General features: G+C 35.6%; 5 protein-coding genes across 6 annotated transcripts; 4 read left to right on the forward strand and 1 right to left on the reverse strand.

The window, feature by feature from the left end:
• Positions 1–424: 424 nt before the first annotated feature.
• LOC123561577 (palmitoyltransferase ZDHHC3-like) lies at positions 425–25,131 on the reverse strand. The gene is made up of 8 exons (XM_045354052.2): positions 24,898–25,131; positions 17,907–18,060; positions 17,410–17,519; positions 16,176–16,237; positions 8,523–8,610; positions 8,057–8,129; positions 6,227–6,332; positions 425–4,509 (listed from the first exon to the last, which is right to left on the reverse strand). Exons 1-8 carry the CDS (start codon positions 25,011–25,013, stop codon positions 4,433–4,435), a joined length of 786 nt encoding a protein of 261 aa, XP_045209987.2. The 5' UTR covers positions 25,014–25,131; the 3' UTR covers positions 425–4,432.
• Positions 25,132–35,784: 10,653 nt separating this feature from the next.
• On the forward strand, positions 35,785–93,942 carry LOC123561573 (uncharacterized). 2 transcript variants are annotated; one of them, XM_053553076.1, is made up of 29 exons: positions 35,785–36,994; positions 37,103–37,163; positions 39,569–39,621; positions 41,344–41,415; positions 45,050–45,193; positions 45,929–46,196; positions 47,156–47,277; positions 47,849–47,963; positions 53,639–53,773; positions 55,650–55,754; positions 58,459–58,588; positions 62,324–62,365; positions 62,994–63,081; positions 65,552–65,662; positions 67,686–67,791; positions 68,247–68,314; positions 68,883–69,043; positions 69,892–69,995; positions 70,508–70,553; positions 71,845–73,427; positions 74,236–74,519; positions 77,598–78,207; positions 78,933–79,226; positions 82,440–82,648; positions 84,979–85,134; positions 87,188–87,409; positions 87,760–87,978; positions 88,868–89,513; positions 90,241–93,941. In XM_053553076.1, the coding sequence occupies exons 1-29, from the start codon at positions 36,878–36,880 to the stop codon at positions 90,483–90,485; spliced, it is 6,516 nt and encodes a 2,171-aa protein (XP_053409051.1). In that variant the 5' UTR covers positions 35,785–36,877; the 3' UTR covers positions 90,486–93,941. The 2 variants fall into 2 exon arrangements, with proteins under 2 accessions (XP_053409051.1, XP_045209983.2); XM_045354048.2 differs by having other exon boundaries at positions 35,785–37,163; positions 90,241–93,942.
• Positions 93,943–114,669: 20,727 nt separating this feature from the next.
• LOC123560304 (uncharacterized) lies at positions 114,670–118,790 on the forward strand. Its single transcript, XM_045352519.2, has 4 exons — positions 114,670–115,630; positions 117,090–117,249; positions 117,531–117,646; positions 118,650–118,790. The coding sequence occupies exons 2-4, from the start codon at positions 117,123–117,125 to the stop codon at positions 118,719–118,721; spliced, it is 315 nt and encodes a 104-aa protein (XP_045208454.2). The 5' UTR covers positions 114,670–115,630; positions 117,090–117,122; the 3' UTR covers positions 118,722–118,790.
• Positions 118,791–120,341: 1,551 nt separating this feature from the next.
• On the forward strand, positions 120,342–122,057 carry LOC128559933 (uncharacterized). The gene has a single exon (XM_053553083.1). It carries the CDS (start codon positions 120,378–120,380, stop codon positions 121,527–121,529), a length of 1,152 nt encoding a protein of 383 aa, XP_053409058.1. The 5' UTR covers positions 120,342–120,377; the 3' UTR covers positions 121,530–122,057.
• A 10,830-nt stretch (positions 122,058–132,887) lies between these two features.
• On the forward strand, positions 132,888–134,204 carry LOC128546417 (uncharacterized). Its single transcript, XM_053516913.1, has one exon. It carries the CDS (start codon positions 132,888–132,890, stop codon positions 134,202–134,204), a length of 1,317 nt encoding a protein of 438 aa, XP_053372888.1.
• The last annotated feature ends 1,881 nt before the right edge of the window (positions 134,205–136,085 follow it).

Raw genomic sequence — 136,085 nt, forward strand, 5'->3', positions numbered from 1 at the left:
CTCTAGTTTGTCTTTTTTAAACAGATTTATTAGGGAGCTTCTGAAGAAAACTAAAATTCTGATACCAGTATTTCAACAATAAAATAGTTCTGAACTGTAGATTATACTGAAACAATTACAATTATTATAGCCATCAGTTGAAAGTTCTACAGGTGCGTACAGGAAAATTGTTTTTACTTTTTTTTATACACTTCTCTTAGCAAGATGTATGGACAGTCAATTTATGCTCAAAATTTTAAATCTAGAGGCAACAAGAAATTTTAATAAACTTTAAAACAATTCTAGAAAAAATTATTTGTAAAAAACAGAACATTGAATATAGCACACCACAAGCAAAATCAAGGAAATTTTATGGCAAAAAAGTCTACAATTTTTCTCTTAATTCATATTAACCAAGGAAACGGGAACCAAAAAGGGACAACCATCAGTTTTTACATTTTTATTTCATGTAAAAATATAAAACACTTAAACAGAAATAAAGAGTGTCTTACATCAAATAACACTGCTTAAAACAAAATGCTGCTTAAAAGTAAATGTGTGGTTAATTCTTAGACCAGTTAACCAGAATGACATACGAAATGTACAAACATTTTTTGTTAATTTGGGCTTTAAAACACAAGATTAAGATAAAAGTTCTACACCATTTTGAAGTTCTAAAGGTGTTGTATTTGGATATTTCGAACTGATCATGTCAATTTTACTGCAAAAAAATTATTTCTGGCTTAGGAATAGTTCTGATGAAGAAAAAATTCTGAGATTTTACAACAAAATGTTTACATGGAAATGTTCTTATTGCTGCTTTAGATATCCTGAAAGTTTTATAACAATCAGCAAATAACATCAATATTGGAATTTTAAATCTCTTTGCCCTAAATGACTGAAAAAAATAGAAAATTGCCCATCAAAATAAAATCTGTAAGATAAATTCAAACTTATCAAGGTATTTTGAAAATTTAAAAACATTCCATTACCATCATTGGAGTTCTTCAAAATGATGTATAAAATGAATAATATCATCTTATATTTAAAAAGAAACTAAAGAAAATGGAGGATAAAACAGTATGTTTTGAAATTTAACCAGGGCCTCCTCTGCCATTTGCCAATGTAGCCAAATGCTATAAATTCAAAGAACTGGCGACAGATATTTTGAAAGTGGCTACAAGAATTTTATTAAAATGTGGCCAAATTTCAGCAATATAGCTTCAATTTGGCAATTTCTCTCAAAAAGTGGCTACAACTTTCTGAGGCCCAGACGAGGCCCTGTTAAACTCATTATGCATTACACTTTGTTCAGTTACAAGTACATGTACTTTGATATTACCGGGTACAGATTATGCATCTAGCTGGCACGATATTTCAATTGATCCTTATTCTATAAGAAATTTACTCAATACTTCTTTCAACAGTCTACTACATTCATTTCCAATAATTTTGGTCTGTACATGTGCAAACTTGTAAGCTATTCAAAACTTATCACATCTCACAAATTTCAAGAGTAATATTTTGGTCCATAATACAATGCAAATTTATACACGATTACTACAAAGAACAAATGACAAATAGTAACATGCACAGTGACTTCTTTTCTACATGTAAACCCTGACATACCTATCTTTTATACCAATACATTGATATTTAATGGATATCTCAAACAGTCATTCTAACATTAAAGTCAAACACATTCATTGTCTTTAAAATACAGGTAAAAAGTTGATGTCTTAAGTTGGACCACATAAGTTTGGCATATCACTACCCCAACTGATCCCGAACACGCTGAAATTATTCACAACTTTTTAACTATAATCCTAATATATCTTGATCTATTACGTACTTTTTAAATTTTGTTAAATAACAACTGAACCAAAAAACTAGTTTTCCATACCAATATTAATATTTCATATCTGGTGTGTGATGTCATTAAAATTTTGTAATGTCAGTTTCACAAGTGTTGGCACACTAAAATGTTCATTTAAGACAATCTTTTCCAAGTTTTATATTTTAATTTAAAGTGTAGAGGCCTATGCATTAAAATCATTATAAGAATTGCATTTAGAAATACGCATTCTTTCGTAAAATAATTTTACGTTCATGAAGTCATGCAATATTTCCCTCCAAAACTTGTGCAAATTTTTATCAATACAAAGCTAATAACTTTAAAGTACTGTGAAAATGTCATAAGACTGAAGATTTATTTTGTAATTGATGTGCAGACAACAAAATTTCAAGGCTTTACACTGGAGTAGCACTAGACATGATGAACCCAGGATTTTGACCATTTTGAAGTTCTGACTTATTGTCCTTATCTGATGTTAATGAGTTAGAACAGTTTTACACTATTTTAAAAAAATACAATATCAGAACATTCAGATAAAAAAAAAAAAAAAGCTTACTGACATGACTAATACCTCCAAACTAAGCATAAATATGACTCCTATGAGTTATGCTGTATAAAATATTCCTCACTGATCAGTTCAACCAAATTTCTGCTTTAAACAATGCGTTAATTCTTACTGTAAAAGCCTCCATCATTCCACCCTAGGCACTTTTAAACTTGTTTACATGAAAAAGTGCTATAAATGTGTAACATAACAACAACAAATACAATAATATTAATAATAATGATATTGCAATATACAGCTTCACACTCACCATTCTTACTTACAATCATGAAAATCGTTAGAATTCAGATATTTTTCTGGTCATTATGGCTGCATTAACATGAAATGTGCATACATTCTCTCTACTGGGACTATTTCTGCTTTGTGAAAATGACTGTTATATACAAAAAGAAACAATACTTGTTATAAACACAAAAGCAAAATACATGTATGATTCCAATATATGTATAAACTTTAAGACAAGTTTTGTAAAAACCATCGTAAGGCAGTTAGTTTGTTTGTTTTGGGTTTAACAGTTTTTCAACAGTATCATAGTTATGTAACAGCGGGCAGTTAACTTAACCAGTGTTCCTGGATTCTGTTCCAGTACAAACCTGTACTTCGCAAGTAACTGTAAACTTCCCCACATGAATCAGAGGTGGAGGACGAATGATTTCAGACTCAAAGTTTTTTATCAGATTGTCACGGAGAACATACGCCTTGCCCGGGGATTGAACTCACTCTCTCTACTGCGCTAAACCGGCGGCAGGCTATCTTAAGGTAGATATTTTACATTGAAACATTGATAATTCCCGACAATATAAAATGTTTACAAGACTTTTTATTTTCACTCTGATCTGCCAACACCACTTAACTTCAACAGATATTTCAATGATAAAGATACACTCTTTTGTTTTCACTCTAATCTGTAAATGCTGCTCAACTTTAACAGATATTTTTCAATGATAAAGTTTCACTCTTTATTTTCACTCTAATTTGTTAATGCTGCTCAACTTTAACAGATATTTCAATGATAAAGTTACACTTCTTTTCACTCTAATTTGTCAATTATGACAGATATTTCAATGAAAAGGTTACTTCAACATAAATGAAAGACTCAGAACACTTACACTGTAAAGAAATATAATAATGAAAACACATACAACAGATTACATGGCACTTACACAAAATACAATGAATTTTTAAGTTCAAATTATCTCCCATCTACAGGCTTTTAAGACATATAAAATTACCTCCAACAGCTGCAGGCATTTAAGACATATAAAATTATCTCCCATAGGTACAGGCATTTAAGACATACAAAATTACCTCCCACAGGTACAGGCATTTTAGACATTTAAAATTACCTCCCAAGGCAGGTCTAGCGTAAAATCAAAGATTTATAAACTGAAAGCAGATCTGAAACTCCCATTACAATATAGAGCAGAATCTTGTAAAGTGTACTGATAAGCAATGAGATCACATCTATCAATGAAGTTATCTTATTTATACACAACTTAAGCATCTAGGCATTTGTTAAGCTGATCTGCATGACAGATGACTTTTATGAGAAAAAAGGCAAGTCACAATGCTATGTCAAAAAAGTACAGAAGTATTAAATGATCAACTATCGTTTAAATTTATCTTTTTAAATGCATAATAATACAGTTTATTGTCCTGCTGTACAAAAAAAATCATCATTTAGGCTGACTGTTTTTAGATAATTAAAAAGTTAACAAATTTAAAACTGCCTGCCAGTTTTACAGAGAGAGATAATTACCTGCAGTAAAACCTGGGATAAAATATAAATCTAATAATTTAAAAACCATAATTGAAATATTTACACCACAATACCAGTTGTTGAATCCTGTCTTGCCCTGTTCATGTGCAATGGACTTGTCGATTTAAATTATAGAATAATTCAAAGCAAATTTCTGGGGCAGCAAGATCAAAACTGGTTTTTACATTCACAGACAACTGAGCACAAAACAATGCACACTGCTTGAGTAAGATATCACATTATAAACTGTATATGTAGAGATTCACACTAGCCACTACACAGTATGGGCTGTTGCCAGAGCTTTTTTATCTGAAACATCCATCAAGGGACAAAGCCACCAACACGGATGACCTGAAACAAAGAATACAACAATTATTATTATTCCAGATTTATATAGCCCCCTTTTCATGATAAACACATTCAAAGGCGCTTCAATAGCACAAAGGCAGCTACTCAGGGTGCCAACGTCATCCTCTGCTCATCCTGGCCAATAATTGGCTGTAACCAAATAAAGAAAAGGCTGTTAAAATCATATAAAAATATGTTTAAAATTGCAAAATGGACCATCAAATTTGTAGCATAATTGAAAAATTTGTAGCCAAAGTGGCATTTTATTAGCCATTGGCTACAATGGCTAATGGCAGAGCGAGCCCTGGTTACTTTCAGGAATTTCGATCTGAATCACAAGCTTTTCTTTCACATTTTCAAATGCAGTAGAGATCGAAAGTGACCTTTATTCATCTTAAGATTTGAGAGCTGGTTGGATATAGTTTTGTGTAAACTAATTTATGTACATAAATGTGTATTTATTTATACACATACAGGAAAATTGTTCAGAGGAGCTAAAAGCTATAAAAGCTTTGCTTAATTAAAATAGATACAGCTATAGATGATAAATAAATAACACATCTCAAATCTTATATTGTACTGAAGGAGTTATATGTATCAAAAATAGATTGCAAAAATCCATATTTTTCCGCCATTCTAAAAAGATTATTCTCAAATATGAAGGTAAAGTTCAGGGATTAGGAACAACCTCTGTTTCATTTTGGACATATGATCAGGCAGAATCAGTTATAGATGGCATATAAACTATGACATGATACCAGCATTGTGCCATTATTTCAGCCAGGATGGTCTTTTGAAATTTTACAATCATTGCATAACTGATTTCTACCTGAATAAACACACTTGTCCTTCAGGATGACCTAACAGAAAATTCCACTTGTCCTCAGACCATTTCTACACATCAATATGAGCAGATGAGTAAACTCTGTGTCTCCTGTACAGTGAAACACCACTCACTCTAGAATTAATGGCTCTTGGGCTGACTTCAGCAATTCATGTGGTTCTCTGCCTTTTTACTTATATTTTCTACGTCTGGATCACTCAAAACTTGGATATCTCAAGCATTTTAGGGGCCTTCATGGCTGAGTGGTTATGTTCACTGACTACGATTTACTTGCTCCTCACCAACGTGTGTTTGAGCCTTACGCAGGGCGTTGAATTCTTCATCTGAGGAAGCTATCCAGCCGGCTTACAAAAAGTCTGTGGTTCTACCCAGGAGCCCGCCTGTGATGAAATAATGCATAGCGGGGCACCTGGGGTCTTCCTCTACCATCAAAGCTAGAAAGTTGCTGTATGACCTATAATTGTGTCGGCGTGACAAAAAACAATCTGTGCTTTACTGTCTTGTGCCTTTCTTGCTTTATGGATTAGTTTGTAATTGCTTTAGATTTTGCTACAATCTTCTTTGGTGTGCCCAGTTACCACGGTGGGGGAGGAGGGCGGTAAGAATATATTGTTGGCCTTATCAATCTTTAAATCTGTACACTTCCTGAAAAAATCTTTACTCATTCAAGACCAAGTGGAAATGTTTCAAATCTTTACAGAAGACCAATCATCATGCATAGATGCATGTACAGAAAGGAATATATGAAATCCTTTAAGGGCCTTAATTCTGAACTAATGACCCTTTACTTTTTTCAGAGTAAAGTTATGTCAAGCTGACACATTTCATCAGTACATGAAAATCTATCTATATTATAAAGCAAATATAAAATCTTACCATGTCCAAAAATTTCCCTCAACAAAAACATTTTAGAGTGACTTCTGTGTAAGCCTTCTTTTTTAACATATTCTACACCAGTCTCATCATTAAATATTGCAGACAACTGAAAAATATCACATCAGTAAAGATAATCTTGTCAGAACATAAATTGTAAAAGAATTGAATCAGATGTAAAAAAGTGTAATAAAATTTGAAGCAAACAGACCTTTCTTGCATTAAAGCCCTGTGAAATTCTTAAGGTAAGTAGGAGCATTCATACTCATGCAAGGACTTCTTATACATGCTTAGCCCTTAACCTGCTGAATTTCTACAATTAACTTGTCCATCTCTCAATTTGGACAGTAACATTAACTGTTAAAAGGGGTGCATACCAAAAAAATATTGACCGAATTTCAAACAAAAGGAATTAAGTATAGGTATATATGTACTGTATGTGTTCGAGTTTAGTGTCTTTTTCAACAATTTTTCAGTCATATAAACATCGGTGTCTACTTGAACAGGGATCATCCTACAAGGCGATTTGAGCAATATCGTCGCTGTAAAGTCGGCCACTTCGCCTAATTATCGCCTCCAGGCGAAATCCGAATCGCCGAGTTTTTCTGAGTGTTGTAATCTGTTTACTTAAAGTTTTAAAACTTGGTGCATATTCTAGATTAAATTACCGATAAATCCACAGTCAACCCCGCCTACTCGCCTGTCAAACTTCAGCCAATCATATCGTTAATATCCCACAGTGTTAATCAATAATATTGTAAGCCGCCGCCATTTTGAAAATTTTCAATCGGCGTGTAAAAAGCCGATAAACTTAACGAGTGCATGATCTTATGCATCAATAGTATATTATTTATTGATTTTATTAAAACTTACTTCAAAAAATATTTCAAATACGGCCAATTTCTATAAATGAATTGCCCGGGCGCTGTGGATAAAAAAAATACGATTCCGCGGACGTCTGAACTGCCGTACAAAATTATTGTAAAAAGATCGCCAATATCTACGAGTTTAGTACTATTTTCGAAAAGATTAATAAATATATCAATTAAATGTATAAATCTGAACAATTTCATCAAGAATCGGGCATTATTAAAGCAGGAGAATCGAAACATGAATGAAAATTTTCACGGCGTTTCGATTGTGCACCTGATAAACTTACGAGTTTCGGACGTGTAAATTTCGGATAAAAACTTTAAGGCGACTTTTTCATAGCTAAGTTAATACTTTATTTATAAATTCATGAAAATAATAATGCAATAATCAATTTCCTTAAATAATTACTGTTTATAAGTTATAGCAAGACCCACAGAAAGTGGAAATATATAGCTGGAAACTGAATACTATGCCGATTCTTCTTAAATTCCTCGATTTCTCCCTAAGTTCTACAGAGGGAGAAGTCACTTCTCCCTAAAATTTTGACCTAGGATGATCCCTGCTTGAAACAGTAAGCACTCTGTAGACACATGATATGATACCCAAACCAGTAACAATATACTGACATTGGGCTGTCCAGTCCTAGAACTACCCAAATAATGCTAAACAGCTGCCCTTACTGAAGCTCCGCTAAAACTTATTTTTTATACTTAACAGCCCTGAACTCTTGGACAGAAGTTTTTTTCTTTAAAATTTCATAGACAACTAAGCAACACTTAAAACCAGAAATCCTAAAATTCAGAAATACTCAGCACCTTGGCCTGAACTGATTTATTCTATCTGAAACCTGTGATTAAATTTTGCAGCACTGAACACTATAAAAATCCTAAATTCAATTTCCCCTGCTCCCATATTAATTCTATTTTAAATGTGTTCAGACAGTAACAGTAAAATACATACCTGGTCACAACCAATAGCTATCACAAATAATCCAAACAGTAGACACTCTATCACCAGAATAATAGAATGTATCCTGAAACATAAGAAAAACTGAAGTTCAATAACTTTCCACTTGAGCCGGGGATCAGGATCTTCTTGAGATCACAACTGTGCCAGGTGTATAATGTTAAAACATTGATCACTTGCATGGTATGTTATGTGAAGTTTAAAGATACCAGAACTAAACTGAAAAAAAAATGGTAATCTCTTGTGATTTTTATACCATTACCTTTCATCATTGTATTTGCAGTATCCACTGCCATTTTCTGCAGTTTACTAGGCTAAGGTACTGAAAATTCAAAATTTTATTCAAAGATATCTAAGCTTGTTTAGACACACATTCACCCAGATTTATTTAAATCAGAAATAACACTTCAAATTTATTTTTAATTTTGATTTCTTTTTCAATAATCATAAAAGTACTTACACTTTCATATGTTTAAATTCTCCTTTCTCTGCTGGGTCTAGGATCCAAGACACAATTACCATGGATGATGCATGTACAGCAGCCAGCCCTATAATATAAAATTTCAGAACTCCTACTCAGAAATGAAACAATCAAACAGCATATCTGTTAACCTTTCTGAATAAACTGAGATGCTAGGAGCCACATAATAAAAATTATTTTGCCTAAAAATAATTACATTTATTTTCTCACGAAATGAATGGATATCTTGTTGCTAAGTGTGTAAACTAGAAACTATCGTTGTTGTCAAGTAATCTGGTTTTGTGATTTATTGGTTACCTGTCTAAACCCAATAGAGTAATGATGAACGCCTTAGCGTCTGGGAACCACTCAAGCATTATATTAACTTCGGATCACGTGCAATATTCACAGTTGAATTTAAGGTGTACTGGCTAGCGTTTCAGATCGATGTTAAATTGAATAGCTAGATATACATGCCACGTGGACGATACAGAGCGCGCCAGGAACGTAGAGGCAAGCCAGCTGGTTTGGAGGATGACCAAGGAAAGCAAACAAAAGATGGTGGATTTGCCAATAAATCTCATGCATCAAACAAATGCTGGTAGGTCTTTTGTTATTGATTTGAAACACGCAAATAATTTTGTAGTCTAATAATTACCGTTCTTCTGTTGAGAATCTAAATATGGGGTGTGGCGGCCCTAATTCTTATGATTTGCATATTCGAACCAAACCATTAGAGTTTCTCGTTTAACAACTGTAAAATTTGTTTTTCTGGTACTTCCAAAACACGAGATTCACAAATAGCATTTCCGCTAACTATTCGCAAGGTGCTCGTAGAGCAAGTTAGTGACGTCACGTTGCATAGGACGAGGATACTTTGCACATTTATTTCTACAATTAAATAGCATATTTGCAGAGGGTCTTACATTAATCTCGCCTTGGAATCTAAAAGGGACCGTTGAATTGTCTAAATAGTGAATGGCCCAGTATCATGAGTATGCGGGTTAAGTTTGGACGAGTTTATCGGAACTGGGCAGAAAGATTGTAAGGAAAAACTAGCGTCTTAGATAGTAGATAAATTTGTTTTATTTTTTATACTAGTAGCTTTATGTCAACTGATGTTCAAGTAAGTTTTTATCATACATGCGCTTACAATCACCGGCTGTCATCCTGCGATAAGTAGCACAGGACCGGGAGAATCCGCCGGCATGCGTGAAACGTAGGCACCTGCACAAGCCTGACCAGGTTACACAGCATAGTTCTATCGGGATCTTAAAATCAGCAAATTCACTAGTCAAAATTTATGATTGAGAAGTACTTACAAATTTGCCCCTGAATGATCTCATTAATGTATACGAGTCCACGTGCATTCAAATAATAAGAATTTAAGATCCACTATTTAATTTCAGATTGGATAAAATCTAACAAAAATAAAGAGGTCGAATTTGTTAGGGTTGCATGTCGACCTTTGAAATGTTTTTCTTTGTAATACAGGTAATATACAGCTATACAAAGTTGTCAGGTGTAAATTTAGGCTGTTCCTGGATAAATTGGTTCCCGCAATGTTATTTGCAAACTTATTTATACAATATCTTTTCAGCATAGTTTAAGGGATAGATGAAAAATTGCCTAATATTGCAGAAACAAAGAGTGATTGAAATGTAACCAAATACATGGATGTAGATTTACATACATATTGCTATATTAATTCAATAAAATGTTAAGACATTAAACACATTGTCTTGGCCTAGAATATGTCACGGTCAATTTCAAATTAAATTCTTGTGTACTTCTTATTTTTCATGCAAATCGTGTATAGTTACCGTCATTGAATACAAACGAATACAGTTCTTTAATATATAGTTATAAATAGAAAATGATAACGTTATTAGAAAAGTTGATTATGCTTTTCTTTTCTTTATATTAAATCTGGTTTTTCTTTACAGTCAGTCAGTACGATTCAAAAGTAGTACAACTGTTTTGTAATGGATAATTGTTTCAATATTAGATTCCCCTTTTATCAAAGACATCGTTACAAAAAATCTTACTTTATCTTTTTATTCATATCGACGTCAAATGCTCACAAGAGGTTTTAAAACAAAATGCATGCGGTCTTTTGTGTTAAGAAGTTGAAATGTATTTAACAGTTTCTTTTTGTTTGGTGTTTTGGACCCATCCGATACCGGAGAATGTTGCATTACTGCGTTTTTGTTTTGGAGTTGGAGAGGAATTTTTTTTGTCAAAGCTCGAACTTTCGTACATGACCATTAGCTACATTAAATGTTTGAGAGGCTGTTCTGCATTTCCTGTAATACATATAGTTCAAAGTAAACAACGCTCAATTGGTCTTAAGCATTTCTTGGTTTAAAAAAAAAAAAAAAAAATCTGGGGCGGACCGAGTTAGTAATGTTATGAACTTGTGGTCCAGCCCAACTATTTCATTATTCTTAGAAAGTTTTGTTTTGTATATACAGTACATGTATTTGTTTTTAAAAAAGGAAGGAAGGTTTAATTGAATTAAGTCAAATCACCTTAATTATATTAATTAATATAGTTTGGGATTATATCGGTATGACCATGAGAATATTAGAGTAAAATAAATAAATAAATATATATATATATAAATAATGTGGTTAGCTTTTCTACAAAATTTAAGGATTGTCATTAATTCTTGATAGACATTTGTTTCGAATTCTAACATACAGCTGTTACAAATTTATTTTGAAGGGCTTTACTTCTAAGGTTACTTGTGTCAAGTAACATGTTATTTTGGATGGTATTCACGGGGGATAACAGCAGATATAACTGTTTTTTCAATTATTCCCCATTGACAGTGTCACTGTTTGTTTTGTAATTAAAGATTATAATAGAATATCATAGTTGTAAATATAAGATAAGCTGGTATGTTTTAGGCCAACTCCAACATCGCGTATCATATTGTTCTTAACATTTCTTTTAAATTATCAAATTCTATTACAACATACTTGGCTGTTCAGGACAAGTTTATCATTTGTGTAGCGAATTTACAAGGTTGTCACAGGAACGGGTAATACTGGGTTTAGTTGATCATACCAGTTGTCCGCTAAGTTATATATTTAAAAAAAAAAAAAAAAAAAAAACGTCTTATTTTTGGTCTGGTCTGAGTAGGCGAATTGTCAACACCAAATCATTTTCGAATAGATCATATAACACATGTCAACGATATAAATTTGTATCACGATAATCGGTATTCGATGTTTGTAAGTCACATCAGACATCAAAAGAGCAAACCAGTTTTAAGCTTCTGCTTAATAAAGGTCAATTGTAGCCGCAGTCTAAAACTTCTGGAATTCTTTTAGAAACGCGACACAACATTGTGTAAGTGTTGGCAGGGTCAAAACGGGTTTTTAAATCAGTGTTATAGAATTTACAAATTAGTCAAATTATTCGATGTTCAGATTCTTTTATATTTATGACGGGGCAATCTTAGCGAGTAGGGCTATTGTCCATTACGAAAACTTATCTCAATAATTCCTGGGATCGCGCAAAATTTGTTGGATTAAGATCATCATTACCGAATTTGCTATATAAACAATTTAAGTCTAAATACATTAAATATTTCTTTGAATTGACAGAAGTTAACTGGTACTTTTACTAAAGACAGACATGTCAACGTCATTTATAGGCGCTGGATTGAATTCGTATTCGTGTGCGTGTTAAGATTTTGAAACACCATATAAATTTCAAGTTTATTCATAAGTTCTCAGTTTATATACATACAAAAATACGAGATAAATACAAGTTTTTCAAAGAAAACATTTCATTTAGTCACGCAAATATGAAGGCAACACATTGACTTTGTTTTGAGGAAACTATTTATAGATATTCAAACACGATTACAAGGTTAAAAGTAGGTCAGATTATGTCAGTCAGAGAAGTGTGTCGCTAACCGAAGCGAAGTGTAATATTGAAATAGACACGTGCTTGCCTGACCATTTATTCGTAATGGGACTTCAGTGCGATTGTGCAATCTATTTATAGAATGGTTTGTTGGTGCTACTGGACCGAGGAAATCTATTGTATGTACTATTAAGATTTGTATAGAAGTGAATGTATTATATCGTCATGTCTAATACGACTAATTTCCGAACTCGTTGAAAGGAGACAGTTTTTATCGCCTAAATTGATGGGGTAAGAGGTTGGATTCAGATTTTAAATAGATTGATTGGGACATAATTCTTTAACTCAAATTTGTATTCAAAGCAAATAAATTTTACCTAATCTATTACTTATTTCGTTCAAAGGTTGAACCTGAGTTGTATTATACACCATTATCACGAAAACAACGATTTGGTTAAAAGTTCTTTCTAAATAAAAAGGTCTTATACACAGGTTTAACGTGATTTCATTTAATCTGCACGTGATGTTGGCAAGATTTGCCGTGCATGTCATGTCTGTTAAGTTGCCAATTTATTTATATATATTTAAAGTTACATGGTTCAATTAGGTTCATTTATAGAACAAATATAATTGTGATAAAAGTACAATATTTGATTTAAGAAATCTTACTCAGAATTTTTGGGGGATAAATTTTGGCAAATTTATTGTGGCCGAGAAAAATTCTGTCGACCGCGGGGGCGATCGGGCGTGCTTACGAACGTTGTCATAGTATGGATGTTACTGTGTAAAAGGTATTGCTCTAGTGCTTTGGCAATATCTGACTAGCCTTGCTTAAATGTGTCATAGCCTTGCTTATGTCATAGCCTTGCTCATTATAGTATAGTTGCCTTGCTTAGAATTACAGTACGTTGCCTTGCTCCGTTGGTCCGCTAAATATTCCTTCATTACTTTGGCAGCCAACCGTCGAGTTATGGGGAATGTTTAATTTACTGTGGTGTACTGTAGCCTTGCTCCGTTGGTCCGCTAAATATTGTGGTGTACTGTAGCCTTGCTCGCTTTGCTTAGAATCACAGTACGTTGCCTTGCTCCGTTGGTCCGCTAATATTGTGGTGTACTGTAGCCTTGCTCGCTTTGCTTAGAATCACAGTACGTTGCCTGGCTCCGTTGGTACGCTAAATATTCCTCATTACTTTGACAGCCAACCGTCGAGTTATGGGGGTGTTTGGTTTACTTTGGTGTACTGTGGTATCCCTTGCGTTCGTGTGGTGCTGACTGTTGCTTCCACAGCAAACCGTGGAGTAATGATGTGGTGCTTTACAGGCGCGTCTGGTTTCCTCCCGGTCGACAGGGTTACTACAAACAACGGAGTGGCCAAACTTTGCCATACTATTTATAATAACTTTCATATATAAGTATGAATTACATAATTAAAGTTGTTGCTTGCAGTATCATATGCACCTATAATCAGTATAGCATATGTGAATGTCATAATACCTAAATGTACAAATAAACATGTAGTAAACTGTGAATATTGCAGTTGTTTCTTGTGTAGAATTTCGGGTAGTAAAATAATAAAAATTATTTTGCCTAAAAATAATTACATTTATTTTCTCACGAAATGAATGGATATCTTGTTGCTAAGTGTGTAAACTAGAAACTATCGTTGTTGTCAAGTAATCTGGTTTTGTGATTTATTGGTTACCTGTCTAAACCCAATAGAGTAATGATGAACGCCTTAGCGTCTGGGAACCACTCAAGCATTATATTAACTTCGGATCACGTGCAATATTCACAGTTGAATTTAAGGTGTACTGGCTAGCGTTTCAGATCGATGTTAAATTGCCCACCCGCCACACCCCAATAATAAAAATTTCTGTTGTTATGCTAAAACTAATTATGTTATCGCATTTTAAATTCTGCTATGGCAATCTGACTGTTCTGTGAAGTACTTATGTTACAGATGATATGCTGCCATTTGGATGTTAACATCGGAAGTGAACAGAATGCAGGCACCTTACACAGATACAGAATTGAACAGATTCCTGGGCTACAAATCAATCGTGAAACAGACAAATCCAATTTGGTATTAACTTTTTCCAGATGGCTATGATGAGAAACCTAGATGACAATTTACCAAGTTATGCATTGAGGACCAAAAGAAAAAAGAAAAAAATATAGACATTTTAGTTATACTGATAAGAATTTATTTAAAGTGAATCTAAAATTCAAATTAATCTTCTTTATCTTTATACTGATGTCACTCCTAATATATTAAGGGCCGAGAAAAATTCTGTCGACCGCGGGGGCGATCGGGCGTGCTTACGAACGTTGTCATAGTATGGATGTTACTGTGTAAAAGGTATTGCTCTAGTGCTTTGGCAATATCTGACTAGCCTTGCTTAAATGTGTCATAGCCTTGCTTATGTCATAGCCTTGCTCATTATAGTATAGTTGCCTTGCTTAGAATTACAGTACGTTGCCTTGCTCCGTTGGTCCGCTAAATATTCCTTCATTACTTTGGCAGCCAACCGTCGAGTTATGGGGAATGTTTAATTTACTGTGGTGTACTGTAGCCTTGCTCCGTTGGTCCGCTAAATATTGTGGTGTACTGTAGCCTTGCTCGCTTTGCTTAGAATCACAGTACGTTGCCTTGCTCCGTTGGTCCGCTAAATATTGTGGTGTACTGTAGCCTTGCTCGCTTTGCTTAGAATCACAGTACGTTGCCTGGCTCCGTTGGTACGCTAAATATTCCTCATTACTTTGACAGCCAACCGTCGAGTTATGGGGGTGTTTGGTTTACTTTGGTGTACTGTGGTATCCCTTGCGTTCGTGTGGTGCTGACTGTTGCTTCCACAGCAAACCGTGGAGTAATGATGTGGTGCTTTACAGGCGCGTCTGGTTTCCTCCCGGTCGACAGGGTTACTACAAACAACGGAGTGGCCAAACTTTGCCATACTATTTATAATAACTTTCATATATAAGTATGAATTACATAATTAAAGTTGTTGCTTGCAGTATCATATGCACCTATAATCAGTATAGCATATGTGAATGTCATAATACCTAAATGTACAAATAAACATGTAGTAAACTGTGAATATTGCAGTTGTTTCTTGTGTAGAATTTCGGGTAGTAAAATAACTGCAATACTTGAGGAAATTCTTATATAAATACTCCTATATTTCTCATGATCTTCATTTAAGTCAGAAATTGTGAGACTGTTACAAATCTCATTACTGTTTACTCACAAAAAAAAACCAAAACCAGTTAAAATCTTCACATTGATTAATTAGTGTAACTACAAACACGGAAACCAATTTCTGTCAAACTGCAATCCATTTTAAACTGCAAAATTTAGTGATCTTGCCTGCAACGTTAAGCAGATGTTACTTTTCTTATAATAGAAAAGGGTCATAACTCTAGCAAAATGCAGGAGACAGTTAAAGTTCTTGACCAACTTTACTTGCCTGAAGAAGATAAATGTTCACAACTTGCTAAGGTCTCAGACTATAACTCTTTTAGTATCAATGAAAATGGCATCAGCAAAATATTTAAACCAGGAAATACCAAAGACTGGTCAATTTTTTACACTTCTGTTCAAATAGAAATCATTTTAAATATACAAATATATCCAAAAAGAGACAGTTTTTTCTATATTTATCCTATTTTTTCAAGCAGTTAAAACATCAAAATTTATCAAAGATGAATTCAACATGGTGAATAATCAGTGCATCAGTTACACTCAATGAGATTAATGCTTCAGTAAAAACTCACCTACATAAAAGAGGAACTGCATAAAATATTTCTGATTATACTCTCCAACACAGTTGTTTATCCTAAAAAAAGCAGAATATAATGACTGAACAATTATCAACATTTTTTAATGTTATGTTTAAAGATTTGCTCTTTCTGATGGTCCAAAAGTGCAATAACTTCTGTATAATTTTTTTAATTACAAGAGCTCGTAGAACACAAAATGCCCCCCTTGATGCATTCAGTAAGTAATTGCACAAGGAACCTTTGACCTATTGACCTTAAAGTAAATAGAGGTCATCTGCTGGTCATGATCAACCTCCCTATTAAGTTTCATGATCCTAGGCTCAAGCGTTCTTGAGTTATCATCCAGAAACTGTTTAACTGTTCTGGATCACTGTGTCCTTGACCTTTGACCTACTGTCATCAAAATCAATAGGGGTCATCTGCTGGTCATGATCCTAGGCCCAAGCGTTCTTGAGGAATCATTCAGAAACTGTTTAACTGTTCAGGATCACTGTGACCTTGACCTCTGACCTACTGACCTTAAAATCAATAGGGGTCATCTGCTGGACATGACCAACTTCCTGTCAACTTTCATGATCCTAGGCTAAAGCATTTTTGAGTTGTCATCCGCAAACCGTTTAACTGTCCCATGTCACTGTGACCTAGACCTTTAACCTATAATAAAGCCATTGATCTCAGAATCAATAGGGGTCATCTGCTGGTCATGACCAACCTTCCGGTCAATTTTCATGACCCTATGCTTAAACCTTGAGTTATCATCCGGAAACCATTTAACTATTCTAGGTTACTGTGACCTTAAATTTTGACCTACTGATCTCAAAATCAATAGGGGTAATCTGCTGGTTATGACCAATGTCCCTATAAACTTTCATGATCCTAGGCCCAAGCGTTCTTGAGTTATCATCCGGAAACGGATTGGTCTACATACCAACCGACCGACAGACATACCGACATCTGCAAAACAATATACCCCTCCTTCTTCGAAGGGGGGCATAATAAAAGATACTGAGTCAAATATTTACTATGACTGTTCTGCATCTATAGATGCTTTTAGTCTAAATCCTGCATAACTTTTTTTTTGGGTTTTAAGTAACATCAACACAACATTCAATCATATGTTGACTTCCAGTTTCTGTTAGTAGAGGAAGGTCCCACATTTCACCAAGGTATAATCATTTCACACACACATATTATGCTGAAACCTTACAGATACAAGAATTATGCTTACCATGGGCAGTGATGATCCATTCTTCTGATACATCGTTCGCATATTCTGCAGTGATGTGCACGTGGTGGTCGATATGTTTCACACTTTGTACACACTGACCATCCATCATTCTGTTTTAAATAAACAAGAATAATTTATCCTGCAAACAAAATAACACATGCGGAGAAATATGACCAGATATCAGCCACATATTGTAAATGATTTTAACATAATGTTTAAAAATCGACTTTTATTTTCAATTTTCATCAAGGAATAAAATGTTCTGAAAAAAAAACACACCTCCTAAGTATACTTTGAATAGCTGAAAAACTTTCAACTTTTAATCTCATTTCAAGCTTTACTTCAGCCACTACTGCTACTGTATGTCTTGTGCTACAAAATTAAGGCTTCACAGATACATGTACATATTGTTGCATTTTGCTTATATTTTCTAGCAATGCTTACCATTATTTGAAAACTATCTGAAACAAAGTGCTGCCTCTTTCCATCAAACTTACCATTTTTTGTTTTCCACTATGCATATCTGAGAAATCTAGGCTGGTTTGGGGAAGTGGTACAATGCCGGGGTCTGAAATCACTGCTCGTATGTGTGCAGCTGCCATGAGGAAAACTATCACATTGAATACAAGCACATTGAAAGCTCCCCATAATCTAAAATATATTAAAACAAACATATATGTACAATTAAAGTAGCTGTAACTCTTTGTACTATTAACTATCAGATAAATTAGTACAGGAAACTTACTGTTCAGTAAAACAACCTTAACATGGGTTGTCCTTTCTTCCCCAAAAGATAATAATGTGCTTCATTTGTACATAACCACTTTTTTTATACTATGCACGAGTGCAGTCAAGTTCACTAACCTACCCTGTTTCCATTTCAAGATGTGTTGAAAATTTTAAGTTAATTATTTATGTTATGTATGACTGAATTCTGTTAAAAACCCTTCAAAAATACCCCCAATTAAAAAAATATATAGGTGTTTTCCGGTTATGGAAATTGTATTCTGGTGTATTCCAGTTTTTATGTGTATTCCGGTTTAATGTGCAACCCCAATTTATACTGGGCCAAACATTAAACCACTGGCAGTTTTTGCTATGATGTGAGACCTGTACAAATTTATTCAACATATCTTGAAATGGAAGCAGGGTCGTTTAATGAACTTGACTGCACTTCCGGTTATGGAAAGTGTATTCCGGTTTTAGGCGGATTCCGGTTTAAAGTGTGACCATTTGTACTTGCATTGAATTTCATTCATAAACAAACAGATAATGCTCAGTTTTCAATCACCACTGTTAAAATTTGATATTTAACTTCTGTTTTAAGCTAAAGATACAGAATCACTGGACGTACATCACAGTCAATAACAGTGTTATTGGAGGACACAGATGTTCCCCAGGAGACCCATCTTGGTAAAAAAAAGTATGTTGTGTAAATTTCAACTCGAAATTTATAGTGAAGCTTGCAGTCTGGCTCTTCCAACTTAATTTTTTCCTTTATAAAATGGTTTTGACAAATCAATCATGAAAACATTTTTTATAAGCAGGGCATTTTTAATTCACTGAAAATTCAGTAAGTTTTTTTAACTTAATCGCTAAGTTACCCATTATTTTCATACCAATGTGTTGTTTTTTTTTCAAATGTTCAAGATGGACTTTCCATTGGCGCATCAAGTGCTTGAACAGTATGGCTGCGTATTTATAAATCAAGATGAGGGAGTGAAGACTTTGGTCAATTTTAATGAATTTAACTGGTATCATTCTAAAGCTGAAATATTTATCTAATTATATATTTATATATTATATGTATATTGCACTTGCATATCAATCCAATGCAATGAACCCTCTGGAACAGCTTCCGTGACCACACTTGCCAATCATGACCGTTTATTGCACCTATATATCAGTTTCATGAAATCTGTATGAAATTAAAGCCTATTCAACTGGCTTTAAGTTTAACGATATATGAGCCGCATCATGAGAAAACCAACATAGTGCATTTGCAACAAGCATGGATCCAGACCAGCCTGCGCATCTGTGCAGACTGGTCAGATTCCATGCTGATCGCTTTCAAAGCCTATTGCAATTAGAGAAACCGTCAGCGAACAGCATGGATCCTGACCAGACTGAGGGGATTGGCAGGCTGGTCTGGATCCATGCTGGTCGTAAATGCACTATGCTGGTTTTCTCATGGTGCAGCTCAATTATGTTTCTGAAAATCTGTCAACAATAAGTTAAAGTTAAATATTAAATATAAACCAACTACTCATTAATTTTACTGTTAATTCTGATGGCATTATTTGCTTAAGTAGCAGCTGCTACTTTGACACTTCCTACTCCCAGTCACCATGTATTTGTAATCTTAGACAATAGACAGATAGATTAGTCAAAATAATTTAACGTTCAAATTGTTTTATATTTGTGATGGGGCAATCTAAACATCAAAACTTTGAAGGACCAAAATAATGATGGGAGGATAAATCACAGTAAACAGTCATGTAAAGTTATTGGTTTTATCACTTGCGCATCCTGGCGTGTAGACACTTCATTTATTTATTTGGGTTTTATGGAGCACCAACACAGTATAGGTTATATGGCACCAAACAGGACTATAAATTTTGGTTTCACATCTCATTTACATCGAAATAAAAACATGAGGTATGGAATCAAAATTTGCATACCTGCTGGAATCACAGAGTTACAGCAAAACCAAGTGTTAAGACCCTATTAGCATGATTAGTCGCCTCTTACGATCATGCAAGGGTAAGGCAGTGGTTCCAATTCTTTTTGTACACAGATCGTCCCAGAACCACATGGAACGGCGTGTAGACACGATAAAAGTACATACATATGTTTAAATTGCCAGAAAATTATTTGATAATTTTTATATAAATCAATGAAGAATTGACTGAATCACCTTTGGATACATGCAAGTTTTATTTGAATTTATGGCCAATTTGTGACATATTCGGCATTTAAACCTATAGCATGCAGCAGGGGTGTGGAAATCCTATGTCCGACTTGTCAGACTCGGGACTTTTTGACGGCGGACAAGTGAGTTTTTTAATTCCGTTTGTCCGTGGACAAGCACAAATTTTCTGGTTTGAAATGAGAAAAGGAAGGAATAATTTTGAAACACAGAACATTGCTTCAAGTTTATGGAGTTTATAAATGAATCTGACGTACGAGACGAATGTTTCACCCGCCAAGGGCCTCTAAATTTCAACAGTTTTGGGAAAACCATACTGTATCTAAATTTAGCATCTCTTTTTCTGCGTTCTGATTGGTTCAGTGTCTCGGTCTCGCGTGATTTTGCACACAGTAACTCGGCCAATAGAAACCGGAAACATAAAACAGTTATCACAAAGTTTTGGACAAATTTGTCAATTCAACTTTGTCTGCCGACAAAATGAACAGTCAAAGCACAAAGAGCTCGCCAGTTCCACGTGTCCTAATTCAACACGGCTTCGCATGGCACGATGGGCAGTTTTAATGCTCGGCTGCCTCACGGACGAAAAAAGCAAGTGCTGGAAGCTTATTTTTTGAAACAGTTACAGTATTACACTTTATTATGTTTGCTTTTGTTACTACCTGTAGATTATTTTCCAAAACAAAGAATTACTATTAGTTTCATGCATGCTTAAACATTGAAAATCTGGGCAAGTAAGTTTTGACTGCGGACAAGTAGATTTTTAGGTCTCATTTGTCCGTGGACAAGTGAAAAATGTTAGGATTTCCACACCCCTGAATGCAAAGTGTCGGCAGCGATGAAAATTCCATTGGAAATTGCTTCCACTATTTTGGTCTTTCTATCTATCTACCAGCTTCATGGGTATAATAGCTGGGTTGTGCATTACAACCAGATAAAAGTTGGTTTAAAAGCAGTGTAAGGAAGGCTTCAAAAATGAAGATAGTGAGAGGGAAGATAAAAGTGTGAAAGTGTTAAGTAAGACGAAATATACACAAGTTAAAAGGGGTTAAAAACATCCGCTTTGTGGGTTCAGGGGCGGTAAGAGAGGATCGAGGGGTCAAGGCATCGTTTGAACCCCTCAAGGTCAGGCCGGAGTACAGTTTGAGAAGGCAGGTGATTCCACAACACGACAGTATAAGGGAAGAAGGAGTATTTGAAATAATTTGCTTCAGTATGGACTTGACAGGAGAGTTTGTGCATATGCCGGGACATTCTCACAGGCCTTCCTAAATAAGATGGAACTGGTACCGCAACTAAACCATACATGATCTTATAAAACACGGTCAGTCAGGCTAGGTCTCGTCTATCCTGTAAAGTCTGCCAACCCATCTCGTTCCGCATGCTGGTGACACTGTCATAGGTAGAATAAATTATTATTAAGGAAGTGGCTATTCTTAAGGTCCCGTAGGAATAGTCTTGTAGGAATAATGAAAAGCCCGCAGTTGGTTATTCCTACGGCAGTTTTGTATTACAATATTGCACTGAAGTCATTCAACTGATATATTTTCAACTGATTTCGGAAATGACATGTAATCACATTTGGTCATTGTGTTACAAATAAAATGTCAGGTCTGAATTGATGCAAACATGTAAAGCTGATGTGTGACGAACGTCAAGTATAAAACTAAATTAAATAAATAAAATAAAATAAACATGTTTAGAGTGGTAAGAGATTTGTACTGTTGTGAAAAATTTGCATGTATATACACAAAACACAGATCAATAATGCTCAAACTGGTTTAACTGAAAACACTTTGTCAATATTTTTTAGTGTTTCAATATTAATAACGTATGTATTTACATCTACATCTGTTACATATTCTGTACAACCAACAATTGTTTTCCGATTTATTTAGATGACAAATTTCAGTTAAATAAGTATTTTACACTTACGATAAATTCATTGTATTAAAATTGGTTTTTTTTGGTTTTTTTTTATTTAATGTCGCACCGAAACATGATAGGTCATCAGGGCGTTCGGCTGACCCGAGGTCCCGGGTTTTGACCCGCGAAAATCAAGAAAAAACTCGTATTTGACCCGCACAGAATATGCCCCGTGCGTCGGCTTGACTCGCGGAAATTTACCTTGATGCGTCTCGAGTTCAAAAGTTCTGCCCATTGTCAATCAAAATCCCAATGAATTTCAAAGTTGTTCGCCAGCACAAGCGGAAGTATGGCAGTAGGCGGAGTTTTTCCACAGGCACGGGTCCAGTGTATATTTTTTTGTTTAATATAAAAATTCCTTTTTTTCACACAATTAACCTTTGGGAAGCTACTTGGCAAACTTGTAGAACATTTCAAAATCGGAGTTTATACACTTGCAACCGCTACCTGCATGATTGCACCTTCGAAACTTTTAAAGCGTTCCATAAAATACTAAACTGACCCCATAAATTGCTTTGAAAAACACAGTACAAGTCTCTATAGGCGAAATATTTCATTTATCCCCGGTGATTTCATTCCAGATAGCGGACGTGTTCCTGGTTTTTATCACTTCGTTTGGCAGCTGAAATCGCCGGGATATTTGAGATATTTCGCTCCTAGAGACTTGTACTGTGTTTTTCAATGCAATTTATGGGTGCCCCTCCGTGCATTATTTCATCACGAGCGGGCTTAAAATTGTTTGTTTGTTCATGTAACAAATGGAAGCAATAAAATGTATTACAGAGCTCCAGATAAGCTGCGTATTTGCGTATTTACGCAATTAAAATTGCAGAAAACCCAACTGAATTCATACAGTGTGCGTAATACCCAATTCATAAAAAATAGCTTGCGTATCGCATTTTCCTTATTACTAGAACGGGTACGATTTGACTGACTGGTTATACGTTACCGCAGAAAAGGTTGCAATTTATCGGAAAAATCACAGGACCATTCAGTCGACTGATCGGTGTTATTTGGATACTTTGTAAACAATTTTACGCCGATAAAATGTAAAAGAGTTGAAGAATAAACATTGTTGCAGCACAAACTAATTAGTGGGATATATTGCTGTTCAACAATGACAGTTATCTGTTTGTGACGATGTAGTGTCACCAATACTGGATGATATCTTTTGGGAGAATGCATATTGTGGTGACCACATTGTTCGGGATATTGTGGATAAACTGATCTCTGACTTCATTAAAAGTGAAAAAGAAAACAACAGTATGGAACATTCATTACAATTTTAAATACATTTTTATATTAAACAATGTTTAACATTGAAGGGTGCCATTAAACTGATTAAAGTACTTAGCTACTTAAGTCAATCCTGTTCAATGATATATATCATGTATACTGTAAGCAAAAAATACTCAATTGTTAGTGCGAGATTGGTAAAATACCCAATTGGTTTTAGCAAATACCCAATTACTTCTGAAAAGGCTGGGTAATGATATTATTTTTACCCAATTCAAATTTCGAATACCCAATTCAGACAAAAAGTGATGGGTAAATACCCATTTGCACCAAAAGCTTATCTGGAGCTCTGGTATTATACTAGGGGAAATCACATCCCTTTTTTGTCTTCTCTGGATTTCCTTACTGGAAAAGTAAAGAAGTTGGGCGAAATTATATCAGTCAAATGAATTCAGTACGATGTGCAACACAAAACTGCCATAGGAATAACTACCTGCGGGTTTTTAATAATTCGTATGGGAGAGCCGTAGGAATAGACACCTATGGGCTTTTCACTATTCTTACAGGAGAGCCGTAAGAATAGGAGAGATCGTGTTTGTATACAAATCCAGTGTATTTTCTATTTTTAGAAATGATAAGACAGTGATCGGGTGGGCAGAAGCCGATTGTCCATGGTTTTTTGTAAACAGTGATGTTTTTCTAACGGTCTAAACTTTCTAAAAACACAAATTACATAAATAACTTTTTGATCACAGGAAAGGTTATAAAACAAGCAATTTATTGATTACTTTTAATTGTTATTTCGAAATAAAATGGATTAATTATGGACGCTTAACTTACACTGTTTTTCTAAAGGTTGTGAACATCACTACGCCGCTTTTTAAAATTATATGTCATTTAAAACGGTAATTCATTGAAAAAAGATATTTGGATACAAAAATATGAAAATTGTTAGTATTTCAAGTCCTTTTGAACTTTGAAAATCCATAAATGAGCAAAAAAGTTATTAAAAATTAAAAATTCTGATTCAATACGCAAAGGGTGTGAAAACATTTGTTTTGCCAACCACCAGATAAACAGATGTTTACGCGTGACGTCACGGCGATCTCTCCTATAGCCTGTGAGGCTATTCCTACGCGACCGTAAGAATAGCCACTTCCTATTAGGAAGTTAAATATAATGGGGATACTGCCAATATGAAAAAAAAATATCTCAATATTTACTAGGATCGCATCAAAATTGTATTCATATTATCACAACAAATAACACATTTCTATTGATGAATTTCTGAAACCGGTCTCTTCTGCCACGAATATCCGAAATCTGAATTGGTCCGAATTCTTGTTATTCGCAAATAGATTACTCTCGCATAGAAGTAAGCTGAAGGTAATACTAACGTGTCTGACATCGCTGGAAGTATGAGATGTCTGACAACAACATAATCAGCGTATACAACTGCGGAATAAGTTATAATCAAGCAAGTAATTCCGCAAGGATCCGACCGGAATACCATTTTTGGGGGTAGAGTCTAAACTAGATGAACCTAATCGTTGTGGTAACACTTTAAGTTCTCAGCCGACAATCTTCGTGAGTTGGTTTTTTTTGTAGTTCTTTTTTTTTTCTTTGTAAGTCTGCTATGACGTGATTGCTTTTTAAAAAATGTTTGTATTTGATGCTGCTTATTTTCAAATTCTTGAATAAGATTTAACTTTTTTATAACAAATGTAAAAAAAAAATTCCCCAATCCAATCATTTCATCCAGTCAACCAATAACTTCTCATGCAATTAAATATATAATACATGAATACATGCATTGACGCCTTCCAATCAGCCAAATCAACAACTTTTAATGCAATTAATAACCTTCAACACTTTTTGAATATATAGGTAGGGTAGGCTCATATTCTATCTTTTTTTAGAAAACTCTGCCCCGACTTTTGAAGTATTTTTTATTTCAATGACAAACATGAATATAAAGGCTGAACACCACTAAATCCGACTGTCCTTTAGGTATGAAGGTATCAAATGCATCCGCTACTATTTTCTATATAAAATTAACAACTTATAACATATTTTTATCAAGATTTCTAGCCTTTCACTTCCTGCGAGACTACCCTTGTCTTGAAGGTCTGTCTTTAGGCAATCAAAATATACCCAAAAAATATGGGGTTGACCATAATGCAGTGAAACCATGGTCACGTGACTGAGACACGTGATGAAAACGTTAATATTGCGTAGGTAGACATCAGGAAATACCTACTTTCACTTTCATTTTACAAGGCAGCTTCCAATCAACTTTTGAAGCATATAACGTAGCTTAAAATCATCTGCGGACATTCCTTTTTACAATCAAGCATAAATAAAGCTTATATCTGGCATGAAAATGGCCTTTACTAGGCGGGAAAATTGCACTATATATTGATATGGACTACATTCGAGTGGACCACGGAGGCATATCCGGCTAATTGCCCCCTTCATGCCTATAAGAAATACCAAAGTTTTCAAAATCGTTCTGTTGCAGTCAATTATTGTACGTTAGTCAATTGTCAACAATTTTGCCAACTTTCAGTTTGAAAGAATGGCTACTGTTGGAATTATGCCCCATTCAGACAGACAGTCCACACATGCAAAAAACGTGTCAATGGGCATAGATAATGCCAATTTTTCATTAAATATAGTATCATACGGCCTTACTTATCTTATTTCTATTATTCGTTTGCAAGAAACAGCTGGAAGTACGCGAAAAATAATCGATTTCTGTCATTCTTACCTATAATGGTGTCGCTGATGCAAAGCTGAGATGTGGGGAAGCACCTTAAAAATCAGAATTTTGCCTACTTTCCGAAAAAAATCTCAGATTTGCCCAAAATATGCAAATAATATGCCATGTTAGTCTTGAAATGGTGCTTATTGCTCAATTCTGATCAGAAAGTACCAGTTTTACATCGGTTAAAGCAATTTTCACGAAGTGCGAATTTTTCATTTTAGGTATGAAGGTATCAAATGCATCCGCTACTATTTTCTATATAAAATTAACAACTTATAACATATTTTTATCAAGATTTCTAGCCTTTCACTTCCTGCGAGACTATCCTTGTCTTGAAGGTCTGTCTTTAGGCAATCAAAATATACCCCAAAAATATGGGGTTGACCATAATGAAGTGAAACCATGGTCACGTGACTGAGACACGTGATGAAAACGTTAATATTGCGTAGGTAGACATCAGGAAATACCTACTTTCACTTTCATTTTACAAGGCAGCTTCCAATCAACTTTTGAAGCATATAATGTAGCTTAAAATCATCTGCGGACATTCCTTTTTACAATCAAGCATAAATAAAGCTTATATCTGGCATGAAAATGGCCTTTACTAGGCGGGAAAATTGCACTATATATTGATATGGACTACATTCGAGTGGACCACGGAGGCATATCCGGCTAATTGCCCCCTTCATGCCTTTACTTTAAATAAAATACACTTACTTCAAAACGATTTTTCGACATTTTCTAGCGTATCAGATTTTCAAAGACTTATATTCACATAAAGACGTATATCACTACTTTAGAAAAACAAAAAGAAAAGGGGATGTTAACTTTTATATAAGAAAACTACAGTTCGTAAAATCCAACCTGCTGAATTTGCTCCTTTCCACTTGTTTTGATTTCTCTTCTCGGTAGGGTTCAAACCATCTAACTATCGCCCAGTATCTTTAACCTCCGTCACTTGTAAAGTACTTGAACATATCATTTCAAGCACTATAATGAAACATCTAGATCTCAACAAAATTCTCAAAGACCGGAAATTTATAAAATCGGCCATATTTCACCATCTGATCTGCGTAAAATTCACCGCTCGAACAACGTTTGGACCACTTGATCTGATAAAGCTATGGCCAGTGTGGGACAGGTTCCCTTTATTTTAAATGTACCGTTGGTATGGTGATAAAACTTCAGGTGCTTTCATGTACTCCACTGGGCTTTAGGAATTATTTTTTTCAATCCTTCTCTTTTTGTTAATCAAACAAAGTGCATAAAATACGCTATTTAAGTAGATATGATATATTTTCTATTTATACTACTTATTTAAAGCCATTTTAATGCCGAATTGCAGTTTACTTACGGATAAACTGTGTGCGTAAATATATGTGCATAACAGTAAAAGAGTTATGTAAAGGCTTATGTAAAACTATTGCGTAATTAACTTAACAAGTCGGCAGCTGGTCCCGATTTACGTTATTTTTCTTGGAAAACATCATGAATTACGTACTTAAGAAAAGTGAAAAGTCAAGCAAATTAACGTATTTAAGTCAAATAACAGACTTAAGTATCTGTGGGCTCCTTATATAGATGGTAGCGATATATGGATTAGCGATATTCGGTAAAGATCTTATACAAAGCCAAATGAAGCGGTGAACAGGTAAAAAACAATTTCGGATAGGTACTTGTTTATTGACAGTTCACCTAAGCTCGCTTTTCAAATGTATTGTCTATTATTTCTTTATGTTCTCATATATTTTATGCATATGCAGTAAACTTCCTTTGCCCTGTAACATTCTCTTACACATTATTTTCGCGTTTTCTTCTTGCGTGAACTTATTTTTGCGTGCAAAACGCTTTATTTTTTGGTAAATATTGTTCCAGTAAACTAATGTACTTCATCTACATCTGCTGTGTACTTCCCAACAATCAATTCTGATTATAACTTGGAGGCGCTTTGTCTGGAACAGGCTGTTAAAAGATGAGCGAGCTCATTAGGTGCGAAGTTAAAAGCCTTAAAAAGGCAGTGAACCATGAGAGAACCAGAATCGGGTTTTCTAGACAGCAAACTTATTCGTCTGGAACTGGTTCTCTAGCAAAAGCACCATGCATAGGCTAGGGAACCGGAATTTTATTTCTTAAAGCTACCGAAATTCATTTTGTTTTATTTTGTTAAGTATTATGCATTATCTGAATTAATTTTATCGTTTCGGCATTTAACTGCGTCTACTGTGTCTCCAAAAATATCTGGCATTGCCCACCATATTGGAAGGATATAAACTAGTACAAATTAATGCGGAAATAGTTGTCGGGCTCGGAGCAAGCAGAAATAACATAAAAGGTATAATACAATAAAAGAAACAAAACAAATTAAGTAATATCTGCTAATAAGTATTGATCACATGTATGCATTTTTTCTCAGTTTGCAAATCACTTGCAAACGTTAATCAAATAAAAAAAACAACAACTGATGCACGTGAAATGCTGAGGTGTTACTAACCAGTATTTAAAGTGATCAAAGATTCCGTTGGAAGATCTTACTCCAGCTTCAAGCCATACCAGATCTAGACTACAAACAGCAGAAAGAACAGGCAGCCATCATCATCTACATCATACTATAGGAACTCCTCCTTTCTCCAGACAATCACCATATGGAACAGCCTACCATCGACGACCGCTGACGCCCCTTACTTGGTATCCATCAAGCAGGGGCAATCATCACTAAAGTTCTAAGTATAGTAAAGTAGGACTGTCCCAGCTACAAGTACCTCCTGATGATTCCTGGGGCTGTGCCGGCAGCGGCCACCGTAATCGGAGAGGCTTGGGTTAAAGGTGGCAAAACCGTAGCTGGGTAACACTTTTTTCTACTAATCTCTTTTACCTATTCCACTTTTCTAACTATCTATCCTTTCCATTTTTCCCTTTCAAGAGCAAACCACACGTTGCGTGATAGTCAAGTGTGACTGATGTAGATGTAGAGAAGATTTAATGGCAATTAGTTATTTTGTACATCGTTAAACATCTAACACATATACAAAACAATACAATTTTACATTTAAATATTTTAAACAAAGTAGATGTGCATGTTTAAAGCAAAAAACATTTAAAAAGTAGTTTTCACACATTCATTCATACTAGTTAATATCATTCAATATGGCGGACACGATATGTGGTGAGTATATTTTTGGAGACACAGTAAACGAAGATAAATGCAAGGGCTTGGCAAAATTAATTAAGATATAACAGAATGTTGCAGTGCCCCAGCTAGCGCGGAATAGAAGGGCGCGGCATCCTGCCCCTTTCTCAAAGCGCCCTGCCATTTTTAGCTCGACTATTCGAAGAATAGGGGAGCTATCCTACTCGTCCTGGCTTGAGTGTTAGCGTGAGTGTAACACAAATGTTGAAGTTTGCGTACCACCCCAAATATTTTCAAAGTCCATTGAGATATTGCTTTGATATTTTGCATACATGTTTACCATCATGACCCCAGTCTGTAAAAAGGAGGAGGCAACTCTATCAAGCATTTTGACTGAATTATAGCCCCTTTTCAACTTAGAATAAATGTTAAAGTTTGCGTACCACCCCAAATATTTTCAATGGCCATTGAGGTATTGCTTTGATATTTTGCATACTTGTTTACCATCATGACCCCAGTCTGTAAAAAGGAGGAGGCAACTCTGTCAAGAATTTTGACTGAATTATAGCCCCTTTTCAACTTAGAATAAATGTTAAAGTTTGCGTACCACCCCAAATATTTTCAAAGTCCATTGAGATATTGCTTTGATATTTTGCATACTTGTTAACCATCATGACCCCAGTCTGTAAAAAGGAGGAGGCAACTCTATCAAACATTTTGACTGAATTATGGCCCCTTTTCGACTTAGAATATGCTTATTGTAATGTTATAGTTTTACTCATAGCTTATATTGTACTATCAAGCACTGAGAATAGTCGAGCGCGCTGTCCACTGACAGCTCTTGTTAATAGCGCCCTGTGCCCTTTTGAGTCCAGTAAATATATGCCTAACTGTAAAAACGCCCCATGTTTCCTGTTTATTGTCCTCTCCCGCTGCGAGAGCTGCTTCCATTATGCAATATACAACATCACTTTATTAGACCTGTTGTCAGTCTTCAAGGTCGCTTCCGTATACACATGTGACTGCCTTTTAGGTCTGCCCCACACATCGATCAAACCAGTTAAGCGAATCGCGACAATTTCAAGGCATTATTTTGTTTTACATCTGTCAAGCTAGACGTCGGGAAGGCGGGACTGTGCACGTGATACACTTCTGTCAGCTTGTGAAGTCGATAATTAACTCAAAATGTTTCCGGGATCTTTTTTGGGCATCACTTTAGTAATTATCGTTATTAGAGACAATTAAAACTTTTGATTTAGCAGTCGTTATCTAGATGTAAGTATGCTTATTTAAAAAAGGTGAAACTTAGTCTTTGAAAATACGCCGGCAACTTTTCGCAAATGTTACAAACAAATAACACCATTAAACTTTGATAATATTTGAATGCAAGTAAAGAACCCCAAAACATTTTGTTCTTGACTCTTCATTGAACACTATCGATTGATTATTAATTTAACAAAAGTTCTTACGAAGTTGTCTGCTGCAACATGGTTCTCCGTTCTAAAGAAAAAAAAAGGTATTGAACCACAAAAAAGAACTATATACAAAACTCAAGAACCTCTGTTTAACATCTGAGGATTCTTTTGGTCAATTTGAAATGAGATCAATTGTGCACGCTTGAAAAAATAATTACTTAGTGGACACATTATTATAATTTTGGCGGGAAAGAAGCACGTGCGTTTTATGACGGATATTGTGTTTACGGAAGGGCTACTCCAGTCTCTTTTCAGGTCAGTATAAATCAAAAGAGAATTTACAGCGGGAACTAATGTTTCCTGTCCATTTTTGGCCATGAGAAGGATAACCTGTCTTTTTCATTCGATACATCTCTCCCGATTAAACTTGTAGGCGCTGCCACCGAAAACGTTATGGATGCCGCCATTTTTATTCGATGTCACTGCAAAATTCATCAATTTATTGGATGTTAATATATATGAAAATAGCTAAGAATCTCACGTTTCATGACTTGAAATACAGGCGGTAAACAAAAATCCTGAACTCTGTGAACTAAAAACGAATTTATTGCCGATGCACTGTATAATATTTTGGCGGGAAAACAGTGCACGTGTGTTTCATGTCGTAAGTTTTCTGTTTTCGAATAATTCTATATATTTTTTCCTCGTAACAGATGCAAATAGATTTCAACATTTAGAGGCTTATGTAAATTACTTTAAGCAAAGTTTCAGAAATGTAGATTGTCTTTTGCACACAGTATTTATAGAAGGAAAGTTTTAGATCAACGTCCGGAGATTGGGAGTATGACTTTTTTAGGTGAATCCTTTTAAACCACATTACCGTGGATTTGTAGCCTCATCAGATATCACTCTCTCCCCCTACATTAAGTTTGTCTGTTAAAAAACCCAATGAACAAAATTAAATTATCCAAAAAAACTAAACCCTACGGAATTGAAATGCATTTTACACCACCACACATCCTTATACCCAGACTGAGGTCCACCTCTCCCACATTTATAAAATGATAACAACAATTTAGAATTTTGATATCATGGTGGCTACAAAAACCCCAGAGGTCCAGGATATATATGACAACAACAACACACACCAATGAAACTGTAGTTTCACTCTGACAGATTATTATGTTTGTCCACGACACACAATGATTCCAGTCAAAACAGGATCCACAAAAGACAATAGTTTCATGCTGAAAATGCACCTGAGGCCTTCTCTAGCCTTTTATTTTTCAAAGTTTTCTTGGGGGACTCCAAACCCCACCTGTGCAAGGGGGATACCCCCTCCCACACTCTCCCCCAGCTCGTCGCTTCGCGGCTTGCAAGTGCCCTTTTGGGTACTTCCACCCTGCCCTTTTCAAATCCTGGCTGGAGCACTGGTTTGTCTGGATGCAGTCTAGGTCAACTTCAAATATGGGTCATTTGGGGTCAAAAACTAGGTCACTCTGTCAAATTAAAGAAAAAACTTGTGTATGCAATAGTGGCTGCTTTTTACACTGGATATTCATAAAATTAGTCCGAATAATTGCCTTGATGAAATCTAGGTCAAGTTAAAATATAGGTCATCTGGGGTCAAAAACTAGGTCAACTCAATGAAAAACCTTGTATATGCGATAGAGGCTATATTTTTCAAAAGATCTTCATGAAATTTGGTCAGCCTTGATGGAATCTATTTCAGATTCGAATATTGGTCATCTGGGTTCAAAAACTAGGTCACTTGGTCAAATCAAAGTGAAACCTTATGTATGCAATGGGCACTGCATTTTACGCAGGATCTTCATGAAATTTGATCAGAATGTTTGTCTTGATGCAGTTTAGGTAAAGTTCGAATATGGGTCATCTTGGGCCAAAAACTAGATCACATGGTCAAATCAAAGAAAAACCTGTAGTATGCAATAGGGACTGCATGTTACACTGGATCTTTATGAAATTTGATCACAGTGTTTGTCTTGATGACTTCTACGTCAGGTTTGAATTTGGGTCATGTTGAGTCAAAAACTAGGTCATCCACTTAAATCAAAGAAAAAGCTTGATAACACTTTAGAGGCCACATTAATTATGACCTGTCACCATATCTTCATGAAATTTGGTCAGAATGTTTATACTGATGTTCAAAGTCTTGGATGATTTCGAATGTTGGGTGTGTGGGGCCAAAAACTAGGTCACTAGGTCAAATCAAAGGAAAAGCTTGTATACATTCTAGAGGTCACTTTTTTTTCATTCTTCCTGAAACTTGGTTCGAATGTTTGTTTTTATGGAATCTTGGACAAGCACGAATCTGTGTCATGTGGGGTCAAAAACTAGGTCATTAGTTCATATCAAAGAAAATTCTTGTTTACCCTCAAGATTCTTGGTCCAAAATTAATGAAAACTGGTTAGAGTATTTGTTTCTATGAAATCACTAGGTCAAATGTATTTACACTGTTATGGTGTGCTTCTCAGGTGAGCGACATTACATTTGTATCTGTAATTGGGGTGTCTTGGGGCGAAAAGACCTTCCGATAAAATATTGTGTGAATACATACCATTTTGAAGTATATTTTTCATTGTCTCAAATAGATTACTGATTTTTCAGTTGATAGTGGTTGAAATGAAATGTCATTTAACATGTTATTAATTTTAAAAAAAATTTGAAACTGATTTAATTTTGAAAATCCAGCGAAAAAGTTGTTAAGATTTAAAAATTCCAATCCTGTGAAAACATTGTTTTGCCCGCCGCCAGACGAACAAATTTTTAAGAGTGAAGAAAACACAAAATATACATTCATAAAATGTCAGTGAGGCAAGTTTATGCTTTAATGTCAACATAAATTCATTTTCAGAGATGTAATAATGCCAAAACTTTGTACATGTACCAGAAAACGTTCCCAACGGATTTCAGTTGGGGATTTCCTAATAGAAATATATATGCTGAATAAGTTTGGACGCGACGCAGACAGCGACAGTCAAAAAATTATCGCACTGTCCCGAAACGTCTTATTATTAGGTCTAGTAAGAATGAAGCATGTATCTTCATCTACAGTGAACTCACCTATTCCGAACCAGTCTGTAAATGGACTCATTTCCAAGATTTGAAGCAGCCGTCGTGCTTAGTAAAAAAAAAACCATAAGCGATGTTTTAGTTTTATATCTGATGCATTAAACTAATAACTCATTGTTGGTAAATGTTCAAGTTATTCTTACCTAATCCATTTTTGCAACATGTCCAAATGCCATACTTTTTTTCGTATGCGGAAATCTAACGAATGTAAACAAAAAAATCAGATTCAAGAAGTGCTTGTGTTCCATTTTTTTAACAAAATGAAATGAAAGGGAGATTAGAAAGAAGGATTTTTTACACTTTTTACAGTCGTATATGCCACATTAAAAACAACTTGACCACTGAGATGCCTAAAGAGGAAATATAGATGGCAAACAATGTGCGTATTCCTAGTTACGTTCTGCTGCATGTTGTTTAAAGATTGCAGAACAGTGTTGATTCAATGCGTCTGGTCGCTTGGAAATTAGACCTGATTCGGTTTATTTTTATGTACCGGTCTTGTCACCAGTGTAATACTTTAATAAGCATCTAATGATTTACACAAGCAAACACGCTTTTTGCGACTCTACTGTTTGGAAAATTCAGTTATAATTGTTGAGAAAACAAACTGTAAACAAAAGTTTAAACATGACAAATGAAGAGTTACTGTATTTTTTTGGCAATATTGGAAAACAATCCCGAAAAAAATAAATTCTCAAAATTTCACAAGGGGATACTTTAAATTTGTAATTCATTTGAGAAAAACTTGAAACTGAAGATTTAAACTTATATAATTATATGTTAAAAACTCACTTGATTTGTCGATACATTTTCCCAATTTTGACAATTTACCGTGTTAAAAATTCCCAATTTGATTAGGGGCCTTTTTCCCAAAGACTAGAAAAAGCCATGGGATAAAATCTAGGTCAATTTCAAATATGAGTTATCTATGGTCAAAAACTAGGTGACCCGGTCAGATTAAAGAAAAACCTTGCGTACGCATTAGGGGCTGCATTTTACACTGGATATTCATAAAATTTAGTCAGAATGATTGCCTTGATAAAATCTTGGTCAAGTTTAAATAATTTTATGGGTTATCTGGGGTAAAAAACTAGGTCACTAAATCAAATCAAAGAAAAACCTTGTGTATGCGATAGAGGTTGTATTTTTCAATTGATCTTCATAAAATTTGGTCAATATGATTGCCTTTATCAAATCTAGGTTAAGTATGAATATAGGTCATCTGGGGTCAAAAACTAGGCCACTAGGTCATATCAATGAAATACATTTTGTTTGCAACAGGAACTGCATTTTACATTGGATCTTCATGAAATTTGATTTAAATGTTTGTCTGGATGAAATCTAGGTCAAGTTCAAATATGGGTCATCTGGGGTCAAAAACTAAGTCACCCAGTCAAATCAAAGAAAAATCTTTTTGTACGCAATAGGGGCTGCATTTTACACCAGATATTCATATAATTTTGTCGGAATGGCTGCCTTGATGAAATCTAGGTCAGGTTTGAATATGGATAATCTGGGGTCAAAAACTAGTTCACTTGGTCAAATCAAAGAAAATGCTTGTTTACACTTTAGAGACCACATTTTTGGTCCAATCTTAATGAAAATTGATCAGAATATTTGTCAATAAGTCAAACATATTTAGACTGGTATGGTGTGTTTCTCAGGTAAGCGACCTAGGGCCATCTTGGCCCTTTTGTTTAAGATACCCTGAAATCCCGAAAATAAGCCACGGCTTATTTTAGATTTTCGTAAGGATTTGGTGGCTTATTATCGAGACCGGCTTATTTTTGAGTCCAGCGAACTTTTGAGTATATATTCAGTAACGGTTTAAAAAACGGTGTATTTTTGAGCACCGAAATACTGAAGATACGGCATATTTTTTTTTTAGTTAAAACATCGAACGTCGGTAAAGACATACTTTTGACATACCTGTTTGTTACAATCTGTTACAATTTGTTATTGAGAATAATCCAATGCTAACAGATAATTACCCATTAAGAAGTTTTGTCTGGCCTAACAAACAAAATACACCTATGATTTAATCGCCCAACAAGTATAAATAACTTACATAATACGTGATAAACACTGCATTGTGTTATAAAGACCGGTCATTTAACTTAATAAAACTGACGTGACAAGAAGTGTTTTAGACAGGAATTTTATTGCTTTTAAAGTTTTAATTGTCCAGGGTTTTAAAAATCAGCACAAATTGATTGCGTTAAGTGTTTTTATTCCAAAGTATGTTTTATTGCTATCACATTTGAAAATAAATCTGGTATGTACACGTTGGTAATGTTTGCTATCTTATATGGTGTCCTAACAATGTCATAGATACTATTACTGATACAAAAACTTGGACGGCTTATTTTTGAGTGCGGCTAATTTATGAGCCCTTTTTGCCTGTAGTGAAATGGTGACCGGCTTATTTTCGAGACCAGCTTATTTTCAAAACCGGCTTATTTTCGGGATTTCAGGGTATTGCCATAAAATTTGGACCACATATACAATTTTGAACACACATCTCAAAACTGACTTTCAGTGACCTTGATTTTGACCTACTGACCTACTTTTTCTTTTTAAGGTACAGCAATGAAAATCTTACACAGTTTTTCACAACATTTTTGTGTATCTTTGTACATGCAATGCATCATGTGTTTTCAATACCCCTGTTCCTCTGACAATAAGCTGCTCTCTGGGGCTTTATTCACAATGAGTCCGAGTCTTGTTGATTTTGAGATCACTAGGTCAAAGGTCAAGGTCACTGCAACCCATAACTTGAGAACAAATGGGCCTAGGATTACGAAACTTGATAGGAAGGTTGATCATGACCAGCAGATGGCCTCTATTGATTTTGAGATCCGTCAGTAGGTCAAAGGTTTCTAACATCTAAATCGTGACTATTTACAGCAATTACAGTGAAAGGCTGGGTCATCCTGATTTTGTATCGATTCAGCATTTAAAGGACACAAAGATTATGTCATCTAAAGCCTTAGACCGCTATAAACAGTCGGGGAAAACAACAGCAGCATCGACAGAAGTATCTGACAGCATCGAATCAACAGAAGTAGCTGACAGCATCAAATCAACAGAAGTAGCTGACAGCATCGAATCAACAGAAGTAGCTGACAGCATCAAATCAACAGAAGTAGCTGACAGCATCGAATCAACAGAAGTATCTGACAGCAACACATCAGCAGAGTCTGATGCAGGGAGAACTCAACTTGATTTATCTGCCAAGGAGGCCTTATCAAAACAAAATGGTTAGAAAATAGTTTGAAGATTTATTTTATTACCATGTCTGACTTTTATAAAAAAATCTACAAGCTATAATTGTCAGCACTCGATCATCAGCATTGTTGACTGTTATGTAAGAGGCATAGCTTTGCAACTGCACACTTGCTGATCATCATTAGATGAGTAAGTAGGTCAAGAAACATAATGTCACATGCATATGATCAGAATTATGGCCCTTTTCTACTTAGAAATTTTTAATTTGTTGTTTATATTAAGGTCCACATCAGAATTATTATTATTCTCTGAAACTACTGGTCGAAAGTATCCCAAACTTGGTCTTAGCGTCCTTGCAAGGTCCTCTTTCAAGCTTGTTCACTGGTTCCGCTTAACCCCTTTTAGGGTCCTCTAGAGCTAAGAATAGAAAAAACCTTGAAACAACTTCTTCTCATGAACCATTTGATGCATTTTCATTAAACTTGTTCTATAGCATCATTACAAGTCCTCTCCAAGTTTTGTTAAAATCCAGGCACATGGCCACTGTTAGGGCAGCTAGAATTATATTAATAAGAAATACTTAAATGACTTCTTCTCATGAATCGTTTAATAGATCGTCATCAAACTTTGTTTGTAGCATCATTTTAAGGTCCTTTCCCAAATTTGATCAAATGGGGTGCTTTGCCCCTATTAGGGACCACTAGAGCTAAAAAAGGAAATACCGTATAGCAGGTTATTTCTACGGGGGAAATATTTCTGCGTTTCTGCGGTCTCTCAGTAGAATCGCAAAAATATTTCCAGCAGAATATTCATCCAGCAAAATTTTAAAATGCAAAAAAATCTGCATTATTTTCACCAACGTTGTTTCACGCTATGTTTCCTTAGATAATCCAAAGTTCACAATGGCATGGTCTAATTATTGGAAATTACCGTCGCCATCTGACAATTACCGATAATGGTATAATTAGGTGTGATGGTCAATCAAAGTCCTAACTGCAGAAATTTGTTTTTCAATTTTTGGGTCCAAAATGCAGAATATTTTGACCGCAGAAATAACCCGCTATACGGTACCTTTTACTTCTCGTGATCAGCAGTCCTTCCATTAAAAAATGGCCTCCTTTAGGTAGGAACAGTTTTCCCTACATGTAAATGCATATGGAAAACTTGGAAGATTTGTTTTCTCTGAAACTGCGGGCCCAATGTGAAAATAATTTCACAGCAATCGATATTCCTTGGATGACCCTCTACTAAATTCCTTTAAATAAGTCTCCTTTTTTCGTTAAAAAACAAAGCCTTCAGATGGCGGGGCTAGTTTTCTCTATATTGCCATATCGGAAACCTTTGAAAATCCTCTCCTCTGAAAATTCTATCTCAGTTTGAAAATGGTTTCACAGCAACAGGTGACACTCTTCTTAATTCCTTCAAATCCTTTTGATTTGTTAAGAAATAGCCTCCATAGTGGGCGCGGGGGTATGAATATATGGAAAGTTATAAAAATCTCCTATCAAACTACAAACCCAATTTCTAAATAATCTGACAGCAATGTTCCTTGGGTGACCCACTACCAAATTGCTTGTTGATTGGTTAAAAAGCATGGCTGCCTAGAAGTGGGGCTATAGTTTTATCTATATGAAGCTTGTCTGTTTTGAAACTGTTGGCTGGATTTGAAAATAATTTTCACAGCAATGTTCCTTGGTGAACCTCTGCTACAGTAACTACTAGCCTCTGATGTGGCTAGTTTTCCCTATATGGCTATTTGGAAAACTTTTAAAATATTTTCCACTGAAACTGCTGGTTGTATTTTAAATTAATTTCACAGCATTGTTCCCTGTTCCAGAATTATTCAATCTAGCTGTGTCAGGTGAGCAATCTAGAACCAGTGTGGCACTCTTGTTTTGTTAAGCTTTGAAACTTTGCATTTTTTGTCTCCTGGTCCAGTGGGTGACTTAAAGCATGCCAAGCACCCTAACTCTTTTCTTGCATATTGCCTTACAGCATGAACTTACAGAGGAGTGTTGACACTGCAGGCGGTGTTCTTGTTTTAACTGTTTGATTTAACTGATCTGCTTAACCCTTAGCATGCTAGATAAATTGTCCTCTGCTGGAAATGTCATCTACTAAAATTGTAAAGTTCATTCAATTTGCTCCAAAATTGGAAGAAATATTGTCAGAGTAGCAAACAGCTTGGAACCTGATCAGACGCCGATTTAATCGGCGTCTGATCTGGTTCCAAGCTGTTTGCAAAGGCTGTTAAATTCGCCTGCAGCAGGCTAAGGGTTAAATACACATATAGAAATTCAGAGTAACTGATGATATAAAATATAAAATTGACACATGGTAAGATAACAAGACAATGCAAAGTTTCATGTTCAGTTCTGAAATAATGCAAATGTTTTACAAATGTTTGATTTATTGGAATTGTTTTATATACTTTCAGATACAGAAACGGAACTTGGAGAAGGAGCAGAAACTAATGATCTAGAAAAAGAGGTAATGACAAAGAATTAATAAAACATCTAGAAAGCAGAGTAGCTGACAATAGCACCTTATTTAAGTTATTAAAAGCATCAAAGTCTTGTTTCACAAACTTGTGTGAGAAATATATTTCCTTTAACAATGAGCTGCAAAAAATGTTGTTTTTATGGATCTATTATGAAATGAAATTTCATAAGATAGTTGTAATATGGAGTCTGACTAGAGTTAATAGGCAAATTAAAAACATCACAAGCACAAACATGGAGAAGCTACTATAATATACCTTGAATCAATCACAGCAGCCGAGGCCTTCAATTTCATTTCATCAGGATGTTGTGGTTGAGTTTCGGACAAGGAAATTAAATTCTAGGTACATGTTAAAACTTCTGCCTTGGGCTGGTCTTAGCAGTGGGGCTTTTATGTCATCGTGAAAATGGCAGCTGGCAGTCTGATATTGAGGACACCATTTACTAGAGGAGAAAAAAACACTTTTCAGCAAAGGACGCATAAACTTTGATTAATTTTTCGAAGTGGAGACTTGTACAAATTCATATGAGAACACCTCTGATCCTTGAATCTATCATAGCGATATGCCAAGTACACTTGCTTAATGACATTGTTATAGTAATAGCTGTCTTGCATAATCTTATGTCAGGTATTGCAAAAAGTTGAGAAATATGTATGTTTACGATATTAACTTGCCAGTTAAGATAAAGCAAGAAGCAATTCGTACGTTGTATCCCTTGGAATTAGTCTATATATTTGTGATTTATATCACTGTAGCAATATGATTTATATAGTCATTAAAAAAACTTGACATATTAAAGAATGGCATTGTTCGTCCATCCGTCGTGTCAACTTTTCTGTTTCCGGACTCTAAGTCACAAAATGTAATAGCTATAGCTTTTAAACTTTACTAGATGACTAAGCACCACTTGAGGAGGATCCTTATTATTTTTGGGTTCAGTAGGTAAAAGGTCTAGGTCACAGTGACCTGGAGACTGAAAATGGTTTCAGCACTCCAGACATAATGATAAAGTATAGCAGCTACGGCTTTCAGAGATCACACAGTGACTAAGGACTACTAGAAAAGATCCCTATTTTTAAAATGCAAACTTCGGCAGCAAAATAGTTCAGTTATATTCAATGTTACAAGAAAAACATTAGATAGTATGATGTGATCGTTATTCCAATGATGTCTAAAAATTACATATATCACAATACCATAAAAGATAAGTGCCAATGTTGGGTACTGTTTGAATGTCTTGTATGCTCAATTATTGGTAGAGCTACTGTTATTTTGTCATTTTATGCCGATTGATGAAAAAGCAGGATTTTAGTGTTGAATGATGAGTTCTAATAAAAGATGGTTATTTTAAGCTGATAATATACACAGTCACTTGTCTATTCTGTAAGTAACTGCTGAAAGGTGTCTGTTAACCATTAGCCTGCTGGCAGCAAGTGAATTTTGCCTTTGTAACCTGGCGTGTGTGCATACCAAGATCAGACTGCATATCCGTGTAGGCTGATCATGGTGTGCACTTTTTGCTATTCAGGTGAACACCCCTTTAAATAGTAAGTGAAACTGCCCAAATTGAATGATAGACCAATCTGATTTAGAAATTTAGCTGAAACACCAATTGTCAGGTAATAACATTTCTGATAGTTGAACCCTACTAAATTCAGTAGTTAATTTACCTGAACCAATTACACAGACTGATCTGTATACTTTTGTAGATAATGCTGTCCATTAACACAAAGAAAGAAGATTATTCTGTGCAAGAAGTCAAGTTGAGGAAAATGGATTATGTAAGTTTTTACATTTTATCTTTCCATTTGCCAACATTTTATTGAACATTGTTAAATGTTTAGCTCATAGTCTTGAAAAGGTTATGAATTATTCACTAAAATTGTTTGCTGGATTGGTAGATTTTCTTTGAGGTTAGCCTTTTATATCCTTTATATTGATTTCATGAATTTGATACCAGTTTTTTTTTTCCAGAATAGCAAAGTATCATTTGACAATTGATATATGAGCTGCGCCATGAGAAAACCAACATAACATGTTTGCAACTAATATGGATGCAGACCATCCTGCACATGCGCACAGTCTGGTCAGGATCCATGCTGTTTATTAACTGTATCTCTAAATGCAATAGGCTTTGAAAGCAAAACTGGATCCATGCTGGTCGCAAATGCATTATGTTGGTTTTCTCATGGCACGGCTCTTATGATCAAAGATTGGGGATATTAAGTTTCTCCTTGAATCATTTTACAGACTATTCTTTTTAGCTCACCTGTCACAAAGTGTTGCCCCAGGGGTCACTTGATTTTACATAGGAAAATCTTCTTCTCAAAAACCAGAAGCCCTAGAGCTAAGATGTTTGACCTGTAGCATTGCCTAGTGGACCTCTACTAAAATTGTTCAAATCATGAACCCGGGGTCAAAATTGACTCCGCCCCAGGGGTCACTTGATTTTACATAGATTTCTATAGGAAAATCTTCAATTTTTTTAAAAAAATAAACAAGAAGGCCTAGAGCTTAGATATTTGACATGTAGCATTGCCTAGTGTACCTCTACAAAATTTGTTCAAATCATGACCACCGGGGTCAAAATTGACCCCGTCCCAGGGGTCACTTGATTTTACATAGGAAAATCTTCAAAAACTTTCTAAAAATAAACCAGAAGGCCTAGAGCTTAGATATTTAACATGTAGCATTGCCTAGTGGACCTCTACAAACTTTGTTCAAATCATGACCCCCGGGGTCAAAATTGACCCCGTCCCCAGGGGTCAATTTGATTTTACATAGGAAATTCTTCAAAAATTTTCTAAAAATAAACCAGAAGGCCTAGGTCTTAGATATTTGACATATAGCATTGCCTAGTGGACCTCTACAAACTTTGTTCAAATCATGACCCCCGGGGTCAAAATTGACCCCGCCCCAGGGGTCAATTTGATTTTACATAGGAAATTCTTCAAAAATTTTCTAAAAATAAACCAGAAGGCCTAGATCTTAGGTATTTGACATATAGCATTGCCTAGTAGACTTCTACAAAATTTGTTCAAATCATGACCCCCTGGGGTCATATTGGCCCCGCCCCATAGGGTTACTTGATTGTACAGAGAAAAATCTTCAAAGTTTTCTTAAAATAAACCAGAAGGCCTAGAGCTTAGATATTTGACATGTAGCATTGTCTAGTGGACCTCTACAAAATTTGTTCAAATCTTGACCCCCCCCCCTCCTCAGGGTCAAATTGACCCAGCCCCAGGGGTTACTTGATTATACATAGGGAAATCTTCATAAATTTGCTAAAAATAAACCGGAAGGCCTAGATCTTAGATATTTGATATGTAACATTGCCTAGTAGACTTCTACAAACTTTGTTCAAATCATGACCCCCAGGGTAAAATTGGCCACGCCCCAGGGGTTACTTAATTGTACATCGGAAAATCTTCCAAAACATTTCTAAAAATCATCAGTTTGAAAATTGACCCCCGCCCAAGATATTTGACATGTAGCATTGCCTAATGGACCTCTACAAAATTTGTTCAAATTTTAACCCCCCCCCCCCCCCCCCCCAAATTGACCCAGCCCCAGGGGTTACTTGATTGTACATAGAGAAATCTTCATAAATTTGCTAAAAATAAACTGGAAGGCCTAGATCTTAGACTTAGATATTTGATATGTAACATTGCTTAATAGACTTCTACAAAGTTTGTTCAAATCATGACCCCCGGGGTAAAATTGGCCACGCCCCAGGGGTTACTTAATTGTACATCGGAAAATCTTCCAAAACATTTCTAAAAATCATCAGTTTGAAAATTGACCCCCGCCCAAGGGGTCACTTGATTTTATATAGGAAAATCTTCAAAAAATTTCTAAAAATAAACCAGAAGGCCTAGATCTTAGATATTTGATATGTAGCATTGCCTAGTAGACTTCTACAAAATTTATTCAAATCATGACCCTGCCCCATGGGGTTACTTGATTATACATAGAAAAATCTTCAAAATTTTCTAAAGTAAAAAAACCAGAAGGCCTAGAGCTTAGATATTTGACATGTAGCATTGCCTAATGGACCTCTACAAAATTTGTTCAAATTTTAACACCCCCCCCCCCCCCCCCCCCCCCCCCCGGTCAAATTGACCCAGCCCCAGGGGTTACTTGATTGTACATAGAGAAATCTTCATAAATTTGCTAAAAATAAACCGGAAGGCCTAGATCTTAGACTTAGATATTTGATATGTAACATTGCCTAATAGACTTCTACAAAGTTTGTTCAAATCATGACCTCCGGGGTAAAATTGGCCCTGCCCCAGGGGTTACTTGATTGTACATCTGAAAATCTTCCAAAAAATTCCTAATAATCATCAGTTTGACATTTGAAACATGTAACTCATATTACTTAGGTGAGCGATCCAGGGTCATCATGACCGTCTTGTTTAGTTACTGTTAAACTTTTTTTACAAATCACACTTTGATGCTATGATCTGTAGTTGATTTACAAACCGGTTTGTTTTCAAATTTTCATGTATGCCGTACATGGGGATGGAACTACCCCTCAGTTTATAGTATTGTGCTTACATTCTACGCTAGCTTACATACTACTCTAACAGGGTGATTGCCAAAAATTGTCGCCAAAATATTTTTTATGAATTTATCAATTTCTTTTATGCACAAGACTGGACAACTTGATTTTATCGGAAAATGGCATACACCTATTACAATAGTTGAACATAAATTATCAAATCAGTAAGCCTTAAAAAAAAGTCATATGGTAATTGGTAAGGTAACAGACTTCAGTTTTTGTAAACGTTTTATTTTTCATTAGCTTGTTTTCACTAGTTAATATTTCTTACTTTTCTGATTATTTTTCTTTTTAGATGAAGATTTTTACTGCAGCTTCATATTTTCTTCACTATTATGTTCTTTATTATAATTATAAAAAGCTGTGTCACCTGTTACACTTTCACATACAGTCAATGTATATTAGCACTTATGTTACAATCTAAACATTCAGTATGTGTTATAAGCAATATTTGAACATTTTGCTCAACATATGTTGTCACAAAATTTATGTATGCTTAGATATCTCTTTAATTCAAAATACTTAAGAATCTGACAGGACAGATTTAATACTGTACTTAAAGTTTGTTGAAAGGTTAATTTATATGAGCCGCACCATGAGAAAACCAGTGTAGTGCGTTTGCGACCAGCATGGATCCAGACCAGCCTGCGCATCCGCGCAGTATGGTTAGGATCCATGCTATTCGCTAACAGTTTCTCTAATTGCAATAGGCTTTGAATTGAAAGCAAACAGCATGGATCCTGACCAGGCTGCACGAATGGGCAGGCTGGTCTGGATCCATGCTGGTTCACAAACGCACCATGTTGGTTTTCTTATGGCACGGCTCAAATATTTGAACTATTTTCTTTCAGGAATGTGGTCCAACAAATGTCTTTGATCACAGGTATATGTTTTTGTGTAAAGTGTGCGGCAAAGTAGAAAATGTAAGTTTACGTTGGCAACATAAGAAATGTGCAGCTTCCCTACAGTCTGAGGAGACTGTTTCAGCATCAGAGGTAAGATTGTTGCTACAAGCATAGCTTCCTTATCATATTGGAGTTTTAATATCCCTAGATCGAAGTCTGGGTGGTAAATGGTTTTATTTTTATGATTTGCTTGTCAGTTTTTCAGCTGGTTGATCCTATGCATATAACCTCCTGAGAAAACTTCTGTAGTTTTAAACATATTTTTAGCTTGTCTGATCTACTAGGTATTGTTTATCACTTGATTGTTGGCGTCAGTTTAAATTTTTGTTTAGGCCCACTTTTCTCAAATGCTGTAAGAGCTACAGCTTTGAAACTATACACACTTGTTTATCATCATTAGGGGACTATGAAGGCCAAGATCCATTACTCTGATATGCATTTTGTCAGAATTATGGCTCTTTTTGTACTTAGAAAATTTGATTTTCTAGGTTTAAATTTTTGTTTAGGTCCTTCTTATCTCAAAAACTATAAAAGCTACAGCTTTGAAACTTTGCACACTTGTTTATCATCATTAGGGGACTCTATAGGTCAAGAACCATAACTCTAATTTACATTTTGTCAGAATTATGGCCCTTTTTGTACTTGGAAAATCTGCACTATAACTCTTTTCTTACATATTGTCCAGCACTTGCAGATGAGCAATGGCACCTGTAGGCAGTGCTCTTGTTAAATACATGATCAGAATGAAGTGTAGATGTCTGAAATTTCAGTCTAAGTTTTATCTCTTTAAATTTCAACCTTTGTGTATTATCTGTTTATCTACAGGCAGGAAGTGACAGTGAGATGCAGAGAAAAGCCTCAGTTCCTCAAAGAATGGATCCGCAGATCTTAGATGACGGGAAGAAAATGGGAATATTTATCAAAGCAAAACTGAGGAAATACTTGCATGGAAAATCAAAAAGTGTACCAAATGCAACTGCTATCTGTGAAAATATGAGTCGTATTCGTGAAACATTTTTAAGAAAAGACACTATGGCAGGAGGCACTGTAGAGTTGCTGAAAATGTCAATACCAAACAGCACATATTCAATTGGTAATGGCTTTTTTCATGAAAGCATTTAGTGTAAAGTCCCTATGATAATATACTTAATTAAAACTCATTGTGAAATCATTTATTTTATGTTAAAATCAATCAAAAATATTAACCCTTATCATGCTGGACACTTACTGATTCTGCCTTTGTGACCAGTGTAGGTCTTGATCAGACTCCATGGATATGCAGTCTGATCAAGATCTGCACTGTTCGACAATCAGTCAGTATCTTTTTGGTAAAAACCCCTTTTAACAGGTAATGGTACTGTTCAAATTGAAAGATGGACAAGTTTATTATAGAAAGTAAGTTTTAAATTGTTATAACAAGCTAAAGCACCATTTTATGTTCACACATTGAAACCCATGAATAAATATTCATGGGCAACAGCCATTTTGGTCAAAACCAAAAAAATTTTATGCTGACAAAATTAATGATTTTGCAGTATTTAACTATATGTCACATTAAAGAAAGGTTATGCATATGAGCCGTGCCATGAGAAAACCAACATAGTGGGTTTGCGACCAGCATGGATCCAGACCAGCCTGCGCATCCGCGCAGTCTGGTCAGGGTCCATGCTGTTCGCTTTTAAAGCCTACTGGAATCAGAGAAACTGTTAGCGAACAGCATGGATCCTGACCAGACTGCGCAGATGCGCAGGCTGGTCTGGATCCATGCTGGTCGCAAAGCCACTATGTTGGTTTTCTCATGGCACGGCTCAATTATAGTTACAAGGAAAGAAGGTCCTCTTCTAGGATTGGTAAAAGCAATTTTGCCTTGGTGGGGGTGGGGGTGGCTGCCTGGGATAGTACATGGATTGAATAGGAAAAGGCCATATTTGTATTGGTTATTTAAGAACAAGTAAATAAAGATGCAAATAATATGGCCACTTCGTATTGAATCATGAAGTAAAGTTGACAGGAACCATTCTGTATAACCATAAAACTGTTTGTTTTTTACAGAGCTACCACCAGAACCTCCATTAGAAGTTAAGACAGTAGTATTGTATACCTCACATTACAGCAATGTACTGAAAGTGTATTGGAGACCTCCGGAAAAAGACCATCTAATTGATGGGTACAAGGTTGATATTTGTTTCATTACTTCAGACAAGTGAGAATGACTATAAAACTGTAAAAGTCAAATGTTAGTTTGTACAAACTTTTTTACAGGCCTATTTCTCTCTATGTGAAAAGTGACTTTCTGCGTACATGATGAAATCTGTAATCAAAACCAAAGAAAGCATTAAACACAAGACAAACTTTTCAGTTTGATGTAGAATGAATTGAATGAACTGAGAGTTTAATATCCTTTCAGGACAACTTTCACCGTAATGATTATTAACCCTTATTGTGCTGGACATGATTGATTCTGCCTTTGCGACCAGTGTAGATCATGATCAGCCTGCACATCCATGCAGTCTGATCATGATTTGCACTGTTCGCCATTCAGTCAGTACCTTTTTGGTAAGCACCCCTTTTAACAGTTAATGGTTCTGTCCAAATTGAAAGATGGACAAGTTCATTATAGAAATTTAGCAGGGTAAGGGTTAATGTGATCAAAGTTCTTATGTAAGATTAAAGAATTTATCGTTCTGCATAATGCATTATCTAAATATGTGAGATTACCAACTGTTAGAAATTGCTTTGTAACAGGTTATGACATCAGACAACGGGGAAGTTTGGCATTTAGGGAGAGTTGTAAACAGGAGAAAACATTGTACTATTGGTCTGAAAAGTGGTCTGAAGATTGGCGTTTGCTCATATAAGGGTATTTATATATTTTATATCCCTCCCCCCCCCCCCCCCCCCCCCCACTCCACTGGGGGGGACATAATTATTGTTTTTGCCCTGTCCATCGGTCACACTTCATTTCCGATCAATATCTGTAGAACCTTTCAACCTAGAACCTTCAAACTCTATAGGATGACAGGGCCTATGGAGTAGACGTCCCCTATTGTTTTTGGGGCAACTCCATCAAAGGTCAGGATCACAGGGGCCTGAACATTGAAAACCATTTCCAATCAGTAACTTAGAACCACTTGACCCAGACTGTTGAAACTTCATAGGATGATAAGTTATGCACAGTAGATGACCCCTATTGATTTGGGGTAACTCTTATCAAAGGTCAAGATCACTTGGGCCTGAACATGGAAAACCATTTCCGATCAATAACTTTAGAACCACTTGACCCAGAATATTGAAACTTCATAGGATGATTGGTCATGCAGAGTTTATGACCCCTATTGGTTTTGGGATCACTCTAGTAATGCTCAAGGTCACAGGGGTCTGAACATGGAAAACCATTTCTGATCAATAACTTGAGAACCACTTGACCCAGAATCATCGTCTGAATGTTGAAACTTCATTATAAAAGTCATGCAGAGTAGACGACCCCTATTGATTTGGGGTCACTCAGTTAAGGTCAACATCACTGGGGCCTGAACACGGAAAACCATTTCTGGTCAGTAACTTGAGAACCACTTAGCCAAGAATGTTGAAACTTCATAGGATGATTGCACATGTAGAGTAGATGACCTCTATTGATTGCAGGATCATTCTATTAAAGTTTAAGGTTGCAGCAGACAGAACATGGAAATCCATTTTCAGTCAGTAACGTGAGAACCGTCTGACCTAAACCCTTCAAATTTCATAGGGTGATAGGACCTACAAAGTAGATGACCCCTATTGTTTCTGGGATCACACCATCAAAGGTCAAGGTCACAGGTGGCTGAACATAGAAAACACTTTTCAATCAGTAACAAGAACCACTTGACCCAGAATGTTGAAACTTAATAGGATGATTGAACATGCAGAGTAGATGACCCCTACTGATTTTGGGGTCATTCAATCAAAGTTCAAGGTCAAAGGTCTGCACATGGAAAACCCTTTGCAGTTCATAACTTGAGAACCGCTAGGCCCAGAATGTTGAAACTTAGTGGGATGATTGGACATGCCAAGTAGATGATCCCTATTTCAGCCAACCATCAGTATCTCTTTGACTTTTGCTCCTGTCCCCTATTGACTTCTTGCCTATATAACTATACATTGGGGGAGAGACATATTGATATACCTCTGTCTGTGTGTATGTCTGTCTGTCATAAATATTGTCTGCACTCTTTAAGTCGAACATTTCTCATCTGATCTTCCCCAAACTTAAACAAACTATGTTTGACCATAAGTCCTCGGCCAAGTTTGATAACTAGCCAAGTCGACCTAAGCACTTTGGAATTATGGCCCTTGAATTACCGAAAATCGGCCTTTTTACTATTGTTTGCTCTCTAAGTGGAACATTTCTCTTCCGCTCTTCACCAAACTTGAAAAAAATTTGTTTGACCATAAGTCTTTGGCTAAGTTCGATAACAAGCCAAATCGGCACAGGCACTTTGGAATTATGACCCTTGAATTACCTAAAATCTGCCTTTTTACTCTAAGACTTGTCCGTGCTCTAAGTGGAACAGTTCTCATCCGATTTTCACTAAACTTGAACAAAATGTTTTATACCCTAACTCCTCGGCCAAGTTCATTAACAAGCCAAATCACCCAAAGCGTTTCAGAATTATGGCCCTTGAATTACCCAAATTCAGCCTTTTCAGTCTTCAAAGGTATATTTGTAGTGAGTAAACAGTATATAAAGACTGACATACTATTTAGATGGGAGACATGCGCTAGTTTTAAATCATTTACATGTGGCTTTTACTGATTTGATGGTAATACTGTGACACTTATATGCCGAATTAGCTAACGGCCCTGTAATAGATCAGAATCTTGACATAACATTCACAGAAACAAAGATAAATGAGCCACGCCATGAGAAAACCAACATAGTGGCTTTGTGCGCGGTCTGGTCAGGATCCATGCTGTTCACTTTCAAAGCCTATTGCAAGTAAAACTGTTAACGAGCAGCATGGATACTGACTAGACTGCGTGGATGTGCAGGCTGGTCTGGATCCATGCTGGTCGCAAAGCCACTATGTTGGTTTTCCCATGGTGCGGCTCAATTCACCTGATCAAGGATCTGTTTCTTGGCTGTTATGAAAATGCATGATTATTCATTATTTTATTATGTGATCTCTAAAAGTTTTAGATATAATCTTGAGCCCGCCTGCTTAGCTCAGTAGGTAAGAGCGTTGGTCTACGGATCGCGGGTTCGCGAGTTCGATCCTCGGGCAGGGCTTATGTTCTCCGTGACTATTTGATAAACGACATTGTGTCTGAAATCATTAGTCCTCCACCTCTGATCATTCATGTGGGGAAGTTGGCAGTTACTTGCGGAGAACAGGTTTGTACTGGTACAGAATCCAGGAACACTGGTTAGGTTAACTGCCCGCCGTTACATGACTGAAATACTGTTGAAAAATGGCGTTAAACCCCCAAAAAAACAAAGATATAATTCTTATAAGTAATATAATCTGGCATACTTCGAAAAATATATCCAAGCATTAACTTTGAGAATGAATTCTAGCATTATGAAAGCATGTGAGTTGTTTCTTTCTTGCCATTCAAGTAGAATAGTATGATGTAGTATATATTACTGCAAGGGCTTTTAAATATTATATTCTGTATTGATATACCAGGTACTTTATAAAAATAATTTTAGATATGGATGCTTTAACTTCAGTGTTTCTTTGGTTAGGATGCCAAATTTTGCTCCATTAGATGATGAAGTCTGTAAGATAGAAAAGTTAATAAAAGATATATTACACATTTTAGGAGACAAACTACTTGTTTTTGTACCCCCCGACAACAAAGTTGTAAGGGGGGGTATACTGGTTTCAGGTTGTCTGTCTGTCCGTCTGTCTGTCTGTCCGAGCTCACATTTGCATACTTAGGTGGCTATAGGAACAATAGGTAACTGTACTTTTCCTTTGATTTCATTCATTCCGTAAGGCTTTTATGTGGCTATTTTTCTCTTACATGGCTACAAGAACAATAGAGAGAACAAAAGAGTAGCCACATAAGTATCCATATGTAGGAACGTCCGTCTGGCCGTCTGTCCGTAGACGCAATCTTGTGCGCACCATCTCTCCTTATCCCCTTGACAGAATTTAATGAAACTTCACACAAGTGATCAGTACCAACAGTAGTTGTGCATGGGGCATGTTAGGTTCTTTTAGAAAAAAAATTTGCAGAGTTATGGGACTTTGTTTTTTTGTTACTATACTATATACATAGACACAATCTTGTGCGCACCATCTCTCCTCATCCCCTTGACACAATTTAATGAAACTTCACACAAGTGATCAGTACCAACAGTAGTTGTGCATGGGGCATGTTAGGTTCTTTCAGAAAAAAATTTTGCAGAGTTATGGGACTTTGTTTTTAGCTCACCTGAGCACAAAGTGCTCAGGGTGAGGTATTGTGATCGCTCACCGTCCGGCGTCCGTCCGTCCGTCCGTCTGTCCGTCAGTCCGTCGTCCGTCCACACTTTCCTTTAAACAACATCTCCTCCTAAACCAACAGGCCAATTTTGATGAAACTTCACAGGGATGTTCCTTGGATGGCCCCCTTTCAAAATTGTTCAAAGAATTGAATTCTATGCAGAACACTGGTTGCCATGGCAACCGAAAGGAAAAACTTTAAAAATCTTCTTCTCAAAAACCAGAAGACCTAGAGCTTAGATATTTGGTGTGAAGCATTGCCTAGTGGACCTCTACCAAGTTTGTTCAAATCATGACCCCGGGGTCAAAATTGACCCCGCCCCAGGGGTCACTTGATTTTACATAAGAAAATCTTAAAAAATCTTCTTCTCAAAAACCAGAAGCCTTAGAGCTTAGATATTTGACATGTAGCATTGCCTAGTGGACCTCTACTAAAATTGTTCAAATCATGACCCCGGGGTCAAAATTGACTCTGCCCCAGGGGGCACTTGATTTTACATAGGAAAATCTTCAAAAAATTTCTAAAAATAAACCAGAAGGCCTAAAGCTTAGATATTTCACATGTAGCATTGCCTAGTGGACCTCTACAAAATTTGTTCAAATCATGGCCCCCGGGGTCAAAATTGACCCCGCCCCAGGGGTCACTTGATTTTACATAAGAAAATATTTAAAAAATCTTCTTCTCAAAAACCAGAAGCCCTAGAGCTTAGATATTTGACATGTAGCATTGCCTAGTTGACCTCTACTAAAGTTGTTCAAATTATGACCCGGGGGTCAAAATTGACCCCGCCCTAGGGGTCACTTGACTTTACAACGGAAAATCTTCAAAAGTTTTCTAAAAACAAACCAGAAGGCCTAGAGCTTAGATATTTCACATGTAGCATTACCTAGTGGACCTCTACAAAATTTGTTCATATCATGACCCCCTGGGTCAAAATTGACCCCGCCCCAGAGGTCACTTGATTTTACATAGGAAAATCTTCAAAAATTTTCTAAAAATAAACTAGAAGGCGTAGAGACTAGATATTTGACATGTAGCATTGCCTAGTGGACCTCTACAAAATTTGTTCAAACCTTGTCCCCCGGGGTCAAAATTGACTCCGCCCTAGGGGTCACTTGATTTTACATAGGAAAATCTTAAAAAAAAATTCTAAAAATAAACCAGAAGGCCTAGATCTTAGATATTTGACATGTAGCATTGCCTATTAGACTTTTACAAAGTTTATTCAAATCATGACCCCTGGGGTCAAATTGACATAGAAAAATCTTCAAAATTTTCTAAAAATAAACCAGAAGAGCTTAGATATTTGACATGTAGCATTGCCTAGTGGACCTCTACAAAAAGTTTTCAAATCTTGTTTTTAAAGTTACTTAAAGAAAATTTCAACTATATTTTCTCATAATTCTTTTGATTGATTTCTATTATGATCTTTTGACCTTGAAGACTTGTCCTTAAGTGCAATGATAACAGGTGAGCGATATAGGGCCATCATGGCCCTCTTGTTTTGTTACTACACTATATACATAGACACAATCTTGTGCGCACCATCTCTCCTCATCCCCATGACACAATTTAATGAAACTTCACACAAGTGATCAGTAACAACAGTAGTTGCAATCTTGTGAGTGCCTAATCTACCAAACCCTTGCACACAAATTAATGAAACTTCACACAAGTGATCAGTACAAACCCTAGTTTTGCATGGTGCATGTTACATTCTTTTAGATAAATATTCTGCATAGTTATAGGACTTTGTTTTTTGTTACTATACTGTATACATACAGTCTATATACATGCAGTCCACATAATTATGCAGTCTTGTGTGCGTCAAATTGCAATGTACTGTGTTAGTGCATGCGGGGGGTACATTCATCACCTTTAGTGATAGCTCTAGTTAGAATATGTTTTGATATTATATATCATGGTCTCTTTGGCAAAAAAAAATGAATGATGCTAAGGTATTTCTGTATTTTTGATGGTAACAAACAATGGTTTTATTTAAGACGGGCAATTTTCTCATGTGAATGAAAGGAAAAAAACAAGACCTAGGTAAATTTGTTTCAGGGGAACAAGACAGTAGAGTAATTGAGAGTGAATATGTTGAAAAGAAACCTCTTGCTGCTGGCAGTTTGGAACAGTATGAAGCCAGTTCGTTCATTGATTTGAGAATGAATTCTTGCATTGTGAAAGCTTGTACTGGTAAGTTGTGTGTTTCTTGCCTTTCAAGTAGATTAACATTATGAAGCAGATTAACATTATGCTGATACATGTATACATATCACTTGCCTTTCAATGATAAGAAACAGTATGGTAAGATGTGTATCCCTTGCCTTTCAAGAAAATGATGTGCTAAGATCTGTGTCCCTTGCCTTTCAAGTTCAGTATTGATGCAGCAGAAAATTAATGGGCCTACATGCTCATTTCCTGATAATCCTTGAAAAAATAAACTTTTCATTTCTAGAAAGAAAAGTTATGGCAAGATGTGAGTCCCTTACCTTTTTAAGTAACATGAATGTGGTAAGATTTTTGTCCATGGCCTTTCAAGTAAACAGTTATGTGATATGCTTGTCCCTTGCCTTTCAAGTGAAATGACTTTGTGATAAGATAGACGCTTGTCCCTTGCCTTTCAAGTGAAATGACTGTGTGATAAGATAGACGCTTGTCCCTTGCCTTTCAAGTGAAATGACTGTGTGATAAGATAGATGCTTGTCCCTTGCCTTTCAAGTGAAATGACTTTGTGATAAGATAGACGCTTGTCCCTTGCCTTTCAAGTGAAATGACTGTGTAATAAAATAGATGCTTGTCCCTTGCCTTGCAAAAAAATAATGAATGTTATGGTAAGATGTAGTACAGTGTGTGTATTTTGCCTTTCACCTAATAGTTAACATCACTTTACTTGTTAGCTCATCTGATTTTTTGAAAAAAAATGATGAGTTATTGTCATCACTTGATCGGTGTCGGCGTCGGCATTGCCTGGTTAAGTTTTATGTTTAGGTCAGCTTTTCTCCTAAACTATCAAAGCTATTGCTTTGAAACTTGCAACACTTGTTCACCATCATAAGCTGACCCTGTACAGCAAGAAACATAACTCCATCCTGCTTTTTGCAAGATTTATGGCCCCTTTTGGACTAAGAAAATACCAGATTTCTTGGTTAAGTTTTATGTTTAAGTCAACTTTTCTCCTAAACTATCAAAGCTATCGATTTGAAACTTGCAACACTTGTTCACCATCATAAGCTGACCCTGTTCATCAAGAAATATAACTCCATCCTGCTTTTTGCAAGAATTATTGCCCCTTTTGGACTTAGAAAATCAGTTTTCTTGGTTAAGTTTTATGTTTAGGTCAGCTTTTCTCCTAAACTATTAAAGCTATTGCTTTAAAACTTGCAACACTTGTTCACTATCATAAGCTGACCCTGTACAGCAAGAAACATAACATAAAATCAGTTTTCTTGGTTAAGTTTTATGTTTAGGTCAACTTTTTCTCTTAAACTATCAAATCTATTGCTTTGAAACTTGCAACACTTGTTCACCATCATAAGCTGACCCTGTACATCAAGAAACATAACTCCATCCTGCTTTTTGCAAGAATGATGGCCCTTTTTAGACTTAGAAAATCATGGGTAGGACAATATTTCTATTATACAAAAAAAATCAGATGTGTGTCAGCACCCGCAAGGCAGTGCTCTTGTGTGTTACAATATTTTTAGTATTTCTTCATAAAGTTCTCAGTTAAAAAAGATCATCAAAAACAATAAGGATTAACAGCAGTATTTTGGTAGTGTAACAATGGTCAGTTCATGTAACCAGTTTATCTGGAATCACTACCAGTACTAGCCTATTCTCCTCAAGTAACTGGCAGTTCCAAAGGTTGAGGACTAGTAATGTCAAATAAATTGTCTTTTGTCAAATCGACATAGAGAATATACACCTGCTTTACATATGAACTAAATAGCGTTGATTTCATAGTCTTAATAGTTAACCAGGTGGGCATAAATTTATTATATACGATTTCATACATGAACTACGTGTATTTTTGATATGTATAAATTGAATTCTAAACTTTTTTTCACAGAAGAGCACATTGGTATTCCAAAATGTCATGTTAAGATGGTCCCTTTGATGCTGCACAAGGTCTTGTGTACACCACTCAAGCTGACACCACTGTCACTCGGGCTAAGTAAGTTGAGTATTATAGGGCTATGCATTCATTTATACCAGATGTTTCTTCTGTTTATTTATGCTTACAAAAGGGGTAGCATATAGTTGCCACTTTTACTGTCCATCCTGCATTTTTTGTCTTGAGTATTTCTTAGCAACCACTGGTAGGAATTTAGGGAAACTTCATAGGAAGCTTCACTTGCATTATTGTCTTAATGTTCTGGTCGGATGTTTTTTCACAGTGATATTGCCCTTTGATTATTCAACAGTTGTATACTATAGTACAATTTTTGTCTGGAGTATTTCTCAGCAACCAGTGGTTGGAATTCAGCCATAACTCATGGGAAGGTTCATCATCAAGAGGAGATGTGCATATTATCTTCGTGTTCCGGTCTGATGATTTTTAATCCCCCGCCATGGCAGAGGGATTATAGGAATGGTCTGCGTCCGTCCTTCCGTCCGTAACAAAATCGTGTCCGGTCCATATCTCCTAAACCCCTTGAAGGATTTTCATGAAACTTGGGTCAAATGATCACCTCATCAAGACGGTGTGCAGAACCCATGAGTCAGCCTTGTCGGTTCAAGGTCAAGGTCACAATTCAAGGTCAAAGGTTTGAGCCTGCCATTTTGTGTCCGCTCTATATCTCCTAAACCCCTAGAAGGAATTTTATAAAACTTGGGTCAAATGATCACCTCATCAAGACGATATGCAGAACCCATGAGTCAGCCATGCTGGCTCAAGGTCAAGGTCACAACTCAAGGTCAAAGGTTTGAGCCTTCCATTTTGTATCCGCTCTATATCTCTTAAACCCCTTGAAAGAATTTTATAAAACTTGGGTCAAACGATCACCTCATCAAGATGATGTGCAGACCCTATGAGTCAGACATGCCGGCTCAAGGTCAAGTTTACAACTTAGGGTCAAAGGTTTGAGCCTTCCATTTTGTGTCCGCTCTATATCTCCTATACCCCTTAAAGGATTTTCATCAAACTTGGGTCAAACGATCACCTCATCAAGACGATGTGCAGAACTTATGAGTCAGCCATGTCGGCTCAAGGTCAAGGTCACAACTGAAGGTCAAAGGTTTGAGCCTTCTATTTCGCGTCCGCTCTATATCTCCTAAACCCCTTGAAGGAATTTTATAAAACTTGGGTCAAATGATTACCTCATCAGAACGATGTGCAGAAATTATGAGTCAACGATGCCAGCTCAAGGTCAAGGTCACAACTAAGGGTCGAAGGTTTGAGCCTTCTATTTGGTGTCCACTCTGTATCTGCTTAACCCCTTGAAGGATTTTCATCAAACTTGGGTCAAATGATCACCTCATCAAGAACTCATGAGTCAGCCATTTCAACTCAAGGTCAGGGTCACAAATGAAGGTCAAAGGTTTCAGCTCTGTATCTCCTAAACCCCTTGAAGGATTTTCATGAAACTTTGGTCAAATGATCACCTCATCAAGACGTTGTGTAGAATTCATGAGTCAGCCATGTCAGTTCAAGGTCAAGGTCACAGCTAAAATCAAAGGTTTACCCTTTCACTATCCATAGCAGTGGCGGGGGATTTAGCTGTCTTTCATACTGCCTTGTCTAATGAGTTATTGCTCTTGGATTATTCATCAGTAGTATACATAATACAATTCTTGTCCAGAGTATTTTTCATTAACCTCTGGCTTGAACTTTGCCATGATATTTCACTGATTTATTGCCCTTTGATTATTCAGTAAATTACACAGTCAGTAAATTACACTTTTGTTCTTTTGATATGCAAATTTCGGGGGGCATCCATAAGTCAGGGAAAATAGTATTTTTTCAAGGTCAGGCAAAAGTCAGGAAATTTTGTAATTGGTCTGGGAAAGTTGGACCTTGGGCAAAAGTCAAGGAATTTTGGATCCAGAGATCAAGAGCAGAAAAATTGAATTGTGAAAAAGCAAAAAGAATAGGAATAAAAGGCAAAAGCAGTTTCTTCGCTTTTCGCTAAACTAAGCATTTTTACACATACTTTAGTTAGTACTGTAATATATTCTATATTTCACATTCAGATATTATAGTTTCTGTGAAGTCTTGAATCTGGGGTTTTGAATTGGATTTCACACAGCCACACCAGGGCTGGTATTCATAAAGCTCTTGTGGGAAAATTTTTCCCAAGGGACTAACTAAGGGAAAAGTTCCAAAGCATTTTGTGTACAATCATCGAGATAGTTGGAATCTCTAATAATATTGTCACATACAGTCAAACATAGTAATGAAGATTATCAATAAATCTTATAAAGTTGACACTTTCTTTTGTGCTATGTTGTTCAGGAAATTTTACAAAGTTAAGGATTTTCCTATGTTTTCTTCTTAGGAGCTTTGTGAATACGGGCCCAGAGTTATGACTCTTGACTTGGTGAAAAATATGTGCAATAAGTGCATAAAAGTTTCTGCCACAACTGCCTCAAAAAATATTTGGCCTAGAGATGATTTTTATGTATCATATGTTGTGCACCTGGTGTTCTGTTTGGGATTTCACACAACCAGACCAGAGTTATGGTCCTTGACTTAGTTTAAATACACAATGAAAGTTTATGTTGAAGAGTATTTACCTAGAGTCACGAAACCATATACATTGACAGGAAGGGGACGAGCATCAGTGTCCTATAGTCACTCATATAGTTCTTTCTTTGTTTATGGCTGGGTAAATGATCTTCCTAGTCATCATGATATTCTACTTGTTTGTTTATATCAGGGTGTCTGGCAGAAGCCGAAGAGCGGTCTCAAAGTGCATCACGCAGAAACACTTCCGCAAATTCTGCAAAGAGCATCAAGTATTGTTTTTGTATTGAGGAAGACCTTGTCAGTCTGATCCTTAATTCAAAGTAAGTAGAAATGTATATATGAGCCGCACCATGAGTAAACCGACATAGTGCATTTGTGACCAGCATGGATCCAGACCAGCCTGGGCATCTTCGCAGTCTGGTCAGGATCCATGCTGTTCGCTTTCAAAGCCTATTGAGAAACTGTTAGCAGACAGCATGGATTTTACATTGGATTAGAGGTACATGTATCAGCATGCAAAAATTGTCCATTATGTAGTGAAAATTGGCAAAATCATATCAGAAAATACACAATATTTTGGACAAACGAATTCGTGCCAAGAAAGTAATAAATGTTATTTACTTGGTTTTAGTCCTTTTATGAAACTGCTAATTAAAACATGTTAAGAATCCGACAGAATTATTTATTGACTTTAAATGATTTTTTGAGATAAACTAAAATTGATACAGTATTTATATGGCTTTGCAAGTTTATAGTAATTAATTGACAATTCTTTTTATGGTATTGTCATTTTGCAATTATAATCAAAGGGAGAAGAATCTCTAATTTAACAAGTTTTATTCATCAAATGAGAAACTCCAGGAGAAAAAAAAAGATTAATGATAATTGCTATTTTATAGAATGAAATTAATAACAACATATGTGTATTTCTAAAATTATGAAACCCTATATTTATTTATGCATTCCATCCAGCTGTAGTATACAAGCACTAAGGAAGTATTGCCAAATAAACCAAAGTGTTGGGCTACTAGTTAAAAATACTGGTACCACTGGGCTACCAATAAATTTGTACATTTCTGAAACCCTGCTGCAAGTGTGAGCTCAAGGTGAGCTATTGTGACTGGTCATTGTCCGGCATCCGTTGACATCCGTCGTGCGTCAACATTTGCCTTGTGAACACACTAGAGACCATATTTTTGACCCAATCTTTATGAAACTTGGTCAGAATGTTTGTCTTGATGATCTCTAGATCTCAAAGCTACCTGAACACTAAACTTCATCAAGCGAAATATCCCATGCAAGAATCCAAAAGTTCGAGAAGTAGCTTATAAAGCCCTAGTCAGGCCACAGCTAGAATATGCTAGCTGTGTTTGGAACCCTTACATCCAACAAAACATCCACCAGATCGAAATGATTCAGTGGAGGGCAGCGCGATGGGTTAATCATGATTACTCCCCTTACAGCAGTGTCACAGACATGCTATGTCAGCTAAGATGGCGTACCCTTGAAGATAGGAGATCTGATTCACGCCTCCTTATGTTCTACAAGATAGTGAATGGTTTGGTTGCTGTGCCACTCCCCCCCTATGTCAGCCCCCCATCCCGTCTAACAAGACATATGCATCCCCACTCCTATACTCAGATCCTCACTTACTGTAATTACTATAAGTACTCTTTCTTTCCAGCCACCATAGTGCTTTGGAATTCCCTTCCAGTACAACTTGTGCAAACCCCCACCCTGAATCAGTTTAAGCAGGGTGTGACCAAACTTGTACAAAATGCTTAACATGATAGACCTGTTTTTAAACTGCTTTTATCTGTAAATCCTTCTTGTTTTTAACACTATCAACTGTATTCATACTTGCAATACACATCGTGTATTACTTTTATCCTCCTATCCAATCTACTTTCAACTTCTTGTACAGGCGCGCAGCTGCACATAATACTCGCAGAGAGGAGTGCTGCAGTATAAATAGATAGATAGATAGGTCAAGTTCGAAACTGGGTCATGTGGGGTCAAAAACTAGGTCAGTAGGTCAAATTATAGGAAACACTCTAGAGACCACATTTTTGACCCAATCTTTATGAAACCTGGTCAGAACAGACTTGATGATCTCTAGGTCAAGTTCAAAACTGGGTCATGTGGGGTCAAAAACTAGGTCAGTAGGTCAGATCAAAGGAAAAGCTTGTGAACACTCTAGAGACCACATTTTTGACTCAATCTTTATGAAACTTGGTCAGAATGTTTGTCTTGATGATCTCTAGGCCAAGTTCGAAACTGGGTCATGTGGGGTCAAAAACTAGGTCACCTGGTCAAATCAAAGGAAATTCTTTTCAACACTTCAGAGACCACAATTTAAGTTTGAAACTCATGGAAATTAGTCAGAATGTTTGTTTTGATCAGATCAAAGGAAAAGCTTGTGAACACTCTATAGACCACATTTTTGACCCAATCTTTATGAAACTTGGTCAGAATGTTTGTCTTGATGATCTATAGGTCAAGTTCGAATCTGGGTCATATGGGGTCAAAAGCTAGGCCACCGGTCAAATCAAAGGAAAAGCTTGTGAACACTCTAGAGGCCACAGTTGTAACCAAATCTTTAAGAAATTTAGTCAGAATGTTTGTCTTGATGATCTTTAGGTCAGGTTCAACTCTTGGTCATGCGGGGTCAAAAACTAGGTCAGTAGGCCAGATCAACTCTGGTGAGTGATGTATAGGGCCATCATGGCCCTCTTGTTTAAATTAACTCGGCTTCCGTTAGGATTCAATTTCATGGAGTCAGGACTGCCTAACATTCAGATTTTGGAGTCCCTCTTAAAATTTCTTGGGAGTCCTACCTAGTATCACTTTGTACAATGACCTTCAATATCATCATCATCATCATCATTACTATCATCATCATATCTTATTGGTTCAGAACAATGTGTAAAGTAATAGAATAAAAGGACCACTAGAATGATTAGAAAACATTTTATTTAACAAAAAATATTTTATTGTTTTATTATACGTATAGCAACAGTCAGCATTTTATTAAAATCAACAGACTTACTGTTGTTCAGCTACATAACGAAAATCCACTTTAAAAAATCTAAAGTACATTTTACTTGGAGTAGAATTATGCCAAATAACGTCATTCACCTTGCAATACCCAACCAGTTAACTTTCATCCTACATCAAAGAAAATCAATAAAGGAAAATTTTGCCGACACCTCCCTTTGAAGCCACGTGCTGGTGTCATCAAAATGTGTCAAAGATATCAGTTCTTAGTAGGAGAAAAATTGAATGTTTTGTTTTGTTTTTTTTTTCTCTAAAAAATACTGTAAAAAGAGGATTTATCATTCACGAAAATCCAAAGTAAGTAGCAAATTTATTACCGATCGAAAAAAATGTTTTAATTTAAACTGGATGTGAAATGTCAATTGCTAGAAGAAAATAGTTACTTGCTGAGGTTTTTTTGCTGAAATTATCGATATATTTTCCACAATTAGTTACTTTGTCTTTCGACTTCGGAGCTTGTTTCACCAACTTTATCTGAGCCGAATGCATGTAATGTTTTATTGTCGGCAATTAGCACCTTCTAAACATGTCAACTGATCTGGATAACGGTTTTATTACATTTACAGACGGTCTCTATCAAACACGATGCTTTCACACTAGTCTCACACTTCAAACACTGCAGGCAGTTTTTACGAGGCTGACAATCAAGAGTTATTAAACCGCTTTGATTAGTTTCGGGGCGGAGCTAATCACGTCATTCACATGAAGTTACGTCACGGTGTATTGATTTTGTCGTCCTTTGAAAATATCAGAAGTCCTTGGTACGCCTCTGACTTTGTGTATTGGTGTACGGATCATAATTTTTAGCGTATTTTACGCCGGGACGCCGCTTAATGGAAGCCCTGTTAACTGTTACTCATTCTTTTAAGCCAGTTTTACGAGAGACAGGAGATTCATGGATCCGAAGTAATTACAGACTTTTTCACTTCACTCTCTTGTGCAGCACATTTAAAACTAGTGCATTGTAAGTCTTTAATAATCTTGTTACTACATTGCAGAGATCCTTCATTTGACACATTTGGAATACAAGTGCTTGTAAGGTAACTATTTTCTGACTGTGTTTTCTAACTTTACTAACCAAGTTGATTAGCTCAGTACTTCCTTAGAGATTTTATTTGCTTGTGGGAAGGTAGTACTTGCTCACGTTGAATAACTTTTGAATGAATATATTATTTCACCATATTATAGATCATATGTTTATTTATGTCTTTGAAAATTTTCATTAAAATCTACTTACTGAAAAAAATCTATTTGTGAAAATGTAGATTTTAATGAAAATTTTCAAAGACATAAATAAATAAATAAATAAATAAAATGTCATCAAAGTTGTGATTTTCCCACAGACACCTATTATGAAAACTTGTGTGAGGTCAAAATTTTTTGTATCAGTTTTGCAAAAAGTCAAGAACATAACTCTACCCTATCTTTTTTGATGTGACAGATTTTCTGAATATATTCTGAAGTTCAGAAAAATCAGGGTTTTATCAAATTATACTTTGTAGAAAAAAAAAGAGTTAAATTAATGTCTTTCCCAACAGTAAAATAGTATCTTCTAGATTCTGTAAATTTCAGATTCTGTAAAATAGTCAATATCTTTCGGATTCTGTAAAAATTGTCAGTGTCTTAGATTCTATATTCAGTATCTGTAAAATGGTCACTATCTTTCAGATTCTGTTTGTATGATCAAAGTAACATTCAGGAAGACAAAATTCCAGATTGTATTGTTCGCATCAACCATGAAATTGCATTATTACAGGTAATGGTATAATTTGTTATAATTAATGTTTTCAGAAATATGATTTGGGGTGATATTTTAAATAATAATTAAATTTCTTTTTTGTTATTTTGTCAAAAACAGCTTTTATGTTGGGACATGCAGGCTTTCAGAAATCCCATGTCCGGGGCCCGCGGGCTACCAGAAAATTCTGTGGGGCTACTAAATATTTTTAGAGCATGCCCGCCGGGCTACCTTGGAACTCCATATTGTATAGCCCGAAAAATTAATGATTTAGTCTTCAGGCATAAATTTGATAGTTGTTTTTAATCCCCTTGATTATCGAGAGATACACACCTGAGGCTTTAATTATCTTACTACCTACTGTCACAATTTGCAAACAATTAACCATTTAATTGTACACACAGGCAAATGTTTACAAAAACATGTGCATGCGAGATTTCAGACTGATCCAATAACGTCAAAGCCGCCGATTGATATTGTTAACAACAATATGCAAAGCAGTCTTAAAATAACGTCATTTGACTGCCACCTGCCAAAGTGTACTTTTGATTTCACTGAACTCAATATTTGTAGAGTGATCAAAAAGAACAGACATTTGATTTTTCAAGAACCAAAATTCTCTCTTGCAATTTGTCAGAATTATGGGCTTTTTTTATCTTAGAAAATCAGTATTTCTTGGTTTTTCTCCTGTTTAAGTTCACTTATATTGAATAATTTGAAACCTCATATTTTTGTTATCAGTTATGATAAGTAAAAAGGCCAAGAACCGTGACTCTTTTTTAGCTCACCTGTCACAAAGTGACAAGGTGAGCTTTTGTGATTGCGCAGCGTCCGTCGTCCGTCCGTGCGTGCGTCCGTGCGTAAACTTTTGCTTGTGACCACTCTAGAGGTCACATTTTTCATGGGGTCTTTATGAAAATTGGTCAGAATGCTCATCTTGATGATATCTAGGTCAAGTTCGAAACTGGGTCACATGCGGTCCAAAACTAGGTCAGTATTTCTAAAAATAGAAAAACCTTGTGACCTCTCTAGAGGCCATATTTTTCACAAGATCTTCATGAAAATTGGTCAGAATGTTCACCTTGATGATATCTAGGTCAAGTTTGAAACTGGGTCACGTGGGGTTAAAAACTAGGTCAGTATTTCTAAAAATAGAAAAACCTTGTGACCTCTCTAGAGGCCATATTTTTCATGAGATCTTCATGAATATTGGTCAGAATGTTCACCTTTATGATATCTAGGTCAGATTCGAAACTGGGTCACGTGGGGTCAAAAACTAGGTCAGTAGGTCTAAAAATAGAAAAACCTTGTGACCTCTCTAGAGGCCATATTTCTCAATGGATCTTCATGAAAGTTGGTCAGAATGTTCACCTTGATGATATCTAGGTCAAGTTCGAAACTGGGTCACGTGGGGTTAAAAACTAGGTCAGTATTTCTAAAAATAGAAAAACCTTGTGACCTCTCTAGAGGCCATATTTTTCATGAGATCTTCATGAATATTGGTCAGAATGTTCACCTTGATGATATCTAGGTCAGGTTCGAAACTGGGTCACGTGGGGTCAAAAACTAGGTCAGTAGGTCTAAAAATAGAAAAACCTTGTGACCTCTCTAGAGGCCATATTTCTCAATGGATCTTCATGAAAATTGGTCTGAATGTTCACCTTGATGATATCTAGGACAAGTTCGAAACTGGGTCACGTGCGGTCAAAAACTAGGTCAGTAGGTCTAAAAATAGAAAAACCTTGTGACCTCTCTAGAGGCCATATTTCTCAATGGAACTTCATGAAAATTGGTCAGAATGTTTACCTTGATGATATCTAGGTCAGATTCCAAACTGGGTCACGTGCGGTCAAAAACTAGGTCAGTAGGTCTAAAAATAGAAAAACCTTGTGACCTCTCTAGAGGCCATATTTTTCATGAGATCTTCATGAATATTGGTCAGAATGTTCGCCTTGATGATATCTAGTTCAAGTTCGAAACTGGGTCACGTGGGATCAAAAACTAGGTCAGTATTTCTAAAAATAGAAAAACCTTGTGACCTCTCTAGAGGCCATATTTTTCATGAGATCTTCATGACAATTGGTGAGAATGTTCACCTTGATGATATCTAGGCCATATTTTAAAGTGGGTCACATGCCTTCAAAAACTAGGTCATTAGGTCAAATAATAGAAAAACCTTGTGACCTCTCTAGAGGCCATATTTTTCAATGGATCTTCATGAAAATTGGTCAGAATTTTTTATCTTGACGATATCTAGGTCACATGTGCTCAAAAACTAGGTCACTGTGTCAAATAATAGAAATAACAACGTCATACTCAGTTCAACACTGGGTCATGTGGGGATAGGTGAGCGATTCAGGACCATCATGGTCCTCTCGTTTTAACATATTGTCTAGCACTTGCAGATGAGCATTGGCAACCACAGGCAGTGTTCTTGTATTGAGATGTTGTTACATGCTTATCTGTGATCTATAACTTGAATTGATAGGTCAAAGACAAACACTGTGGACCCTTAGATATCACACATTTGTGCAGCTTTACTGAGGGAAAAGGTAGCAAAGACTGTCTGAGTGTAGAGTGGATGCCAAGCCGCAAAAAGGTAAGTCTTGAATGCAAAAAATCTGTACATACATACTTTTATTTTCCTTATCACATGCTACTAATCAATGTAAATTATAGTTTGGAACTATCCTACCCAACACGGCGTTGATGTTGGCATCACACCTTGGTTAAGTTTTTTTTTACCAGTCCACATCTTGGCAAAACCTTTTGACATAAAGTTTTGAAATTTTCAACACTCGTTTACCATCATTAAATGGTTATGTTTTGCATATCATTCCAAATTTTACCCTATACTCAGGGGCGGCAAATTCAGTTGTCCTTACTGCCCAGGTTGTCCCAAAGCTTGTACAGACAAGTGAAATTTGACCAGAATTTTCTGTATAACTATCATACGGACAAGTTAAAAATACCAAATGAAAAAAATGGACAAGCAAGTCAAAATCAGATTTTGCTGCCCCTGCTATACTTTCATCATTTCTTTGAATAATCGAGCTCTTGTTCATTTCTGGTAGAGGTCACTTAGATTTGCTTTTGTCTGTCTATCTGAATTTGTGTTATGCACATCTCAAAAAGTATCTGACCTGGAGTGACTAAATCTCACAGAATTGTTGTTCAGCATGTGAAGTTGTTCATCTGGTGATTTAATTTGGAATTTCACACAGCTGGTGTTATTGCCTCTGACTTAGTTAAAATGTTCATAGAAAGGACTTAAAAGCTTGTAGCACATAAAAAAAAGTTATAGCCTAAAAAAATTTGACGTAGGATTACGAAACATAAGAGGTTTTTCAAAGTTTTTCCCTATATATAAGTCTGTATAAACCATGTGACCCCCCGGGGCAGGGCCATATTTGACCCCAGGGAAATAATTTGAATATCCTTGGTAGAGGATCACTAGATGATGCTACATACCAAATATCAAATCCCTAAGCTCAGTGGTTTTGGACAAGAAAATTTTCAAAGTTTTTCCTTATATAAATCTATGTAAATTGTAAAAATAAACAAAGGGCCATAACTCACTCAAAAATTGTTTAACCAGTCTGATTTTCAGGGGGACACAACTAGGGTACCAATACATCATTCTGACAAAGTTTGGTCAAAATCCCCCAAGTACTTTCTGAGGAAATGCGATAACGAGAAATTGTTAACGGAAGGACGACGGACCACGGACGCAGAGTGATTTGAATAGCCCACCATCTGATGATGGTGGGCTAATTATTAATATTATTCAGCATGTGACGTTGTGCACCTTGTGTTTTTTTTAGATTTCACTCATCCAGACGAGAGTTCTGGTACTTGATTTCATGAAAAAATCGCATTAAGTGCTTCAAAGAGAGTGTTGCATGTAGGTTTAAAAAAAAAATCACCAAGAGTCATGAAACCAGGTAAAATGACAGGAAGTAGGGACACCAGTGTGTGGACACATATCTAGTTTAGTTTAAAATGTACATGGTCTTTTAACTTTTAAACATAAATGCTTGCAAACAAAGACTTCTTTTTGCCACTTCTAAGCTTGCTGTATATTTACAGGTTTGACTGTATTAGGGAATAATGACTTTGTAACTTATATAACCTGTAGTATGCTACTGTAGTCTTCTTTGATGCTTTTTCAATGCATTACCATCAAGTTTACTTTTGTTTTGAATGTCAGTTCTGTTGAGATGCATGAGTGATTTTTGTTGTTGTATATCTTTAGCTTTGAGAAGTGCTTAGGTAAAGGTTTTACTGAAACCTGTTTGAGGAAACGAGTGAAGTTACAAATAGAATAACAGTAAACTTAATCATAATTGAGCTGCGCCTCGAGAAAACCAACATAGTGGCTTTGCGACCAGCATGGATCCAGACCAGCCTGCGCAGTCTGGTCAGGATCCATGCTGTTCGCTAACAGTTTTTCAAATTGCAATAGACTTTGAAAGAGAACAGCATGGATCCTGACCAGATTGCGCGGATGCGCAGGCTGGTCTGGATCCATGCTGGTCGCAAACCCACTATGTTGGTTTTCTCATGGCACAGCTCAATTATGATGAAAAGTTATGAAAGCCTGTACTATTTTATCATTTTAGAGTTATTGTGTTACAATATGTGTCGCAGAGAAGTTAACAATACCAGGCATTGTGTCAAACTTGATGATGTACAACCTGAATGATTGCTCCACTACTAAAGACATGGGTAAATATAAATATGCTTTTAAATGTTTACATGTCTATATTCTGCATATTAAAATGGCACAATTCTATCAAGATGCATGTTATAAATTGATCTAACCTTTAGCCTGCTGGTGGCAAGAGATGATTGCAGTATGCAAGAATATAACTGTAGCATGAGTAGATTTTGGTAGTTCTTGCCTATTCGCAGTATCACAGATACTTTTATAGGGGAGGGTTGCATATATTTGAATTTAATCTTTATCCTGCTGACAGCAAGTGATTTTGCCTTTGCAATCAGTGCAGACCAAGATCCACCTGCACTGATGATCTGCACTGTTCATTATTCAGTTTGTTAATTTTCAGTGAACACCCCTTCAAACAATAATAGATACTGCCCAAATTAAATGATAGACTAGTCCATTTTACAAATTAAGCAGGGTGAAGGTTAAAGTGACTGGTTTTGTTTATTATTTTCAGTGATGAATAAGTTTGAGAATGACAAGGATGTAAGCTGTACGGGTTTGAAGGCTTCACTTATATGCCCTGTAAGTTACTTTTTGTCTTGTTTAGATGCTGTCTGCATCGTTCTAATTTTGCCAATTAGCTATTTTTGCAAAGTTTTTATTTTTTGCTGCATTTGCCACCAAACTTTATTTAGAAAAGTAATTATTTCAATCCTTATGCAGGTCCAATTTTTTTTGTAATAAATAGATGTATATAATTATATTTCTTACATGGGCCCTACATTATGAGAAGAAATTGGTAATCTGCTATGAAATTGATACCTAATGATTCAGCATAGTATCTTTGAACTGCTCATTAATTAGTAACAAATAGGCACACAATAGACAGCATTTTCAATGATGATGTCTAGACCAGGGAATAGTGTAAGGACATAAGTATAATTGAAGTAGTGACTTCCTAATTAATAAACAAGAATAAAAGGCAAAAAAAGATCAGAAGTTTAGTATTTATTGGATATAATTCAAAACTTTATGGCACATTCCCATGTAAGTATATTTAATGACACTCCAAAATTGACTATTTAAAGTTTTAATGCAATGTTTTTGGGATCGTAGGATATGTTTATAATAATTCAGGGTACTTTTTCAGTTGGGAAAGACGCGTTTAGTATCGCCATGCCGAGGATCAGACTGTACACATATTCAGTGTATGGATGCACTTACACTACTCAAGATGAATGAAGGGCGTCCCCTCTCCAAAAATAAATGTTACATGTGTGATGAACCTGTTGGCAATATATACATTGATGGGTATGTTGATTCAAGTGGAAAAAAGGCATTTCGTGCTATATCAGAGTACTTCGTCTAAATGATACATTTGTAACCTGGATTGGTGATATAATTATACATATAAGTACTTTGAAATACCGGAAAATCACTGATTTTCTTATCTTCATGCTGAAACTAGAAATAAGTATATTGTAATACAGTTATCTAAGGGAAATCCAATTCTGCTATATTTTTACAAATAAATGCTATTTGTGTTGTCATGGCAACAGAAATTCTAAAGCACCTGTGCATCATAAAAATATAGAGATATGTAGGTTAAGGGCCTGTGATGACACCAAAAATAAAAGGTTAAGTTATATTTTCAGCAAAATCATTTTAAACTTTTCCTAAATATTCAAATTCATAATGTTTAGGAAGTGATATGCAATATATTCTGCTTAAAGGACTTGAAAAATACACACCATGCTTGGCGAAGTCATACTGCTTTCATGCTGTTCTTAATGTCAAGTCTCAAAATGCCTTCAGTGACTTACTTAAAACAAATGTAGCTCGTGAAATAGTGTAGATAATTACTTCAAATTTTCAGATTTGAAAGGTAAAAAATATTCTTCATGATTTTGATTTTTTGTCACTAATACAGACTTTCTCCTGGAACGGCCCATGTATATTAGATCTGAAGTCTTATCAGAAGTGAGAACAATTCTGTTGTTTTAAGGAAGCTTAAAGAATTTTAACCAAACCTAGTTAGAAGCAAAGTCAGGTGGTTAAGATTTTTTCAGGTTGGCCACTTAGGCCCAATTGGGCCTCTTGTTTCAGAATTTCATATTGCCGAGATTTGTTCACATGGAAATTGTGTCTTCGTTTTTCAGATTATTCTTAGAAATTCTGTCCTCTGTACCTGATTCTGTTACTGAAATAGAATTCAAACAAGATGGTTCATGGATGTATGAAGAAAATGGTACTTATCATACAGGTAATTCTGTCTGATTTTTCAGATATTTTTGAAATTCATTTTTTTTATGGACTGCCAATTATGTTGGGGGTTGGGGGAGGGGGGGCACATATAGCACTGCAGCTGTCCGTGCATACGTCCATCTGTACGTCACAACATCTTGTGTGTCCAACTCCTCCCACATTATTAGCCTGATCTGCTCCAAACTTTTAACAGATGAGCAGGCTTGCGCAACCACAGTGTGTTTGTAGCTTAATTTTGTTGATTTGTGTATTCTTATTTATTGCACAGAAAAAAGGAAACTGCAAGGATAAGTTTCTATTTTTGATTTTCTTTGTATTGTCAAACCTGTTCTAGTCTGTCAGTCAATGGAATGAGCTAAAGGGATCTTTTAAGACAGGTTGTTGCTTAATACAAATTAATTTGCTCTCAAAGAATAGAAATGTGTCTTCTTAAAAAAAGTGCCTGCTTAATAGAGGTGACGGTTTACACTGTATCGAAGCAAGTCATTGTTTTGTTGCTTTATATTTCAGCCAAAACTTCTTCACCTATCAAGAACAAGGAACAGACAAGTCCACTGTAAGTACATTTGAGCCGTGCCATGAGAAAACCAACATAGTGGCTTTGCGACCAGCATAGATCCAGACCAGCCTGCGCATCTGCGCAGTGTGGTCAGGATCCATACTGTTTGCTACCGGTTTCTCTAATTGCTATAGGCATTGAAAGTGAACAGCATGGATCCTGACCAGACTGTGCGGATGAGCAGGTTGGTCTGGATCCATGTTGGTCACAAAGCCACAATGTTGGTTTTCTCAAGGCGTGGCTCATTTGAAGCAAAAGTGTCTGGGGAAAAGTAATGTAAGTTGATAAAAACTTGTGAAAGTGATCATCTTTTTTTCAGTGGAAATAATTACATGCTGTGAAATAGTTTGGTTTTGCGGGTATGAAATTCCATTAGTTAAGATTTCTTTTTCATGGGGGTATGTATTAGTGGATTTCAACATTTGAAGATCAGATAAAAACACTTTTTATTTGTTTGTTGAGATTAAATATCGTGAATGAGTAGAACAACAGAATTGAGAAAAGTTTGTTCATCAGGAGTATTAACAATTTCAAAGTAGATGTAGGGTTAAGCCAGAGTTTACTATGATCAGTGTTTTCCCTACTAAGAGTCAAACAATTTTGGAAAAAAGCAAGGAAACTAATACTCCAAATGTAAAACCAATGGAAGGGGAAATCTTTTATGATTTGAAATTTTTCAAGAGGAAGTTTCCTGTGAATAATCTCTATTGTTGAAAAAACATGCCTTGAGTATATGAATAAGGATGAAACCAATTGTTTTGAAAAAACTAATGCAGGTATGGAATGGAAACTACACTTGTTTCTTTGGGTTTATAAAACTATGTCATTGCATCAAGTCTCATAACTTTGATATATATTTTGCAAAATTATGTCCCCTTTTGAACTTAAAAAAAACTTTTGACTAAAGTTTTGCATTCAAGTTACTATCTCCACTTGATTGAAACTCTATAGATATTTCAATATTTAGAGTAATATTCCTATTTCTGCGACAACAACTTGAATAGTCAAGCATTGGATGTCTTATGGACAGCTCTTGTTTTGTGGAAGGTTATTCAAATAAATTGGCATAAACTTTCACTTAAGCGAGGGGATGTAATACTTTATCACTTAATGATGAAATGATATTTATGATAATTTTTCTTTTTCGGAACATAAGTTCAGTGTATGCGTTCTTTTGTCAAAATGCTATTACAGGATTCGAACTTTATGTTCTAACATACCTAGTGGAAGCATTCTAGTCCTATGGACACATTTCTAGTACAATTAAGAAATCAAATGTGTATTTCAGGTGTGACGTAGACACCCGAAGCAACTCAACTACCTCTCACAAAGAATCAGAAAGAGAAGAAGATATTTTTGGTGCTATGAAGTCTCATTTATCAAGACTCCAATCACAAGTAGATAAACTTGAATATCTTTCAAAGCAGCACGAATCATTTAAAGAGAAAATAGATGACAGTGTAGCTACCAGTGAAGGGGGTAACAATGCTGTGGTAGATTTGTTGGATAAGGAAGGTCCAAACTTAGTTGATTTGACGAGGGGTAGTAATCAAGGTCTGTCTGACCAAGCTGGATGTTATATCGAGGATGTAAAGAAAATTGTGATATATGACAACGTAAAGAATGATAAAGATGGTGACAGTGTTGTCGTAGATTTGTTGGATGGCAAGGTTCAAGATTATGTTGATTTGACATGTGATGATGAGCAAAAAATGCCAAACCCAACAGATAATACTAGGATTCGTAGTAAGAAAAAAAATGGTAAAAAGAATAAGACAGAAAAGAAAATTGACAATATGATTGCAAAAATGCTAAAAAGTTTGAAAAAATCTGAGGAGAAAAGTGTTAGAGAAAAGGAAGATATGAGCAATGATGATACAGAAAGTGATGTTCCTTTTGTTGTAATTGAAAATGATTTAGACACAGTTAATGAAGATGATATTGTTGAAATTGATCTCAGTAATAGGACATTGAAGATAGTGGAAGATAGTGATGACATTATTAGGTCTTATAAGGAAGATGGGACTTCAGCTGATGCTGAAATAAGCTTGTCTGGAAATTGTCATGTAGCTAATTTAGTTTTACCAAGTGCTGATAAACCAACAGAAAATCAAGATAATGATGAGTCAGATGCTATTGGAGAAGGGCAAAACCCCCAACTGAAATCTTATTCAAGGTCTGACAATATCGAGAAAAACTTGAATGTTGTTACAAAATGTGAAAAGGATCTTCTTCAGAAAGACACAGATAAAGAGACAGCAAGAAAGTTGAATACTGTGCAGCATTCCAGGGCTGAAAGTGAAAGCAGTGTTAAACCTAACAGTCAAAAAAGTACTGGAACTGAGTTTCGGTGTGATAATGATGGAAATACTTCTAAGACTGAAACTGAAAGAAAGATAGATAAGATGTCTACCTTTGAGGATGAGATACATCATTCCAAAGCCAGAAAAAATTACAGTATTCTTAAATTAGATGGTACACTGGATGAACCTGAACAAAGGTTTGGAAAAGACATGCTATTGCCAAGTGTTGCACTGAAAGAGGAACAAATAGATCCAAAGTTAACAGATGGAAACATTGAAATACACACTGAAAAAGATGATACAGGGATATATGGAGAACAAATAGATATTGAAAGTGGCAATTTGGAAACAGACCAAAGCATAGGCTGTATTAAACCAGAAATTGATCCAAATCGTGAACAAGAACACTCCTATTGTAAGAGAACACCAACAGAATTGAGATTAAACTGTGTAAGAACAGGAGAAGGAACAAGTACCTCAAACCCTGGTGTAGGAGTGAGTTTGTCACAAACAGACTGTGAGATAGGTTGTATGGAACCAGGCAGAAGAAAGAGAACTAAAAAATCAGGTATGGAAAGTTTTGAACAGGCAGACAGTGGAGATAGCCAGGGCGATCACTTCTTCTGTCTTTTTGAGCACAACAAAAATCTTTCCTTACCAATTTCTGTAAGATCGGAAATTTTTATGAAGGTTATATTTTCATGAATTGTTCATATACAAAATATAAGTACTTATAGAGGTGTTATTATTAGAGTAAAGAGTTCAAAATGTCTCACAAGTTAGCCATGTGTCACAAATATTCTGCCACATGAAACAGTTTCAGTTTAGATATAGCAAACGTTTATCCTCTTGAAGTACATGCAAACATGTCCAAATCAGCCAGTCAAGAGAAGTAGCCAAACATGGCATTTAAAGACAGTTTGTTGCTTAATACAGATTAATTTGCATGCAGTTTTAGAAATGGGAAATAGCAAATGTGGCTACTAAAGACAAGTGACTGTTTAATTTAGGTGACCAAGATGAGCCTGCACGTCAATACAAGCTGATCATGGTCTGCACTGTTCGCTATAAAGTCAGTATATTTTCAGTGAACACCCTTTCAAATAAGAAATGGTACTGCCCTAATTGAATGCTGGATCAGTCCATTATAGTAATTTAGCAGGGAATTACTGTAGGTCATGTACAAAGTTTTCAACCTGAAGAATTGTGGAGGAATGACTCGGGTGCCCTTTAAAAGATTATTTGCAGATGTTTGTAACCACCATCTGATAAGCAAATAAACTGATTAATAATCTGGTGTACTTACCATTAAGCCTTTTGGGACATATATTATGGAAGAACCATCGGCTGACTTGTAGTGTGTTTCTGTATTGCAGATGATGAACCGGTTATGCCCAAATCGAGGCATATGAAAAAGATTAAAAGGAAACTCATAGTGGACAAGAGGAAAGAATTACCTGAGGAACACTTAATGCATCAAATCTTGTTTGATAGTGCAATGGTAAAGAAAGAAATAGATTTTGCTCCATCTACCAAGGAATTAATGAAAATTGCAGAATCTGGAATAAAAAGAAAATTGGAAAGATCAAGCCCTGGTCCAGATTTAGAAGATGTTCTTAGAAGACCTTGTTTACCATTACGATCAAGTAGGCTACAGAGAGTAAGTTTATCTATTTTGTTAAATAACAGAATTTTGCTTAGCATAGTTGATTTTTAGCTCGACTATTCGAAGAATAGTCTAGCTATTCTACTCACCCTGGCGTCGGCGTCGGCGTCACACTTTGGTTAAGCTTTTGCATGCAAGTACATACAGCTATTATTTAAAGGCATATAGCTTTGAAACTTATTTATTCTTTTTCTAGGTCAATTACCAACCTCACTGGGTCAAGTTCCATAACTCTAACATGTATTTTGAGCAAATTATGCCCCCTTTTGGACTTAGAAAATTCTGGTTAAAGTTTTACATGCAAGTTACTATCTCCAAAACTAATGCAGATATTGAATTGAAACTTCTCATGTGTCTTCAGGGTTATAAAACTAGTTGATAGCACCAAGCCCCATAACTCTGACCTTCATTTTGACCAAATTATGCCCCCTTTTGGACTTAGAAAATTCTGGTTAAAGTTTTGCGTGAAAGTACATACAGCTATTACTAAAAGACATATAGATTGGAAACTTATTTTTTCTTTTTCTAGATCAATTACCTACCTCACTGGGTCAAGTCCCATAACTCTGACATGTATTTTGGCCAAATTATGCCCCCTTTTGGACTTAGAAAATCCTGGTTAAAGTTTTACATGCAAGTTACTATCTCCAAAACTAATGCAGATATTGAATTGAAACTTCACATGTGTCTTTGGGGTTATAAAACTAGCCGATAGCACCAAGTCCCATAACTCTGACCTTCATTTTGGCCAAATTATGCCCCCTTTTGGACTTAGAAAATTCTGGTTAAAGTTTTGCGTGTAAGTACATACAGCTATTACTAAAAGGCATATAGATTGGAAACTTATTTTTTTCTTTTTCTAGATCAATTACCTACCTCACTGGGTCAAGTCCCATAACTCTTACATGTATTTTGGCCAAATTATGCCCCCTTTTGGACTTAGAAAACCCTGGTTAAAGTTTTACATGCAAGTTACTATGTCCAAAACTAATGCAGATATTAAATTGAAACTTCACATGTGTCCTTAGGGTTATAAAACTAGTTGATAGATTCAAGTCCCATAACTCTGACTTGTATTTTGGGCAAATTAAGCCCCCTTTTGGACTTAGAAAATTCTGGTTAAAGTTTTGCCTGCAAGTACATACAGCTATTACCAAAAGGCATATAGCTTTGAAACTTATTTATTCTTTTCCAAGGTCAATTACAAACCTCACTGGGTCAAGTTCCATAACTCTTAACATGTATTTTGAGCAGATTATGCCCCCTTTTGGACTTAGAAAATCCTGGTTAAAGTTTTACATGCAAGTTACTATCTCCAAAACTAATGCAGATATTGAATTGAAACTTAACATGTTTCTTCGGGGTTATAAAACTAGTTGATAGCATCAAGTCCCATTACTCTGATATGCATTTTGGTCAAATTATCTCCCCTTTCGAACTTAAAACTCTTTTGATATTTAACATTTTGGGTAATAATTTCCTGCTTCTGTGACAATATTTCGAATAGTCGAGCTTGGCTGTCTTACGGACAGCTCTTGTTTTTGTAATTACCATTTTCAAACAGAAACAAATGAATAACAATTATTAGTATATTTCTAGAAACTGAACTTAATATTGTAGCCCACAACTCAAGGAAAACCCACAACTCCACAACTGTTAACGGTAGATTAAAAGTTTTATCATCATAATATGAATTAAATCCTCGTTTCGGCATTTTAAAAACACTGGAAAATAGAAACAGTTTTGGAAATTTAAATATAATAAGTGTCTTCTGTTGATGAACATGCATACAAATTCTGTTGTCTGGAAATGCATGTAATAATTATTACAGAAACAATTGCAGTTTGAATTCAAAACCTCTTTGATATTAATAGCTTTTATTGTAACAGTATAATGTTGTCCTGTACTTGACATCAGTGTTTGTTGAGGATGAGGATTTTGTATAGCTGGATGGTCTAATATCCTGCTTCCACCTGCCTGCTTCTGTCACCCAATATCAACATTCTTACTTACACATGTCTTCTGAAATTACTTGTCAATTACACCAAACTTTCTCTAGCATCCTTCATGGACCTCTTCAGGTTGTTATTCAAAGGGTTTCACTTGGCCTCTACAGATGCAGCCATACTAAAAGTAGAAAAGCATTTCTTCATACCTTTTTTCATGAATGTTCTATGTACTGTTAACCAAACTTGGTCTATGGCATCTATATATGTGGTCCTCTCAGAAGTTTGTTGAAATAATTTGACTTGGCCCTTTGAAGTGGCCTCCAGGTAAAAAAAGAAAAATTTTTTAACAACTTAGTTGTAGAACAAGTTATGGATCTTCACCTTCTTGGTCAGTAGCATTCTTGTATGAAAATCTCACAAGTCTGTATCAGTGGTTAAGCTTAACCTCTTGTAGGAGTCGCCAGAGTGTCTCCACACATTTAGAAGTCAGTGCTAGTTCTTTCCAGGAAAGATGGCATTGCATGTATTGGAGCTGTACACCAGGAACATTGAAGAACTCCGACAGGGCTAGACTAAGATAGCCAAACATACCTGACTATTTTAAACTTCCTGTCTCTGTTCTGGAGGATTTCTTTCACTCAGTTCCTCTGGTTAGAGCACTCTGTATCAGTGCTAGCTAGCACAGGATGAAGTTCACCTTGGTGGCTGCAGTATATATATAAAGCACATTTGAATATGTTTTTCATGAAAGGGATGCGGATGCGCAGGCTGGTCTGGATCCATGCTGGCCGCAAGGCCACTATGTTGATTTTCTCATGGCGCGGCTCAATTATTATTCCATGAATATGACTAGATGTTTTCAGATTCTCCACACATCTTTGGCATCAAGGGATGACCTCACTTTGCAAGTTTCATAACTCAGGCTTACATTCTAGCAAAATGATGCTCCCTTTTTTCAACATAGAAAATGTTGCTAAACCTTTTGGATGTAAACTAGTGTAAGGTGGTAGAGCTTCAAATAGTTAAGCATGCTGTAGTAAGACAGCTCTTGTTCTTACTTACGCTATGTGTCCAAATAAATCTGAAAACATTGATACATCTATAGCATGGTTTTCTTTTGCAGTTCTGTGAGAAAAAGTTTTGTACTAACGGAACAGACACAAGTCTGAGCAGAGGAAACATTGCAGAAACTTTCGTGAAAAGTGAAGTAGAGGCAGAAGAACCATGCCTAAGGGAAACAGACACAAGTCTGAGCAGAGAAAACATTGCAGAAACTTTCGTGAAAAGTGAAGTAGAGGCAGAAGAACCATGCCTAAAGGAAACAGACACAAGTCTGAGCAGAGAAAACATTGCAGAAACTTTCGTGAAAAGTGAAGTAGAGGAAGAAGAACCATGCCTAAGGGAAACAGACAAGAAAAAGTCATGTTTAAGCATGAATGATATTGCCAAAACAGATGGCAAGAGTGAAAAAATCGTGGAAAAGTCACATCTTGGGAAAAAAGATATTACCATAACAGATGGGAAGATGAAAAAAGAAAAGGGACTTTCAAAGTTATATTTCAGCAAAAAAAATATCCCAGATACACTCGTTAAAAATGAAATGGACACAGAAAAGTATTGTCGAAGTATCAGAGTACTTGAAGAAACACTTAATGAAATAATCCCGAAGGATGCAGACCATTCACATAGAAATAGAGAAGACAGTGCAAAAAGAGAAACATATACCAACCCCGGTTAGTAGATGTCTTAATAATTAAACTCTCTGAAGCTGAAAAACAATTCAGTGCATTGTAATTATTAGTCATGCAGGTTAGCTGGTTGACCTGAGGTGTCATATTGAAATCTTACTAGAAGGAGAAGACAACAAGAATTGTCTAGATAGTTTGACTGCTGTTCAGTTTTTGCATCATTGATCAAAAGTTCATTTAGTTCTGGATTTATTGGCTCATTTGTTACATTAGTTTGTGGTCCTTCAAATATACAAAATATAGAAAATTGACAACTAGTCTGCTCAATAAGTATTTTTAAAGTAAAAACTAATTTACTGCAACAGGGCATATCTTGTGAGAGTTTGGTGCTCTTGTTAGCTAATGGCTGTCATGTTTCCTTAAAAGGGCATAACTAAATATTTTATCAAATAAGGAGTATGTTAAGAACAAATGAATGTGGAACTTTGAAGATTTGACTTCAAATGGAGAGTCATGTTATATTATGCCATACAAAGTATGATTACCTTTGTTGTTATTCAATGGCTTGCCATATATTTTCCAAATAAGAAAAGAACATTGATAACTGTGTACAAAAGGGCTGCCATTTCATTATATGGATAGTTTCCAGAATGCTCTTCCATCTTTGTTTGAAGTTGGATGTTCATAATTTTCTTTACCAGTTTTAATGTTTTCACCAAACACTTTCGTATCAGAAATGTCTTGAATGTTGTGTATATATATGCTACTAGGGAAGCAATGTAAGGATACTGATGATCCCTCCAAAGCAGATGATGCTGTGGACAATAGGACCGGGTCTGTGACAGAAGCTTCTAAAAAGTATGGGGAACCTTCTAGTACTATAGAACAAAAGCCGACTGAGAACACATGTAGCAGCACGCGTAGTAAGAAACAAGAAGGAGGGTTAGCTTTGCAAGGGAATTGGGAGGATGACTTAGCAAAGGTTATTAAACATTTGACAGAACATGGTTTCATGTCCAGTGATATGGTTGACAGTATTGCAAAGGAGATACTTAGCAGATGTGGTGAGATATCTTTTCATACATTAGCTTTTAAGATCATGATTGAGTGAAAAGCAGCAGAATGAATGTCGTATATAGTTTATATAAAATCTTACAAGTATTGCCATATTTACACTACATTTGAAACATTATTATAATAGATTTTAGCTCATCTGATTTTTTTTTGGGGGGGTGGGGGAGGAAAGAGGAGTTAATGTCATCACTTGAGTGCCGTCTGTGTTGGCGTTGCCTGGTTTAGTTTTATGTTTAGGTCACCACTTCTCCTAAACTATCAAAACTATTGCTTTAAAACTTGCCTCACTTGTTCACCATCATTAGCTTACTCTGTACAGCAAGAAACATAACTCCATCCTGCTTTTTGCAAAATTATGGCCCATTTTAGACATAAAAAATCAGATTTCTCGGTTAAGTTTTGTGTTTAGGTCAGCTTTTCTCCTAAACTATCAAAGCTATTGCTTTAAAACTTGCAACACTTGTTCACCATCAAAACCTGATTCTGTACAGCAAGAAACATAACTCCATCCTGCTTTTTACAATAATTATGGTCCCTTCTGGACTAAGAAAATATCAGATTTCTTGGTTAAGTTTTGCGTTTAGGTCAACTTTTCTCTTATACGGTCAAAACTGTTGCTTTAAAACTTGGAGCAGTTATTTGCCATTAAAAGCTGACACTGCACAGCAAGTACTGTAACTAAGCTTTACTTTTTGGAAGAATTATGGTCCCTTTTGGACTAGAAAATCATGTGTAGGTCAATATTTCTGTTATACAGAGACAAAAGAATCAGATGAGCGTCTGCACCCGCAAGGCGGTGCTCTTGTTATACGCCTGTTTTTGAAAAACTTGATGGCGCCGGTGTTTGTCTGTCCATCCATATAATTCATGTCTGGGGCATAACTGTATAACCATTAAAGATATTTACTTTAAACTTGGCGTATAGGTAGATAGCAATGAGACAATGTGCAGAGTGCTTGAACCATCTCTCTAGATCAAAGGACTAAGTCACAAATAGAGTTAAAAGGTCAAAACTCCATCATGTTTGAGTCTGGAGCATAACTTAGTAACCATGCAATATATAGATTTCAAAACTGGCATGTAGGTAGGTAGCAATGAGACAATGTGAAGAGCACATGATGTGGGCCTGTAGGTCAAAGGTCAAGGTCAAAAATTTAGTTCAAAGGTCAAATCTGTCACATTTTGTGTAAGGAGCGTAAATTATTAACCATTCAAGGTATTGACTTCAAACATGGCTTGTATTTAGAAGTGATGAGACTGTGTGCTGAGAATATGGACCTGGTCTGTAGGTTTAAAGTCAAGGAGCTTCAAGGTCAAATCTGTCTGTCATATTTAGTGTCCAAAGCATTACTTATTAACCATTCAAGGTATTGACTTCAAACTTTAGATGTAAGTAGTTGCTGATGAGTAGATGTGCAGAGTGCATGAATATGGGTGGTAGGTCAAAGGTCAAGGTAACATCAAGGTCAAATCTAGCCATCATATTTAGTATTCAGAGCATAACTTAAAAAAAACCTGAAGGTATTGACTTTCAATATGGGCAGTTGGTGATGAGTTGATGTGACATTACACCCCCCTCCCCCTACCTTTTATTATGCCCCCCTTCAAAGAATGAGGGGTATATTGTTTTGAAGATGTCGGTCGGTTGGTATGTAGACCAATCCGTTTCCGGATGATAACTCAAGAACGCTTGGGCCTAGGATCATGAAAGTTTATAGGGAAATTGTTGATAACCAGCAGATTACCCCTATTGATTTTGAGATCAGCAGGTCAAAGCTCAAGGTCACGGTGACCCAGAACAGTTAACGATTTCTGGATGATAACTCAAGAACGCTTGTGTCTACGATCATGAATGTTGATAGGGTGGTTAGTCATGACCAGCAGATGACCCCTATTGATTTTAGATCAGTAGGTCAAAGGTCAAGGTCACAGTGACCCAGAACAGTTAAACGGTTTCCAGATGATGACTCAGGAATGCTTGGGCCTAGGGTCATAAAAGTTGATAGGGAGGCTGTTCATGACCAGCAGATGACCCCTATTGATTTTGGGGTCAGTAGGTCAAAGGTCAAGGTCACAGTGACCAGGTACAGTTTAACGGTTTCCGGATGGTAACTCAAGAACACTTTGGCCTAGGGTCACGAAAGTTGATAGGGAGGTTGGTCATGACCAGCAGATGACCCCTATCGATGTTGAGGTCAGTAGGCCAAAGGTCAAGGCCACAGCGACCAATAACAGTAAAACCGTTCCTGGATGATAACTTGAGAACGCAAGGGTGTAGGATAACAAAACTTACTTGGGAGGTTGATCATGACCAGCAGATGACCCATTTTGATTTTGAGGTCAGTAGGTCAAAGGTCAAGGTTACAGTGACCTGAAACAGTTAAAATGTGTCCAGACGAAAACTTGAGAATGCTTGGGCCTAGGATCACGAAACTTACTAGGGAGGTTTATCGTGACCTGCAGATGACCCCTTTTGATTTAGAGGTCAATAGGTCAAAGGGCAAGGTCACTTTGACCAAGAACAGTAGAATTTTTGTACACATTGACCAAATAATTTCTGTTCCTTGTGCAATTACTGAATGCATCAAGGGGGGCATTTCGTGTTCGACGAGCTCTTGTTTAACTACTTGCACTACAGTATCCTGTAACCACTACTGCATGCACACACTCTGCATCCCTGCCCCCCAGTAATACTTCCCATAAAAAAAAAATCAAAGTTTTCTTTTGTTCTTCTTTGATATAACCCTTTGGGTGTATATTGCCCCGCTTGGCAGAGCTCTTATTAGAAATGTGTGTGTTGAATGATTGATTAACACATTCCTATTTCAGTCAAGAATAATTAATTATACATCAGTTATGAAGAGACCTATGTGGAATTTTAATTTTTCAGTAGCTGTAAACAGGTCTGGGATTTTTCAGGACTAGTACTGATTTTAGGCTTGTGGCTGCGAGAATGTCCCTATATAACTCTGTGGTAAAAGAGACATTTCAGCCCTTAGAATGTAGACTTTCAGTATTTTGGTTTTCTCAGGCATGTGTATATGATTTGGAGATATTGTAAAAAGGATGAAACTTGCAGTAAAAATTTTGCGATTTTGTTTTCTTTGGTCATATTCTCAGGAAGAACATTTAAATACACTGTTCAAACTTTCAGTCTCTCAGTTTCTGTTGTAAAATGTGCAGAGAATATAAACCTATTTCAGGGCATACAGATGAAGTTAATGCTACATTTAACCTGATAGCACGGTTGAAGCAGAACTTCAATAAAAATCACCCAGAAATTGCTAAACTCATTCATGATAATACTGTTATCAGTGAAAAAGGGGGTGGCTTTGAAGAGTATACGTCGAGATGGTTTGCTTCTTTGAAGAGAATACTGTCAGAGTACGGCATTAAGAACATGCCGGACAGGGTAAGTAGTTTACTGTTAAATACAGTTTAAACTCTGTATCTCAAACTTGTTGAGCTGAAAATTCTGGATATCTCGAAGATATTTTCAAAACAGGTGCATGTACTATCATTTTAGTAGAATATCTGTTATTTCGAAGTTAAACGCTCGATCCCTTGGAATTCTACATTCCAAGTTTCAACTATAATTTAAATTCATTGGCATAAGATGTCTTGATTCACATGTCAAATGGTTGCTTTTTAAGGACATTAAATTTCAAAGATAAAATGAATGAAAATGTATCTTTAGCTCACCTAAGAACTGCTAAGTTGAACTACTGTGATCGCTCAATATCTGTCATCTGTCGTCTGTCTGTAAACATTTAGCTTGTGTATGAGATAGAGGCTGTATTTTTCAAGTGATCTTCATGAAATTTGGTCAGAATGATTGCCTTGATGAAATCTAGGCCAAGTTTGAATATGGGTCATCTGGGTTAAAAAACTAGGGCACTAGGTCAAATCAAAGTAAAACCTTGTGTATGCAATAAAGGCTGTATTTATTTGCCCACCTTCGAAGAAGGAGGGATATATTTTTTTGCAGATGTGGCTCAGTCAGTCTGTTGGAATGCAGACCAATCCGTTTCCTTATGATAACTGAAGAACACTTAGACCAAGAATCATGGAAGTCTATGTGGAGGTTGGTCATAACCAGCAGATGACCCCTATTAATTTTGAGGTCAGTAGATCAAAGGTCAAGGTCACAGTGACCCGGAACAGTTGAGTGGTTTCCAGATGATAACTCAAGAATGCTTGGGCCTAGGATCATGAAACTTGATAGGGAAGTTGGTCATGACCAGCAGATGACCCCTATTGATTCTGAAGTCATTAGGTCAAAGGTTAAGGTCACAGTGACCAGAAGAGTTAAATAGTTTCCATTTGATAAAACTTAGTAGGGAAGTTGATCATGATTAGCAGATGATCTCTATTGATTTTGAGGTCAGTAGGTCAAAGGTCAAGGTCACAATGACCCAGAACAGTTAAATGGTTTCCGGATGATATCTCAAGAACGCTTTGGCTTAGGAACTCGAAAACTTAATTGGGAGGTTGGTCATGACCGGCAGATGACCCCTATTGATTTTGAGGTCAGTAGGTCAAAGATCAAGGTCACATTGACCCAGAACAGTAGAACTTTTGTATACAGTGACCAAATAATTTCTGTTTCTTGTGCATTTACTGAATGTATCAAGGGGAGGGGGCATTTTGTTTTCTACAAGCTCTTGTTCAATTGATCTTCATGAATTTTAGTCAGAATGATTGCCTTTATGAAATCTAGGCCTTGTTTGAATATGGCTCATCTGGGGTCAAAAACTAGGTCACTAGGTCAAATCAAAGAAAAACCTTTTATATGCGATAGAGGCTGTGTTTTTCAATTGATCTTCATGAATTTTGGTCAGATGATTGCCTTGATGAAGTCTAATTTTAATTTGAATATGGGTCATCTGGGGTCAGAATGTTTGTTTCTATGGAATCTTGGACAAGCATGAATCTGGGTCATGTTGGGTCAGAAACTAAGTCACTAGGTCAAATCAAAGAAAATGCTTGTTTACCCTAAAGATGTTTGGTCCAATCTTAATGAAAATTGATCAGAATATTTGTTTCTATGAAATCACTAGGTCAGACATGTTTACACTGTTATGGCCATCTTGGCCTTCTTGTTAATGTTTTGGCATACAAATTTGTGTTGCATGTATCTCGAAAAAGTAGTTGAGTTAGAGTCAGTAAACATTTGGAGATTAAAATATAGCAAGTAAAGTTGTGCAGGATCCATACTGTTTGCTTTCAAACCCTATTACAATTTAGAGAAACCGTTAGCAAACAGTAAGGATCCTGACCAGACTGCGCGGATGTGCAGTCTAGTCTGGATCCATGCTGGTTCGCAAATGCACTATGTGTGTTTTCTCATGGTGTAGCTCATTTTAGGTAGATGGGCATGGGGTGGAATTTTGAAGAGAAGCAGATTCAGGATAGAGGCATGGACCTTCTTGATTTTTTTCAAATTTTTCTGCTTGACTTCAGGTAGAGGTTGTCAGAGCTGAAAAGTTTATAAACAACTTTTCATGTACTTTATGGACCAGACCCTCTCAAGCTTTAGGCTATTTGCTATAATAATTAAGATTTTGTGTTGAGGCAATCACATTATATTATGAAAACTTGAAATAGCTTTTTATGATCAGATTAATGGGTGTTCACTAGACTGAATCAAAAGGTCAAGGTCTTCCTTGAGTGAGCGACTATCTTGGCCTCTTGTAGTTTTATAAGCTAATTCAGTTATGCATTAACAAGTATATTTTACAGATATACAGCTGTGATAGATTCAGAATGAAACCAGGTGGCTTTGTAAATACTTGGTATAAGAGAACTACACAGGACATTGCAGCGTCTTACAATGCCTATGCTCAAGTTTGTATCTGTTCAGATGGAAGGGTCCTCCCACCTGTGGTAACTTTCAAGGTAAATTATTTTTCATTAGAAACCTTGTTTTGTCAATTTTACCTAGACCCATAACAGATGACTGCACAGTATATTTTAAAAACTGTTATGATATACAGGAAAAAATACTGATAGTGCAAAGTTTCAGGAGTATGGGCAAAATGCTTAAGGACTATGTTATTTTGACATTGAAAAATTCCTATGTAAAACTGAGGTTGTCATAACAACAGGAGAAATGCACAGGGATTCAAGAGAAACTAATAATAATGAAAAAATGCATCTTCGAGTAAATTATAAAATATCAGTGACACTCAAAAGCATGTCCCAACAGTGTACTGGAAGAAAATGCATAGAAGTTTTTGGGGTAGGTATTTGGTACCGTAAGTCTCTCGTATGTATACAATATATTCATCAATCAAGGATATGTCAGTGTAAATGAGCTGAGCATTAGTTTTCTAAGAAAACGTCGTTAAACTGTGTTACAAAAATCACACGTGCACCGATTTTTTACAAAAATATGTCCGCCATGTTTTCTTCAGTGAATGAAATATAAGGAGTATTTTATCTTAGGATTCTCTATTGTATAGTGTGATTTACTCTCTAATCTAAATAAAGCATCACTTTTTATACGCCCGAAGGGACGTATTATGTTATGGTCCCAGTGTCTGTCTGTCCGTCTGTCTGCTTGTCCATCCGGCCATCCGTTAGCAATTTCGTGTCCGCTCTGTAACTATTGAACCCCTTAAAGGATTTCAAAGAAACTTGACACAAATGTTCACCACACTGAGACGACGTGCAGAGCGCATGTTTTGGATGTCTCATTTCAAGGTCACACTTAAGGGTCAAAGGTCATACGAGTGTGTTTCGTGTCCACTCCGAACTGCTTGAAGGATTTCAAAGAAAATTGGCACAAATGGACAGTGAGACGACGTGCAGAGCGCCTGTTTTGGATGTCTCATTTCAAGGTCAAGGTCACACTTAGGGGTCAAAGGTTATATGAGTGTGTTTCGTGTCCGCTCTGTAACTCTTGAACTGCTTGAAGGATTTCAAAGAAACTTGGCACAAATGTTCACCACACTGAGGCGACATGCAGATCAAGAGTTTTGGATGACTCGCTTCAAGGTCAAGGTCACACTTAGGGGTCAAAGGTCATATATGACTTTGCTTTCTATACATAGCTATGCATTGCAGTGCTCTTGTTTTTATTTGGCATATTCCTTTTTGTTCTCTTACAATAATTTTTTTTTGAATTACTTCCCTTTTGTGTTACTATATATAACTTATTTTGAAACTTTTTTATTATTAGCTGTAGGGAAAAACCAAGACCACTTTTCTGTGGTACAACATGGATACATCCAATCTTTAGATGTATTTTGACATAACTTTACCTGGTAAGATTTTTTTTGTGGACTTAGAAATTATTTTTTTTGGAATTTCTTCTTTTTGTTGTTCCTGTCCTTTGGGCTTCAACAGTCATGTTCTTTAAATTTTGCATCCTGTGATGTAACCCTTCAGGCGTATATTGCCCCGCTTGGCGGCGCTCTTGTTTATAACATCCCACTGTCCGATCTTTCTGATCACTTCACGATCACTCACAATTACAAAATAAAACCAATGTGTCATCAAACAATCACTTTACACAGCTTCATGAAGATCAAGGCCTGCTAACATTAAATTTGTAAACATGCGCCAACCAAACAAATGATGAAAGGTATGTGAATTTGTTCAAGTGGGATTTTATTTAGGATTTCTCACAGCAAGACTGGAGTTGAGGCCCTTTGCTTAGCCAAAAATATACATTAAGAACTGTAATTTTTGTGTCCATCCAGTATGCAGCATGGAGTCATGAAACTTTATAGCAATGTTCAGCAAATGAAGCACCTGTGGTTTCTAGGGTTTTATTTAGGATTTACCCTTTCCCTCCCCCCCCCCCCCCCCCCCCCCCCCCCAAAAAAAAAAAAGGTGGCAGTGACCTATGGACACACCTCTTTTTTTAGAACGTATTTGTCTGTCCTTTAATCTGTTTATTATCAGAAAATATTTTGTAAGTGAAATATTTTTCATTTATTTCAAGGGGAAATTACTTGGCAAGAGTGATCATCGTGAGACTTTCTTGGAGTGGTTCAAGACCTGTTTTCTTCCAAACTGTGGACAAGCGCGCCCAGTCTGTCTTTTAATGACTTACCGTACCAATCAGCTCACTCTTGAATTAATTGAGACGGCAATAGAAAACAATGTTGTACTGATAGGGCTACCTCTTCTTGCTGTTAGCGTGTTACAGCCTTTGGAAGCAAGGGTAATCAAGTTTGTACTATGAATTTCTTGTATCTTGTTTGTGTAGAAAATTCAAATAAGTAAATTGTATTCTTGTGTCAAATTCAGTATTAAAGGTAAAAGGTAAAGGTTAATTTTATTTACCGTCGCTTTGTGAAACAATATACATAAGCTCCAAACTTTATAAGTAGCCTAGTAAAAAGTGAAACGTTTGATTGTTTCCATGATTCCAAAGGACAAGAAATTACAGCAGCGCTTAGTCCAAGAATGGAGATACAGTTAGACATGTGCTTTGATAGATATTAACTCAAATGCCTTTGTCTAGAATATGTAACAATTTACTGATGGCTTGTTGTTATATTTATCATACAGATTTTTGAGTCATTGAAGGCTCTTATACAATCCAAGTGTTGTCCTTCGGACACAGAGTTCGCAATACGGGATACAAGATTTTCTGTTGTTCTCAGTGATGTGATTAAACAGATTACACCATCTACCGTGAAAGAAGCATTCCGGGCTACTGGTATTTGTCCACTTGGCAAAGCAGCAAAAAGGGTAGATAAGATGCTACTCTGCCATCAACAATGCAGTGTATGTGAAGTTAATGTTTCTTATAAGTAAAGCAAAGCCTTAAATTGCCATCTTTGTGTATGATTTATTATATTCAAGTCATTGGGGGTACAGTAGCTTGTCAGAATAATAGCGTTGGATACTGTAACTCTTTATATGTTACCATGGTTACTGTTTAGCAAGATTTTGCATTTGATCTATATCATGGTTCACTTAAAAAAATTCAAGGCAAGTTAATTTGGGTGTTTATGTCTGCAACCCTTTGTTAAAAATTTCAACTGTCAGATACAGTGAAATCATTAACCTTCACCCTACTATATTTTTAAAATGGATTTGTCTATCATTTGATTTGGGAAGTACCATTTATTATTCGAAGGGTGACCCGCCCGCTTAGATCAGTAGGGAGAGCATTGGTCTACGGATTGCTGGTCGCAAGTTCTATCCTCAGGCAGGGCATATGTTCTCCATGACAATTTGATAAAAGACATTATGTCTGAAATCATTCGTCCTCAAACTCTGATAATTCATGTGGGGAAGTTGGCAGTTACTTGCGGAGAACGGGTTTTTACTGGTATAGAATCCAGGAACACTGGTTAGGTTAACTGCCTGACGTTATATGACTGAAATACTGTTGAAAAACGGCGTTAAACCCATAACAAACAAACAAATTATTCGAAGGGGTGTCTGCTACAAAGGATTTACTGACAGAAAGGGATCAGTGCAGACAAAATCAATTGCCGCCAGCTGATTTCATGGTTGCATCAGTGTGTGAAATTAAATATCAACAAAGAAATATATATCCTAGGCTAATAGTATGATTGGTTATTGGATGTTACAAGCAATTTAAGTCACTAATTGAAAGAACAAAGTTCCAACTAAATCTATGTTGAACAAAGTATTTTCTTTTCAGGATAATGAGAAGAAGGTTTCCAGTCCTGAAGATAATTTAAAAGCAAGAAGTTCAGGTTCGAAAGAAAAAGGAATAAACCAGTTGTGTTCAAACGTTAAAGCTGCTTTAGAAACAGTAATTAAAATCGAAGGAGACCCAGTAGTCAGTAAACTTGATGGTCATAGTAGAAGAACTAGACTAAATTACCGAGTTGAATTGCAGCAGTTGTCAGAGGGTCCCATTTCTTGTTTAATTTCTAAACGTAAAATGGACTTAGAGCAGTTTACTAAAAGCAGTGGTAGAATTACACAAGCAGATAGTAAGAGTGACAAAAATGAAGAAGGTTATCGAAGAAGTTCTAAGACTATGTTATCAGGTGCCAAGAGAAAAAAACAAATAACTACTCGGAGCAAAGTAGTTCCAGAGCATCCAGAGCAGTTATTTCACAAAAGTCCTAATATCACAGGAGCTAGTTCTAAGACTGAGTTAGATACAGAGCAGTCATGTTCAGGGGCTAATAAAGTTACACAAATAGTTACAAAAAGTGAATTAGATACACAACAGGCAGACTTGAGTCGGAAAGTGTTCGAAGAAAGAGATGATGCCAACTCAAAAATGGACTGTCATAATAGAGAAAACCTGATAGAGGACAACCAAAAGCAGTCAAGTAAGGAGTTTCCTTTTTTTCAAGATTTCTGTAAATGCTGTTCAGTTAAAGCTTAGGAGTTTATGATAAATTTTATGTTAGAAATTGATCTATGGGCATAATATCTTGGCCAAGTTTGATAGCCAGCCGGTTGTTCCCGAAACTCTGTAGTTATTATGACCTTTGATTTACTAAAAATAGTGAAAATTGAGTGTTCTCTTTCAACTTGAATGGTTGTTATCCAGTGTTCACCATTCCTGGTCACAATGTTTTAGGTATAATATCTCAACAGGTTTGATAACTCCATGTCACTATATAGTTATGGCCCTTGAACTATTGAAAATAGTGTCCACTGAATTTATTTAGCATTTCTTATCCAGTGTACACCAATCTTGCTCAGAATGTTTATTTGCATATTATCATAGCCAAGTTTGGTATAACCAGGTGGATAACCTGTTGCTCTGGAGTTGTGGCCCTTGAATTAGTCAGAATTGAGAAAGCTAACATCGTCTTCTCGATACTAGGAAGAGTATTTTTAAAAGTTGAAAGTAATTTGTTGTGACAAGCATTACATTATGTTATTGTTTGGTTATTAATAAGAAATGTTAAGCTTCCGCTCTTTGATAAATCTAGCAGTTCATTTTTGTTATCAGAATGCCATAGTCTCAGACCTAAAAAAAATTGTATAAACAATATATTTACAGATAAATGAACAGAAATTTATTTTTATATTGATTTTTTCTTTCAGTTTTAGTGCAGGGAAATTTGCAGCCTCAAAGAACATCCAGCAGAGCTGGCCGACAACTGAGAAAAAATTTACGTACTTGCAGTTTGGATAAACTAGCATGTAAACAGGAGAACTTAAACATACACTCAGGGAAGGTCGTGCAGAAATCTTTGAAGATAAAGTTTGCAGATGTTAATCAAAATCCTATTGTTAGTTTGAAACGGAAAAGGGAATGGGATATAAATGGTCATAATATTTATGTTTAAAAACTTAGAATATGCTAACAGTGTTTCCATGGGTTCAAATTTATGTTTTATTAAGAAATTGACCAAGTTAATTGTTTGTTCTTTATTTTCATTGGAAAAGGGTACTTTTTTTACAGAAGGATCAAATTTGAGCCACACCATGAGAAAACCAACAGGGTGCATTTGCGACCAGCATGTAACCAGACCAATCTGCGCAGTCTGGTCAGGATCCATGCTATTCGCTGACAGTTTCTCTAATTGCAGAAAGCTTTGAAAGCAAACAGCGTAGTTCCTGACCAGACTGCGCAGATGTGCAGGCTAGTTTGGATCCATGTGGTTTTCTTGCAGCTCAAATTTATTTTTTGCCTTATTTAATTAACATGGTGTATGTAATAACCAGAAAAATATCAAAGCATATTAAAGATTAACAAATCTTTAATGCTGTTACTTGTGTGAATGGCAGGAAAGCTTACATTCCTCACACATCTAGGCAATACCTTAGACTTATTAAGGAAGTGTCAGGGTATTATTGCAACACTGTAAAATTTCATGTGCTTGATAAAATGATTGGGATTTTCTAATCAAGGGCAGATTGTTTTGATATGTTGTAAAAGTATGGGTTTTGGAATAATTGAACTGTATCTAACATTGTACTTGCATTTGATTGATTCAAGTTAGTTGTTTTTAGTCCCTCTACCAATTATGATTCAAGTAAAGTTGTTTTTAGCTCCCCCCTACCCCACCAATTACGATTCAAGTTAAGTTGTTTTTAGCCCCCTACCAATAATGATTCAAGTTAGTTGTTTTTAGCCCCCCCCCCCCCCCCCGCTACCAATTATGATTCAAGTTTTGTTTTTATCTCTCCTGCCAATTATGATTCAAGTTAGTTGTTGTTAGCCCCACTACCAGTTATGATTCAAAATAGTTGTTGTTAGTCATCCTACCGATTATGACCAGGGTTGGGGAGGGGAATGGGAATTGGTCATTTTGTCCCAAACTTTTTGGCCCCTCCTTTTTAGCTCTACTGTCACATAGTGACAAGGTGAGCTTTTGTGATCACCCTTTGTCCGTCATCCGTCGTCTGTGCGTCCGTCAACAATTTCTTGTCTGCATGATAGAGGTTTCATTTATGATTTTATTTTAACCAAACTTGCACACAACTTGTATCACCATAAGATCTTGGTTCCTTTCTTGAACTGGCCAGATCCCATCATGGGTTCCAGAGTTACGGCCCCTGAAAGGGCCAGAATTAGCTATTTTGACGTTGTCTGCACAATAGCAGCTTTATTTATGATTTGATTTTTACCAAACTTGTACACAACTTGTATCACTATAAGATCTTGGTTCCTTTCTTGAACTGGCCAGATTCCATTACGGGTTCCAGAGTTATGGCCCCTGAAAGGGCCAGAATTAGCTATTTTGACCTTGTCTGCACAATAGCAGCTTCACGTATGATTAGATTTTAACCAAACTTGCACACAACTTGTATCACCATAAGATCTCGGTTCCTGTCTTGAATTGGCCAGATCCCATCATGGGTTCCAGAGTTATGGCCCCTGAAAGGGCCAGAATTAGCTATTTTGACCTTGTCTGCACAATAGCAGCTTTATTTATGATTTGATTTTTACCAGACTTTCACACAACTTGTATCACTATAAGATCTTGGTTCCTTTCTTGAACTGGCCAGATTCCGTTACGGTTTCCAGAGTTATGGCCCCTGAAAGGGCCAGAATTAGCTATTTTGACCTTGTCTGCATAATAGCAGCTTCATTTATGATTTGATTTTAACCAAACTTGCACACAACTTGTATCACCATAAGATCTTGGTTCCTTTCTTCAACTGGCCAGATTCCATTTTGGGTTCCAGAGTTATGGCCCCTAAAAGGTCCAAAATTTGCTATTTTGGCTTTTGCAGCCATACAGAGACTTCATTTATGGTTTGATTTGATACAAACTTCAAAAATATCTTCAAAAACAATAAATCTTGGATTCCATGACGAATCTGTCAGATCCTATCGTAGGTTCCAGAGTTATTTTATATCTGATTATCTCCCCTGATTGTAATCAAAATGGATTTATATCAGTAAGTGCTTATAGTACTTATTTGAAATTTCATTTTTACCATTAGTTGGACTGAGACAATCAGGGTTGATAACTATGGACTGATTTTATGTCAAATTACCTCCCTTTATTTCAAATTAAAATGGGTATATCTCCATAACTAATGAAGATACTGATCTGAAATTTCATTTATGTCAACAGATGGACTTGGACAATCAGTGAAGATACATATTGACTGAATTTATGACAAATTACCTCCCTTTATTTTTTTATCTAAATGAATACACCTTAGCAGCTTCTAATGAGATTGGATTGAAACATTGTTTATGTCTTCCATGGTAAGAAATAGACATATTAGATAACTCTTGATTGAACATTTATCGATATGAATACTTTACTAATATATTGTTGTATAGGCTTGTACTCTGTATCTTCGACATGCATATACCAATGCATGAGTACCTCCCCTGATTTTAATAAAAATGGATTTATCTCGGTAAATATTTATAGAACTCATTTGAAATTTCATTATTGTCTTTAGTTGGACTGAGGCAATCAGGGTAGATAGTATGGACTGATTTTATGTTAAATTACCTCCCTTTGTTTCAAATTAAAATGGGTGTATCTCAGTAACCAATGAAGATACTGATTTGAAATGTCATTTGTGCCATCAGATGGACTCGGACAATCAGGGTAGATAACTTTTGATTGAATGTATGACAGATTACCTCCCTTTATTCTATGTAAACGAGTATATATCAGCAGCATCTAAAAATTGGTTTTAAATGTTATTTAAGTCTTCCAGGGTAAGGAATAGTCATGTTACAAAAATGCAGCATCTGAGCCTAGGACCCTCAAACTTGGTATGGAAATTGGCCCTGACTAGGTCAAAAGGGACTGTTGCAAGAAAATGTTTATCCTGATGATATTTAATGTGTATGCCTATGTGCTCTTTGTCAAAACTTGATCATATCATTTTGAGCAATGGTACTCAGGTGAGCGATACAGGGCCATGATCTCTTGTTAGTCTTAATATTAGAATAATATAATCATTGTGTAAATTAGTGTTCAGTTAAATATGTTCTAAAAACATAAAAATTTTACTTTTAAAACTACATTTTGTTATCCTTTATAGTTTAAATAAATACCCGATTGTATGTAAAAGTGCAGAGTGCATGCACATTTCGTAGCTTAAGTGCATTGACTAATGTGGCTGTGTATCTTTTTTAAAGATAATTCTTGTTCATGTCTCTGTTTAATTCCTGTTTGTCTGTTTAACTACAAGATATGGATCATGTAATAAGATACTTTAGTGATACTGGGTATAATGATAATGCTTTTCAAAATTCATGGGGAGCACAAGTTTGTTGTATGGTTGTCTGACTGCTTGTCATCCATACAAATAAATCTGCTCAGTGCCTATTTATTTGCTTGAGGGCATTTATATATCTGTGATATTAAGATGACAAATATAGCACAAATTATATTCCTTACTATGAGAAAAATGTATGAAGTTTAAGGGGTAGAGGTGAAGGTTATACACAGAAACTTGGTACATTGGTTGTATTACACAAACTGTTCTGTTCATGACATAAGTAATGGCACTTTTAAACAAGATATCTTGCAATGATGATACCAGTTAAGATGCAGTAAATTTTAAAATTGTCACATATTAAAAGACAACTGTCTTCGACTGCATATGGTAAGTGACTTAAATATCTTGTTTTGTGATTGTTTCACACTCTGTTGTTTTGTTTGGTGATTGATTCACACATACACAGATTTTGTTTTTAAAGAAGTGCAATCTTTTAACTACACTCTTGTACATAAGATCTTGTTATTTGTATGCTACAACATTTTTGGTTCAAACTTTTAATCCACAGATGAACTGCGCAATGAGAAAACCAACATGGTGGCTTTGCGACCAGCATGGATCCAGACCAGCCTGCACATCCGCGCAGTCTGGTTAGGATCCATGCTGTTCACTAACAGTTTTTTCTAATTGTAATAGAGTTTGAAAGCGAACAGTAAGGATCCTGTTCAGACTGAGCAGATGCGCAGGCTGGTCTGGATCCATGCTGGTCGCAAAGCCACTATGTTTGTTTTCTCATGGCGCAGCTCAAATATCTTCCTAAAAGACTCTGTTTTTACAGACAATATTGAGTTTTATCCAAAACTTTTTTGTTGTAAGAAAGTAAATTGAATGCCGAGTGAAATTCAGTAGTTATTGTATTTATTTGATTTGATTCGATTTGATTTAGTCTGGATATAAATATAATTATGTCATACAGTAAGTAACAAATAAAACATAGTATCATTTTTACACAAATTTGGTTTCACAGTTCATTACAATCTCTGTGATTTGATAATAACAGTTTCACAGACTACAAACAATACTGTTTAAATATCATGATGTTGATCATACATTTTCCAAATTTTGTGACATATATATCACAGGATGAACTATAAAAATTTTACAACCTATTTCAAAAGGTGTCCGAGTGATAGATAGTCAAGGATCCAAAATAGGCATTATTAGTGAGCAATTACTACCGTAGTTGCATTTTCCTAAGACACTTTCACCATTTAAGTTTAAACTTAATGTATAACAGAACTGTGATCATATTGACTGACTTAAAAAGATCTTCACAGAACAAATCAGATTACTTAGATAATACCGTGTTTAAAACTATTAGTAGCATATAAGATCTGATGTTTCTTTTGTTTCGTAAAGTTACCAGATAAGATTTTTTTCCTTTTTACAAGCTTACAATTTCTATTGTTTCTCATCTTAAGTGGCAAACTGTTTCAGTCCAGCGTAGATTAGGTCTGACGTTTCACACTGTAAAGCAAATTAAAAACTTTTTATTCAACTGAAATTGTAAAATTTTTACAGGATATATTAAGTGGTATTAAATTTTGAATGTTACATTTTATTTGTTGTTTCTTATAGTCAGTCAGTTAAAGAGCTTTGAATTTAAGCTTTATCAATAAATGCCTAATTGAATACCAAAATACCTCCAAACATCGTTTTCGGAGACTTTAATTTTCCCATTCAAAGATGAATATGTACTGTGATCACCCTCTTAAAGAAGGAGCGATTTAGTTTTAGCATTTTCCATCTTTACATTCGTCCTTATTGCCAAATTCAGACATGAAGTTTTTAAATCAAACTTGGTAGAACTACTGCTATAGGGAAATCCCGCCCTGTATGTTTTGTCAGAAAACCCGAGGAAGACGAGATTTATTAACCTTTGCACTTACATGTGCGGTGTTTTTATTCTAACATCTGTCTTACCGGAGACGTTTTACTAGTATCTGACATGGTTTGAAAGATTTTAATAAAACATTGCAGAAATGTTAACTTATGTAGGAAAATGCCAGCCTGCAAGTTTAGTCAGATTACAGGAGTAAGAAAAGATTTATGGCCCTTTGTACATGTAAAGATATGTAAGTTACATAAATAGCGTTTTTATTCCATTTTCTGTCCATCCGAAGTCATATCTCAGACATGGTTTGAATGGTTCCAATAAAAACATCATTATAATGTTAATAATAACTGTAGTTGGCAAATGTTGCCCTGCTCTGAAATTGTTTCAGGAACACGTTAGTTACGGCTCTTAGTGATTATGAAATGCTTACTATACAGGTCATTTCTTTGCAGATTTATTTTCTTGTTAATATCCATTTTGTTTATTTGATAATTTGACCAAACGTAGTACCATAAAGCTTTCTTGGAAGCTGAGGTAAGGTATGCGTTTTGGTCACTGGTCGGGATTAAGGTCTCTGTTACTATGAATAGAGAATTGTTTCTGAACAAATAACTTTAGTAAGGAATAGTGTATTGCGTTCAAAGCTGGTTTACATGCATTTTGGGTTGCTTGGGATAATATTTAAGAGATCATCGTTACCTAAAAGAAGAAAAGTAGTGTTCTCGCAATATCTTCACTGTTAGAAATGAGGTAAGCAGAGACCGAATGTGTCACTAGTTTTGTTTCATTTTAGGTAGCTTGATCAAGATCATTGTTACTAACTAAAGATCAATAATTTAGAATGAATAACTTCCAAAAAGGCTTAAATTCAATTGCATTCAAGTATATTTTTAGGCATGGAATGCTTCAAAACGTTTATCCCATTTGGTGGGGGATACCAATTCGCTGAATTTGCTTGTTCCATTTTCCGTCCGCCCGGAGCCATATCTAAGACTTGGTTTTTAAGATTTCAATAAAACTTGGTAGAAATGTTAATGCGATCCTCGTGTAAGGTTCAGTGATACTGCCTGAAGAAAACAAGGTCTACGTACAGACCCTTATAAAATACATGTATTATGTCTCCCACCACACAGTGGTGTGGGAGACATATTGATTTACTCCAGTGTGTGTCTGTGTGTCTGTAACAAAGCTTGTCCGCACTCTAAGTCGAACATTTCTCATCCGATCTTCACCAAACTTGAACAAAATGTGTTTGGCCATAAGACCTTACCCAAGTTCGATAACTAGCCAAATCCGCACAGGCACTTTTGATTTATGGCCCTTGAATTACTGATTGGATCCACTCATCCAGACCATCTAATTGGATCCACTCGTCTAAAACATCTAGAGAAACTAACATTTTTCATAGGGGCAGTTGTGGGAGACATGCGCTTTTCTCAAAAGCATCTCTAGTTATCTTTATATTTAATTTTCCGTCCGTTCGGAGTAAAGTTTCCGACATGGTTTGAAGAATTTAATAATGTTTTAAGACAGTCGTTCCTCTGGTGACCTCGCATCATAATTAGCTATGTCACAAAACTTTGCTACCATTGGTGTGGTGAATGTTCTGTACATGTATAATATTTGCACAGAATTTTCTTGTTTCACAGATATTTTTAAATACCTAAGAATTAATTGATTATTATCTGTCACACTTATGTTATCAACTTTTACTGACCCCGGGAGTCTTATTATCACAGTAACACTGCTCCGGAGGGACAGAAGAACACATACAGACGAACAGAAGTACGGACTATGCTAGAAATACACCAATCCTTTTTCAAGGGATGATTTCGTATTATCAGTATATAGTAAGCCAGCTGGATGACTTTCTTACATGAAAGAATTCTACACCCAAAGTGAAGTTAGCGGCTATTGATTCAAAGTAACTTACTAAAATAAACACTCGAGCACGGATGTCCCTCTGACTCCTTATTGTTGCTGTACATGGGGGTCTTGGGATACACTGGTCCTTGTTGGAATTAGAAATGTTGAGACGTAATTTTGAATCAGTGTACATATTATAATTGTCAACGGCTTTTCAATATAGTGACAGCAAGATAAATGTTCAGGTTTTGATATACATATAATTTGGTTCTTGGGTCTTATTACACTGGGACCACGGTCTCGAACCCGGATTTTTACCACATGTAAACTTAATCTTACAGTGAAATATTATGTTACTATTTGTTTTGCTCTTGCAGGCTATCATTGGGCACTGGATTAGTAATAGAAGCATTCATTGTCAACAAAAAATGGGTCAAAACTGTTGTAAAACTGGTATGGAAATCTTTCACGACTTGGGTAATACGTCTATATAGTCAACCACATCTATTAAGATACCATTTGCATTAAAATACCACGTTTTCTGTTCCCTATTATGCTGTTAAAGAACAAATTGTTGTATTAAGCGACCGCTTGTGTTAATAGACCACTTTTTGTCCATCCCTGAGGTGGTCTCTTAGTGCAAGTTACACGATATATGATATACTTGTTATGCGGGCTGCCGGCATATTTTGAACATGTTGAAACTTTTCACCAAAATTGTGGACATGTTCTTTATCATTTTCATGTAAAAAAACCTCTAGTATTACTGCGCTTGAATGATGTTCCGTAACTGGAATATTTATATCCTATGTTTGCCCCCATGTGGTTCTGGGACGATCTGTGTATGAAAAGAATTGGAACCACTGCCTTACCCTTGCATGATCGTAAGAGGCGACTAATAGGGTCTAAACACTTGGTTTTGCTGTAACTCTGTGATTCCAGCAGGTATGCAAATTTTAATTCCATACCTCATGTTTTATTTCGATGTAAATGAGATGTGGAACCAAAATTTATAGTCCTGTTTGGCGCCATATAACCTATACTGTGTTGGTGCGCCGTAAAACATAAATAAATAAAATAAATAAATAAACATATCCTGTGTTTGGTTCATGGGAGATGACTCGCGATATTTTTATTCACATTTTTTATGATTGTGTCTTTTCTGCTCGTATCATATGAGAGCACGGAGAATGAAAAAGTGAAAAATAGAAATAAAGAAAATGGATAATTAAAAAAAAAATTTATAGATGGTAATTAAACTATTATACGGTTAGATGTGATACTGTCTGGACCTTGCACAATCTCAAAATGTTGTATACAATGTTACGATCTCCAAACGTTAATATTTGTTACAGAGGAATTGCCGTCAGGTCTTGTATTGCCAACTTCGATAATTCAATTTGTTATCTGATGTTCTGTGTTCCTACGAAAATAATTGCATTGTTGGCACAACAGTTTGATACTTTGACGTTGTTAAATATGTTTTCCTCAGCTTTGGGTTTAATATTTGGTGAGTTTTCTTAATAATTGTTTATAAATTGTACACTTAATTTCAGAATCTTTCAGATTTGGTCAATATTTTTCCGTGTAAGAGATTTATATTTTGAAGAGTTAATTATAAGTATCCAGTTACTTCAACATTATTGCTTATCTGAGAGTAAACAAGCGAACCAATTTGAGCTTTTATAAGGCCGTACAAAGTTGGACATGTTTGTCTACTGTCTACAGACTTGCGTCATATCTTCAAAATATAACAGAGTTGATATGAACTTTCACATGAATAAATCATAACGATTGAGTTTCATATGTGAGAAAATACGACCCATCGCTTTTTGTTGCATGTGAAAAAGAATATTTTATATAGCAGAAAGTAGAAAAACGAAAACATTTTTGCGGAGAAAGAAACCGTTAATAAATATCCAGTTTTTTATAATTCAAACTAAAAAATGAAAAAGAAGTTTTGTAATTAAAATTGAAAATGGTATTTTAGGTTTTCTGTTTGTCACTGAACTCTCTCTTCCATATTCAAAATTCCCGAAATTCTGTTGTAAGTTCTGTGCTACGTGCACTTCTTTGACCTGGATATGTGTTCATTAGTGTTTCCTTAAATGTATCGACTAAGTGCACTTTCACCATCCCGAATATCTAAAATAGTTCATTAGTCTTTAAATGGATTGACTACTATTTTACTAAGTGCAAATGTATAACCTCCGAATATCTGCATTAGTTCATTAAACTGGTGTTTAACTAGTAAATGTGACTAAGTGCACTTTCATGACCCCAGTTCTGTTTAAATATGTCGACTATCCGCATTTGCAAGACCCCGAAGATCTGCAGTAGTCCTTAAGGGCAGTGTTTAAATCTGTCGACTACCTGCGCTTGCACCACATCAAATATCTGCAGTAGCCGTGCAGAGTAGTGTTTAAAAGTGTCTACTATACCTGCACTTGCATGACCCGAAATATCGACAGTAGTCCATAACAGTAGTATTTCTTTTGTATTTATTGGGTTTAACGTCATAATTATAGGTCATATGGCGACTTTCAAGCTTTTGATGGTTGGTTGGGTTTAACGTCGCACCGACACAATTTTAGGTCATATGGCGACTTTCCAGCTTTGATGGTGGAGGAAGACACCAGGTGCCCCTCCGTGCATTATTTCATCACGAGCGGGTACCTGGGTAGAAATGTGTCGACTACGTGCACTTATAGGATCCAACAAAAATATCTGTAGTATACCATTAGATACGTGTTTTGTTGAGTCAACTATTGCACGACCCTACTTAGCTGCAGTGGTCTATTAGAATAAGTTTAAATATGCCCACCAATGTACTTGCACGACCCCTATAATCTGCAGCAGTTCATTAGAGTATTGTTAAAATGTGTTGACTACATGCACTTGTATGACCCAGAATATCCATAGTAGTCCACTATAGTAACGTTTAAATATATATGCTATGTATGGTGGCTGATTTCTGCCATTTCGTGTGTTTGTGTCGGCGAGGCGAAAAGTAACGAAAACACGAAAGATCGAAATAAAGCTTATTCGCCTCGAATGTCGAAAGGCAAACGCACGACAAGCCTAATTTAGTAAGCAGTTTTCGACCTTTCATGTATTCGTGTCTTCGACATTTTGACCCGCCACCACGAATAAATATGCATTATTTCGACCTTTCGTGTTTTCGTTACTTCAACCACACGAAATGGCAAAAATAAGCGTACATAGCTAAGTGTTCTTGTAGGATCCCAAATATCTTTAGTAGTCCATTAGATAAGTTTTATTGTGTCGACTACATGCATTTGCATGACCTCGATTATCTGCAGCAAGTCCAGTAGAATAGGGTTTTAATGTGTTGACTATATGCATTTGTGCCTTTGCACGTCCCAAATATTTATATTTTTAGAGTTTAGAGTTTATTCATTCATGCATTGGACCATAGGTCCCTGAGCATACATGCAAACATAAATATATATTTACAAATAGTTACATTGTCAAGTATCAGTTAATTGAATATGATGTAAATATCAGTAGCACATCAATATTAGGAACTGCAATATTATATCATAGACATATTAATTCATATATTATGTATCATGTATACAGCGTGAGGAAAGAGAGGTTTTCTATCAATTAAAATAATAACAATATTGATTTCTAATGTCAAAGGCTTTATGTACATACATCGCTAAGTTCTTATTAATATTAACATTTTCTGCAGTCATTAATTCAATAAATCTTGGTATATTTGGTCTTGACCAGTAATATTTCTTGATATACTTTTTTCTCAAATTATTATAAAGTGAGCATTCTAAAATAAAATGAAATTCATCTTCTAAGCTATTACAATAGTGACATTTTCTTTCATTATAAGGGATTGGAACCGGTTTATGCCATCTGCCTGTTTCAATTTCTAGTCTGTGAGATGAAACTCGTAATCTACAAAGTGCATTTCTAAACTTACTTATGTTTACTAATTTTAAATATGGTTGAAGCTTGAAACTTGAAAACAAAGCGTAACTTTTTGCTCTTGTTGAATCATTAATATCCGCCCTCCAGTTTTGAATAAATACATCAGTTAATCTAGTTTTAGTACAGATATAAATGCATCATTATCACCAACTTCCTGAAATAACCACACATCATAAAAGCCAAGGGATTGTAACAGATTTTTCACAGATTTTGCCCATGAGTTACTATTTGGTTTTACTTCTAATTGTCTGCACATCAAATCATAAACAGCCTTTACATATTTTTCATTCTTCATTTGTATAATTTTCAACCAATATTTAATAACACCCATAGCTCTTCTTGTTAGCAGCGATGTCCTACCTAGCTCACCATATATAAAGTTATTTTGTGTTTGGATTTGACGCCAAGTAATCTTTTACAAAAGCTTAAATGTACCCTTTCTAGCACCATAGATTCGTTTAACCCCCACATTTCTGACCCATAGTTTAAAATAGGTAAAATTAGCTTATCAAATAATTCCAACTGACTTTTTATTGGCATACCTGGGTATTTAACAAGAGCTGATTTCAGTTTATACACTGCCTTTGTAGCCTGTCCTGCTAATGTATCATATGTCATTTTAAATGAGCCACCAGTGGTAAAAACTATTCCTAAATATGTAAAATTATTGACAATATCTAAAACTTGACCTTTAAACAAAAATTGTAGATCATTTTTTAACTGTCCACCTTTCTTAAATATCATAATTTTTGTCTTTGTTGAATTTACACTTAGTTTCCATCTATCACAATAATCTTCTAACAAAAATAAACCCTTTCTTAGTTCTTCTTCCGATTCTGCCATAATAACTATATCATCAGCATATAAAAGTAGAAACATTTTTAACATTCCAGTATCTATTCCATTAAACCCGTGTATCATAAAGTGTTCTTCAATACCATTCAGATAAATCGAAAATAAAAAAGGAGATAGCGATTCACCCTGTCTTACCCCTAGCAAACATGAAAAATCTTCATTACTTATATTATTATTGTACTTTACTCTTGATCTTACATTGCAATATATAGATTTAACAATATCAAGCATTTTACCTCTAATACCTATTTTTATGAGTTTATACCAAATAATATCTCTCACTAAAAAATCAAAAGCTTTGGTAAAGTCTACAAACACCGCATACATTCTTTTATTATTATTCAATAAATGATTTATATGGCCATGCAACACAAAAATATTATCGATAGTTCCCATATTTTGTCTAAAACCTGCCTGTGCTTCAATATACACATGATAATATTCAGCCCAAGTATTCAATCTGTTATTTATAACCTTTGTAAATAATTTACCAAATGTACTTAGTAATGTTATACCTCTGTAATTACTAGCTGTATCAATGTCACCTTTTTTATGTAAAGGTACTACAAAACCTTCAGTCCACGCTTCAGGAAAATACCCAGCGTCAAACAATTTGTTAAAAAATGAACATAAGATAGTCAGAAAACTGTCACACATTATGCCATACTTAAAAAAAATCATTTAAAAAATAATCAGGTCCACCAGATTTGCCTGTATTTAAGTTTTTACAAGCTTTAATAATTTCAGTTTGTGAAAATGGTATATTTAGCTCATTAAACATTACTTCTAATTCTCCATTCAAATATCTGTCATTGAAATATATAACATTCTCATCCGGTTGAAAAAACACATATATTAATTCATTAAAGTTCTGTTTAACTACATGCATTTGCACGTCCATAAATATCTGTGGTTGTCCTTTTTAAGTGTTTGAATAGTGTTTAAATTTGTCGACTACATGCATATTTACGACCCAGAATATCTGCAGTAGTCCATTAGAATAGTGTATCGAGTACATGCACTTGCACGACCCTGGTTACTTGCAGTTGTCGATCAAAGCAGTATTTAAATGAGTCGACAACATGTACTTGCACGACACTGAATATCTGTAGCAGTCAATTATAGCAGTGATTAAATGTGTCGACTACATGCACTTACACGACCCAGAATATCTGTAGTAGTAAATTTGAATAGTGTTTAACTTTGTCGACTAAATGCACTTGCACGACCGAGAATATTACAGTAGTCCATTAGAGTAGTGTTTAAATGTGTTGACTACATGCACTTGCAGGACCCCAAATATCTACAATAGTCTGTTATATAAGTGTTTACAAAATATGTTGATTACATGCACTTGAATGTCCCAGAATATCTCAATAGTCCAGTTTAGTGATGTTTGAATCTGTCGACTTCATGCACTTGTAGGATCACATATACCTGTAGTAGTCCATTAAATAAGTGTTTTATTGTGTCGATAACATGCATTTGTATGTCCCCGATTATTTGTAATGGTCCATTAGATTAGTGTTTAAATGCGTCGATTACATGCATTGCACGAATCCGAGTATTTGCAGTAGTTCATTAGAGTTGCGTTAAATATGTTAACCATATGCATTTGCAGGACCTCAGATATCTAAAGTTGTCCTTTTTATAGTGTTTAAATGTGTCGTTTACATAATATTTCACTTCCCAAAATACCTGCAGTAGTTCATTAAAGTAATGTTCAAATGAGTTGACTACATGCATTTGAACGACCCCGATTATCAGCAGTAGTCCACTAAGATAGTGTTTAAATGTGTTTAGAACATGCATTTGCACGACCCTTATTATCTGCAGAAGTCCATTAGAGAAGTGTTTAAATGTGTCGACTACATGTACTTGCAAGATCCAGAATATCTACAGTAGGCCATCAATTTAAATGTTTTGACTACATGCTCTTGCACGACCTCGAATATCTGCAGTAGTCCGTTAGAGCAGTTTTAAAATATGGCGACTACATGCACTTGCACGACCCAGCATATCCACAACAGTAAATAAGAATAGTGTTTAAATATGTCGACTATTTGCACTTGCAAGACCCAGAATATTTGCAGTAGTCCAAAAGAGAAGTGTTAAAATGTTTTTACTACATGCACTTGCACGACACCGATTATCTGTAGTAGTCCATTAAAGAAGTGTTTAAATGCCTTAACTTTATGCAATTGTATTTCGGTATTTCAGTTAAAAGCGACAGGCAGTTAACCAAAATGGTGTTCCTGACTGTACTAGTACTTAAACCAAGTAACTGCCATCTTCTCGGCATGAAGCAGGGATGGAAGACGAATGATTTTAGACACAATTTTTTTTTATCAAATTGTCAAAGAGAACATAGGCCTCGCTCTGGAATCGAACTTAATTACGACCTAGCGATCCGTAGGGCTTAGGATGACCTTCTTATCTATGGACAATCCTAAAATGCTGTAGTATATTACAAATTATAAAGTAATAAAAAGGAATTTTAAAATCAATTAAAACATTTCGGAACATCACAATAATTAAGATGTCATTAAAAACAAGTGGTAGGACGGAATTGCCGTAAGGACTTTTATTACAAATTAATTTTTTTTTTATAAACCTATGTTCAATTTTCAATTTCAATATCTAGTGGAATGAAAATAATCACATAGTTGGTACACCCTTTTTATCTGAAGAAGCTTTCGTGTGTACGGGCCCTCCGTAAGGATTTTAATTTACCCAACATACAAAACTTTTTCACCAATATAAGAATACAGTTCGGCAACAAATGGAGGTTTTAAATGAGGTCGTAGAAAATTTAGCGGTGTGCCGTAACCATGGAAACGGCTACTGAAGCTGGTAATCGCGGAAACTAAAAATCTTTCTTTTGTCATATTTCAAAAGTAATGGTATTAGAAACTTTTTTTCATATTTTTATTAAGTTATGAATACCTATTGTTTGCTGTGATTATATTCTAAATATCTTATTAAATTTCGTAATTGTTGTCAGCACGTGCAATTTTAGTTATTAGCACGTGCATTCAGTTATGAACCAACAAGGTGCCTCTTTTAATCAGAAAATGTTTTCTGGACTTAATTACAACTATGGCTGATTTTTTGCTTGAAAATTTTGTATAATATGCATGCAATTAAAATTCTAAAAATTTTGATACGTCAGTTTAACACCATTTCATATATTAATGCAGCGGATTACATGCCATATACGTTATTCATTCGCTTCCTTTTTCAATAAACATTGGACAATGAAGTTAGGGAACAACTCGTTGAATCTCGGCTTGGAATATTTAACATATATAATATGAAAAAAAAAATGTTTATCAAGTTTCTTGTTGGAAAACATGTGAATAAATTATGTTGTTTCTTTTTTGTGACATTATTACTTGTCAGTATTGCATAGATACGCTTAACATATAATGCATACATAAAATTGTTCTAATTTTCGTTGATATATTTACTATTACTGTTACGAATTCAAGTATTTTAGATTTCATACTTCTGTCACTTTAATAATTAATCATATTACCGGACTTCTCTCCATAATTTAGCAGTACAATAATGGGAGTAAACTAGGCCTAGAGTAAAGACTTCCAGTGTGTGTAGAGCGGTTCTACCAAAGTGATGCCAATGTTCATGTTTATATGGAAACCTGGTGCGCCATGTTATTTGTCAATTGCTAAATATCAGATAACAATGCTAAATGCCAAACACCTTATGCAAAATGTTTTGAAAACGAAATGACATTTATTAAGTACTATGAAAGGCTATGGAAAGCCGGTGTTCCATGCCAATTGCCAATGCTAAATGACAAACAGTAATTGCAAAAAGCTATTTGCTATATGCTTAATGTCAAATATTGCCTGTGAAATGGTTATTGCCAAACAATAAATGATAATTGTTAATTGCAAACACGAAACAATAAATGCCAAATGCGTATTGCTAAGTACTTATTCAGATAAAGAGCTGAATATATCAGTGTATAAATGCATCCTGTAAATAGTCATTGGCCTTTGTAACATAACTTTGTCTCTATTAAAATATTTCTTAACATTTTAGAGTGAAAAGTCTCGATCATGTCAACTCATAACCCTCAGAACATGTTATTGCTTCAAATCAGGCTGATAGAACTTCATATGTTTTCACGTGATTAAAAGTAACAGTCATTAGTATAAGGGATTACAGATCATTAAGTCACAAAGTTAAAGCATTTGACGAGTAGCATTTGTCATTTGGCAATAATTATAGGCATTTAGCACAAAGGATATGGCATTTGATATGTATTGAAGGCAGGTGCGCCATGAATATAGCCAAATGTTAAATGACAATTATTTAATGCAAACTGCCAATAACTTTATGCTAAACACCAAATACTTAATGCTAAATGCAAATCATTTAATGCAAAATGCCAAATACTTTATATAAAATGCAACATACCAAATGCGATATGTCTATGGAAGGTCAATGCGCAATGATAACTGCAAAAATGTTAATGCAAAATGAAAAATGCTATCTACGAACCGCTTAACTTCAAATATTGGCTTTCAAACGGTATGTCAATGATAAAAGCTTTTTTTTTTGTTAAAACAATAAATGTCAAAATGCTCATTGCTAAGCTTCCATTGAAATAAAGAGCTGGATATATCAATTATATAATCATTGCCCTTCGTTACATAACTTTGTCTCTGTTACATATCTTAGTCTATTATATAATAAACATTTTACAGCAAAATGTTTCGGTTCCATGTCCCTGTAACATCTGCAACGTTATTGCTTTAAATTAGACAGGCAGCACATTTTTTTTTTTCAAATGCGTAAAAGTTACATTCATTAGTTGAAGAGATAAAGATCACAAAGATTGATAATAATTATTTGAGAATTACCATTTATCATTTGACAAAAAAAAAATTGTTTTTATCTTCTTCTTCTCGTTCGCAACTACAGCCTTGATGAAACTTGTGGTTTGCCACAGATCCTCAGTGCCTCCATACAGTTTCTGGTGCATTGAGGTATCTATCTGCCAAGTCGCAGCTCGCTCATGGTCATGCTTTTTTACATCTCCGAAGTATATGCTCCGCAGTCTGATCTTCCTCACCGCATGAACAAGTTGGCGATGGTGCCAGTCTGTATTTCTTGTACATGTGAGCATTGAGCTTGTTGTGCCCCGAGCGAAGCCTGACCAATATCACTTGTTCAGACCGACCAAGGAGATGAAAAGCATCTTCCTCTATCCTTGGTCTCGTTAGTGCCTTGATGATGGTGACTTTCTTCTTGTAACTCACAGGTTATTTTGGTTGTTCTGACTGAGCTTCTAGCGTAGCCAGTTTGTCTGCCTCTTCATTGCCTGCAAGTCCACAATGGATGTAAGCCACTGAAGTGCTACTTTGTAGGTTATACTCAGGCTCTGTATTCTCCTGGCTAGTGCGGAGCTTTATTGTTGATCAAAACGTCCATAACAGACAGTGCATATGTGAGAAAGCCGACTGAGGAGCTTTCTTCTGCCGAGTCTTCAACCATTGAGACGGCCTTAATGAGTGCTTCAGTCTCTGCCTTGTAATTGCTGCAATGTTTTCCTGTGGCTGCATGTAGAGTTTTTATGACATTTAGCGTTTAGTATACGGCATATAGTATTTTGTATGTAGCATTTAGCATTACGTATGTGACATTAACATTAAGCTATTGACATTTAGCATTAACAACTTCTTATTTAGTATTTGGCAGTTAGCATAGCGCATCGGTCCCCAATATGATACGGGTTTCCTAGCAACTTAAAAATTGTTTTAATATAAAAACATTTCGGAATAGGCTAGTGCTTTCACAATAATATATAGAAATTCCTGTCTATGGATGACGATGATAATTATGTTACTACTGTGGTTTTCAATCACACTACGTCGCCACCGGATAATGAAATGGGTACATGTGACTAATAAACATGTGAATCTCGAAGATTCTGTACAATTGTTTTACTATATTATATTTGTATTAGCAAAGAAAAAATCGACTAGTTTTAAGGAAAAGTGATCTTTATTAAAAGAATTTGTTCTCCATTCAAGCACGTTTTTGTTTCAGCTTCGTTTTCATTATTGGAACTCTCGTTAGTTGGAAATGCAGTCTATTTCTTTTCCTGGTTCAGTTTTGGTAAGTATGAAACGACCATTACATTGAAGTAAAGAAATTATTGTTCAAAATGTCGACATTTCATAAAACGGTTTTAAGGCACTATTATACATGAAGAAGAATGTTGAATAGTAGAATAGTTTTTCAAGAAAATTAATGATACTCATGATAAGTGTGCCTGTTTAGTTGGCATATAAGAAACAAAATGATATGGAAACACAGAGGACTTGATCCTACAACTACGAGATGGATCTAAAGTTAATAAATAAATGTATTTTATTGTTTTTTCAAGGATTATCTTTATTTAAGTTCGCACACCGAAAATTAATGACGGACACATACGGAATATTCATGAGTACTAGATCAATGCATTATAAACGCCACGTGCCAGTTGAAACACTGCGGGAAAATGGAAGAATCAATCGGTCTCCACGGATTTTATCGACATCTTACACAAGTGCGAGATACAGTAAATAATCGGTGGCTGATTCCATAAGAATCATTTTACTTTATCTTCTTGGCAAAATTAACAATAGAAAATGGTTAAACTGTCAGCTAGGGATTTGTGCTTGATGTGAAAGCATTGGTCTAAAGTAACTGGTTGTGAAAGCATGTTTTTGAGTTACCCACATTTTCTTGAAAATATCACTATCCACGTTCAGTAAACTTTATAAAATATTGCGTTGGTGGGGGAAAACGTAACCTGCGTTAATTGCGGCATTGCATTCAACGAGAGGAACAAGAAAATAGCAATTTAAGATAGTACTTTCTGTGAGAGCTTTCAACTTTAGAACGGACAATTTTTGAGTTCGGCGATCTATCCAGAAATACGCTATTTTTTTGGCGAAAATCCTACCAAAATGATCTTAGATATCAAACAGAACGCAGCGGTGACAACAGATTGGTCGTTTATCAAGGAACAGTCGCTTGGATTTAGTTTTCAAGCCATTTGAAAATACGCTTGCTGTGGAAGCACTGCGGTTTGTCCAGGTTACCAGCAAAACTAAAGCAGACTCGGACAGATGTTATATCACCGGAGATACGCATTGATATAAGGACTTGCACCAGCTAGGTGTCCTTTTACAAAAATATATCTTTAAAAACTTTACCTTCAAAAACACTGTTTTGTTTACGAATTCTGCTTGGCGTGATACCCCAGTTGAAACGTCACAAGTCACGTGATTGTGCACCGTGTAACAGTAATAGTAAAAATATCAACGAAAAAGGGAACAATTTTATGCATGCATTATAATATGTTAAGCGTATCTATACAATACTGACAGCTAACAAAAGGCAATGTCACAAAAACAATTTATCCACATTTTTTTCCAACAATTAATTAAATAAACTTTGTTGTTTTTCATATAATATCTATTAAATATTCCAAGCCGATATTTAACGCATTATTAATTAACTTCATTGTCCATATGTATTGAAAAAGGAAGCGAATTAATAGCCTATATGGCATGCAGTCCGCTGCATTAATATATAAAATGATATTAAACTGACGTATCACAATTTTTAAAATTTTAATTGCATGCGTATTATACAATATTTTCAAGCCAAAAATCAATAATAGTTGTAATTAAGTCTAGAAAACATTTTCTGATTAAAAAAGGGCATCTTGTTGGTTCACAACTGTATGCACGTGCTTATTACTAAAATCACACGTGCTGACGACAATTAAGAAATTAAATAAGATATTAGAATATAATCACTGCAAACAATAGGCATTCAAAACTTAATGAAAATTTGAAAAAATCAAGTTTCTAATACTATCACCTTTTGAAATATGACACAAGACAGTTTTTTGGGTTTCCGCGATTACCAGCTTCTGTAGCAATTTCCATGGTTACGGCACACCACTAGATTTCTACGACCGATCTTAAAAGTCAGTTCTTATGTTACTTAATTGTTTTATCATAGTAAAAAAGTTTTGTATGATGGGTAAATTAAGTGTGGCATATATTTTGAAATATTCTTCGTACATTTGTTCTTTTGGCGTTTGTTAGATAATTTTTCCCAATAATTTGTTTAGTTAATTAGGGATTTTTTGAATGCTTCTGTACATAATTTGTGTACATGTACTTAATTTTAGAATGATACAGAAAAATACCAAGAATATTTCGGCCTGGTTAAAATTATTTTCTTTATAAGCTTCTTCATATTTCGCAGTTTACATCTGACAATTGCTTATATAGTGTTGTTTTTTTTTGTAAAGACAAACATATTATATAGTTTGATGTTCATTTTCCTGTAAAAAAACACGAAACGTTTTTAAAGTTCTGTAGCCAATTCAGTCAGGAAGTGCTTGGAGGTAAAATGCCACCCCTTGCACAAGTAGTGAATTTCAAATTTTAAAATTTGAAAATGTACTTCACAAAAAATTAAAACATTTCGGAACATCAGAACAATTAAGATATGATTCGAAGTACAAAAATGTCAGAACGGCTTTGCCGTAAGGTCTTTTATAACTAAATTCAATTATGCAATTTCTTAACTGAGGTTCAATCTTAATTAAACTGTATTCCAACGAAAATAATTGCACTGTTGGCACAACAGTTTGATACTTTGACGTTGTCAGACATGTTTTCCTCAACTTTGGGTTTGATTTTAGGTAAGTGATTTTTTTGTATAATGGCCGGTTCATAATTTTTAATTTTCATTTCTTTAAAACAGCTATTTATTTTATAGTGCATATTTTAATTATTCTGTTACTTCAACAGCATTGCTTATAAACATAGAGAACATTTTGATAGAATATTCTATTATTTCTACCAAATTATGAAAGCGTTACCTAGAAACCTATGAAAGTCTTGCTAGAAAAACAAGTAAAAGTAAATATAAGTCTAATGGTATAAGTTAAACATCATGTATTAAAAAGAACAAATACGCATAAAATTTGACACCAAATAACACAAATTGAGTCTTGTTTGTATTAAAGTTACAGTTTTTTCACGAAACAAACCAAATTTACATAAAAGATTCAACTCGGAGAAACTATACACGCCGTTTCTTCTGTCAGTAAAATCCTCTTGAAGTACTAATTACAAAGTAGCAAGAACGAACACGCATAAAATGGCTTCACTGTAACTGTTATTTATTAAGCGAACCGTATAAAGTTGTTAAAATAACTTGTATTTCAATAACAATAAATAATTATGCATTAATTAGTCTTCAAACCGGCGGCTATAATAGGTATTTAGTGTGTATTGTTTAGCTTGAATTAAATATCATTTACAATTCTCCAGTTAAATGGAATGGACGCCAGATTTGGCTAATGGTTAAAAACAAAAACAAAACAAAAAAAAAAACAACTGAAGTTCGGTCATATAATGAACATTAGAACATGAGTTTTTGTTTCTAAACTATTAAAATGAAGGAGTCGGGAATCTAACCCAGATTGCCTTGGCAGTAAAAAAAACTTTCTTACCATTTTTGCGAATATACTTGTAGGTTTATTTTGGACAGTTTACATTCGATTACGCTGGGAAAAAAATTAGTTAAATAAGTAATTAAATTCTCATATTTTTCCATAACATTAAATCTACTGGTAACTAAGTTTCATCTCCCTTCTTTAGAAGTGAAGCAATGATTTCTTGATATCGTTAAAATTATTCTACGATGTGGAGGTCAGGCGCAGAAAATGGTTTTAAATATTTTGTAAATAAAACTTGCTTCTATGAACAGGCTCAATCAAACCGAGCTTGCAACATCTTCGTTTTTGTCGTGTTGGGCGACCTGAAGAGTTTCCACTTTTTCTATTTCAAATGCTCAAAGGATATTAAAATTACATGCTTTTATAAAGACTTAGTATATGTATTAATTGGAGATAGACAATCATGTTTTCATCCGGCGTCAAAGATAAAACGTGAAGGGATTTTATTCGTTATCTTATTAGGATTCATACTACCACAAATTCAACACAAATTAATTCCTCATGAAGAACAATATTCGCTAATGCAAAAATTTATTTATATGCATTTCAGCGTTTGCTGTGTATTTGTCGCTTGGCGCGCCAATTGAGGACAGGTTTCCGAGATGGACAGTCAATATAATGCGGAATAAGAACGTTGTTTGTGCTGGTACCCTTATCAACAATAAATTTTTCCTTACACTCAGGCGCTGCATTAACGAGAAGTAAGTAAAATTTAGCAGTACAAAAAGAAACAATCCCTATGCCCTAGCATCTGATTTCATGTTTTGATTCATGAATTGCAGTGTTGTAGTATGCGGGAACTTAGTGGCTAATTCAGTTTAGTAAGACGTTGTTGCAAATTCAGTTTTGTAACTTTGTTTTAAAATCCAAGCTTTTGGGCACGGTAGAAATTCGACCAATGGCTAGACAGTTTCCGGAGACCGACGCCTGTTTGTGGCAAAGTAGCGCGCCGGGACGGGGGATATGATAATGGCAATGTAGATTACTTAGATAGTGACCTATTAAGGGCAAGGTAGTTTTCCGAGACTTGGACCGGCTCATGGCAACGTAGATTTCCGAAACGGGGACCTGTTAATGTCTAGGTAATATTCTGTTACTGAAACTGTAATAGCGAGATAGTTTTCTGTTACTGGACCTATTAATGACAAGGTATATTTCTTTTATTGGCCTATAAATTGCAAGGTAGCTTTATCTTATTAGAGCTGCTAATAGCAAGTAGACTTCTATTACTGGGCCTGTTCATGGCAAGGTAGATTTCTGTTACTGGACCTGTAAATGGAAAAAGGTAGATTTCTGTGTGTCACAAATTGACTTACGGGCCTTATTTTATCTGTATTGTAAATGCAGGTATTGCATCATCTTTTTGTAAATTTTTGAGTTATTGAGGTAAATGTCAGATTTCACGCATGAAATACCTCTCATGTTTTTCTGTATTTCATAACTTAAATTTCCATGTAAATTTCATTAAATTCTGTTCAGTAATAAGAAAGTTGATATTTTATAAACTTCAGTAATTTATGTTTTTATCCCCAAAACCACTATAATGGGCCTCAAATTGTCAATTTAATTCCGCGCCAAAGTAGTTAGATTCCCCGGCTATATCGTGAATCCCGTGAAAATGACAATAGTCGGAGTCCACGGCTTAGCCGTGAATCCCATGAAATTTAGTATTTGGCGGGACATTATCCTTTAAATAGACTGGACTAGATATGCCTTGCGCACACCACCTTACGACATTATAGACGAATCTGTCTGAATTATTTTCTTGCTAGAAATTTATGCTCGATCGAGGTAAGAAATTTATTTGTTAGATTTTTGTATGATTTTTGCATTACGATTTTTATTTGGTAAATTTTTGTTCATTCTACAGAATTCTGTAACATTTACTTTTTGGCACATGATTTTGGCTAGTTTCGGTATGTCAGGATAATTTATTAAATTTTTCAGACTTTTGTAAATTATTTAGAAAGAGGAATCTAAAATGTTTCATTTATATAAGATGTAAAATTTGTACTGAAATTTGTAACATGATATTTATAAAGTACTTTGTTTCAAAAACTTATGTCAAACATTTTGTTAATTATGGAACGCCATTACTGCATTGTATTGTTATGTATAAATCTATATGGCAAGTCTAGTACCATGTATGTAATATATTATTGTAATTTGTAATTGTGTGCCAGTCTATAGCACATCTAATTAATGTCCGTTGTAATGTATGGCATTAGATATTATATGGATGCCAACTATGATATAACGTTTGATTTATATTGAATTTTGTTAATTTGTAGTTGTAAATAATAGCTGCAGTTTATCATGTCCGTATCTATAATGTTTCATCATAAACTTTTCATATCTTTTTCATACTTTAACTTTAGTCTTTTAAGTAAGTAATCTTTGTAATAATGGAAGTAATAAGTGACGTATTTTAATCATGTGACGTTTGAACTTAGTAGCACATATGTTTTGTATAAGTAGCACGTATTATTTATGGGAGCCTACGGAGGTATGGTGTACCCAAAGGAGCAGTTTTATGCCCTGACTTATTTGTTTTGCTATGGTGCTTACCATATGTTATATATTTTAGCTTCTTCCGCCAGACGATTTTACCTGGTGATGTCATAACCCGGAAGTACAATGCCCGAGGTTCACTTGTCTTAACTCGCCTGGATGTGATATTCCCAGCGCAGAGCTTTCGTCCCATGGTTGTGCCGTAAACCGCAAAGACGATGATTTTTGTTATCCTCTGAAGTCAGCTCAGGGATGCAATCACCTACCACCATAGGGAGCCAACACGGAATCAACGTATTCACGGTTTAAAGGGACTGTATTTTGAATTTAGAAGCTATGTTTTGTTTGTGCAACTTAAAGTTCACAATTACATTAAAGACCTGTGTCACGTCAGATTAGAATGGACTATAAGAACTCTTGTATCTAGAGATACTGAACTTTTTTTCTCTTTCTTATAATCAGTTTTTTTTCCTTTTCATATCTATTCATTGTTAATAATCATCTTATGTAAATAAATTTGTAAATATTGTAAAGGGTGTTGATTTGTTCTGATGGTTACTGTCGCCGGTACGGCCTTTCCTGTCACACTGTGACTGGAGCAGTTAATGCAAGGTAGCTTTCTGTTATCGGACCTGTAAATAGCAAGGTTGCTAGCTTTCTGTTACTGGATTTGCTACTGGTAAGGTAGATTTCTGTCACTCGACTTGTTTATGGCAAGGTAACTTTTGTGATTGGACCTGTAAATGTCAAGGGAACTTTATGTTACTGGACCTGTTAATGGCAAGGTCATTTTTTGATAGTGGAACTGTTAGCAGCAAGGTAGCTTTCTGTAACTGGACCTGTCAATGGCGTCTGACTGACTGCAAGAAGTCTTGAAGATGTCCGTTTGTACGTGGTTTTACATCACAGTTAGTCAACGATGTCCAGCAAAGGTTCGTCTGCTTTTGCAAAATACTGTTGTTATGGATATATAAACACATGTTCTTACTGCATTATTTATGTATTTTCTTTCGTGAAACGAATTCATTAATATTTCTTTTTTTTTTTATTTGAACAGGGAATTGGAAGACTACAAAGTAGTTGTGGGAGATGAGGAAGTTCGTCATATATCCTACATTCTAAAGGTTTGTTGTTTATGCTTTTTATATGAATTTATTTCTGAAGTTCTACACGTCATAGTTTGCTGGCTATGTCTAATAGTAAAGTCAACTAACTACTAGTCATTTAATTCTGAATCAGTATTTCTATCTTTTTTATATTAATTTTGAATTGTCTATTCTGTACCTTTAAGAGCTATTTGTTAAGTAAGAGTTAATGGTCAAGAATGTGAGGTCGTTTCGGGTAGGTTGTAAATAAGAGTGTTGGACAGTCAGCCCAATGTAATGTTACGAGTGCTGTAGGTGATGACGCCATAACGGGAATTTGCTGTTGGAAATGTTGTTAACAAATGAGATTGTCAGTCAATTTGATAAATTGATTCAGAATCCTCATTATAGTAAGGTTGTAGAAATGTGTACTTGTCGATTAGCTCAGTACATTGCTAAGATTCCGGAAGGTGATGATCATGACGTAATTACGTGGCTTTTTGTCTGGAATGTTGTCAGTAAAAGTGAGTGTCGTCCAGTCTGATAGATTGCTAGATTGTATATTAAGGTGATGGCGTTTGGGACAGAAGTGAGCCTGCCATGATGAAAAGATTATCTTACAGCCCCGAAAATGGTAACGTTTTACGGAATGTTTGTCAACAGAAGTAACGGTTGGTCAACTTGGTATATTATTTTAGAATCCAAAAGGTGGAAAGTCTGATAACAAAAATGATGGACGTTTAGCCTGATTTATGGTTAAGATTAGTTCTTGAATATAATGATGGCATTACTACAAAGTTGTCAACAAAAGAGATAGTCAGACTGCATGATAGTTTGTTAAAAGTTCTAAAGATGATGTCATGATGTGAAAGTTGTAGCGTTATAGTCGGTGTGTCTGACATGTCACTAAGAGTCCTGAAGTTGATAACATCATTTCGTGAAGGTCGTCAACTAACATGATGATAGACGGAGAGCCTGAAATGTGACTTAAGATAAAGAAATTGTTAACATCATTGCGAAAAAGCTTTCTAACTAACATGATCTTTGGTGGGCCTTATATGTTACTAAGTGTCCGACATTGATGACGTCATTTTGAGAATGTTAGCTGCAAAAATGACTTTGGGTAGCCAACCCACGTGACAATTCGAAATTGTGAACACGGGCTAACGTTTTTGCTTATACTGTCCCTAAGACTTTATTGATTTAATAACATTAAACGCGTCGAAGAGCTTTTTCCGGTCTTTGAATATGTTTATATTATTAAAATACGTCAAGTAATAAATATTTTATAAGCCAAAATTTTAGGCCGACCTCAATCGAGTGTCAATTTTCCCGTGTGTACTATACCGAAAGTTCACGTCGGTTCTCCATCCTATGACTGTCGGCCAGCCTGATATATTGATTTTATTGGTTATAGTCATGAAGGTAACGACGTCATTTTGTAAGATTGTAAAACAAATTATTGGTTTGTTTTTATTACAAATTTTTTTTATTTTAGAGTCCAGAAGGTGATGGCGTCATAACGGCAAGAATGTCTAAGAAAGTGACTGTGGCTCAGCCTGATATTGCTACAGTTCCTAGAATCGCCAGTGAGGCACAGGTAGTAAAAGCACGACAAAACAGTAGGGACAATTATGCCCACGGGATAAACAGAAAAGGTATACATATAAGATGATAATTTTACGATACGTTATGCATGAATAGTTATTTGATAGTCTATTGTTTAGCTGATTTTGTTCCGCAAATTTGATAAAAATTATTCAGTCTTTAAAATTAAAAAAGTAGCTAGGCCGTTAAGTTTCATCGGTCCCAAATAGTATTAGCAACATCGACCCAACAGGGTGAGCAACATCGGCCGCAATAAACTTTACTTTTATCCACGAAATCAGAAAAAAGGGTATAATTTTAGTTGAAAAGTTCCACTGTTTTTCTTTTAAAGGAAACGACCTTACGTTTATGATAAACGTTCTGCCAGACAAAAAATGCGGGAATGACTTTGAACGTGGTATGCATATTTGCTTTTCAACGCTGTCCTCAGGCGGAAGTGTATGCTCTGTGAGTATTTCTTAACTGCGTAGATATAACGTTAAGTATATTAGCCTATCGGAACCTAAAAAATAAATGCAGAAACCTTCTGAAATAACGTACAACAGAGGATGTTTACTAAATACCTACAAAGTAATAGCGTATATCAGATACAGCGAATTAACAGTTCGTAGAATAACACTTTGGGGTACTAGTCGGCAGGAATATTACATTTCATCGAAAGTTAAGGGTTTCATATACTCCCAATACCCTTCAGTACGATATCTAATCAATTTTAGACAAATAGTTTTTGGCCCTCTATCAAGACTGTTCAAACTTTTTACAACTTGACAAAATCATGACCACTAGGAGCATTGTTATTTGCCCTGCATGTACATATTGGAAATTTTTAAAACTGCCTCTTAACAGAAATTGCTGGTCCGATATAATTTCACATAAATGATCCTTGGGTGACTTTTGCCTATACATTTATGATAAAAAACTTGAGGGATGTTGTCAAACCGTCAAACCGAGTCTGTAATTACGAGTATTTTGCTTGGTTGCGTTCTATGCTTCAAAACAGTTATTTGATCAGTGATTTCATCAAAAATGTTCTTGTCAGAAACTATTAATTAGCCTGGATTTATGGTAATGTCACATGAATGTTGTTTGACAAAGATTGTTCAAATAAAAACATGATTGCCGTGGGGTGGGGTTCAAAGCTTTTAAAAAATCTTGTCAGAAGCTATTTGCCTGCATTGTAGTATTTTTTCAAGAATGATTTTTGGGTTCTGGTGAGCGATGAAAGGTCATTATGGCCCTCTTGCAGTTATAAAGCCCTACATTTAACAACAAGATTTTGTGATTTTTGTTCAGATACCTTGAATTGGTTATCTCATTTACCTAACAAGAATTATCTCAATTATCGTACATTGATCATCTCAATTAACTCACGATGGGTGTGTTAATAATCTTACACTATTTGTCTGAATTGACTTCTCTGACCATATAACTAACGATTTTTTTATCTTAGCTGATGCCTGGCTCACCAATTATTTCCTACTTAAGTGGGTCTTGGACACTGTTAGGATTAGCTCCCTACTAAAAAAGCTGTGATGATGAAGAGACAATAGCTTGGAATGTCGCCAGTCACCGCCGATGGATCAACAAAATAAGAAGTAATCTTCATATTTCCATTTACATAGCTTGATTTGGATCGAACAGTGATGAAAATGTAACCAAACTACAATAGGAAAAAAGCAGAAAAAATGTCTTCATACTAACATTAATTAAGCAAAATAATTACAATTTCACAATAAACATTTTCAATGATTCTAATACAAAAGGTTTGAATTATTGTAAGTTTAGCAGTATCATACATTTAAGAAATAATGGTATGTATGAGAAAGTGACTAGTATTTACCCATATCCAGGGTTTTCATTTAGATAACTGGTATCACTAGGCTTCCGAGTTATTAGCCGGGAGTGAATGGTCATTTAAGAAGTAGTCTGGTCCCGTGCGAAATTCGAAAGAAAACTAATGCTCAACCGTTTGGAATGGTGACCATTATATAAAAGGTAGCAGATTAAGATAACATCAGTCACTGATTTGGATGATGAACCTTTTAAATAGGTCTCCAAAGTCATGTACATAACCTCTGAGATTAAGTTTGAGAGAAATATAGTTATTTACGAAAAACTAGTACAAGAACAAGAATGCATTTCCGAGTCGAGTCTGAACAGGCGTGTATTGGAGAAATGTGTCATAATATGAAAATTTATCTCGTGCAGGTTTAAGTGCTGGGTCTATTTGCACCTCTCATGATGATTGTGGCAAGAACATGAGATGCGAGAAAAACAAGTGTGCTTGCACCTACTGCTACAAGCCTGTAGGCGGAAAATGCGAAGGTACTGTAAACAATTGTTAAAATGTACATGTACTGTACTATTTAAAAAGAAATATCAACTATAAGTGAACCATTTACATGTATTTTAAATCTAGTATATTCTGTCAAATACTGATAATTATCTTTCCCATAAATCTAATTATAATAAGTAATTGATATGATCCAATGACCTATTGCAGCAACTTTATCTTATACTAAAGGCAAAAGCGAAAAAAGAAAACTTTTTCAAGGGCATATAGATCCTTTAAAAGACAAGTTGTACGATTTAGCTACAAAATACACTTCTTACAATATAATAAAATTAAATAAATGACCAATTTTCCCAGTGTGTATTATTGTACTTGTTTCGAGTGAAAAAGAATTTGTTAACAGTCCCTTTTTACCTGTAGAGCTCATAGTAGTACCTATAATGAAAAAAGTAGTAATTTAGAGGATGTTGTTTTTCGATCATATATGTAACATAACATCTCAGTCTTCTTTATTTAAGATTTTGGTAAGAAAGAATGCTTAACTATATGTTCATATTATCATTGAAACTCTCTTTAATATTGACAATAATGTCTCAAGATTTAATTGTTTCTATGAAATAAAGAAAGTCATCAATTAATTTTATGTAACCAGTTTAACCGAGACGTTTGTATAATTTATCGTTGCAGCTGCTGATAAAAATGTTGTTATAATTGGTGCGGGCATGGCAGGTGTTGCGGCAGCTAAAACTTTAGGAGAAAATGGTTGCTCAAATGTCGTGATTTTGGAAGGATCTAACAGGGTTGGCGGCCGTTTAAAATCATTCAACATGTCTGGATACAGTGGAAATAGGTGCGCAATGGATATATGGTCGTGGCTCTAATCCTATGGTTGAGCTGGCAGATAGATATGGATTAGCATTAACTTCCTTTACTAACGATTGGGTGGTTCGGGACAAGTTTGGGAATAATGTAACAGAAGAGGCGGACAATGAATGGTACCGCCTTCGAGACATAATGATAAAAGCGAAGAAATTCGGCCGTAAACTTCAAAGAGATCATAAACCCGACATCACTTCCGAAGCTTTACTGCGCAAGTTTGGATGGAACCCAGTTGATGCTGTGGCTGAAGCTGTAGAAAGTTACGAACTTGATATCATAAATGGAAAGGAAACACCTTCGGTATCTGGCAAGTATTCGGATACACGACGTGCTTTTGAAGAACACGGTAACGATGTCTGGATGGTCACCAGTGACCCTAGAGGGTATTCTTATATCATAGAGGAAATGGTAAGAGGCTTTGGTAATGGTCAAAGCATAATATTCAACAAGAAGGTGACAAGTATAGAAAACTGGGATGACGAAAATGTACCGGTGGAAGTATTTACTGAAGATGGGTCGATGTATGAGGCAGATGACGTTATTATCACTGTCAGTCTTGGTGTCCTGCAATCTAGAAAAATCAATTTTAAACCAACTCTATCAGAAAAGAAAATGATGGCTATTGACAAATTTGGTTTCGGACAAAACACGCTCGTGTATTTGAAATTTCAAACTGCCTTTTGGGATAACGTCTCTACGATAGTATATGCTTCGGAGAGACATGGAGAATATAGCACTTGGTTTAACATGAACGATATATACCCAGGATGTAACATACTCCAAGTGAACGCAAACGGTTTCGAGGGAGAGGCAGTAGAACGTATGACAGACGCTGAAACAGTTGAAGAACTAATGGGCATTTTTAGGTCAATGTATCCGGACGCCAATATTTCGCAACCTGAATCCATTGTAAAATCTGATTGGCTGACTGATCCTCTCACAATGGGGTCATATTGTTACTGGACTCCTGCATTTAGGTCTGAAGATATGGACAATCTCGGGATGTCAGAAGGGAATCTTCATTTCGCCGGGGAGTGTATAAGCCAGACAAATTACGGTTTCGTACACAGTGCGTACACTTCAGGGATACATGCGGCGATGGACCTTGCAGAAAGTGTAAATCTCGGAGAAATGTTCGACAAGGACAAGAAGAAATAATGGATACCGCTTTCTTCCTGTAGATGAGAAGACGTTCCGTCGATTTTTTTTCAAAAACAAATTCAGATAATTTTTTCCAGTTTTTTTTGTTTTTCTAGCATTGAATAAAGAAGCAAAAGCTTACATTTATCGTTTGTTCTTAAGTATATAAAAAGTAATGTGATAATTTTGGCTACCCTTCCAACAGTGAGACAAACAAGATATTATTATTTATGCATTATGAATTACTATGTCATTATCGGAAAAACTTCCCAATCCCTTTTTGATCTGACGGAGGTCCATTTGTACGAACTTGTATATAAGATCTTACAAAGCACTTCCATGTTAATGGCCGCGTAGAAAGGGTGATCTGTTAAAGTTTTTAATAATTAGATGTCTGTGGGTTCGACTTTCACAAACACTTATCTTTTTACCATATACAATATAAGTGTGATTACACTTTGTTTGTAGCCAAAATGTGTTAATGCTCCTGAAAACACATTGATGACATCTAGGTACTTCAAGGACTTTAGACGTTTCAGTTGTTTCTGAAATAAAAAAAAACGCTTTACATTTTACGTGACGGTTCGCAAGAACCTGTATAAATTTCATATATTTCACATACTATTTAAGCTCTGTAACAGCTTTTTGTTTAGGTTTCTAGTCGTTTTTCAATAATATTGCAATTATACTACAGCGGTCTGCTAGCCTCCCCAACGTTCTTCGATTTGTCTGTACCTGCATTAACATTTTGTCCGCAAGTAATCAACTTCTCCACATGAAGCAGTGATAAAGTGCTGATGATTTCGGACTTGTTGTCTTCTTTCAAATAATTGTGACCAACATTCACCCCGCCCAGAAAAGAACTCGTGTCTCATCGTTTAGAGGACAAAACTCCATCTAGCGAGCTACCCATACGGACCCGGGAGAAACCCCGGGATATTGTCTAAATTTAATTATTATTCTCACTTCACAAGTTATCAACATACAAAGTATAGGACAAATAATTGTAAAGAACGAATAGCATTAAGATACGCCAGGTCGTTACAATAACAGATGAACAAACTAATATTAAACTCTGTCACTTGTTTCTTTCTATGGACACAAGTACATTTAAGCTTATGCTGCATTTCTTATGAATTGACAAACTTCTGAAGGCTATTGCATACACCAGAACTATTTTTGACCATTAACTTACATATTAGAGACAAAATATTGTCAGTGCTAAGTAATTATCAAAAGTGTTTTGATTCAAAGGAATAAACACACTGTAAAATCAGCTAAAATAAGATACAAAAGATTAGTGGTGGTGTAGGACCGCAATTATATCACTGCAAATTTTACACGAACACACTATTATCATGCAGTGCCGTTTAAAGCTGTATATTCTCAAATGAGATAATTATTTTGAAAACATTCATTTACACGAAGTTTGAAGAAAAAATGTTTGTTTGACTTAAGTCCCCTTTACAAAATTTACGTTTGAACAAAGGGGATTGAATATCCAAATCTGTCATGCAAGTAGAAATCAGGTTATTCAACAATTCTTCATTGCTAAAATATATCATTTACGGAGTCAGTTTTTTTTACTTTTCTTGGAGGCTGATTTCGACTTAATTCAAGTTTTCTTATTTCAAGAAGGTAAAGTAATAGCTGCACTATTCATTCACTTAATAATTATAATGGTATATTTCCCTAGTTGATTTACCACAGAGCATTTAACTATTCAAAGATATAACACCCTAACAAGCATTAAAAATCAGATAAGACGAAATTAGGTTTCAATGACATGCCAATGGCATTAGTTGTGCACGTGATCATGTCATTTTACAAAGCATAAAATCTATGAGAATTTCATTTGAAAGCATTTAATATTAATTAGCAGTTTAAGTTGGCAATCAACTTATAACACCCGTTCTCCTCCTCTAGAACCTGAAAGGTAATCAAATGTACAACCCCAATTCTCCTCCGCTAGAACATGAAAGGTAATCAAATATGCAACACCTTTTTTTCTCCTCTAGAACCTGAAAGGTAATCAACTGTATAACAACCATTTTCTTCTCTAGAAACTGAAAATTAATCAGTTGTACAACCCCAATTCTCCTCCTCTAGAACCTGAAAGGTAATCTAATTGTACAACACTCATTCTCCACCTCTAGAACCTGTAAGGTAATCAAATTTTCAACACCCGTTCTCCTCCTCTAGAACCTGAAAGGTAATCAAATATGCAACACCTATTCTCACCTCTAGAACCTGAGAGGTAATCAAATTTAAAGTAAAACCCCAATTCTCTTTCTCCAGAACCTGAAATGTAATCAAACATGCAACACCCTTTTTTCTCCTCTAGAACCTGACAGGTAATAATATGTACAACACCCGTTCTTCTCCTCTAGAACCGGAAAGGTTATCAAATGTACAACACTCGTTCTCCTCATCTAGAACATAAAAGGTAATAAAATGTAATCCATTCTAACCTAGGTGGTCTAAATGTTTGTTCAATGGCAGGAACTTGGCGTGGAATACAGAGTCATTGAGAACAAATATGTTTATGCATTTAGACTTTTTTGGGGCATATGCCGCAAATAAACCCCGTTGTCAAATCTAGACAACTTTGGTCCAGGTTAAATGCAGTAATAAGGAATCGAAGCAGGTATGTCAAAGTATGAATACAGCAACACATGACGGTTGAGGGTTTCGATCGCTCTCCTGTTTCTACATCATAGAGTATTACTGCTCAAGATATCTATAAATTGCTCTGACAATTTGTCGTTGAGTTTGATTCAGTGATCAGGTCCGTCGGTTGGCTGTCACAACCTGGGGTAAAACGGGATCGAAATTTCATAAAAAAAGTAACTTGCGCGTTTACCGCCGAAATAATGATGCCGTCGGCAAATGCCCTGTGTTTTGAACCAACATTCCGACAATATGTCTCCTTGATCTAACCCAGCTTGTAATATTTATTTACGTTCTGCAAACCAGCAGTAACAAGAGTTCGAGCCAATTCTACGACACATAAAAATCGACAAACACAAAATAAAAAAAAAACTAATTTGACATATTTCGTCCAAGCATCATTTTTATCTATTTATGCATAAAGCATTATCCTGTCCCCAACGGTAGTATAAGAGATCCAAATCTTTTGATGTTTGTCGTTGGCAGATCGAAACCCCGTCGGCAAATGTAAACGAATCGATAATCAAACAAACATGTTGACAATGTGTAAACATTCTAAATCAAGAGTAGACATCTTTACTACACTGTAAAATACAACAGTAATATGGATTCGCACCAAGTCTTTTACACAGATGATAAAAGACCAAATTGACAGGCTAAACGCCAGTATAAACCAATTGCCTACCTTATCAAGTCCTTGGTAATAACAAGAGCGGTAAAATATTGGATATAGCCCAATGACTCTGCAAGGAAAGCATCAGTAACCAAAATATGTTCAAACCCAGAATTCCATACAATCTTTAGGTGTATGTCGTCGGCATGTGAAAATCAATTGCATTGTAAGCTTTACAACCATTGCACATGGAAATGTTTTCTCTCCCGAAATGATTTGAACTACACAAAAACACTTGCCTTCCAATGGTAGAATTTATGGGTTCATTCTTGTATTTTAGGAGGCTTTAAATGTTTCCAAAGTGCAATCGTACATGCAGAGGCTGCAAGTGTATAGTGTATAAATTCTGATTTTGATGCAAGCGTCTGAAAGATATCATTATTGAAAATTCTAAAATTCTATTCTATTCTAGTCTATGTTCCGTTCCGTTCTGTTCTGTTCTGTTCTATTCTATTATCTTTTGATCTGTTTTGTTCTGCTTCGTTTTGCTATATTGTGCCCCAATTCTCCTCCTCTAGAGCCTGAAAGGTATTTTAATGTACAACCCGCATTCTCCTCCTCTAGCACATGAAAGGTAATTAAATTCACAACCCCAATTCTTCTCTATAACCTGAAAGGTAATTAAAAGTACAACTCCAATTATTCTCCTCCTCTAGAACATGACAGGAAATCGTACGAGCGATATATTCATCTAAACAATCGTTTATTGCATTTTATGCTCTCCGAAGGAGAAGCATACAGCCGTCGCTTCGTCCGTCCGTCCGTCTCGACGTCCGCCCGTCCCTCCTTCCGTAACGCTCGTATGGAGTATTTCTCGGCAACTACTGGATTGAATTTAAAAAATACACTGCCAAAAGAAAATGCGCATATTGTCTTCGTGTTCCGGTCGGACAATTTTTTACAGAGTTAATACCCTTTGATTATTCAACATTAGTATACTGCAGTACAATTCTTTCCGAAGTATTCCTCAGCAACTACTGGCTAAAATTAAGCAAAACTTCATATAAAGCTTCGATATAAAAAGGAGATGCGCATGTTATCTTCGTGTTGGTCCGATAATTTTTCACCGAGTGACTGCCTTTGATTGTTCAAATGTAGTATACTATATATTTTAGGGAGCATCCATTGGTTTTACCGATGTTGCTTTTTGTTGCTGTTGGTTTTTTGGTAGGTGAAATAAATGTTTTAGATTTAATTGGGGTACAGATGCAAAACTTAAATTTCATAAATTTGTGACATATTCGTACGATTTTTACGAAATACGATTTTTATGAAATATTCGCACGAATTCCTCACATGTATGAAAATTCGTTTCTGTGAAAGTTACGGTTCAACAGGGCATTGTATTTAGATACTTCAATGATGCGTATAACCAAGGTGAACAATTTTTAATTCTTTAACATTATTTCCAAAGAGTTACGAAATTGTTAGTTAGAAAACTGTGTATGCATTGCTAGAATAACAAGACAAAGAAAAGATTATCAGTATCAATAATTCTTAAGCTGTGCCTTATGTTGAGTGCTAACATGTACATGTACATATTGTTTGATACATGTATATGGGGAAGGGCAAGACATATTCAAATAATAAAATACTATGATACATGGTTAGACCATGTAATGGACCCGCAATGACATTCGACAATTTCCGTGCGATTACGTATTTTCATATTCTATATTTCGGCATCATTCGGACATAACAGAAAATTGCCTCGGAGATTGCCGAAATCGCATACGGAGAATACGGAGTCAAACGGAAAATGCCGAGAGTCATTACGGGTCCACTACCTTATGAGAAATACATATTGGGTGCGATAGGTCAATGGATGCATGTACAATTTTTCCGTTAAACGCAAATTTATCGTATTACTCTGCACATTTCAAGACAGGCGTGAATAGATTGCAGTGTTGTGGGCCATGTATCCACGACGCCGAAACAGTAGAGTAATGCTATTTTGCACTAAGGACAGATGTATATTTATATAAATGTTTATACTATGTTAAATGTTTTGTAAAGCATCACTCGTTATATAGTTTAGTCATGTTCATTGAAACTAATGTAAAGAAACTAAACTTGATAGGGCGTCGACTTTCCAGTGTTCCGTAGTGAACTCAGTCAAGTTGTAAATGGAGGAGAAAATCATCCCTTGCATAGGTAGTAAATTTCAAATTTTAAAGTTATAAAATGAAGTTTGTAATCAATTAAAACATTTCGGAACATTAAAATAATTAAAATGTGATATGAAGTACAAAAAAGCCAGAACGGTTTTGCCGTAAGGTCTTTTATAACTGAATTCAATTATACAATTTCTTAACTGATGTTCAATTTTGATCAAACTGTATTCCTACGAAAATAATTGCATTGCTGGGACACCAGTTTGATACTTTGACGTTGTCAGCCATGTTTTCCTCAACTTTGGGTTTGACTCTAGGTAAGATTTTTTTTTAATAATGGTTTATTATTTTTAAAGAAAGGTTCCATAGATATATTAATTTCTTTATAACAGCTTTTTATTTCGTAGTGTATATGTTAAACTTTTCTGATACTTCAACAGCACTGCTTATAAACAGAGCGAACTTTTTAATATAATATTTACTTATGAAAGCTATGTAAGTCTTGCTAGAGAAGAACTTATCAGTCTTGGGGTATAAGTTAAACGTCATGTACTAACAAGAACAAATACGCATATAAATTTGACAGTGAAAGACACAATCTTGTTTGTGTTAACGTTACTATTGGTTATGAAACAAACCAAATGAGCCGCGCTTTGAGAAAACCAACATAGTGCATTTGCGACCAGCATGGATTCAGACCTTCCTGCGCAACCGCTAACAGTTTCTCTAATTGCAATAGGCTTTGAAAGCGAATATCATGGATGCGCAGTCTGGTCTGAATCCATGCTGGTCGCAAATGCACTATGTTGGTTTTCTCATGGCGTGGCTCAAATATACATAAAAGATTCAATCGGAGAAACTATACACGTTGTTTCTTCTGTCCGTAAATTCCCCTTGAAGTACTAAGTACAAAGTAGCAAGAACGAAAACGCTTAAAATGGCTTAATTGATATAATGTAAATACGTAAAAGAATAATGATAAAAATTGTTGTTATTCTGTAAAATACAAACTCAAGTTGAGAGAGACTGTGCACGTAATTTCATAACATCTAGTTTATTGGCTATCTGGTGAAAACTTGAAAAAAGAAAACGTGTGTGTGTGCACTCGTAAAATCAATAGAAATACTAGATAAATTAAAGCATTAACCTTTCGTGATGACGTCATAACGGGAATTTGCAGTAGGAAATGTTGTCAACAAATGTGTTGTCGGTAGATTTGATAAATTGATTTAGAATCCTAAAGTTGATGACGCCATTGCGGTAAGGTTGTCGAAACGTGTTTAGCTGAATACATTGCCAAGCTTTCGGAAGATGGTGATCATTGTACGGTGTTCCGTTTGGACAATATCATTGCGTTACTCCTTGTCTAGAATGGTATCAGTAAAATGAGTGTCGGTCATTCTGATAGAATTGCTGAGAATGTATATTTAGGTGCACGATGACGTTTGTCAAAATTGTTAACAGAAGGGATGGCCTGTGAGCCTGCTAGAATGATAAGATTATCTTATAGCTATGATTATGGTAATGTTTTACGGAATGTTTGTCAGCATATGACGATTCGACGGTTTTTATCTTATTAAAATACGTCTAGTAATAAAAAATTATAAGCCAACATGTTACGCCTACCTGAATTGAGTTGTTTTTCACGTGTGTACGATACCGAAGTCTCTATGACTGTCAGCCAGCCTGATATATTTTATTGGTTATAGTCATGAAGGTAACGACGACATTTTGTAAGATTGTAAAACAAATTATTTGTTTGTTTTTACTATAGAAAATTCTTATTTTAGAGTCCAGAAGGTGATGACATTATAACGGCAAGAATGTCTGAAAAAGTGATTGTGGCTCAGCCTGACATTGCTACAATTCCTAGAATCGCAAGTGAGGCCCAGGTAGTAAAAGCACGACAAAACAGTAGGGACAATTATGCCCACGGGATTAATAGAAAAGGTATACATATATCCGACGATAAGTAGTGCATGACGAGTTATTTGATAGTCCATTGTTCAACCGATTTCGTTCCGGATATTGATTTCGTATTCAGTCTGTTAAAAATATATATATTAAGTAGCCATTAAGTTTTATCGGGCCTAGTAGTATTAGCAACATCGGCCCCAACAGTATTCGCGATATCGGCCCAAACAGTGTTAGCAACATTGGCCACAATAACCTTTACTTTTATCAATGCAATTTGAAAAAAGATTAATTTTAATAGAAAAGTTTCATTGTTTTTCTTTTAAAGGAAACGACCTTACGTTTATGATAAACGTACTACCAGACAAAAAGTGCGGGAATGAATTTGAACGTGGTAGGCATATTTGCTTTTCAACGATGTCCTCAAGGGGAAGTGTATGCTCCGTGAGTATTTCTTAATTTCGTAGATATAGTGTTAAGTATGTTAGCCTTGGGAACATTAAAGAATAAATGGGGAAACTTTCTGAAATAATGTACAACAGAGGATGTTTACTAATTATATAGAAAGTGATATCGTATCACTCTCGCATACCAGACGTTTACCATGATTCCCTGATACAACAACTGACCAATGGGAATGTATCATATATACCGCGATTTTAAGTTCGAATAATAACAATTTAGGGTACTGGTGGGCAGGAACATTACACACCACCGAAGGCTTCAGGGTTTCAGATTGTTACTTTTTTTCTTTTCACATACATGTAAATTGTTGTAGAGCATGTTGTTTGTTTGTTTTACCACACAAACGTTCAAAATTCTAGAGGCGAGCTGTTGTGATCACTCACCGTCCGACGTACGTTTGTCCTTCAACATTTTCTTTAAACGACGTCTTTTCTGAAACACCTGATAAAATTGGCTGAAGAACTCGTGCATATTTCCCGATACAAAGCTAATAACCTACAAATATACTCCAAATCTTCAGTACGATATTGAATTAATTTCAGAGAAATATTTCTTGGCCCTCTACCAAGATTATTCAAATTGTTACATCATGTCAAAAGCATGACCACTGTCGGGCATGGTCATTTTCCCTGCATGTACATACTGGAAATTTTAAAAACGTCATCTTATCAGAAATCGTGATCCGATTTAAAATAATTTCACAGAAATTATCCTTATCAAGAGTTTTTATTTTTTTGTCAGAAAAAGAAAACATGGTCACTTTTGCCTATGCGCCTATAATGAAAACTTAAAAGCTTGAGGGGTGTTGTATATCAAATTATTTTGATTCACCAAAAACATAGTCGCCAGGGATGGGGGTGAGGGCTGGTCATATCTCCTCGTATATATGTAACATAAACTTTGAAAAACGCTTTTAATCAGAAGATGTTTGACTGCATTATAGAATTTTTCACAAGAATAATGCTTAAGTTCTGGTGAGCGCTAAAGGGTCATTATGACACTCTTTCAGTTTTATAGTTCTAAGTTTAACAACACAATGTTGTGATTTTGTTCAGATACCTAGAATTGGTTCTCTCATTTACCAGACAGATTAATTTAATTATCAAACATTGATTACCACTATTAACTCACGTTGAATGTCATAATAATCTTACACCATTTGTCTGAATTTACTTCTCTGACCATATAACTAACGATTTTATCTTAGCTGATGCCTGGCTCACCAATTATTTCTTACTTAAGTGGGTCTTGGACACTGTTAGGATTAGCTCCCTACTCAAAAAGCTGTGATGATGAACGGACAATTGCTTGGAGTGTCGCCAGTCACCGTCGATGGATCCACAAAATAAGAAGTAATCTTCATTTTTACATTTACATTGCAACAGAAATAAAATGAAACCAAACTACAAAAGGGGGAAAAAAGCAGAAAAAATTGTCAAATGTTTTCATACAAAACATGTATTAAACATCGCAATAAATATTTTCAGTTAACCGAATGCCAAATGTTTTACCTTGAAGATTTGAATGGTTGTAAGTTTAGCAGTTTAAAACATGAAAAAGATAATCGTATAATTTATTATGTGTCAAATACTTACCCATGCCAGGGTTTTCCTTTAGATAACTGGTATCATTAGGCTTCCAGGTTATACGCTAGAAGTGAAGGCCAGTCTCTGAATGCATTCTGATCATTTAGTAAGTATGCTGGTCCCCAGCGGAATTTGGAAAAAAAATGTACAACGGTTTGGAATGGATAGCATTATATGACCAGATACCAGATTAAGAAAAAAATAGTCACTAATTTAGATTATGAACTATTTAACCTTTAGCCTGCCGGTAGAAAGTGAGTCTGCCTTTGTGACCAGTGCAGACCAAGAAAAGACCAACATGGTCTGTACTCTTCGCTTGTTCAGTCAGTAAATTTTCAGTGAATACCCCTTCGAATAATAAATGGTATTGCCCACATTGAATGATGTACCACTCCATTTCATAGAAATTTAGCAGGCTAAAAGTTAAGAGGTCTTCATACTCATGAACATAACATTTAAGCTAAAGTTTGGTAGAAATAAGTTGTTTACGAAAGGTAAGTACAAAAACAAGTATCCGAGTTGAGTTTGAACAGGTCCACAGGAGCTATGTGTCTTAATGTCAAAACTTAATCTCATGCAGGTTTAAACGCTGGGTCGATTTGCACCTCTCATGATGACTGTGACAAGAACATGAAATGCGAGAAGAACAAGTGTGCTTGCACCTACTGCTACAAGCCTGAAGGCGGAAAATGCATAGGTACTGAAAACCTTGTAAATATACATGTACTTTGTTTAAAAAGATATATCGAATTATAAATTGTAAGTGACACATTTATTTTAAATTTAGTATATTCTGTGCAGACACTGATACTTATCTTTACCGTAGATCTAATTAAGTGATTAATATGATTAATATGATCTGATGATCTGCTGCGACACTTCATCTTTATCTTATACTAGGAATACTAGGAAAAAAACTCTTTCAATAGTTTACAAAATGTATATCCAATAAATCCTTTAAAAACATGTTGTAAATTTAAGCTACAAAACACACATCTTAGAATACTAGTATTATAAAATTAACTGAATGTTCAATTACCCCAGTGTGTATTTTTGCACTTACTTTGAGTGAAAAATAATTCCTTAACAGCCCTTTTTTACCAAAGGCGTAATAGGATAGTTTACACCAAACATTAAGTATTCCATGATAAGCAGATCGAAATATAGTTTCACGGTATAATGAGTCATTAGTCGCTGACAGTAAATCGGCTACTGATTTTGTTAACTTTAATGGATTGCCTATAGTGATATGATCACAGGAAAGTGATTATATAGGAAAACAATTAATTTATCGCGAAGTATATTTCATTTGAATAGGAATCAACAATGATTAAACTTTCGTATGTGAAACATATGCCATGAAACACCATCGTAAAATAAAGCTTTTTTCATAGGTTGAACTACTGTTTCGTCGATCTTTTCCTTTTTTCTATGATTTCTCTTTCTCTATACACACTTGACATTGGACTACAGAACGCCAAGATATCAAAAAAATATTTAAACTTCAAGAACTTTCTACGTTGTAGAGCAATGCAAACTACTGCCGTTATTATCACGAAAAGGAGCTGTTGAGGATAATATTGGTAAAACATTAGCGTTTTCTTCTGAACGAGGCCGTGCATTGTGGGAGTGTAGGTAACGATACCAATTAATTTCTTCTTTATTTCATATAAACGATTACATCAACAGACACAATGTCAGTACTTCAGTACTTCGAGTATTTAACCGTGTATATCTTGGTAGTATCACATCACAACTTGTAAAATATCTAAAACTATATAAAGGTGGTTTTCATATCATTGAAATGCTATTCAAAACTGACAATGATGTCTCAACTCTTTTTATGAAATAAAGAAGAAACTAAATTTTTTTTATGTTACCACGATAACCGAGTCGTTTTGTATAATTTATCGTTGCAGTTGCAGATAAAAAGATACTTGTAATTGGTGCGGGCATGGCAGGTGTTGCAGCAGCTAAGACTTTAGGAGAAAAAGGTTGCTCAAATGCTTTGATTTTGGAAGGATCTAATAGGATTGGCGGTCGTTTAAAATCATTCAACATGTCTGGATATACAGTGGAGTTAGGTGCGCAATGGATATATGGTCTTGGCTCTAATCCTATGGTTGCGTTGGCAAACGAATATGGACTAGCAATAGCTCCATTTGCCTCTTCTGCGGTTGTTCGGGACAAGTTTGGGAATGATGTAACAGAAGAGGCGTTCAAGGAATGGTATCGCCTTAGATCCGTAATGAAAAAAGCGAAAGAATTCGGCCGTAAACTTCAAAGAGATCATAAACCTGACATTACTTATGAAGCTTTATTACGTAAGTTTGGATGGAATCCGGTTGACATAGCGGCTGAAGCTATGGAGAGTTACGAACTTGATATCATAAATGGAAAGGAAACACCTTCGGTTTCTGGCAAATATTCGGATACACTACGTGCTTTCGAAGAGCACGATAGCTATGTCTGGATGATTGCCAGTGACCCTAGAGGCTATTCTTATATTATAGAGGAAATGGTAAGAGGCTTTCGTAATGGTCAGAGCATATTATTCAACAAGACGGTTACAAGTATAATAAACTGGGATGACGAAAATGCGCCGGTTAAAGTATTTACTGAGGATGGATCGATATACGAGGCAGATGACGTCATTATCACAGTCAGTCTTGGTGTTCTGCAATCTAGAAAGATCAGTTTTAATCCACCTCTGTCAGAAAATAAAATGATGGCTATTGACAAATTTGGTTTCGGACAAAATACACTCGTGTATTTAAAATTTCCAACTGCCTTTTGGGATAACGTCTCTGCGATAGTATATGCTTCGGAGAGACATGGTAAATATAACACTTGGTTTAACATGAACTATGTATATCCAGGATGTAACATACTCCAAGTGAACGCAAACGGTTTCGAGGGAGAAGCAGTAGAACGTATGACAGACGCTGAAACAGTTGAAGAATTAATGGGCATTTTTAGGTCAATGTATCCAGACGCCAATATTTCGCAACCTGAATCTATTGTTAAATCTGATTGGCTGACCGATCCTCTCACAATGGGGTCATATTGTTACTGGACTCCTGCATTTAGACCTGAGGATATGGACAATCTCGGGATGTCAGAAGGGAATCTTCATTTTGCCGGGGAGTGTATAAGCCAGACAAATTTCGGTTTCGTACACAGTGCGTACACTTCAGGGGTACATGCGGCGATGGACCTTGCAGAAAGCGTAAATCTCGAAGAAATGTTCGACAAAGACAAGAAGAAATAATGGATACCGCCTTTTTCCTGTAGATGAGAAGACGTTCCGTCGATTTTTTTTCAAAAACAAATTCAGATAATTTTTTCCCCTGTTTTTTGTTTTTGTTTCTCTTGCACTGAATAAAGTAGCGAAAGCTTACATTTAGCGTTTGTTTATAAGTTTATAAAATGTAGTGTGATAATTTTGTCTCCCCTTCCAACAGTTAGACAAGCAAGGTATGCCTAACCTGAAACCGTGACTTGGTGATGCATTATGAATTACTATCTCAATTTGTACGAACTTTTGTATAAGATGTTACAAAGCACTGGCGATATATATACATGTGAATGGCCGCGTACAAATGGTCATCTGCTAAAGTATTTGAATAATTGGATGTCTGTGTAGGTTTAACTTTTACAAACATTTATCTTTTTAACATATACAATATATGTGTGATTACACTTTATTTGTAGCCAAGATGTGTTAATGCTCCTGAAAACTCATTGCTGTCATCCAGGTACCTCAAGGGCTTTAGACGTTTCAGTTGTTAATGAAATAAAAATCGCTTTCGTTTTACGTGGCGATTCGCAAGAACTTCTTTTAATTTCATAAATTCCACACAACTTGTGTGTTAAAGGTTGAGTCGTAAATGAGCGTTGACTGTTCAACTTTATCAGGGGAGTCGTGCTTTTACATGATTCACATACTATCTTAAGTTCTTTAGCTTTGAAATTCTCGCCGTTTTTTTTTTTCAATAGTATTTCAATTATACAACGGTGTTCTGTTTACCTTTCTAACATTCTTGGATTTGTTTGTACCAGCATTTACATTTTATATGCAAGTACTTCACTTCCCCACATGAATCAGTGATGAAGAGCTTACGATTTCTTCCAAATTATTGTGACCCAACATTCGCTCAGTCCGGAACAGAACTCGAGACCTTATCATTTAGAGTACAAAACTCTATCTACTGAGCCATATATCTGTCTATCTATCTATCTTCCATAGAGTCAAACCCCTGCTGGGGATCTAGACTTTGCGCGTCAACTAGCAAGAATGTTAAAACGAGTAGAAAAGTAGTAGTAAAAAGAAAGAAGGAGAATGGTTGAAACAGGTTCAAAATAGGGCAGGTGTATTTAAGGTGAGATGTGCTCAATCTGGCTTACAGCCTGACTGAACACTGGCCCAGACGAGTTGACAACATCTGAGGGCAAGGCATTCCAATGATATACTGTTCTAGGGAAGAATGAAAATTTATGATAGTTGGATGAGGGTGAAACTTGAACGAATGCCTGGGAATGAGTGGTTCTGGTTCTGGAAGGTTAGGTAGTCCGGTAGTGGGATGGCGACCTGGTTATGCAAGATGTTATAAAACATAACCAGGCGCTGGTCAATGCGACGGAGTGTAAGGCGTCGCCAATTTAGGGAAGTCAGCATGTTGTCTACACTGGATGTACGGCCGTAATCACGCTTGGCCCAGCGTGCAGCCCTGCGCTGCACAGATTCAAGCTGATCAATAAGAGTTTCAGAGTGGGGGGGACCACACAGTGGAACTGTACTCCAGCTGGGGCCGTACAAGTGTTCTGTATGCTTGTGATTTTAACCCTTCTGAGTGCACTTTGATGTTACGTTATCATATATATAACAATGTGGACCCGGGAGATTCAAATTTAATTATTATTATCATGACCTCACAAGTTTTCAACATATAAAGTATAGAACACATTAATGAAATAAACGAATGTCATATTAAGTTTCATAATCAAACTTAGCTAAGACTGAAAATATTTTGCATACATGGTACCTGGTTACTCTGGCTACACTGGCTAGTCTGGCTGACCAGAACATGTTAAAATCCTAGAAACTCTAGCTACTCTGGCTGAACTCTGGCTACTCTGTTAGAAACAGCCA

This window comes from Mercenaria mercenaria, chromosome 10, assembly GCF_021730395.1.
Source record: "Mercenaria mercenaria strain notata chromosome 10, MADL_Memer_1, whole genome shotgun sequence".
Classification (NCBI taxonomy): domain Eukaryota; kingdom Metazoa; phylum Mollusca; class Bivalvia; order Venerida; family Veneridae; genus Mercenaria; species Mercenaria mercenaria.

What these genes read in the sequence shown, in the direction of transcription:
- LOC123561573 (XM_045354048.2), top strand. Translation starts at nt 36,878, where the DNA reads ATGTCATCTAAAGCCTTAGACCGCTATAAACAGTCGGGGAAAACAACA. An exon ending in GGAATACAAGTGCTTGTAAG is followed by an intron (nt 62,366 to 62,993) that starts GTAACTATTTTC and finishes ACTATCTTTCAG; the next exon opens with ATTCTGTTTGTATGATCAAA. An exon ending in CTCCACTACTAAAGACATGG is followed by an intron (nt 67,792 to 68,246) that starts GTAAATATAAAT and finishes TATTATTTTCAG; the next exon opens with TGATGAATAAGTTTGAGAAT.
- LOC128559933 (XM_053553083.1), top strand. Translation starts at nt 120,378, where the DNA reads ATGGTTGAGCTGGCAGATAGATATGGATTAGCATTAACTTCCTTTACT.
- LOC128546417 (XM_053516913.1), top strand. Translation starts at nt 132,888, where the DNA reads ATGGCAGGTGTTGCAGCAGCTAAGACTTTAGGAGAAAAAGGTTGCTCA.
- LOC123561577 (XM_045354052.2), bottom strand. Translation starts at nt 25,013, where the DNA reads ATGGTATTCCGGTCGGATCCTTGCGGAATTACTTGCTTGATTATAACT. An exon ending in GAATTTAAACATATGAAAGT is followed by an intron (nt 8,130 to 8,522) that starts GTAAGTACTTTT and finishes CTTATGTTTCAG; the next exon opens with GATACATTCTATTATTCTGG. An exon ending in TAGCTATTGGTTGTGACCAG is followed by an intron (nt 6,333 to 8,056) that starts GTATGTATTTTA and finishes GATATTTTTCAG; the next exon opens with TTGTCTGCAATATTTAATGA.
- LOC123560304 (XM_045352519.2), top strand. Translation starts at nt 117,123, where the DNA reads ATGTCTAAGAAAGTGACTGTGGCTCAGCCTGATATTGCTACAGTTCCT. An exon ending in CCACGGGATAAACAGAAAAG is followed by an intron (nt 117,250 to 117,530) that starts GTATACATATAA and finishes TTTCTTTTAAAG; the next exon opens with GAAACGACCTTACGTTTATG. An exon ending in CAGGCGGAAGTGTATGCTCT is followed by an intron (nt 117,647 to 118,649) that starts GTGAGTATTTCT and finishes TTTTTATCTTAG; the next exon opens with CTGATGCCTGGCTCACCAAT.